A 129,607-nucleotide genomic window follows, 5' to 3' on the forward strand; every position below is an offset into this window, starting at 1 on the left:
GGCTAATTAAAGGGATTTCCGTGCGAATTAATTATGGAGCATAAAAACACATTGATCCCGGGATCTCTTCCGAGTTTTTATAGCAATTATGCTATAAATAAAAATCTGATCACATGTGGCCTCGGTTGTTCTGCTTTAACGCAGCTGGAAACGCTGCAGATGTGTGAAATAAAATCTGTTTTAAAACCGTTTCGGGTGTGGAAAACGACCACAAGACTGTCATTTCGCTTCTTAAACTAACTCCAGATTCTAATAATGCGGCTAGACAAACGTCTGTAAATTATAACATCAGATCCAACCGGTTCTTTAGTCCACATGCTGATATTTTACCAAAATATATTTTTTTTTCTTTGTTTCTTCGTGTTTAAACTTTATAATTAAAATGTTCCATATTATCTTCACAGAGCTGTAAATTTCCAGCTGACATCTAATATATATACACAGTATATGAGCTCTGGGGAATCCCCACCCCGGCACTCCCCAAATACACAAATCACACATCACAACATCAAAATTAATCTTGGAAAAAGGATCTTTCAAGATGTCACACTTTTGAAGAAGAAAGCAGGTTTAATTCACAGATATGCAATGAAGATGGACCACATTAGATGTGAAATTAAAGATAATGAAGATGGTGTTGATGCAACTAAATTGTTGTTGTTGTTGGGCTCAGAAAAGTTTTGTTTTGACCTGGCTTTCTAATGGGCTAATTACCAACGCTGAACTTTGCTCTCTAAAGCTGTGTTTGTTTTTATGTACAGGCAGATATCATAGGTGACATCATTTGAGCTCTGTTTATTTTAAACATTCACAAATTATATTATAATTTTCAGTAGGGCGGCCACTTGTATAGGATGTAAATAATACCTTTATGTAGAACTTAATTAACTAAATTAATCAAAGCATGTGAGAAACCATCTGAAGTTTCACTCAAACTCACTGAAATAAAAGTATTCAACATCTGTTTTAGCTGAAAGGTTCAAGACTTGACATTATAGTTGAAAGTACATTTACTCAAGTACTGTACCTAACTGCAATTTTGAGGTACTTTGTAATCTACTCGAGTGTTTCCATCTTATGCTATTTTATACTTCTACTCTACTACAGTTCAGAGGGAAACAGCCTACTTTTAACTTCACTACATTAATACGATACCTTTAATTTACTTTGCAAAGTCTGATGCAAACTTTAATCAAGAAATTAGTTATGATGTATTATTGATCCCATGGTTTACACAGAAGTATATAATGGGGGAAAAAAATGCTGCACTTTTCCAGCTGCAACATTAAAGTGATGAACACATTATTAATGCATCAGTAATTATAATATAATGATGGGTCATTTTGCATGATGATCGCTTTTGCTGTTGGTTCTTTAAATATATTTTTTAATATATTGTATTTATTACTTTTATACTTTTACTTGAGCAATATTTTAAATGCAGAGTATTTCTACGCTGCGGTATTGAGATCAGAGTATTTATCCCGCCACTGATGGACACAACTGGTAGGGATTTTATTTTTTTAAATAAAGCTAAATGCTGCATGGAGCCTCATCTCGTGTCACAGAAGGAGCAAACAGTTGTGAAGAACGTGAATTTAACCAATGTACTGAAACCTTAAAATTAACAGAAAAACATATCTAATCACCACCTGAACAAAAACAGTTCATGAAAGTATTTAATGATGCCATCATGTAGAACCAAAGCGATGTCAGTTTGATAATAGTTGATAGTAAAACAAGCAGCTCTAGTTTTGTTTATCCTCATCTTATTATTGTTTACCATTTTCCATCTATCTTGCCGCTGTCCTCCTCCTCTCCTGTTGTTTTCAGCCTCTTTTTTTTTTGTTTCCCTCCTGCCCCCCCGCCCCCTCCGTCTCCTTCCCTTTGTGATAAAATTCAGTTCATACTTGTGTCAGAGCGTCCCAGCCTGTCAGCTCCCATCACAGACCGTCTGATCATAAATAACAGCAGCCGGGAGGTTTTCAGACGTGAAGAGTGGCGTGACGTCAGCGCTCTGCTGCAGATCAGGTTGTTCAGGGAATCCCACGAGAGGATCAGTCATGTATTCAAAGAAACTTCTGGCGTGCCGTGATTTTGTTATTCACTTGTATCAGATACGTTAACACTGTGCAAATCAAATATCTGGGATCGACATCACTAAAGATGAGATACTCTGATGAGGGAAGAAACACAAGCAGTCAGAAGATTTATTCCTTCCAGGCAGCCACTGGCTAATTGATAAAATTAAATTTCTTTGAAAATCAACATGCAGATATTTAAAACTTGCTGCAGACATGCAACCTACTTCTTGTTACTGCTTAAAGAAACTCATCATCACTGTTAAAAAAGCACGGCGTTCACAAGGTACCGTGGTAGATAAATCAACTACAACAAATACAAAATAAGTGTTTGTTGCCATTATGGCTGAGTTCCAATTTGTCAATGCAAGTTCTGCAAGTTTAGTTTTGACACCAAGCCAAAATGAAGAGGAAACAAGTCTGGACATCGACACCAATATGATGATTTGGAAAACAGTCTGCAGTGATTTTTTGAAGTTTATGGGCTAAAACAAAAAAATATCTGTAGTTTAAAATGTTTAAAATGTGCTATCTTTTAAGATATAGGATCTGATCTGTTGTTACACATTCTGGAGGCGCACACACACTCACACAAGATACATTTCCTGTCCTGTTGTCCCATCGCACCAAAAGGCTCTGCTCCTGACACTTAAAGGGCCATTCGGCTAATCCTAATCCTAATCCTGAGCTTTTAAAAGCTTCTGTAATGGAGATCTTCCTCCTGCGGTGCCCTGGGCTGCTTCGTCTCAATCTCTGGTTTCAACCTCAGACACTCTGGAGACGATAGCGAATCAGATCTGATTCATTTTACTTCAAAACAGAAACATTAGGGAACAGAAACGATGCCCTCTCGTTGAGCATCTTTGGAACGAAAGTTTACATTACTGAGAGTAAATTTAGAGAGTCGGATGGAGAATTAATCATGATGCAATAATAGGAGGAGGCGCTGTACGTCTGAATGACTGAAATCTATACATTTGATGGATCGCTGGATTTCGGCCATATTTGATGTTATTTATACTTATACCAGCAATCCAAACTTGCACTGTGGAATGACGTTTTTGAGGACAGAATGGTGTGTGTGCAGGCCTGAGGGCTAATGAGTTGATAAATTAAGCCTGAGTTTAACTCTTAGACCCAACTCTTTAGACTCTTAACTGAGGGGGGCATGCCGTACGCTAGAAATCTCAGTTCTGGGCCATTTTAAAACATCTTGATATTCATAATTTGTGCCAGTGGAAGATCGAGTGACACGTTCTGTCTTTGCTTTGTCAGGTTCACTTGTTCTTTGGGAGAACAAATCACAGCTGTGATAGGGGACCCAAATGATGTGATCACAGGCTCCACATACACACATAAAAATGTTATTATTGTAGTAAAACTGTGATTATTAGTCCGGGCTTTTATTTGCTAAAATCCCTGAATTGACCCTGCCTATATTTCCTTTTTACACAAAACTGAAATGAGCTACTGTCAAACAGTTTATTTATTTCAAACAATATGAATATTACTTGTATAAAAAAATATTATACCCAATAATATCAATAGGCTACATGTCATTCATTTGATCTAGCTCCGACAGACTACTTATGTGCTTTTATTTTGAAGGCAGCAACGTAACATAAACAACAACACCATGCAGGATGAGAGAAGTGTGGCAGAAGCAGACAGAGAGCGATGGACTTCACATGACAGGATTCATTTTTATGAAAAGCCGTTTTTAGTCTGGAACCTCACAGACTGAAGGACGATAAATAATCAAGGAACACATTCAGACTTTACCAGCGTTTCAAAGGTAACCGGAGTCGGCACGTTTTTTTTCTTTTTATCTCTTATACCATGCAGGTTACACCGGTAAATCTATCAGAACTAGACTTTGGGGCTCATTGTTTCCGTTAAATGAAGTGAACTAACGGATCTAACGATGTGCAGCATGTCCACACTGACATACTGATCATATGTTTAAACATTAATATTTGTATTAAGGATCTAAGCAGCTTAGAAGCAGCTGAAGCCGGCGACCCCACGGGTTTAAGAGGTTTTATACATCCAAAGAACTTCTATAAAAACCAGACCAGGCGTCTAATGGAGACCTGCGTTTATTTGTCAAAATACCCCGTTTACTAATTGAAGTTTTACCAGTTTGGTCATCTGAATTACATGAGTATTCAAACTGACCTTGAGGGTGTTTATGGAAAGTGAGGACATTTTTCTTCTATCTTTGACTGTTTGAGGGTAAAGACTTTGTTTCAGAGTTAAGATTAGAATTTAGTTTATTTACTTTAGATTAGTTCTAGGGGGCGGGGATGTGTGAAACATTTTCCCTGTGTTGTTGTTCTTCAGTCAGCTCCCATTATTAAATTTTAGAGAGAAGCAGACAGACGGAGAGAGTGCTGCAGCAGCAGAGATTGAGGGAGACAAGTAGGAGCATGCTGGGAACACACACACAAATCCTGAGACACATGCACGTTTAGATACACGCACAGCTAACAACACATCTGCAAACATTGCATTTCTTGTTGCATTTGGTTTTGTTTTGCCTTTAAAGCCTGCTTCATATTTGATCTATGAGTCAGGACAGATATTAAAATGATTAGAAGTTTTAGAAATCAAAAACTTCATTTAAGAACTTCCTAAAAAACTATAAACGATATCCAACTCTGATGTACATTTTCCTGTTTAACCTCGTTTATCTGTCGTGTGACCTTTGACCTACCACCTCCTGACTGCTCATATGCTACTATTAGCAGTCCAGGACTTTACAATTCATTTTACAGAGTTGCAACTCGATAAGAAGTCGTGGCGCGTCATGAAAAATCCCCTTTTTATTCCTCGGACTCCTCCAGACGAGCTGCACTCTCCTCACAGCAGGACGATTCAGGTGTGTGAAGATGTCGGCCATCTTATCAGGCTGCAGATCAGCCGGTGAAGTGTGTGTGTGCAGAGAGTAGAAAGTGCTGTAATGTAAACACTGGATGAACTGTGGCTGCTGTCAGCCCGAGGCAGCGCTGCACTGACAGTCTGAAGGCTTCACTTTGATCTGAGTCCTGCTCAATACGTGTGTGCGTGTGGATGCATGTGTGTCAGAGAGAGAGAAAAAAAGACAGATACGGTTTAGTGTGTGTTTATGTGTCAAAATGTAGATGTGTGTTGAGTTTCTTAATGTGTGTCTTTGTATTTGTCTTGAGTGCTGAGCCATTCTGTGAATGTTCTTTAAGTGTGTGTGTGTGTGTTTTATTAGCATAGTTGCATGCCTCTCTGGGTCAGGGCTGTCTCCTCTGGTTTGATGCCGACAGAGACTGTTAAAATCTGCTTTACCTCCTGCTACCTGAGGCCCAAAACACACAAAACACACAGCAGCACAGTCACAATTAAAAACTTTTGATCACTTACCCCGGATGGTATCGGAACCATGTAGATAGTTCTTTATATGGCCAAGTTTTGACTTTTGCTGCAACAACAGTTTTGAAAGCAGCAAAATATTCCCTTCCTTGCAGACAGCATGAGCCTCCCCGTATTTCAAAAGATGACATTTGAACAATATCATTTGTTTAATAGTTATAACCGGCCCACCTTAAACTACTAAAACTAATGCCTAAGATTTCTTTCTTTTAGGGGACAGGCCACATAAAAAATCCACAATGAAGTAATTAAAACATATCATTAATTTAAGGAGAGGATTGAGGAGCAGATAAAATCTTTGAACTGAAATTAAAGTAAAGGTCTTTTAATTTGGTAGACAGGTTGTGTGTGATTGGAGGATCAGCACTGATGTCACATGGGGGGGGCGGGTCTGACACAGTTGAAGTTGAAGTTGAAATGTGCCACGTAGAGATGTTCAAGCAAGCGTGAGTAGTCTGATTTGTTGTTTTGGACTGTGAGACAATTTGGAGCTTCGCTATCCACCTTTTACCTGTAAAATAAAACCTGAGCAGTCGATATCCACAGAGGGGGGAGGCCCTCCTGCCAGACAGGCTACTTTCTCCACCAGCCTTTTAAAAGAGAACATCACCTTGCAGGGGCAGCGGAGAGTCCAGTCCTGCAGCTACAGGTGAGTCAAACCTGCACCCGTGAGCGTCCTCACTTCAGACTCGGGGCCAGCCTCTCAGGTTGAACAATGTACAAACACTACTTGTTTTCACACTCATGCTTCTTCCCAGACTTTTGTTTAATCAGTACATTTTTTGTGTTATTGTTTTATATATTTAGCTATTTTTAAAGTGCATTAATATGCTTTTCATTATTTATAGCATCTTTCACAGATCAAGGTCACAAAGATCAAGGTCACAAAGATTAAAATATAAGGATCAAATTCACTTGTTTTACCATTAAAACTTAACTATTAATGCACAATCTACCTTAAAAAGACATTTGTAATTTTGAGTTTTTCTGTCCTGATTAAGAGAGAAAGCTGAAATCGATGATTTCATCCACTTGTTGTGTCTGTCCCTGTTGCTTCCCAACAACTCGCTGCAGCAAAACTATTGTAATGTTTAAGAATTATTACACTCGTTCCCTCACATCTCTTTGATCTGTAGTGTTAAGTAATCTTTATGCCCCCCCCTGAAACTTTACAAAGAAGCCCCAATCAGTAAAAAATTAAGAATCTTTCAGCATGGTATGAAAGAGCTCCACATTTCAAAGGCGTTTTTGGTCCATGACCCGTGCCGGCAGCCTGGTGGATGCAGACTTCCTGTGCTGCTAAAGAGCTGCCAGTCAGGGGAGCAGTTGTCAATTTACAACGGAAGCGGCGGTCAGATATTTTACACCGTCTTTCCTGGAAACCCGACACTGCAACGAGCAGCCGAGCAGCAGGAGGGAAGAGAGAGAAAGTTTTCACTCATTCCCTGGAGGCGAGAGAAGATGAATGAGGGAGGGGAAAAAGCGCACGACAGGGTGATAACAAGGTAATATGGGTCATCACATAATGTTTTTAGAAATGACATCTTGTTTAATGTGATGAAATGAAAGTAAAGACCCAAATTTAAGATTTAAGTATTCCCAACGGTCGGATTTGAATTGACTGTGACCCTTAAAATAATAATTCTATGTAGTAAGATGATGAAAGATTTACCTGAAGTTGCAAATCTTCCAGAAAATTGAGGATGTACTACTTTCTTAGTTTCCGGGGGGGAAGCCAGAAGGCAGCTTTCACCACTGTGAAGAGTCCAGACGAGGAGCTGGCAGAGTCAGTATCTCTCAAATCTGCAGCAGGAGCATCACTGACGAAGACGCGGAGTCAGAGCAAGACAGACGGTATCGACGATGCGGAAAAAAGTAACGTTTCATCCAAAATTTCAACATTCAAGAACAAACATTTTGTCGAATGATGAATTTGTTTCAAAAAGGAGAATCAGAAACCAAACAAACAACAAATCTGATCAGAACAAAGTTGGACAACCTGTTCTCATCCCCAGGGCGTCAACGCTAAAAGTAGGCCTAGTATAAATAACAGAAAAAAAGTCAGAGTGTGGAGGTGGATGTGTCAGACGGCCGGGTCAGAAACCGGACTTACACCCTCGTGAAACAAAAAGTCAACATCAATTCCTTTTTAGCTACGTTACTTACCTAATTTAACTCGCGTAAGTAGTTATTTTAACCCAAACCCTGAGAAGTTTTGGTGACTAAACCTAACCAAACTGCAATGTGTTGCAGAGCCTTACGCATGCAAAAACTATGCCAGAGTGTTAAAAAGTGATGTGAACATTCGTGATCTTTCCATGATACGTATGTGTGCAAATATTAACTGCTAAACACGGACTAATGACTAAAAACCCTCAAAGCAATCACTTCACATATAGACTTGTTTATACAGCATATTGTCAGTTTGGCTCAAGAGTCTAATTCCTGTTATCTCTTATGAATACTGGTTTCTTCAAGCTGATCATTTTAAACTCACATTCACAAGTACCCATTGAGACACACACAGTCGTCCACCCCCCCCAACACACTTCACCTCCCCTCTTTCTCCACCTTTTCCTCCTCCTCCTCCTCGTCTCTTTGATTCTCTCTTCCTTTCTCCTCTTATCTGAGTTGCTACCTGTCACCAGCAGCTGCCTCATGGGAGGCTGTGTGTGTGTGTGTGTGTGTGTGTGTGTGTGTGTGTGTGTGTGTTGTGTTAACCTGTTGGCTTTGCGTCCGCTCACTTCGCTCACGGTGTTCTGGCGTTACATTTTCAACATGAAAATCTTTACCCACCGCCACTTGTGGAAGAAGTATTCAGGTAATTATACTTGAGTAAAAGTACCAATACATCAATGTGAAAATACATTACAAGTAAACATTCTGCTGCTCAAGGTAGAGATCGATTAAACTACTTTATACACAGTTTAGTCCAGTCCTAGGGGTCGGGCCCCTTGCATAGCCACACCAGATAAATGTGATTGGCCATCAGATGACTGATTAAGAGAGGAAGGAAGTAAAACAAAGTTCTGATGCACAAATTCATATTTTTGACTTTCTTTTCCTAAAATTTGCTCTTGTTGTAAAATATGAGGTTAGACATCTAAAACATGGAGAGGGGCCCCGATCACACACTGTTTATTTAGGAACCAAAAGGGTTGGAAACAGCTGGTTTCATCTGTGACAATGTGCTGTTTTTTATAAACCTTCAAGCAGAAGTATAGGGTAACATAAAATGTTGAAGTGAGTAAAAAGTGATGAGTGACTTTCCACCACAGAAAATCGTCAATTATCATAATAAAAGTTTATGATTGCTCTGAGATCCCATTGCCACGTATATAATATAATTGTTTTTACAGCATTGCTGCAAGTAACGATCAAACCGATGCAACAGTAACAAAATGAATGTCAATTTCAGGCGACTGAATAAAGAATTCAAAGAGAAATGTGGAAATCCAGATTTTAAGACAGAAGGTGAGTAAGGTGAGGCGCACTGGGTTTGACCCCCGGGGCAGCCCTGGGGTGAGGGGTAACACCAGGACTACCGGTGGTCTACTTCCTTATCTTTCAGGCGGACTGCCCCGCCGAGCTGGCAGGCCGGGTATCGGGTTTGGCCCGGGGCGAGGGGTCGCGACCTCGGCCGGGAACAAGGGCTACTGTTCTGCTCCACTCAAGCTTTTAAAGAGACGCCTGTTTCCAGAGAAGGGAGGAGGCAGCGGTTTCAAACGTTTCAAACACAAGGAAGGTCTGGATCGAACAAACGTGCGCAGCAATAGATTTTATTTATTTATTTTTTTTCCTCTTTAATACAAATTACCAAGTCATTCCATTAGTTTTTATATTGACTTCTTTTCAGACAGCTTGTTGTTGTGATACATTTCAGCATCCTGTTCAGATTCAAGACTTATTAATCCATCACATAGTATAATTATAATTGTGGGAAGTATTTGGAAAACTAGTAGTGCATTCTGCTCTCCTGATGTGACGGTACCTTCTCTCACCTGGCTTCCAGCCTTCTGGTTTGGTCATATTTGGTTTTGTTGCTACATAATTTGAGCCTAATTCTTTTCACCTCGTGCAGGCAGACAGCACTGATGTTTCATACAGTCATTTCTTAAATGACTTGCTTTGGTTTGCAGTTTCTTTCCTCTTTTTGTACCTGGATATATATAAATACCAAATTAATTTGAATCTTTTGTATTTGATCATTTTTATTAGCAAAGAGCAAGGTACAAAACATCCAGGTAATGTAAGCAGACCTCGGATCTTTAGCCGACCCTGACCTTCATGACAAACGCCACCTGTGGTTACTTAACGTAAAATCCATTAAGACTAAAGCCAGTAACACCTACAGGAAGTGATGGGAGGAGAGAGGAGAGGGACGAGAAAGCACAAGATGGGAGAAGTCGAGTTAGTAACGTGCAATAATGGGATGAGGTTGCATACAGAGGGAGAGAAAGTAGAGGAGAGAGGAGCTCAGTGCATCATGGGAAATCCCCCGGCAGTCTAGGCCTATAGCAGCATAACTAAGGGATGGTTCAGGACTCACCTGAGCCAGCCCTAACTATAAGCTTTATCAAAGAGGAAAGTCTTTAGTCCATTCTCAAAAGAGAGGCGTGCCACATCAATTTCAGCTGACAGAATCTCTCTTAATCTATTATCAATCATTTAAGATTTGGCCTAAATAGTTCTGACTTCCAGTATTTGGATCAAGTAGCTACTGAAAGATGAGCAATACATACAAAAAATACAATACCTTCAACCACCATTTAATATCTTCTGCTGGTGGCTGGAGCTACATGTTGGGAACATAGGCTGCCAATAAAACGGTCAGTTTTTCTTTTCAGCCGACAAACTGATAACAAACCACAACCGAATCTTTGTCTTTTAGTTATTTTCCACTTTAGTGGCTTAGAAAAACTGATTCACATTCAATAAGCAGGTTTAAAGCTGGATTCAGGTTCAGTAAAATACTTCCAAACTCCGACCCGAGGGCCAACAAACCTTTAACGGTTGCAGTTCATGTGTGGTCGCTCCCCTCTGTCCTACCTTGAGCTGAGTTGAGACGATGTCTAATGGGAGACGGGACACCTACCTGCTATCAAACACTTGCAGTGTCACTGAACCTCTGCTGTGGCCTCAGGGCTGACATACCTGACCGGGGGAAATGACCACTCCACGTCCTACCTGTGCGTGTGTGTGTGGGAAGTGGCGGCCTTTGTTTACTCTGATGAGGGAGTAAACAAAGGCGAGAGGAAGCGTCCTTTATGTGAGGGGAAAAGTGTCCATCCAGCCCTGCAGTACACACACAGAAACACCACCTGTTACACACACACACACACACACACATGCGCACACACGGCTTTGGTTGCAAAGGAGTGTCCTCGGGCTATGGTTACAGATCACACACACACTGCGGTTGTTGCAATGACTCTAATCAGCACTGAGCTGGATCAGCTAAAGTGTGTGTGTAAAGTTTATGAGCCGAGATGACGCTCACAGTGAGCCACAAGGTAAGTATTTTCCCCTGCGGTTTGAATTTGGGTGGGAAATGATTGAAGTGTGTGTGTGTGTGTGTGTGTGTGTGTGTTTCACAAGAAAGAAGCACAGTTGTGTTAAAAGTAGCACGTAGTTTTTTAAAGAGGAACAACTCTGTGAAAGATTTCTGCAGAAAGATCGTTGCCGTCTGAACTCTGGCAACAATCTTTCTGCAGCAGTCTTTTATTGCGAAAGTTAAATGTCATTCACAATATATTATATTAATAGTTAGGCGGTAAAATGACTCACAAGTTTCATTTTATATTAACAAAACATTATTCTTCAAACTGTGCTTCCAACTGTTTCTTTGGGGCAGCTATAACTCAGGAGGTGTTAATGACTTACAAATAAACCTCGGACAGGGCTCAGTAAGCGCTGTCACCTCACAGAAAGAGTCTGCATGTTCTCCACATGTCTGTGTGGGTGTCCTCTAGGCGCTGCCTCCCACAGTCCCACACATGTAAACTGGGGACTTTAAAATGCCTGTGAGCGTTTGTCTGAGCTGTGACCCTGCACAGCATGATACAACACGTTATCATACCAGGGCGTCACGTATGGACGCTTGGCCCTGGGTACCCCTAAGCATAGCTTTTGCACATGTAGGGCTCCGGGGTTGAGTTTGCAAGAATCAATACGGAAAGTCCAGTTAGACTTCCAAATAAAACTTGTGGGTAATTGTTGTGAAACGTCGCAGTTTGGTTGGGTTTAGGCACCAAAAGTACCTCGTTAGGTTTAGGCTTTTTTTAGACTTGAATCAATGCTAACTTTGCGTTTCACACGGGAAACAAACACCAGCTTCCTGGATGAAAGTCAGGTTTCAGACTCACCCATCCGCCCTAACTACCTCCTTACTTGGACTTTTGTGTTATTTTATAGTAGGCCTACTTTCAAGATTGAACAATGACGCTAAAGGGCTTCCCCCAGTGCGTTGAACTATGACGCTACAGGCCGTGACAAAGCGCAGGACGCCCTGGGAAAGGGGAACGAGCTGGATAATTGGGTACAGACAGGCATGAATGGATGTCTCCTTGGTGTCCATCACTTTGTCTCCATGTGTTTCCTCTTCTATCTGATTTTTTTCAGAAGTGAGGTGAATCTAAAAGCAGCAAAACCAAAACATTTCATGGAAATCTGTTAAAACATTCTGTTGACAAACATGACAAACGTGTAACTGTTTCCTATGTGCCTTCCCGTGTGTGTGTGTGCATGAGTGCTTGTGTGTTTCAGGTGTTGATAGACTGAATGTGACACAGTCGTCCAAACATGTGTGAGGCTGTCTGCAGCGAGATCTGAGTCCGCCATCTGCTTCATCCTCCAGTATCTGTTCAGGTACACACCGATTATCGCAGAGACAAAGAAAGAAAGTGATTCAAGGCATAAAAAGACACAAGCGCTACGCAAGGAGGAAGGATTTCTATTCACATGTGTTCTCTAAGGAATGCAGGAATTTGTAGTTGCCTCCTGTAAACCTGCTAATAAACAAAAATACATCACGTATTGCAAGAAAAATTTTCGAAATCAGAACAAACTTCAGTGTTATTTGACCTTAAACAGAAGATATACACGAGCAGATTACCTTACTAATATACCCAACACAAAACTACTGAAAACCTTGACCATGTTAGACTCGGTGAACATAAACTGGCCTTTGAGACGGGCCGCCATGGACAAACTTAGCTTCCCAGAGAGGAAAGGATGTGCTCACTTTGTACGTCACAGGAAACAGAAAATGAACAACACTTCATCACAATAATCTAAGAGAAAACTGACTGAAACCCATCCCAAATTTAAGACCAAATAAATACAGGACAATTTCATTACCTGCCAGGTGAAACACAAACATGTGAAGTAAATACACACTTGCTTGCCATAAACTGAGGCAACCAGTGGAACACAAATATAAAACCACCTTAGCAACATGCTGTTATTGTTGTGGTTGTTATATTGTTGGTTTCTTTTCTTTTAATGTATTGTTATAGTGTTGCTTTGGCAATATGAACATTATTCTTTCGTGCCAATAAAGCCATTTTGAAACTGAATAATTGAAAAATTTAAGTCTATATTGTGCTTAGTTCATTTCCACAGTGACAAACACCTAGAAACTTTATCAAAATAATCACACTCCTAACAATCAAAGCAGAAGACATTTTTAGTATTTATCACAGCTGAACTCATGGTTTAGTCGTTCGGATTTACCTTTTGTTCTCTTTGTTTTGTCAGACGACTGAAAGAGCATAATATAGTGATTAGACTGTGGGTCATAAATGCTACCTGCATTCAACCTGTTGTAACTCCTGCCCTGCTGTTTTCCAAAAAAGTTTTAATTTAATGCCAGGGCTTTTATTTGCTTAAATCACTGAACTCGCCCGCCTATATTAGGGACGGGCCTTTAATTCCTTATTTATATCTAAATAATTTATACTTCGTTTCTTTTAAACGATTGAATTGTGAATCTAACTAATCTAACAATGTGTAGTCTGTCCATATTGATTTATACAGGTATGCAGGATCTTAGCACTTCTATAACTTCTATAAAAACCAGACCAGGCGTCTCATTGCGACCTGTGTTTATTTGTCAAAACGTGGAGCCACACTAGGCCAGTAAAAGGGACGGGCGTCTAATGGGAGTAGGCTTTTACGATCGATCCCTCAGAGGTTAATGAAAACACCTGTCGTGTGTGATCATCTACTATTGGATACATCTTTACTGATGCTATCTAACTCAGTAACTGACTATAGTGCATGACTGTAGCTTTCAGCCAGGAGAAGATGTCATCAGGTGGCGTCCAACTTTCACGGGGTGTTTCGACCCTGAACCACAACACCCTCCAGTTGGCGGGTCGGCAGTGGCGGCCAGTCACTGCCCACCTCCTCCCTTCTACTCCAGAGCCTGCAAGACGCTCATTCTGCTGCATCACCCAACCTGCAGACAGCTGCCTTCCTCTCCCTTCCTGCTAAACCCAGAGCCGTGAGTGTCTTCCACACAGACTGCGCCGGGAAACCCCTACACCCGACCTCAACCGGGAATAGCCAGGATATGCTCTCTCTCTCTCTCTCTCTCTCTCTCTCTCTCTCTCTCTCTCCATTGCCAAAGCATCATATATACACAACATAAGCACAATCAGCCCCATACATTTCATTAAACAATTAAAGCGTAAAAGTAATTAAAGTGTGTGTGTTCGTGTTTAAAAAATATATTAAAAATAAAATAACTAAATAAAACAGTAAGTGTTTGTGTGTTAAAAAATATATATATTAAAAATTAAAATAAAATAAATGAATAAAACGGTAAGTGTTTGTGTGTTAAATATATATAAAAATAAAATAAAATAAATAAATGAAACAGTAACGTGTGGTGTGTATATAAATAGACAAAAAACCCATTTTTTAAAGAATTAATTGATTAAAAAAATAATAAAAAGAAATCAGTAAAAGGTAAAAACAAAACAATTACTAAAATATAAAATGATCAAAATAATAATATGAAAATCTGTACAATTATTTGTTAGTCTGAGGTTCCACTGGTTGTCCTCACTTCATGGCATGAGGAGACATATTTTGCAGCAATTATTTCACATTTGGGCAGTTCTCCCAGTAAATAGGGGAGTTTCTGTGTGTCTGATATGAATTTGAATTCCGGGTATATTTTGGAAATGTATGCAAAGTGTTTTTGTCTTAGTGTTTTATATTTAGGTCATGAGGTTAGAAAGTGCAGCTCTGTCTCTACCTGTCCTCTGTCACACTGGCAGCAGAGTCTCTCCTCTTGTGGTAGCCAGCTCTGTCTATGGACAGGCTGTGTTCACTCAGTCTGTATGTTGTCAGCATTTTTCTTAGTTTAGGGCATTTTATTGTGCTCAGGTAATTTGCCAGTGTGAATTCTCTTTTTAGGGTCAGATAACATTGTAATTTACTTTGTGTTTTGGTCGTTTCCAGTATTCAATATATTTTTCTTTCTGCTTGCTGATAATTTTGTTTGGTCTGCTTGAGTTGGTGTTGCTGTCCTGAGGCTGTTGGGGACTTGTTACTGCAGAGAGCCTCAGGACCAGCTGGCTGAGGGGACTCTTCTCTGGTATGTTAGGGCTTTGTGATGATATGTCTGGGGGTTAACTGATTTTAAGTGATTGTAAAATTTAAGTGATCTTTTCTGTATTTTTAGTAGGAGGGGGTCTCCTCTCCCTCTCTCTCTCTCTCTGTCTGTCTGTCTGTCTTTGTGTTGCTCTCTCTCTCAGCAGTGTGTCCTCCTCCCTCTCTTCCCTAATCCATTTATCATGTACAGTAGGAAGCAACCTGCCACCACTGAGTTATCTGCGCTCCACCCCCGACCAGCACACACCCTCAGTTCGTCCATCCCGGCCCAAACTGCCAGCTGTGGAAAGTAAAATAACTGAAATACTGCTTTGAGGTACTTGTAGTAGTTTATGTTACTTTATACTCCACTAAGCTTCAGAGGGAAATAGTGTACTTTATATAAAATAAGTATCAACACTGACCGCCACATAATGATCTCATATTTTTTTAATAATATTTAAAATCGTATTTGATTGAGGAGCATATATTCCTGCAGCACCTCCTCTCGCTCCCTCTCTCATTCTCTCTCATGAACACCTCTGCACTAACCTGTCCAAAGTTAGAATAAAGCTGGGTTGTCAGATTAGCACGAAAGTAATATAGTAACGTAACAAGTAACGTTACTTTTATCACCCAGTAATAAGTAAAGTATTATTATTACTTTTTTAAGGAGTAATAAGTAGCCTAACTAGTAATATCTTACAATTTCTGAGTAAGTTGCCCAACACTGCTGACAGCTATTGCTACTGCTTACTTTCCAGGTTAACATTTTATCATTAGCATCTTATGAAAACTCATTCTCAATGAAACTACAGAATCTGGTCTCTCATCAAATCCACCATCCTCTGAATTCCAGTTTTGCTTTTCTTTTAGGAAGTCTCGTGAGAAGCTTGTTGATACTAGGGAATAATTAGACGTGGGAATCACCAGAGGCCCCACGATACAATATTGTCACGATACGATATCATTGCAATTTTATACATATTGTGATGTATTGGAATTTATTAATTTTTTTAAACTTTAAATTGTGTCCCTAAAGGAAAACTCTTTTTCTAGTGGACTGAAAAAGCAACTGATTTTATTATTACAGATGTTTGTGTGTTGAACGAGTCTGTCGTGTCAGATGGAGTTTGTGAATGAACACCTGAACTCCGCCCACGCAGACATACCTGGACTATAACACACACACACACACACACACACACACACACACACACACTCCTCTTCATTCCTCGCTGCTCTCCAATTCCTGTCCTTATGACCTCTGACCTCTATCAATCAACGGACGTGCTACCTGCCCTGCGGCTGAGTATGTATGTGTTTATTTCCTGTGTTTTCTTCATTGCTGATCTGCTCAAATTATTCTCTCATTTCTGATCAAGTATCTTAAGCATGTTTTGGGTTAACTAACAGTGAGCTTTTATTTTCAAATGAAGTGCAACGTGAGTTTTATGATTAGTAAATTAAAAGAACATTTTGATTATCAAATAATCATCTCACCTCGAGTACAGAGGATTTGCAACTTGTCTGTTTTGTTCTTTACATCTTTCATGTCAGCAGCAGATAAGCACTACAAACTGGTGCATCTGTTCAGTCCGAACACTCCGCAATGTGGAGTTATACATTTGTAGAAATAGAAGTGTGTAAATTTCATGCACTTGAGAGAGAAACAAGCATGCTCCAAAATCACTTTAAACTCTACTGGGGTGGTCCGTCCTGGAGATCGTAGTCAGACTCTGGGAAAACGCCGCCTCCTCATTCATTTCAGTAAGACCACTGTGTTGTCACAGCGTGGGGTGCTTATGCAGAGGCACAAAAACCCAGGGTCATCTGCAAAAATCTTGTGTTTAAGCATCTGATGAGCTTTCAAACTCATAGATATATTTGACTCAAACTGGATTTCATCGTGTCATTTGTACCAGTAACAACATGCCCACTGCAACCCCCGTGTTTTTTTATCACAGTGTTTGGTCTGAACACAGCCTTCTCCTGCACACTGTCCTCACTTACTTGTCTTTACTTACTGTGTGTGTGTGTGAGTGTGTGTGTGTGTGTGTGTGTTCAGATAATCCATCCTGTTGCTCTGCTTTGGAGGTTGAAGCTGAGAGCTGTAATTATACTGTCTGGCCCAGAACCGCCTGTCGTGTGTGTGTGTGTGTGTGTAACACCACACTGCTGCATAGCGACACATTATTCAGCTCCACCTCATCTGCTGCCTTTGAAACCCGTCTGTCTTCTGGTTAAAGAGTGTGACTGATATCACACTGTCTACAGTTAAACTCTCCCCACACACACACATACCTGTAACTAAAAACCTGCAGGTAGTCCAACACCTCTGCAGTCATCCTGCATACTTGTAACATATTTTTGGAAACACATCATCCTCTGAGCAGGAATGTTCAGTCGCTCTGCGCCTACATAAGCTTCTGCTTAACACTTACATTTATAAAGACTAACGTCTGGCACGCCAGCAGCCCCCTCGCAGCCCCCTGAGGCTGAGGATGCTCATTACAATTCATTGAACACATCAATAAGTTGAAAACATTTAAAATGTCTCGTCAAAGTCTTAAATGTGTTCACTTATTATCTAATCAAAAAGTTCCTAATTGAAATTATAATTCAGCCAAGTTTAGACTGTATTTTATTTAGAAGAAGTTGTTTAAAAGCTGCTTGTGTTGAGACAAAATTAAAGAGGTGGTATTCTGCTGAGTTACTCTCTGAGTTATTTATCTTTTTTGTGCATGTAATAGGTTTGCAAAGTGAAAAAGCCCAAAGGGAGTTCCCATCTCCCAAAATAAAACTCTGCTCTGAACTGCCTGAAAACAGCTCGTTTGTAGTCCAGCCGCACGTCATATAACGCTCGCCTAGCGGCTACTCTGACATGCCCTCAAAAACAGCGGTGGAAAAACAGCGAGCTGCAGCACACAGCTCTCCTCTCCCTTCCAAACACCAGCTACCCTCCAGGCAGTCAGTGGACATAAAGTTGTTCCTGTGATGTAGAGACAGAGCTCAGTTAAAACTTTATGGATACAGATTAATAACTCACCGCTCTGAAACTCTCGCTCCAGTCCGTGTTGCCGAGCTGGTCGGCAACACGTACGGCTGAACCCGAGCTCTTTACGGGCTTCTCGCTGACCCGCCCTTCTCTGCTTCTGATTGGCTAGTAGTCCTTAACTAGGAACTGAGCATGTGCAACTCCCAACAAAGATCATTTAGAGACAAGATGTATCACTGCATAGCTAAAACGAAGCCTTCAACACAGGCTGAAAAGAGGAGCTGCAGCAATGTGCAGTATGACAAAAAATATGGTGTATGGTTTGAAAATTAAACCATGTAAACCTGCTCTGGTACAACCCCTAAATAAGATTTTGAATGTGAAAAAGGGCATAATAAGACCTCTTTAAACATTTCAGGACCATGGCTTATTTTGTTAAATAAAAACAGCTTTGTACAAAAACTTATGGTATCCAACAAACCCGTCATATCTGAACAAGTTAAATTCCAGCAAGATCTGTCTCTAGCAGTACTCAGAGTGTTAACAGTTATTTCTAATGTTAATGAGCTGACCTTTTTGATGTGTAACATTCTGCATGTAGCTTATTAGTCTTAGCATATTAGTATTAATCTCAAAGTACAACTGAGGCTTACAGGAATTTGGTCATTAAAGCGGTCCTGTCATTAAGTTAACTGCACCAGTGATTATTTATAATTATTTATGATATCATGTTTTGAAATACCTTCAGAATATTGACAAGGCATGTCCACGATAGGAACATCTGAATGCAGCCTTTGCTCTGCTGCATTGTTGATTGTTCTCCTTTTTTTTCACTGGCAGTGCAGCTGCACAGTTACAAACAGAGGTAAAGTTTATGCTACAACATCAAATGAAAAACCGTTCAGAAACTGGACATAGAGTGGATAAGGAAAGACGTTCAGTGGCGGCTCCATCAGAAGTAGACTGATGCGTTATCAATACATTAATTGGATAGTTAGATTATCTGTATGAACTGGTGTCAGGTAGGACGAAGCACCAGCTCGGCTCAGACTGACACAAACAGATGAGACGAGCTGCAGGGAAACGGCGAGAACAATGAGAGAGCAAAACACACGGGGAGCTACCCCGGCTAATTCCCTCCGTGGTAATTGTATTGGAGAGAGGCTGTGTGAGTGTGTGTGTGTGTGTGTGTGTGTGCTCTCCCCTGCTAGGTGAGGGAGGGTCAGCATCACTATGAAAAGAGAGGAGGAAGGAAGTTTGGCCAGCAGAATAAAAGCTGCTTTAATGAGAAAGTAAAAACCCTCAGAGAGACCCTTAATTTACTGGATCACTTGTCTTGAGTGATGGATGGCCAAGAAGTGTGTGTGTGTGTGTGTGTGTGTGTGTGTATTAAAGTGCATTTCTGATACATATACCCAAATTTGATTTTGAAATCCTTTGTCAAAAGACATTTTTACATCCCATAAACTGGGTGACCAGACGTCCCAAAAGATTCGGGACAGTCCCGAATTACAAGCAGTTGTCCCGACTCCTGTTTGTACTGGAAAAATAAACGAAACATTAGATTTAATTGTAGCATAATAAAACATTAAATACTGATCATTGTGAGGTTGTCAGGCTACAGCAGGGACTGCAGGGTATAGTCATAAACACACGTGCAGTCACTGTGGTTTTTTCCCCCTAATGACAGAGTTCATGAACAAAAATAATTAATTTAAGCGTTGAATTACGTTAATTTTGAGTTATGATTTACTGTTTGTTGATGATGAAAGTATATGTACTGTTAGTCACTCCCACCCCCAACTCCTCTGTCCCGAATTTCACTTATTCTCATTTGGTCACCCTACATATAACTAACAGTAAACAATATCCTGACCAGTTTTGGCAAGGAAGCTTCCTTCCAGGTCTCCTTTTAGATTTGTGTTGTAGTCCTAATCTCCTTTGGGGGTTTTCCAGGTTTATAGGTTTTATTATATATCTCATCTGGCCTGGGAACGCCTTGGGATCCCTCGGGAGGAGCTTAAAAATGTTTCTGTGTAGAGGGACGTCTAGACCTTGTCATCATGACCCAGATAAGTGGCTGAAAATGGATGGATGTGTAGATGTACATAGTCTGTGTTCATCAGGGGGAAACTTTGTGGAAGCACACACTTTGTGGAATTTAAGGGGTTAACAAAATCACAATATCACTGAGAAAAGAAGTAAGGTCAGACTTTATAATTTATTAATTTGGAATTCTGCTAAGGTAAATGAAAGCATTGCATTGAGCCTAGGCAGTGAAAGGTGTTGTGAGTAACTGTAGGTCACAGGAGCTTGCAGAAGAAATTACCTGTGCACCAATTCCTGATGTTTGGTTGATACACTTCCTGATGATTCCGGCCTGGATGCAGGTTCAAAAGGGAGATTGAAAAAGCAGAAACGCTAAGCAAGTAACAACATGCTAGAATAATATAACTGAATGCCTTGTGCACGTTTGTCCATGAGACCAGTTTTGGCAGTATAAGCACGCTGCAGCATTAAAAAGGCCCCAAGGTGATTTGATGTGCCAAGAGCCAGAGATGAGGACTTGAGTTTGCAAATTGGACTGGAGTAGCACTTAAGTCGCTCACACAGTGACTTGAGACACGTCCTCAAAAGACTCGAGGCAGCTGAAAACTCGCCAAGATAGGTGAGTCACCTAAACAGTAACTAATGCTGCTAACTAATGTTAGCTTGCTACCAGTTTTGTATCTAAGGGAAGTTAACTTGATTTGATTGGCGTTCGCTGAATATTTTGAAAAGATGAGTGTTTTTTTGCTTGCCACACTTGTTTGCATGCTGGCTTTGTCAATATTACACGTTAAACAGTGAGAAAGACCATTTAGATTCTATTAACATAGGGACATGTCCACTTTTTGGGACCTAAAAATGTGTCTGGACGGGATTTCTAAATCGCCCAAAATGTCTGGGAAAATCCTTTCTACGGTCGCCATTCATTGTGTGCATTTGTACATTGCTTTGACCTTTCTCTTTATGACCCGTCTTCTTGCAAGCCACCATTTGTCGGTCATGTACATGCCCTTCACGCAAACATTGGTCAAACTGTATCTCAATCATTACCCTCGGCACAACAGCCAAACAGAGCAGCAGCTTGCTTGTCACAGTGTGAAAAATGCAAACTCAACACAGATGACTTACAGAAAGCTGCTACGTACGTGTCAGCGTCCAATATAATAATAGAGTAATATTTATTTATGGCGCACTTTTAAAAACCATGTTACAAAGTGCTGGACTAGATCTAGAACCCCACACAAGCTCTGCAAAACAGAAACTTGCAGCTAACCTTTCTTTAGATATAGCTGTGCAGTGTTCTTAGCAGACTGGGTGGCTTGCAGCAGATGATAGGACGCTATCACTTGAGGCCTGACTTGGACTTGACCTCAAAGACTTGAGATTTCACATGGATTTTCCAAAAATTACTTGTGAGCATCTCTGCCAAGAGCCATACCACAAAACATGATGTTTTTGAGTATCTGTCGAGGGGGTTGAGGTCCCACTGGGGCCACCGTAGTTACTATGTATGCACTCGTGGGACTGCGAGGTGTCTGGATAAGAGCCTCCATTAAATCAAATATTTGGGAGGAGCCACTGCTCTGTCTCACCTCTGGCTCTGCTCTGCTGTAACGTGATTAAGAATCAGGTTGATGAATCATCTGTCAGACAAAGTTAAAAAAGACATTAGACACAGTGGTAGGAAATCACTTACAGGCCGTGTTTTATTGCTTAAATTGATCAAGTGTGTACAGAAAGTGTGTGCGGCAGAATGAAACTGTGGCAAAGCAAAAGGAAAGAGAGTAAATGAGCAAGACAGAAATCAAGAGAACAAAGGGCAAAAGAAGGGAGGAAATACAGGAAGTATAAAATAAGGTTAGACATACAAAAAGCAAAAAGAAGAGATGTTAAAATATGACAATGAAATAAAGAGCATTAACTAAAGTGTAGAGAAAAAGAGACGTAAAGAAAGGGAAGGGTAAAAAAACAAGTGATCATCAGGTTCTTTATGTCTTCAAACCTCAGACCAACAACAACAGTGCTGAACGGCCTTTTCTGTTTGTTCAGACCTTCACGTGGGGTCGGCTGTCTGAGGAGAGGCAGGTCAAAGGTCAACCCAAAAGACAACTCCTCTGTCTGTCCTCCTGGAGAAACTCTGACCTTCTGCTGAATGGATTCTGCTGCTCTCAGACACAACTTGTGTCTTCCTTCCAGCCTGATCAGCATCGACCTCGAGTCCCCCTCCAAGTCGACCCTGATGCACCATTTAACTCCGTCCCTATCACCTATATGATCCCAGAACCCCCCTCTCCCCCAAGAAACTGACAACCGTGTCTTCAAATCTGCCCGTCCCTTTTTCCCTCCTGAAAAGTGTTAATCTCCAGAAGCGTTTAATCCCCCTTGTTCCTCTCTCCATTGACAAGATGAATCCTTGTCCTTGATCTGTCCACGCAGCCACTTCCAGTACCGCCTGAAAATCTTTCTCTGTGTCCATCAAACCTCAGTTTAAATCTGTTACTGCAGCACATCTGAACACTTGCACACCTTCACAAATGTGTCTCTAGGTCGTGTTAAGGTTCAGGATACCACTAGTACATTATTCATAGAAATCCACCTTCAAACAGCCAACAGGAACTGCTCCGGGGCTGTATCTACATCTCAAAAGTTATTAATCTTAATTACTTAATTACTTGCATTAGTATGTCTCTTTAGAGTAAGAAAATGTTGGGGGATTGTCCTCACCAGAAAGACAGCAGCACTGGTCGTTTATTTAAACAGTTACAAAATGTTTTTCCTGAACACTGGTGGTTGAAATGATTGGTTTCTTGTGGTTGTGTTCGATGAGAGTTCTCAAGTCTCTTCACAAAAGTCAACATCACTTTCAACACATTCTCAAATGTAACCAAATAGTTTAAGGGCCAATTTACACCTCTGCGTTAACTCTGCGCTGTGTACTTCCTACCCCGATGCACACCTTCCCAAAAATGCAACTACGCATACGCAAGAGCTGTGATAGGTCAGCTCGGTAGCAGCGTGTTTCCAGCTCGTCCTTCTTCTGCCTCGACCGGTTCGAGAGTCGGTCAAACCATCTCCTCTGACGCCTTCTCTCGTTTCTGCGTTTTAGTAATTTCACTAAAAGTCACAGCGGTTCAAAATTGATCGGCTCCAGCTCCAACACGATCCACTCAGTCGCCATTGTTTGTAGCAGCTGACACCGATGAAGAGGAAGAAACTCGTCACAGTCATCAACAGCCACTGCCAACTAGCGTTTTGGCACACAAGTGTAAATACTCATGACAGCACGTATCCTATGCCATCGACTTGTTTCTTTGAAGTAGAAATTGGCCTTTAATTGTCTGAACATACTATAAACACAGGTGGCAGATCAGAAGATGCTCATGAGTATCCAAAGAAAGTTAAAGTCAAGGGCAACTGGACTTGGACCTGCTTGAAGATACTAGAAGACGTTTCGTCCCTCATTCTTCAGTTCTGACCAACTAGTAGGGAAATTTAACCTCTATTCTATTTAACTGTTGTTTGCCAGGATCGTCGATACCGCTGGTGTGTTAGTGCTCCTGGCTGACAGTCGTTATCGTCGTCAGAACCACCCGAGGCCAAGACTGTCGTTACAACAGCCAGGAGCACTAACGAACCAGCGGTATCGACGATCCTGGCAAACAACCCCACAGAGGTCAGAGCTGAAGAAGTCTCTCGGATGAGGGACGAAACGTCTTCCAATATCTTCAACCAGGTCCGGTTGCCCTTGCTGAGAACCTTCACAGACATCTCATATGAGTAATTTCTTTAACAGTATCTAGGACTTTTTTAGTGGTACCAAAAGAGATATATATATATATAAACAATCTGACTTTCTACAAATCACATAAACATAAAAGCAGATCATTATTTTTACTAGATGAGCTTTCAGGAAATATTAAATATGATCCACTGAATATTTGCTTGTTTAAAAGCATTGATGTTCGTCTGCAAAAGCAGTAGAAGTCCAAAGTTAAAACAAAAATAAACAAATCCAAATTAGACAGCGGCATTATGAACAGTAACTACTAATGACAAGACGAATACAATTTTCATTGTGGAGTCAGTAAAGTCCTGTTTTTATCACAGCTAAGAGATTTATTTGAAAACTTTACTGCAGCTGCATCACCATGGAGACGAAGACTCTACACATCAAATCAATATTGTCTTATGCTAAAATTTAAATATCCTTCATATTTTGGGTCCTGTATTTAATTTCTTCTTAAGTTAAGTACTAATTCAATGTCCTTTAAAGCACAAGCTGAATCTCTGTGTTGTTTTTCTTTAATTTTTTTGTATTACAATCCTGCTTTTCTTGTTTTGCCTTTTATGCAACTGTATGAAACTATACATTTAGGTTATTGTTCTATTTAGGGATATTCAGAGACTCTTGGAGGACAAGCAACTACATCAACACAATGTGATCAATAACCAAAAAACTAAAATCTAAGCTTGCCCCTTCAGAAAGAAAGAAAGAAAGAGAAAGAGAAAGAATCTTCTTGCAGTCTATGATGAAAATCTAAATCTAAAACTAAAACTTCTCTCTCTTTGGGACCTTGTGGGGGTTTTTAACAGGTCTGATCGGGTCACAAAACTCACTCAACAGGCAGATGACCGGGTCAACTTTCAGTTCAGGTAAGAGAAAGAAAAACAAGCAGAGTTGCAGTTTTTGCAGCTTCTTCGGCGAAAGGCGGCGTTTGGTTTTTTTCACACCGACTCTGCTGACACATGCAGCTCCTGAAAGGCAACAAAGATGCACTGAAGGGGTCAATCATACACTCACTCAATGCATTCCTTCCTTCCCCCTGAGCTTCTGTCTTTCTTTCATTTCTTTTCTTCCTTTAGGGGGTGGTGGGGAGGGGTCGGTGCTGCTGGAGTTTAAGAAAACAAAACCCCTGGAAGAAAGAGAGAATAGAGAAAGAGGAGAAGACAGAAAGAAAGAGAGAAGAAGAAAGAAGGAGGGCAGAAGTTAAAGTGAATGGCTTTTTCGTGACCGCCACAAGTGGATGGCGTGACAGGTAGCTTTCATCATGGCCTGCCCTGTCATTCAGTATGATTAATGAGCCGCTCAGGGACGACCGGAGCGTTCTGAATGAGAAATATGACTACTATCTGCTAATTTGTTTAGCATTGAGCTACTTAAAGAGGGGCTGGCGTCTGTGTGTGTGTGTGTGTGTGTGTGTGGGCAGCCCCATCCATCCTGTAAAAAAAAAAACGCTAAAGATGCTTGAGCCAACTACTGCGACACACACTTTTGATTGACACCCTGTCAATCTAGAGAGGACCACGCAGGCATGGGAGGGGGGGGGGGGGATGCTGTGTGTTTGTGTGTTTGTGTGTGTGTGTGTGCCCCACGGTTGGGTTGGGTTCCTAAAGCTGTCAATCACTGTAACAATGTGCACCAGGGGGCCGTCCACCCTACAGCTGTCTCTCTCTTTCTCCCACACACACACTCGGCTGCAGCTTCTCTTCCTGTCGTATTGTTGAGTCCCGGTTATTATCTGATAATGACACCGGCCTAATTCAATAAAACACCTGTGTGTGCCTTGTCAAGAAAGACAGAGCAAGAGTGGGTGTTCCATCATGAGGGCCACCTCGCTGTATCGCATCTGTAAAGTTTTCAGTATATACGTAGTCACTGTAAGCTACGTTCACGCTGCAGGTCTTAAAATGAGATTTATACTTCTGCGTCACATCAGCGGCGTAGCCTCTGCGTAGCCCCCTACCCTACGCCGTAGCCTGACGTGCACCTCCTCAAAAATGTAACTACCCGTCGAGGCGTCGCAAACCGTAAGAACTGTAATCGGTCGGCATGGTAGCCTCGCAGTGCCTCCTAGCCGACAGGAAGTGTGAAGTAAATTTTACTTTTTTTACCAAATCAGCGGCATCCAAGCGAAATGACTCGTCTCATTATCAGCATGTGATCCATTCGGTCGATAACATTTGAAAAGTCACACAAAGGCACGTATGCAATTTTACCCCCCATTCACGTTAGCGGAGGCTAAACCGGAAGTTAGCCTGCTCAGCCGGCAAAGGTCAACACAGTGGATGCTGTAGCGCCACCGCCGACCAGTGTTTGGCGGTGTAATTGCAGAACAACGGAGACGCAGAAGTAAAAATACATGGCATTGCTCCGATCTGATTTTTTTAAAATTGACCATTCACATTATTTTTTAAATGTGGCCCATATCAGACTCCAGTGTGAACTGGCCACGGCCTGAAAGAGACCCGCATGTGCAGAAGGGTTTAAACCTCTCTGCCTAACTGGTTAGTACTTGTTGCCTCCGTTGGTTAGGGTTGCTTAAGGTTGGGGTGGGCAGGACTCGACACAAAGCTGGTGTGCTTGAAACTAGTGACTAGTTGTCCGAGTGGAAACAGCAGAGAGAGAGAGGGAGTTGTAGCCAGCTAGACTCTCAGCACAGTGGGGGCGGAGCTTCATCACGGGGCCCACCTGCTACAAAATCATTTTTACCAAGTTTACATGACCCCGGACTCACTCGCTTCGCTGCTGCCACAGCTGATCGCAGCCAATCTACTAAATGTTTGTGCGCACACCAGAAGCGCTGCAGTGCGCCCCAAAAACGTCCCAGCGTCAAGCAGCACAGAGCAGATGAACCACGCAGGAAGTCAGACACAGAAACGGCACAGAATCCGGTCAATTATCAAAATAAAATACCCGTACAGACTTTCGGTCCTTTATCAACAATAAACACAGTTAAATCAGACAAAAAAGAAACAATTTAAGTACGTAGCCTACTTAATCATAGTAGAAGCACAAAAAGCAAGCACTAATCATCAAATCAACAAAATCTAAGGTTGTCGGCAAAATCCGGCAGGCAAAACGCTCTTATTCTGAAATGCTCCCTGTGGTAAATGCTAGATGCACCGTCAAGACGAGAAACGAAAGCGAGCCACAGAGAGCTTTGAAGAATGTAGTAGAAGCACGAAAAGGACATATTAAAGACACAAGGGTCATTAACGTGGGGCAGCTACATGCACGCTGCTGAAACACTTCTGAGAGGCTTCCAGTGGACGTCCACTACGCCCCCCCTCAGAAAAGTTTTGTTCAAATGTGCTATTAAGTTTTCCATTTGTTTGAAAAAGAAAAGTTATTTTATGATATATGTGTATTAAAACGTGTCTGCTGAGAATATTGTTTTTGTTGGTAATTGTCATTCTTGTGGTGTTTTACCATTGACACCATGACCTTTACTTTTGATAAGACCTGCTGAATTTTATCATCACGTAGTTTGTCTGTGTCCATGTCAATTGAGTTAACCTGTCCTGTGTTAAACTATACGGCCCATGTACCGGCTGGGGCCCTGGGGCGGCCGGACCAACGCTGTCTCCGCCTATGGTTGTAGTGCTTATACATGCTGTACAGTGCCAAAAACACAAAGTTGTAAACATTTGTCATAGATGGGGAGAAATACGAGAAATTGGGAAAAACGGGATTCTCCCGGAAAATCGGAGGGTTGGCAAGTATGTGTTTGAGTCATTAATCGTGGGTCCCACTAAAGCAGAGTCGCAAAAACTCTGATCTCACTGTCCAGACTGAGTTTGAGTTTTTCAAAAAATCGGATTAGGGCCACATATGAAATTGCAAAGACAATAAAACACATCAAACAGTCAATCCCAGCTGGCATAAGGTGAGAGGCAGGGTACACCTAGGACAGGTCGGCAGTGCATCGCAGGGCACGTAGAAATGAACAACCTCTCACACTCACATTCACACCTAAGGGCAATTTAGAGTCACCAATTAACCTGCACGGACACGGAGAGAACCCATGCAGACATGGGGAGAACATGCAAACCACATACAGAAAGGCCCCGGATGGCCTAGGTTCGAACACCAGACCTTCTTGTTGTGAGGCGACAGTGCTAACGACTGCACAACCATGCCGTGCTGCCCTTCTGAGGCACATTTTTGGGTCACTTTGTCCTGCAGTCTGAACGCATTCACCAACCACGAACTGCAGCATCCCGTGTTCGCGTCTAGCCGGCAACCTTGAGTCAGACTAACCTGCTCTAAAAGCCTCTTAAGGGAATTTTAAGGAGGCAGATTTAGCTGAAGTAACATTTCTAGGTAAAAAATTTAAAAGCAAGGCGAGAGCTAAACTATGAGAAGAAGGTCGAGATAATTTAAAAATGACATCATAGGTCGTACACAGATGCCAACCCACCCACTGCGTCTGAAGCACATGCATGCAATCCTACGCTACTAAACACACAAACAGCCCCTCAACTCTTTTTTTCTTTACAGAAGACATTCATAAGTGGAGCAACAACGCCCTGCATGCCTGGATGATGCAGCCAAGACAACACAGCCTTAAAGACACCTCCAGACAGCCAGAGAGACAGAGAGAGGAGAGCGGGTCTTTGAAGCCGAGACAAGGTGAGCCGGGGATCACAGAGATTGATGCAGCGACACGCAGCTTTTGAAACCAAACCCAGAGTTGTGACAAGTGGTGATTAGCGGCGTTTGTGTCTTCAAGCTCCACCCTCTGTCTGTCTCTGAGGGGGAAAAAAAAGACATCCACCCTTTTTTATTTTTTTCACTCCACGCAGTGTTTGTGATCCGCACAAGTCAGGGTCCGTGTGAGTGTGTGGGCGAGATGAACTGTTTGTGTAACGAGGTAGGTGCTCTGAGGAGGTGAATCCAGGTAAAACACATGATCTCTTATTCATTTTCTATTTTAAATCCTTTCTCATCACAACAGAGAAGACAGACAAAGAAGAGGTTTCAGGATTTTTACATTTGTACAAATGAAACTGCAAGAGATGTCCCTAAAATGTGTACATTAGATCGTCAAAATCGTCGGGCCAATACTAGATATTAAATATCACACACTCACTTCTCTTCTGAGATTTCAGTTAAATAAACATGACTTCAGTAAAATGTGGTTTTATTCCAATAAATGGCACAATTAAGAAAAAACAAAACAATCTGACCAGCATATGTTTCACATTATAATGAGAGATTCTCACCAGCGAGGCCACAACCTGGTACAGGTCCACGCCGCATCCAGTCTCTCTGCTTTATTTTCCATAAAGAATTTCTAGTCGGTCAAAAATATTTCATTGTGACAGATTAGTTGTGAATCTGCCCATATATGTGTCTTAGTGCTGAATGTGTGCTCCCTCCCCTGTTCCCGAACCTAACCAAATTGCAATGTTTCACAAAGTTAACAACGTGCGATTTCAAAATTACAACGTAAGTACTTTTATTTTGAAAGTCTAACTGGACGTTGCATATTTAGTGTTGATAACGTGACCGCAGAGCCCTAAACATAAAAAAACAACGCTACCCAGGGCCTTAAAAAGCGACACCAAGGGGTCTTAACTAAGAATCCGTATGTGGTCCGCTGGGAGTGAGAATGTGTTGGATGCTAAATGAGGATGAAACATGTCCAAAATGTGAGATTACTAGAAATTTATGCCATGGCAACCGCCAGCGCTTGTCGAAGGAGCAGCCAGTAGCTACCTCCAAACTTCAGCTACACTTTTGTTTTTCATCAGTTTTTTCCGGCTTTATTGCCGAAACATGCGTTACCTCTGATATAAATCCAGTCATTGGAAGAGGAAGATTAAAGAGCAGCGGAACACGATCCACCCGCCCCAAACAAACAGACCAGGCACCACGGCGGGCGCGGTAATCGCTCAGAGGACAGGAAAAGAGAGCCAGGAGAGAAGCCATGCTGGCCCAGCTTGGACTTAATTCTGCTCCTAAAGATCCGGTCTGGACAAAATGGGACTCATGTGGACCAGACAACTGAATTCAGAGGCTGTTGTGCCCACATCGTTACAGAGACCTGCCCCATCAAGATCCCAGATCAAGCACTCGGCAGGTGGTTCATGTTCCAAGCTGTCAGCGCAAGACTCTGGCAAGATGAGAGGAGGTGGACTCTGTGTTTAACATCAATGACGCTTGGTGCTCAGACGCAGTTAAGATGGACTTGTTTTTTAACAGCCTGGAGGTGCATCTAACGACACTCCTACTGAACTGTTTAACAGGCTTTGCACAGCAAGTAAATTAAGTTTGAGCTAATGTGATTTTAATTATTCATTTAGAGTGGACGTAACAGTGAAACACAGATGTGGTTCTGTTTTAACCTCAAGAGGTGCATGTTTTTACAGTGCACTCCCCTGTGACCGTTTGGCGGTGGAGGTGACTGTTTTTGCTCTGAGCGGTCGGCGGGAGCGGATCTGAGCACTGAACCGAAGCAAAGCAGAGTAATTGTCTCTTTCCTCCTTAACAGGATTAGAGCCCAGCGGTGTGGCGGGTTCATCCCTCCAGTCAACCGTGCGGCTGGAAGCCGGCAGAGGCTGCCAGCTGGACAACTGCTAGCGTTAGCCGGGGTTACTGAGCTCCTCCGGGGTCTGAGCTCTGCATGAGAGAAAAAGAAAGAGAGCTCTGCAGGTTGTGACTGTGTATCTTCTCACAAAACTGGAACAAGCAATGCTTTCAGTTTAATTTTTTTATTTTATATGCAGGAAAACAGTTTGACTTCAAGTTGAGATTTTCATTGGCAGCTCTTAACCTACACAGAGTTGTTGTTGCTCCTCCAGAGTTTAACATATGGTTGTGAAATGACAACACATTCTCACTCCAACTTATCACATATGGACGCTCAAGACGCCTTGGTGTTGCTTTTTAGCGCCCTGGGCACCCTTTAGTATAGTTTTTGCACCTGTAGGCCTCCGTTAGCAATAATAAAACCAAAAGTCCTTTAGGTTTAGGAAGAAATCCTAGTTTGGGTTAAAATAACTACATTACTAACATAACATGACTTTTTGTTTCACACAGGAAATGAACACTGGTCTCCTGGGTGAAAGTCCAGTTTCTAACCCACCCATCCACCTCCTTATTCTGACTCTTCTATTATTTATATTTAATTCAATTCAATTTTATTTATATAGCACCAAATCACAACAACAGTTATCTCACAGCGCTTTTCATAAAGAGCAGGTCTAGACCGTACTCTGATGTTATTTACAGAAGCCCAACAATTCCCACCAAGAGCAGCACTAGGAGACAGAGGCAAGGAAAAACTTCCTTTAAGAGGCAGAAACCTCGAGCAGAACCATGGCTCAGGGTGGGCGACCATCTGCCTCGACCGGTTGGGGGGGAAGGAGAGAGAGAGAGAGAAATTTATACTGGGCCTACTTTTACAGTTGAACAATACCACTAAAGACTGCAATATGCTTTGATACCAGATGCCAAAGAAGGAAGTGAGAGAGGGAAGAATTTGGACCAGAGGGACCAGGGTCAGGAGATCGCGGAGCGACTGGCCCGCTGCATACGGTCGCCGATCGTTCCCTCTGGCTGGATGAAGTCATGATCCGTGATGATAGAGAAATGTAGAGATTAATGTCAATAAAGCAGCTGTCAATATTTTAGATATATCACAAATCACATTTTTAGGGGAGCTGATGTCTTTTTAAGGGGAGCTAAGCTCCTCCTGGCTCCCCCGTAGTTCGCACCCTGTGACAATTAGAAATTTAGAAATTGCAAAACAGTTCTCAGCACCTCAGCATATTTTTGTTTTCCAACCTGAGCCCCTGATCAGACGTTTCCTCTGGGTTTTCCATCGTAAATCTTTCTGCTTGTTGCTGCAGAGCTCCGCTGTTGTTGATGTTGTAAAATGATTCAGACAAAATAATAATTTATCCAGGCTACCTACGTTAATCTGATAACATAGACTTCAAGGAAATCTCATAATCAAGCCAGTGTTGTCAGCAGAAGGTTCAGCGTGCTGTTCTTCTTCTAGTTCCTCTGCTGCTGTGTGAACTCTATCCGCTCACAGTGATGTTTACTACATACAGCTGCCCCCTTGTTTTTCATGAGCTGTCTTTGCACTCTAGTAATGTAGTTTGTCCTGTGGACCAATGTACAGCAAACACTCCCTAAAACCAGTTAAGCCTGCAGAAAAAAATGCATTCTGCACCCTGACACACACTGACCCCATCTCCACCCCCTCCCCTAGTGGCTTACCCGCAGCTCCGTCACATTTCTCCACCTTACTTAAACGGTTTCTTTGACGTTTTAATGCCTTGATATTACATCTGGTGGTCACCCATAATTTATCGAACCGTAGCTACGTATGTGACTCTCATTTTAATTTCTATACCACCTGCTACTCACTCACATTTTCATCAGCCGAAATTGAAACCACTGACCGTGACTTGAGTCCCTCCCAAGTGTTCACCTTCACTAACAGCTAAGACGTGCTGGCCGTGAGGTGCTAGCTTAGCCCGTAGAGGACGCAGAAAAGGTAGCAGAGGCTAATGTGTTGAGGGGTGAACGTGACGATGCCTCATAGTTTAGAGGTATGTGACATGGATCTCTCACAGAATGTTAGGCGGGGTCTAGAGGACTGAGTTACTGGATTTTCTCTATTTAAAATGGCACCAGGAGCAACAGATAGTGTAATAAAGTGGCTGTGCATGTGATTCACTAACTCAAAAAGCGTGTCCACAGACGCAGACACTCAATGCAGAGTAAATAGAAACACGTGCGCCTTCACATCTATGTCCATTTCGGGGCAAGAGTGGTCAGGTTTTTTCAGACTGTGGGTGTTCAGGTTGCTCTTACAAAAACACGTAGCGCAGACAGCAGTAATTACCGGATCATGAACTCACAAAAAGCTTTACTGACATTTAAAACAATTACAGAAAGCCACTCTGAGCTGCTAAAAATCCTTCCTGCCAGATCAGATACCCAGCAGTGGTTTACAGGAAGGATTCCTCTGTGGGTTCCCTGTGGACATGGACGAGGGCATCAACACAAGGTGGTCTCTATCATCCTGTACATTAAGGTCCCTCATTAAGGTTCATCATTATTGTTCAGGTAACCTACTGTATATTCTAGCCGCTCTCTCTCTCTCTGCCCAGGGCCTTTGTGAACCTGATATGATAATAACAGCACGTTGCTGTAACAGGTCTGATTAGACAAACTGAAGATTAATGTGAGGTGACAGAATAACAGCAGGAAGGTTACATCTTCTCATGAAGGGAAGGGGAATGAAACTGCCTCAGGGACTGTGCTATCATCAGGAGGGGGCTTGTGTTTCCATCTTTCTGAGGACCAGTATGAGTTTAAGATCTTGAAAGTGAGGACACAGTTCTGGAAAACAAGGACATGATGACATTTTTGAACAGTGAATTAGGAAGGTGAAGACTTGCTTGTAAGGAATGAGAGGTCTAAAAAAAAAAAAAAAGAGCTTTCAGACTGCTTTATTTTACGAGATTATTACGCCAATGTGCCGGCTCACTGTGCTGTATGAAAGGTACTGAGCCGGAAAGGGGGGTCAGATTTGATCCGCCTTTGGGCCGGGAATGTTGGTATAACCGAATGAGATCTGTGGCATTTCAACACTAACCCGGATCACTTTGTGAAAGCACACACGGTTGCAGGATTATGCCGGCATATTTTGTTCAGTGTGAATGAGCAAATGCGGCTTTATGGCAGACATTATTTCAGTGTTTATTATGGGATCTCTGTGTGAAAGCGGCTAAAATGTAGATATTTTTGGAAAGTTTAGAAAGTGAGGATGTTTTTTTAAAAATTTTTTTGAATTGATCTTGGAAAAGGAAAGTAATAATTACATAGCAAAGACCTTCTGGGGGCAGATTGTTTTAAAGTTGAAGACATTTCTTCTTCTATCACTGAGTAGAAAATTCATGCATGTACACACATTGCACATACGTGTGTCAGTGTTTCACAGGAGACACAAACACGCACACAGTAGATCAGCAGACAATTTCAGTAGACCGACCTCAGACATTCAAAGTTGAAAAGTCTGTCCTCCTTCTTCTCCTTACCTCTGTGTAACCCCCAAACCACACACACACACACACACACACACACACACACACACACTCATACACATCTTCACACGCTAATGACACTAATTACAAGCAATTACTCGACATATCTTGTGCTGCTGCCCTCCAGCTGTGTTTAAACCGTGTTGATTCAGAGGAAGGTACATTGACCTGAAGGTACAGCTGGAGGACTCACACGGAGTGGATGTTTTGGCTTTAAGAACTACACCACTGTTTTGTGTATTTTAGTGCATTAACATGACTACAAGTTTAATATATTTAAGAAGAAGAAGATATATTTGAAGCATGACATAAAATTTTGACTCATTTCCATACTTCCTGTTCAACAACACTATTAAATACTTTAAACGTGTAAATATTGAAGACGTGTCAGGTTACTTTATTGGTACCCACAGGTAGATTTGTTGCGCAGTCGACGAGTCATCCTCACAGCAACACCACAATCAATACATTAGTAGACAGTAGATAAACGTTTAAAAAGCTCAATGCTCCAATCATCGCTAAATAAATAATTTAAATTAATCATTGCAAACTATATTATCTGTGCAACTTGTTCTTCTGAATGATGGCAGCTGGAACAAAGCTGCATTTTGGGATTAAAATCCTTCGTCTACTAGGAAGAAGCGGAAATTCACTTTGCTAAGGGAAGCATCATTTAAAATCAAGCTAGTTGTGGTAAACGTTGTTGTGGAAAGTGAGGACATTTTGTGAAAGAGACGACTATATAGGAAAGTGAGGGCATTTTGGGAAAGAGACGACTATTTAGGAAAGTGAGGGCATTTTCGGCAACAATTTAGAAATTGAGGAAATTTTGAAAATGGAGGATACTTCAGAAAAGGGAGGACTTTAAAATGTGTATATTTTCAAATGTATATAAATATTATAATAAAACTAAGAATATGAAATATGTGCATGCAATTTTAAACAAAAAAAATAGAATTGCTTGTAATTTCAGTTTTGAAATAATAAAAAAAACATTTGATAATGTTGATTTTTTATTTTTTTTATTTAGCTTTTGTAATGTCAATATAAACATTTTCAAAGAACGTTACATTTCTTTGATATAAGTACCTGGATCAGCACTTCTGTGGCTCACAAATTAATGAACACTCACCTGGTACATTAGAGTCAACATCTGAATAATGTGTTTACAACAAACCTGCCTGGAGTTCACTGTGAGACACACATTACAGAAGCCTAATTACAGTGCGTGGTTTCAGTGGCAGGTTTAACCCCAGCTGCCATTCAAAACACTTATCTTATCTGTCTCAACGAGCTCAGATCCATTTCAGTCCAGTATGCAAATCCCCCCTGATGTAAGTCTGCCACTGTAAATGTTTGACTGAGTCATTATGGGGAATGAATGTGGAGGAGGTGAAACCCAAACCTGACGCAAACATCTGTGGCGGCAAGCAAATCTGGGTGGGAGACTTTCAGGGGAACTCAACTAATTACATTTACTTCAATTATTGAGAACGTTTTTCTGAAGGCTGTTTTGCTTTTTTTGTCACATTAGATGGGTCACAGTAACCCCAGCAGACGTTTGAGTCGTGAGCATCAGTACTGGCCAGTTCCCTGAGACTGAGTATCGTATCCGGGAAGAAAGTCAGATCAGTAACCCTAGTTCCTTTAAAAAAAAAAAAAATTTAATTAAATATTTGTGATTGTTTACTGTCTCTCACACTCTAAATAGCCACCAACACATTAACAGAGGTGTGTTTGAATCCTCTTCTCTAATCAGTGTGTTTGTGTGTTATCAGCGGCTGAGCACTTAGCGAGCTGATAGCGCTGATGATCGCCTGCTGTCTGTGTTTACGCTCCATCCTGAGCTCCAAATAACAGCAGATCAAATTATCTACCGGTTCACTCCACTCTTAAAGTTAAGCCGCTGAGATAATTTGCTCCACTCTACATTAATGCCATTTATTTGTAAATGCCACTCTAACAAACTGTAAAAGGTTTCAGCTGGAGGTCATGTTGTCACCAATAACGAGCAGTTGGCACCTTGCATGGCAGCCCCGGACATTAGTGTGTGAATGTGTGTGAATGGGGTGAATGTGACGTGTGGTATAAAGAGCTTCGGGAGGTCGGAAGACATGATTTACGTGATGCAGAAAACACAGATGAAGTCTCAAAACTTCCAAGATGTGGATGTAATTTACAAAATAAAAGAGATTACTCTAGCATTATAAACGTTGTCTTCACAGCACTTCAAACTCTCAAAAGTTAAAAAACATTGGGAAGACTTCGTGGCTACGTAGGCGGAGTCAGATATTCTATTGCCCGTGTGAGAGAAGCCTCCGTCAGATCCATTTATTACCACGTGTTGAGTAGCATATGGAGGCTGTCCTGCAGAAGATCCATGGGGTGAAAATTGTCAGTAGCCTAGTCAAGAAATAACGTATTTAATAGTGGATGATAGGTCACAATTAAGTATTGTCCCCAATTAAATACTATTTTAACTACTAGTCCTATTTGTTGCAATACATTTATTGTAAATTGTCTCCATGAATAATTGCACATACATTTGAATATTTCTATATGCGTATTTGCATGATACATCTAATCATTTGACATTGATTCAACTTTTCAATTCTTTTGTATTGAACTGTTGTAATTTTATTCATCCACCACATAAATCCTAAACACAGAATCTGGAAGAAGTTTAATTCATTGGCCCTACATTTTCCACGTTTTTTCCACTGGGTCGGTTCCTCCGTTCTGCCTCCTCCGACTCTCAGCACAGCTCAGATCTCACAATCCAGGTGTTGCCAACCAAAGCTAACAGTAAGGAAAGGAAAGGTGTGAAGGGAAGAGAAGAACGATCAGGAGGAGTGGAGATGGTGGCTAAATCAGGCCGGTTGTGCTGAAGTGTCTACAAAACAAACCTTTCAATTAACAGGCAACAGCAGGCTGACTGCACTGATTAGCAGGGCATTGTGGGCGTGTGTGTGTTTACTGTGTCTGTCCTGATAAAATCATGAATGAAACTAGACCCAGTTGCAGCACCAGCAGGTTGCTGTACATATCTACAGAGACTCCGGCAGGATACAGTGTGGAAACTGATGCAGGAGCAGAAATGAATTGATAAAATGTTGAGTCTATAAGTAGAGATGAGACTCGTCCTTGAAAGACTTCAGACTTGACTCGGACTCGAGGTGCAGGACTCGTGAACAATGTTTATTTTTAGGAAACGTCTGATGAGCTTGCTGTTATTTCCCTCCCTGCATTATAACCTACCTATGTAACACAACTACGTGTGTGCCGAGCGCGGCCACACGTGAGCTGAACTCAAAGATCTAAGACTTTCTCTATGTACACAAAAGTCATTTTCTCTCAAATATTGTTCACAAATCTGTCAAAATCTGTTAGTGAGCACTTCACACATTTTGGAGTGGCCTTTTATTGCGGCCAGCCTAAGGCCTTTTATTGCGGCCAGCCTAAGGCACACCTGTGCAATCGCCATGCTGTCTGATCAGCATCTTAATGTGCCACACCTGTGAGGTGGATGGATTATCTTGGCAAGGGGGCATTTTAAGACACAACTAGAAAATAATTCTCAATTTCTATCCTCTAACGATTCCTCTCTGTGTAATCCTCTGGGCAGAGGATAGAGCTGTCACATGTGGAGGCAGAAGAAGAAATACAGTAGGTTACAGACCAGAGCAACACATTCTCACTCGTCACATATGGACGCCTGGGAAAGACGTGTAGGGCTCTGTGGTCAAGTTAGCAATAATAAATAAGCAACGGCCGTTTACACAGTAGTGGGCAACGGTGTGAAATGCCATGTAGTCAGTGTCGCAATTTGGTTAGAACTACTTGGTTAGGTTTAGGAGAAGATCTGGGTTTGGGTTAAAATAACTTACTTTTCTAAACTAAAAACAATCAATGTTGACTTTCGGTTTCAAATTGGCACCGGTCTCCTGGGCTCTGCCCCACCGTCCACCTCCTTACTCTATCTTTTCTGTTTTCTAAACACCTGCTTTTAGTGTTCAAAGGTGACGCGGGGGTCTTGAACATGCGTCCATATGTGATGACGTGGGAGTGAGAACAGGTTGACCAAAAGCAATGGATGAAACGTGTACTATCAGGATGTTTGTCTGCATCAGATAAGGTGATAATTTATTTTATTTTATAAATTGACAAGGCATTTTTGCTTGGGATCAAACAAACAACGAATCACTCCCCAGGTCAACAGCTCTTGAAGCACCCTCGGCAGTCAGTCTGGTATTTATCTGACGACACTGGGTGAAATTTAGAGCATATTTGTGGTGTCTTCATTCTTCTGGCTCACTAACCACACAACAAATTCAAATGAATAAAACTATTATGCTCTTATCTAAAGATTTTAAGTTATTTTGCAATGTTTGTGATCAAACAAGAAACTAAGCTGATTTCAGAGCCGTCTGCAGAGACATTTTTGTGTCTCAGTAACAACAAAAGAAAGAATGTGAAGGAATTCTCCGCAGAGGCAGCACATCTCCTCTGGACGCTGCAGATTTGTTCCTACCTGTTTGCCGTTGCAGAAGACACATACCAGCTCCGTGAGGCGTGTTTTGCAAACAGCAATATTGCAGGATGCTGCACATCAACATGTGACACACACACACACACACACACACACACACACACACACACACACTACTGCACAGGACATCATACATACCTTCAGCATACTTTCATACAATTACGTTAAACACGCACATACAGTCAAATACATGCAGGTGTCCCATGTACTCACCGTCACATACACACATGTTCACACATGCGCTCACACAGCCAGCCCAAGTCTTCTTGGGATATAGGTATAATTTGACTCAGCCTCGGCAACAATCAAAGGTGTCATTTCCACAGGGGACGGGGCAGACGTTCCCTCCTCGCTCTTCAAAAAAAAAAGTTTCAGTTTGATTTACTCACTAAAATCTCTTTAAACAGTGCAGTAGATGATAGAACGGTAAGTAATGTCCAGGTAAAAGCTTCATAAGCCGTATTGACAGCTTATTATGGTGCTTTCAGACCAAAAGCGAAGCGAGCGTTGGGGGCGGTGCGTTTACATACAAAGTCAATGCAAAGCATGTAATGCTGGCGATGTGAATTTTCAACTCCAGTCGCGATAGGGCTGAGCGGGGGTTTGAAATGGAACGCCGTTTGCTCGCGGGAGGAGCTCAGAGTTAACTGCTTTTATTAAATTAGCTTTTTACTTTAGTTTTTTCTGGTAAACGTTGATTATCTTCACTGGAGCTTCTCAGCAGCTAGATTCCGGGCATTTGCGGTTCCACTGTGTGTTTAACGTCAGTTGGCACCCAGAGCTTTGTTGGACTACTACTTCATGTTTATTTTTAAAAAAGACAAAACTGGACATTAAGCGGAGAAAAGAAAGCGAGGAAGTCGCACTACTTGGTGAGTTCAGAAATGATGTGTCTAACTTTATTCCAGCTGTCGTTGTACTTTACTGGTAACAAGTTAGCGTAGCGTAGCCCTGATCGATCCGAACTCCATTCAGAAAACAAACATTTTAGAAGTTGTTGTCCTGCTGACAGACCTGACAAAGCATGTATTCATATGTTTAACAAATCTGCATCATATTGTAGTTATTTCGGCATCAGTTTGATCCATTTGTTGCAATCACAGCAAAATATACTTTGTGTTCATACAGCGGTAGTAATCACGAGTTGTGTTTATTTGCGTTATTGTGTTGTGTGTGAACACTCCAGTTGTCAAGCGATAAAACCCCCGCGAGGAGAGCGATGCAAGGAATAAATTTTGGGCTTAAACTTTGATTTTGCCCTGGGTTTCGCCTGTCAGGCTGCTGCACAATTAAGCTGATTAACGGAGGTTGTTGGGGAAATCGTAAATTCTTATAGTGAAATGTTTTAAGATCAACTGGCAGTATTCTTTTATCCAGATAACACTTAAACATGATGTAAAAATGCCTCAGGGGGGAAAATTCATAAATTCATTCCTGGGCGGGGTGGATTCTCGCCCACACAGGGGCTCAGCCATAATTTTTGAAAATGAGTGTGATGAAATGCAGGTACGAATCAACAAACACTTTAAAAATGACTCACAGTATCAGCAGGTCATGACCTCTGTTGCAGGTCGTCCCGCCCTCCCACATCCTCCTCCGCGATGCACACCGTCTGTCATCACAGAGAAATGAGGTGATGGAATTATCCTCTATTTGTATGTTGATTTGAGCTTTACCCATCCGCCCTCGCCACCTTCCTTCATCTCACATTTCTCTCCTCCTCGTTATTTTCAACAGTCATCCTTTCTTTTCCAGGCTGTCTGTGTTGATTTTGGACCGCAGGTTTAATTCTCTTCATGCTAATCTGAAAGCTTTTATAACTGTAAAAAAAAACACGCCTACACCTGAGATTGTTTCCTAATAAGCTATTGTTATGTGTCACTGTGTTTTACCCTTCGGGGCTCTGAATCTGAACACCTACTGAAAATACAATAATAAGCTCATAGTCATCTGACATGCTGTGTCTCATTCCATTTGGATGCTTCCATTTGTACGCTACATGCAGTACTCTGCGTACACTATGTACGTACTTACTTAGTGCGTAAATTTCAACAGGGCGGTGTTGTCTCAAGTCAACTACAGATGTGATGCAGATGTGTTAATGGCAAACTGTAACCTGGCAGATCATTATCGCTATTATTTGATTGTCACCAGCAAAAATATCTGTATATCTGTTAGCTCACTTGACTTCAATTAAATTTCATTAATAACAAATTTTACAATTGCAACTGCTGCAGCTTCCTCTGCCGTCATTTTCACAAGTTTGAAACTACAGTGGTGGTCCCTGAGGGTGAGAAGTGTGCAGCGTTCCACACACAACCAAAGAGTGCACCACCCAGGTAATTACAGTGCACTGCATTTTGTCTCACTAATCAGTCTGAATGCACTTATACACTGTAACTTACTTCTGTTGGTAGGGTGCAAATTCAGATACACTAATAATCTGCATATGTGTGTTTGTATGATTACGTGCACTAGTTCTGTTTTTGGAGTTGAATTAATGGTCCAGTGTAGAAAATCGCTGTCATTTCATTTATCAGTCATCCCGGCTCTCCCCTACATAATGAACTGTTTTGGTTTTATTGTCTTAAAATGAGTCATTTCTATCTGCATACACCGCAGGTCCTCTTATACGTCACCATGTTGCGCCGCCATGTTTCTACTGTAGCCCAAACGGACAAACTACTCTACAGAGCGCGTTTCATCACTACGTTAAATACATACGACGTTAGTTTTCCTAGTATTAGGGCTGAACGATTGATCGTTTTCAAATTGAAATTGCGATTTGAAAGAAATCGATTAGCTACTTGTGAAGACAGCGATTAAAATGTAGGTTAATTATACTGCGCATCTGACCCGTTTTAAACCGTCATGCAGTTACAAATTCTTTCCGTTTGTCATCTTTGTGTAACCGATCTGCTCGCCAATCACAAGCTTCATACGCCTCCTGTTACGGTCCTACTCACCAATCACAGCGGGCACAGGGCGTGTACATTTTACACTAACAGACAAAACTACAGGAAAACGTGGGCAAGTGGCGCCAGCCGAACCGACACAGGCAGCGGCTTTGCTGCAGTTTTGTCCGGCGTGAACTCACACTGAAGTGTTTCAGCAGCGGAGCGTTTATCTGCCCTACGTTGTTTACGTGTTGTTAATTTGTCATTTTGTGTGCTTCAATTATGGAGAACAGCTCTCTGAGAGCTGCTCTCTGCAGGCTAACGTTACATATCCACATGTAGCGTTTCAGAATAAGAGCGTTTTGCATGCCTGATTTTGCTAAGTTATTCAGATTTTGCTTATTTCTTCAGTTGTCATTGATTTTTGTGCTTCTGCCAAGGTTAATTAGCTACGTTTTTAAAGTGTTTCTTTTTTTGTCTGTTAACTGTGTTTATTCTTGATGTACGATCGGGAGTCTGCAAAGGGTGTTTTATTTTGAAAATCGGCCGGTTTCTCTATGCCGTTTTGTGTCTGATTTCCTGCCTGGTTCATCTGCTCTGTGCTGCTTGAAATAGACCGGCAGTGAACATTGAACTTTAGCAAAACTTAAATTTTAAAAATCTCAAATCAAATTGTAATCGCAATATCTGGAAGAAAAACTGCAATTAGATTTTTCCCAAAATCCTTCACACCGAACCTTTAAACTTGACATTGGAATTAAAGTTGTTAGGAATATACAGTACTTATATTGTTGTCGTGCTGCAAAAAACACAGTAACAGTCCATCCTCATAAAACCACATATTCTGTGATCTTCTCTTTGGTTTCCCCTAATATTTCGCTGAAGTTTAGACTGATTCATCAGCTGCAGTTTCAGCACGGCTGGACTGGTAATCTAGAGATTACTTCATTATATTATATTTATTTTTATTGTCTGAATTGTCTCCTGCCACCTGAATTTTGTGCTTCCCTGGTGCAGAAAATGTCTCCAGAATGAAATTAATGCTCAAAATCTTCTGGGGAAGGACCCCAAATAGTTGGGGGGGGTCCCTATCAACTATTTCATCAATACATTTAAAATATATTCTTGCCTTGTCATGGCCCCAATCTTGTGCAATGTTACGTCTCATGGGCTAAATGTTTCATCCTAATCTGAGCCCTTAAATGGAAGGATGGTGTATTGGTGAGGGGTGTCCGACCGATTTCAGTGGGCCGCCTGGGCCCAGACCAGCCCTGCATTTCAGTGTTGTCTGAAAGTAAAATTTTAATATTTTAAATATTTAAACTACTGTGTCTGTGTATATGCCATCTTTTTAAACAACCAATGCGTGCAACAGCTGTAAACATGAGTCAGTACATTTATTAAAAACTAAAGTCAGCATATCTACTTCCATGTGGATTTGATCTAATACTTTTTGTTTCTGCATGAAAGTCTTTTCTTATTGAGGCCCCAGAATGCTGCCAAGACCCCTCTGACCCTGAACAATCATCACCCGCTTTCCCAACGCCACCTTATCACTGACATCATTATTTGCATGTGGGATTACAGCAGGACAAAGGTGATGTTAATGCTTTGAGAAACGCCTCCGTCCCTCCAGTGATCACCATTTCTCCAGCCGCGGCTCTCAGTCCGGGCTTAAAGGTTCAAGGCGTCTTCGGCTCCGCAGCTTCCGTGTCTTTTGTAGACAACCTTGGGAGGCTTTCTATTCAGCCCGGGGTGTATTATAGCCATCAGCACTCGGGCAATATGTAATTAGTGTCGGGGTCAAAGGCCGAGGCGGGATTTAAGCCTGAGACCTACTGGTCAGTCAACAAACCGGGGGACCAAATCCCCCCTGGACTCCAGGGACGGAAACCCCGCTGTTGACAGATCTGAGCCACACAAACACTAAGAAAACAGGTTTAAGCGCACACACACACACACACACACACACACACACACACACACACACACACGGTAAGCACCAACACAAACATGCAGGTTTAACATTGATTCACAGACCAATACAAGAACTGTGCACCTGTCTCGTGCTAATTGATGCTAACTTTGCTAACCAGCAAGACTTACCATCTCCTCTTATTTTGTTTCTCCAGATAAACCCGAGCAGAACGTTGACATAAGGATAATTCTGCAAAACCCCAGATGATGTTTTCTTTTAACCATGATGTATGTCACTCTGCTGTTATAGCGATTATCACTAACACAGCGTTCAACCTCTTTCATCTAAGATTTATGACATCCTGTATTTACTGTAGATTTCACAAATTCAAATTATTGATTGCAACAATAAATTTTAATGCAGTAATTGCGTATTTTTACACACCGCTTTTATGGAAGCAAAGACGCAGTCATATCAAAACCTCGCACCTGAGATTGTCATTTGGATTATCGTTTACAGTCTGACCTTTTACTTGCAATACTTGTTTACTTAAGTAAAACTTTACATGCAGGATTTTAACTGGTGGTGATGGAGCAGTGGATAAGACACATGCCTATGGTGTGTGAGACCCGGGTTCATTTCCCCACTGTGACACGAGGCGTGCGACCTCTGACATAAATAGCAATTGTAAGTCTCTTTGGATAAAAGCGTCAGTTAAATGAATAAATGAAATGCAGAATGATGTGTTAAGTAAACTTCAGTTGTTCTGTCACTACACACACTCATCATTCGTGCAGGAACACAAACACACAGTTATATTACACAACAGTGAGAGCACAGCAGTTCACACCTGTAGCCAGGAGGCAAAAAACAACAGCAGCAACATAACACACACACACACACACACACACACTATAAAGAAACATTGGACAAATAAACACACAGATAAAACGAGGAGACATATTGTGCATATGCACACAACAACACATAATCAGCAAACAAAAAAACACAAACACGCATGACATGAAAATATAAATGTTTACGCACACACACACACACACACACACACACACAGGATCCACCTGCCGCTGCCAGCTTCCACAGCAACATGAAAGCCTATAATTTAATCGTGATGAATGTCAGAGTGCGCGGAAAGTTCAGTACCTTTACTGAAACCTCGAGGCTTCTTCCTGTGGTTCCTGCTGATGTCAGCGTGTACCGGCAGCCACCCAGCGACAACGAGCGTTAACTTTGCCAATCTGTCGGCGAGTCAGATGGGAAGAACACCTTTTAAAATAAAAGGTAGCTGCACCGCAGTGGAAAAATAAAGGCTTTGAGTTTAAATGTAAATGAGAGACAAACTGTCAAGCGCTCTGGGTGAAGCTGCTCTAAATACAGTTCATTTAAAAGGTGCTTATTGTGATAATTGGCACCTTTAGAAAAATCAGGAAAATCCCCAAAATTGGAGATAAAAAAAAACCAAACACCTACTTTTACTTCTCAGTGGGACCTTTTTGAAATTAACTGTAAACTAAAACAGGAATGTGTTTTCCAGTTGGCACAAGACATTATAGCAGGAACATTATTGGCATTTTGTCTGAAGAAAGCAGAAATGCTGTCATTTGTCTGGGGATCAGTCTCGTCTGAGCCGTCTGTTGTATTCTGAAAATGTTCACCAAAATGGCCTTAACTGCATGTTTGATAAGCAAGCAAGCAACAAGTTAATGAATTTAAACTGTAAAATTAAACCATGTTGCAGAAACGCAATGAAAAACTTGCCATGTTTTGCCTCGTTATTGTTTTCTGAATTAATTATCGTTTTTATTTCATTCCATATTTAGTTTTTGTTTGTCCGCCTTGCTGTAAAGCATTTTGCATCGCATGCTTTCACGTTCTATAAATCAAGTTTCATTGTTATCATTAATAATACTGTAGAATATTTCACGTCCACCATCACTCATTTGTGGTTCCAGTCATCTGGTTATGACGGTTTACTCTTCACTTGCTCCGCGTTTCAATAATTCAGATGTTGTGCAACACACAGCTGAAAGAGATATTTTATTATCAGTAATCTGCAGCGGTTATCACCCTCACACCCCTCCCCTGAAGCAAAAGTTGGCTTTGAAGGAACATTCCTGTCATGTCGAGTCACTCTGCATTTTACTGATTAACCCTTCAGTCCAATCAGACCAACACTTTTCTAACCTGACAGAGGATGATTTTTAACAAATTTAAGAGGTTGATCATACAGCTCTGACATATATATGAAATAGAAAAAAACTATACAGTACAAATACAGAAATCATCCTACAACATTAGTTCTGCATCAGTCAGCACTATAGTAATTGTTATTTATAGTAATTGTGTAATCTGTGCCTCATTGGTTTATGTAGTAAATTTAAATTGCTTAAATTGCATCAGGTAATCATAAATACTTTATTTTTACTTCCTTTTGCAGAATCAAAAATGTTTTTTAATTTATATTAATGAGGGGAAAAAAACTGGGATGCTTGTTTATTTCTGCAGAATAGAGTCAAGGTACAAATACATGTAGGGTAAATTAATAAATGACATTATGTTCCCAGCTGACAGGTGTCCAGTGTAGTCCGGTGGTGTCAACCTGCACACATTTGGACACAGTAGACAGTTGTAGGGTAGTCGGGGGGTGTTGGTGTCCATGGCTCTAGACTGAAGGGCCTGGCATGCTGTTAAGTCCTTTTTAATACACAACATAGCTAACTTAAGTCTGACATAAGTCAATAGATAGAGGGGAAGGAGAAAAAACTTTTCTGCTGACCTGGAACCAGAGCTGCATGTTAAGTTACACGACTTTAAACACAGAGGAAACATGATTACCATTAGTAGAGAGTCCAAGTTATGGCAATATAGACATAGACATAGCATGTACAGTGTTTGATGCCCTGACCTGACAGCAGTATTTAAATGTGAAGAAGTTCGCCTTTGTACTCAACCCAGACACACCTTTATGCTGTCAAATAAATTCAGAGTTCATGTCGTGTTACCGATTAACAGTAATTATTAACAGCAGCCATTACACTTGAGTAAATAAGTATTATATTTCCTTCTGAAATGGAGGGAAAGTGGAACATTTCTCAAAATGGAAATACCAGACAAATACTTACAAATAATACAAATACTAGACAAAATCAGTGTCACAAGACATTTATCTCTAAAGTAGTTAAAGTAGAAATGGGTGAAATGTTTGTAATACAGAGCAGCTCAGCATGAAGTTGTACTAGTTATATAGTGTGTGCCTTAACTAGCCGCTCTGGTGTGCGTGATTCATCAAACAGCATCGATCACAGAAATTCACAAATCAACTGTTGCTTCTGACCTTGAAATATTTTTAAACAAAACTGTGGACAGCTGTGGCAAACTGGCCTTTCAAAATAAAATCCTCGTGTGTCCCAGCAGTTTGAGACGGAGGGCTTTAAAAACCATCACCGCAAACAGCTTCTTGTGGCGACGGCGTTTTACATGTGAGGCTGGAGAGAGCAGAGGGGCGCGGAGGCTCAGGGCTTCATTAAGTGAACTCATGAAGTGTGTGAGAGGTCAAAGCCCACGCTGCGCTGCCTAATAAGAACACCACCGCCCCTGCACACCCTGTCAGACACTGGGCCTGTCAGTTAGCATCTCAGACCTTACTGGTCCTCTGTTCCGCACCAGTAAGCCTGCCTGGTAACCACTAACCACTGGGTGGTGTGTGTGTGTGTGTGTGTGTGTGTTCACACAGATTCTGCAGATCCATCCATCGTTTTTTAGTTTAATCAGATCTGTTGAATTGGTTTGAATCTAAACAATCTTTTTTTTATCATCTTCATGAGAGGTATCTGTGGATTCACAGAGCTCGCAGCCACAGGTGTGTCGCTTATGTGATATGAGTTGTGTGTGTTTGAGTCCATATCCTGCAGTTACTTTGCTTCAGTTGTTTTCTTGCAGATATCTTTACTTTGCTTGACTTATATTTTTTGCATTCATTTAACAATTTGTAATGTAGACAGACAGAAAACATGATGAAAACACAAGGACAAGGGGGTTGAGGTCACTGACCGTATTTGAATCAGATTCAGATCTTTGGTTTTTAGACCTTTGGATTTACAAGTAAAGTGTGTGAGCTTTAGGGTGAGTTAGAAATTGGCAGGAGAGTGAGGGGAAAGTTTATCAGGCAAACATACATCCCTTTCAATCCACAGTCCTACACTGATAAAACTGCGTTTTTTCAGGTTCACAGAGGTGTGATTCACTTTGTGCAGGTGTGGTTCTAGTAGATGTTAGTTTCCTCAGTATTTTTGGTCCTCCCCCATACAGTGGGGAGAACAAGTATTTGATACACTGCTGATTTTGTAGGTTTTCCTATTTACAAAGCATGTAGAGGTCTGTAATTTTTATCATAGGTGCACTTCAACTGTGAGAGAAGGAATCTAAGACAACAATCCAGAAAATCACATTGTATGATTTTTAAATAATTAATTTGCATTTTATTGCATGACATAAGTATTTGATCACCTACCAACCAGTAAGAATTCCAGCTCTCACAGACCTGTTAGTTCTTCTTTAAGATGCCCTCCTGTGGCCTGTACTACTAAGCGGGGTAACGGGCTTATCCAGGAAACTTCAGGAATAACTTCGTTACGTCCGGTGTAACTTCCCGGTTAACCCGTACTATGAAAGGTGGACAGGTGTTACCCGAGGTCTGTTGCCACGGCAATTTACGCTGTATCTCTAAACTGCTCCGAGCAGGTTACCTCGAGGTTACCCTGCACGTGGATTACACACCACATCTCTAGCCTACTCAGTGTTAATGATGAGAAGTAGGATATTAATACACACTGCTTTATAACATAGGCCTATGTTTAGATTTCATCCTGATTTGCTCCAGAAGCCTCGGGGATTTTAGAGAGGAATCTTAATTAATTAACGGTATAGTTTCTTAGATGTTGCCCATCTGTGGTCTATAATTGAATTCTCTAAAGTGTTTTCACATATTAAAAGAATCCTAGATGAAAGTGTGAAATTTACACGAAGAAAAATCAGAAATTCCCTGAAATTAATGTCATAAAAAATCGAAAATCACTTTGTTTTCTTCTGAATATGCTCAATCCAAGTCTCTAAGGTGCATGATAGTGATTGTGGGCTAAACTCAGGAATATTTCCTCACTGCTAAATCTGATTGCAAAGTTTTATATAACTTTCCACTTTCTCTCAAATGTGTGACTATAATGTCAGAGAAAGTTTTTTTCCTTGTAGGCTAGATTAAATTAAATTTTCTCTCTGATTATTAGGACTAGCCCTCTCCGCTGGCTCCTTTTTTTGTATTACAATGGACCTTATGTGCAGTTGTACCTTTAGGCTACATCATATTACAATAGTCCAATCCAAAATCAACAATATCTAAAGCCCACAAAAAAACGTCAGATTAAATAAAGTCCTCTTTGACACAAATACAGAGCATTGTAAGCTTAATACAGATGGATGATTGTACAGCTGTGTAACTCTCATTAATGTAGAAATGCTGATAAAGGTTTTACATTAAAATATTGGCTGGTTTGTGGTGGAGTTCAGTCGACAGAACAGAAACTAACCAAGTAATTTTTGTGCCTAAACCTAACCAAACATTTACCAAAGTGAAAATCATTAATCACATTCATTTTTCATCAGTAATTGCAATGTGTCTCTCAAGAAGGCATAGGCAACACATTTTACAGTATATTTGGAGGACTTGATGGTGAAACCTTTTTAAAAACAGAAGTTTCAAAACGTTCACACTAAATATATAACATTGTCACATACATGTCTGACTCCTTTTACAGCGCTGCATTGAAGCGTCATCATCTCACACTTAAATATTACCAAGGAAATAAAATATTACACAACAAAAGGACGCTGTATCCATCATACGGAGCATTTTAAGAGGCTCGAGCATCATTTTATACACATTTTCTATTCTATTCACAGATATATGAGACGTTTTCGGAGGCCGTTTAATGGTTTCGAACAAAGTCTGACAGCTGGTAGGCTGATCAGTGATCAGTGTGTTTGTCTTGTTAAAGCATCAACACTTATGGTACTGCTGGCTGTTTCCGGACTGTGTGTTTGCAAATCACTGAGACAGGAGGCAGCAGCTCTGTGATTGGCTCTGACCACACACACACACACACACACACACACACACTCCAGGCTGTCCATGCTCTGTCAGTAGTTGGCAGCCCCTCTCTCTCTTTTTGACTCCAAGCTGATGAAAGCGGCGAGGCGGTTGCCGTGACTGGAGCGGTGGCAGCGCGAGAGAGAGAAGCCGTCATTAAGTGCTACGACTTGTTTCCACAACAGCATATCAGTGATTATTATAAGGTGTCACTTCCCGGTTTGGCCCCCCCACAGCGACAAACGGAACTAGTAAAGAGGAGGGGCCGGCCGGGCGCCAGTCACCTCGGAGGTGTGTTGAGTTGACATGGTTAGAACAACAAATACACAACGGCTGCAGGAAGTCTTGCCGGCCTTGTCTGGAGTTAGAGTTGAACCTCCTGTGACTCATTTCTAACCTCATCTGATGCTCCCGAGTGCTTTCACTTGCAGACGTTTCATATTTATAGTAGAGCTCATTAATAACCAAACAGGAAGCCGCTGTAACATTTACGTATGTTGTTGACCGTGACCTCTAGTGGCAGAAGAAGTCAGGTGACGTATAAAGAGCGAGTCCACATAAGGACGTGGTGGGCGGATGAGTGAAGTAAACTAAGGACTTTCACTCGGGTGAAACAGGTTTGAGTCCCATTTGAAAGAAAGTCAAAGTTGACATGTTCTAAGTTACATATAGTTTTTTAGATGACGTGGCGTGACTAGCGTAATGCACTTATTTTAATCCAACCAGGATCTTTTCCTAAACCGAACCAAGTGGTTTTGTTGCCTAAAACTAACCAAACTACCATTGTTAACATCTTCCTTCTTAGAGTGACCCCGACATCTAAGAAGTGAGCAAATCAATAGAAAGTGTGTGTGTGTGTGTGTGTGTGTGTGTGTGTGTGTGAGAAAGAGATAAACACTGCTAAAGTAATCGTAATTTTGTAATTTAGACATAGAGAGACTTTTACGTCAATGATCCATGCAGCTTTGGTCAGAAGTGACGGAAAGAGCCACGATGCTCACTGATATCTGGTACCTGGAAAGAAAAAGCGCAGCTGTGATTTTAAAATCTTATGATGTCAAAGAAGAAGAGAAGTTTTCTGTTCTCTCACAGACTGCGTCACTGATGGGTTTTAAAATGTCTTTGCTTTTGAAGCATTAATCAGTGACCACTGCCGTGAGCATGAGGGACACTAGCCCACGCGTTTATGAATCCACAGATACATTTTCACATTAATTTCATCATTTAGCGGTATATTAGAGCCCGAATTCTGCCGCCTGTTTTATGATATCCAACATCCACAAGCATTGATGACAGGACGTTAAGTTGGGACCTGTTTGCTTGTTATGTCATGTGGGAGAGTGTTGCTGCCAATTATTATGGGGGGTTTTAACCTGTTTTGCCCCGGCCACTCAAAATAGTTTAGAGACTCATCTGATCTGAGCAGAATCCAAGCTAGCATAAGGCTTTTTCCCCCTCCTGTGTCTCAATTCGGGTACTTCCTCTAGTATACTAACATGCAGTACACTGCGTCCACTATGTACTTACTTGCTCAGTGCGTTAATTTCGACTGTGCTGTCGCAAAACTATCGCGAAATTGCACAATCCCCCCAGCACAGATGCCTCCTGCACAGCTCCAAAATAACAGCCAGGCTTTATCAACCAAAATACAATGGGTAACTTTCTGTGAAGGTCATCGTTATAATGACTTACGCATATATTTATATAACACGATATAATGCATCAATAAGACATTAAGTTGTTATAATCACTTACAAACATGCATTAGGTGCTATAGCAAAGTTCATAACGTATTATGACCTTTTGATTTAATGTTTTATAACTAATAGTAATACCAGTTTATATCAATGTGCGGCAAGAATCTCCGACCATGTTCCATAACACATTATAACCACCGACTGGTTATAAATACACTTTAGTCACCATTTACAATTAGTGATATAAAATGGAATAATAGCTTATAGTAATGTTTAATGTTATATAGCGTGTCTTTATTTGCTTTAAGGAAAGTGTTAAAATATCTATCCCTGTATAATATATGGACATAATACCATATGAACTAATTATAAGACTTTATAACACTTAATTGTTTGCTTTAAGTAAAGTGAGACACATTTTGCGCAGGAAAACAACTTTTATTTACGTTTCTTCACTTTATGAACAACATTTTGCAGTTTAACACAAAAACACAACATAATTACATCCAAAAAACTCATTGTCAGGGTGGTGAAAGATCGCTCAAGAGAAGACCTGTTCATCATGTAAGAAGAGGCTCAGATGTTTTCACAGATGAATGGCGAGCCTATGGACAGGCCCTAACAGATGCAGTGGACGATTTAAAGACAACCGCTTCACAAAACGTATCAAAGGACATTTAAAAGTAATTGAATGGGAATACTGTTTGGGCAGTAGGGATGAGAATCTCTTGGCACCTCACGACTACTTGATTACGATTGATTGGGGCGGCTGTGGCTCAGGATGTAGAGCGGGTTGGCCGTTAATCGGAAGGTCGGAGGTTCAATCCCTGGCTCCCCCTGGTTGCGTGTCGAAGTGTCCTTGGGCAAGATACTGAACCCCGATTTGCCCCTGGCGGCTGTTCCGCCAGTGTATGAATGAGCGTGAATGTTAGTTTCCGTTTGAGCACTTAGGCTAAGTGTATGAATGCAGATGTAGTGTAAAAGCGCTTTGTGTGGTCGAAGAGACTAGAAAGGCGCTATACAAGTAAGGAGCATTTACATTTTACGATTCAGAGGGCAGCGATTTTGATGCATCTTTTTTTTCTGTGAGTTCTGGATAATTACTAAACATTTCATTTAAAATTAAAATCCTACAGAAACATCTCCTCAATTGCTTAAAAGGACTAGTTTACATCCCTGATTTACTTTACTAGCCTCAGCTCCTCCTGGTCACCGGCGTCCTTCCTTTAACAAACAGCTGTCAGACTCTGAAAGCTAAAATATAACTTAACTATCAGGATGTTCGTTACTGCATGTGAACTGGACACCAGTTTAGCTTGAACCTGATGTTCTCATTCCTCGACAAGTTAGGTAGTAATGAGTAATTACTAATTTAGCTAACGTTACATTGCAGCCAAAAAATAGAACAAAGTGCTTTACAGGGCAGATAAGATACAGACTTCACGGACACACTGTGAGCTACACTGCACATGTTCTGCCAGACTGAAAACTTACTAAGAAAATTAAATATTTTCCTACGCTAACTTTCACCGTCACGTTCTGCTCTTGTGTGCCGGCGGTCAGCAGTGCGTAAAATAATAACACTTTAATATTCTACCTACCAGAAAGGGCGGAATTGCGTCTCTCCTTGAGCAACAGTCTTTGAACAGGCTACTGAAACTTCAACTTTGCTGCGATATCGCAGACATCTGGGGCAAGTAGTGGACTGCTGTGTGTGCATGTTTGTGCGTTTTCGTGTGTGAGAGGGAAATGTTGAATCACGTAATAAGCTATGGTTTATCTCTGTCTCTCTCTCAAGCATATTATCATATAAGTTCAAGTTGCCAAAGTCAATCTCCTGACGCTGGACAGTTTTTAGTGGCTGCACAACAAACTGCAACGTGCAAATTCATAGTTTTCACGTGACGTCACACTCCAATGAAAACGCTCCCTTGGAGGGTAAAAATACGTTAATTTCCGTTTTGCGTTGGGCCAAACAACGCCCCTTAACTGTGAAATAATGAGCGTATACCACGGCCTGTCATGAACCATTGCTTAAATATCTATTTGCACGTTGCCGTTTATTGTGCAGCCACTAAAAAACTAGGAGTTTGTGAGCAGGCTGACATATTTTTCCAGCTTTAAAACAGACAAGCCTAAACGAATGAACCAAAACGAAGCACCACACAACGTAGTGTCTATCCAATCAACGGCAGTGTTTCCGTGGAAGAAAATATAAATAAGGGGGAAAATCAATTTGACGTAGCGTGCATACAGCACCAGCCACCAGCCCAAGCGATCCAGTGCATCCAGATGCAGCCCGTCTGCACCTTGAGCCTAACAAGTTGAATGTGAGATGTCCTGAAATGGCCACTGTACAGAGACTTTGATTTAATTACAAAATTGTTCTTACTCTGGCGCCACCATCAGGACAGACGTGACATGCATTAGAGTTAAGGGTTTAAAATATTAGGTCTATTTAAAAAAGTTGTCTCCATTTTATCTACTAACTGACAATTTTGTTTCCTGGGTCTGTAGTCAAAATCAAAGTCTTGTAAATATTCTTTAGTGTATTTATCAGTTAGGGAGCACATATTAACATCATCATGGTTTCAGTGAAAACGCAATGTTCCTATGTAACACGATAAAAGAGATAAGTAAGGTCGAATTTACTATTTTCCCAACTGAGATTGACAGAGGAAGCCCAAGAGATTTGAAGAACATACTTTATTGTCATACATGATGCGAAATTCATCCTCTGCATTTAACCCATCCCTTGAAGGGAGCATTGGGCAGCCACTGTACTGTGCCCGGGGACCAACTCCAGATTGCTTTTTGATGGTGGGGGAAGCTGGAGCACCTGGAGAAAACCCACACAGACACAGGGGAAAACATGCAAACCCCTTCTTGCTGTGAGGCAACAGCGCTAACCACTGCACCACCGTGTCTGAAAGCTTTGGAAACACGAAGTTGGACCTTGTGTTGAGTATTGTCTTATCAAATGCATGAATGAAGAATTAACCTGTTCCCAGATCTCAGTGTTTAGCATAACTGATAGAAACGATGGACAGAACTGTGAAAACACCATCTGAACCATGACCACATCTTTGGATCTTGTCCTGTCAATTGTATTAGAAAGATAGAAAAAAAAGAAAGTGATAATGACTTTTTAGGACTTTATCATTATTCCTTAGCCTTGTGATGGACCCAGTTAGCAGCTAATGTTTTTTACTTTGTGTAATTCTTTTTGGTATATGTTACGTTTGTGATAGATTTGAAATGACCAACTGCTAATGTTTAACTGCCATTTTATATTTATAGTGTTAATTTGCTCTACAAACTGTCCAGCATACAGTGTCGTCTATCCTTAAACCCTCCAATGGATGTGCGTCTTAATACGGAAAGGCACCTAACATAAAAAAAGAAACTCTAAAATGAACAACAGTTTATGTTTTCATGTACTTTTGTTTATGCTGCTGCGAGTTATTTGAAAAATGTCGTAGTGAACCTTAATCAGACTCTTTATTCTCTTTATCAAACAGAACCACGTGCAGACATTTCCCAGAAGCCTCCCCCATCCCTTCATCTCTCCTCCCTCCTCTGTCTCTCCCTTCATTCTTCAGAGAGGCACAACCTGCACTAATCTGCCACCCGGCGCTGGTTCGTTCCCTCGGTCACCCTTCTCGTTCGTGCACAAGAAGAATACCGGCTCCTCTTCCCTCTGTTTTTCTTTCTCATTCTGTTTCTGCTGCTCCGGGGTCAGCGGCAGGTCAGCCCTATTAGCCTTTTTCACTGTTAGTGGCCTGCTAAACAAGACAAGCTTTTATTTCATTCACAGAAAAGACGCACAAACAAGGCAGGCACGAATGCTTGTACACCAACGAGCACTGCAACTCACTTTGTTCTTTAATCATTCTTTTTATTTATTTCATGATCGTTTTTTAAATCAGAATCAAAATTTTTCCTGGTGACTTTCTTTCTTCTTCTCTTTCATCCTTACCTCCAAACAATACATGCATTGGTGGACTTTTTGAATTAGCAGGATAAGAATGGAGTTAAAATTGTAATGATTGCAAAGGATCATGGGTAATTCTGTTTGCTTAATAACTCTAATCTGGAAGGAGATATCCTGTAAGTGTCATATATTAAAGTAAATGGTTTAATTTATACTTGCAGAAGATATATAATCTATGCCAATTTGAATTTAAAGTAAAACTTCTAAAACCATGAATGATGTGGCCGTTTCTAGGACTTGATACCTGTGTCATCTACTTCAAGTTGCACCTGGGTTGATTGGCATGATTGTAGCAGCTGTTGTTAATAGAAGCCTGAGTAGATCTGGTGGTGATACTGTTACAAACATCTTTGTGGGGTGTGTAATGTAAATGTTGATCATGTAAACTGTGAATATTTCACTAAAGAGTCCTTTAAGAGTACACGGCCTGAAAACCTCTGTAGGTAAGTCTTTTACTTCAGTGTTTTAGTCTTTTTAAAACAAACATTTCCTCTGTGTATCTTGATGTAAGCGGACAGGCAGTTAGCACTGGTTTGGCTACTGGCTAACTAGAAGTAAGCACTTGCAGGAATGCTCTCCTGTACCATGGCTTAAATTACTGTAGGATTGCTTCTGGGTTGGGCCTTAACGCTGCTGTTGACCTGGAAGAGGAACGCTGGGTCAGGATCCTGCAGCATGTGGTGAGGCCTGGATGATGGCTAAATTAGCTGTAAATAGCAGCTAATGTTACTGTTATTTCAATCTTTATTCTTTTGCTAGTCTAGGGATGGTTAAACAGCTAATGTTACTTTGGTTGAATTTTTTTTTCTTTACCTTGACCTTATTATGACCAAAGTTAGCAGTTAAATAAATCCTTAATATGGGTTAACATTGACCTTTTATCTAAGCAGTACTGCTGCCAAAGTTAGCAGCTAATGCTACTGGCATTTCATTCCTGTTTCTTTTCTAGTTTTGGGATGGTCAAATTAACAGCTAATGTTACTTGGGTGTAATTAGTTTTACCTTTTTACATTTAACCCACTGTTGTTGTGGCCATCTTTAGCAGCTAATGTTATAATGCATTATTTTAGCATGACCATAGTTTGTGATAGCCAGAGGTAATGCTAACATTGACCCCAACCGGTCGAGGCAGATGGCCGCCCACCCTGAGCCATGGTTCTGCTCGAGGTTTCTGCCTCTTAAAAGGAAGTTTTTCCTTCCCTCTGTTGCCGAGTACAGTCTAGACTATGAAAAGCGCTCAGAGATAACTGTTTGTTTGATTTGGCACTATATAAATAAAATTGAATTGAATTGGTATGGACAATATTAGCAGCTAATGTTAACATTTGGTTGACATTAACGTTTTTATGGCCAGAGTTGGCAGCATAACCATAGCTTGTGATGGCCAAAGTTAATGCTAACATTGACATTGGTATGGCATTGTATATTAGTTAACATTAACAGTCATATGGCTTAAGTCACCAGCTAATATCATAAGGTGTATTGGGTTTATTTTGTCCTTGTTAGCTGAAATTTCTGCTAATGTTACTAACTTTAAGTATTACCATCTAAATAACCTTGAAATAGCCGCCAATATTACTGACATAGTATAATTTCACCTTCATCTTAGCCTTTCTATTACTAGAACTGGATGCTTATCACAATTTTTTTATTTTATCTCTAAGCCTTACTGCATCCAAAGTTAGCAGCTAATGTTATTGCCATTTCATAATTTTTTCTTTGCTAGCTTTTGGATTGCGAAATAGCTAATGTTACTTGGATTTAATCGTTTACATTTAACGTAGTGTGTTAGAGCCATAGACTGTATATAAGAAGTGGACGTAGTCATTGTGATGTTATCCGTTGGTTTGTGGACTTCCGTTTTGAATCCTTGAGTTTGGGCGATAGGGCGCCGCCTTGTTGATATTTTTGCAACCAGGAAGTGACCATATTTGGACGAGATGGTGGCGCTAACGGTTGTTTGCGGAGCTAGTTAGCTTGCTTAGCTAGGTGCATTTGTAATTCACCTTAACTGTCATTTTAACAGGGCTGATAACTTTGTCTAGCGAACAACAGGCTTAAAAGTAAATGTACTCACCAGAGAAAGTGAACAGCCAACTCCTAATAAGCTTTCTCAACGACACTGGTTAAATTTACACAGCGCCAAGGGTACGAGTCACTCTAGACTGATTGACAGGTCGCCATGGTAACGACTTGTCAAGCGCAGATAATCCCGCCCCGAAGCATCCTCTGCTTTCTGGTCTATTTTCCTCCAAATGGGACCATAATTTACTAAATGAACATCATGCTGTGTTGAAAAAGAATTTAAACCAACGACTGAGACCATAAAGTGTTTACTGAGGTGATAAATCAGCTGACATTTTACCATTATTTCTAATGGAACCGGACGGATTAGAGAGAATGCAGGTTTAAGTGACTTCCTCATTGGATTCACGTCTCAGACCAGAAGTTTCCCGCTTGGTTAAGCCCTTGATATACTTGCTTTTTAACAAAGCCCCCCTGTTCATGTGCGGAACTGCGTCTCGCGGAGGGGTAGCATTAAATCCTGGGGACGTGCACAACCTACGCTCCAAAGGAACGCAGGATACACGTGACAGCCATCTTGCGTACGCGAATGCGTAGTTAAAAGCAAGTATATCCAGGACTTTAGAGCCATCTTTACTAGCTAATCTTATTGTTTTATTTTAGCACAAACATAGCCTTGTGATGGCCAAAGTTAATGCTAACATTGACATTGTTATGGACAACATTAGCAGCTAATGTTAAAATTGTGTATATTAGGTTAACTGTGACAATCATAGCTTAAGTTAGCAGCTAATTTCATAAGGTATATTGGAATTATTTTGTCCTTGTGGTAGGAAGTTGTCTGCTTATGCTACTGACCTTGAGTATTTTAGCTAAACTAGAAATGGCAGCCAATGTAACTGACATTGTAATAATTTTCTTTATATTACCGGAATTAGATGCTTATCACATTTTCGTATTTTACCTTTGGCTGCAGTAAGGCTTAGATAAAGTTAGCAGCTAAATGCTATTGGCATGTCCTTTGCAAAGCATACTTTGGTTTAATAATATACCTTTAACATTTAACTCCTGATTCGGAGTTACGCTGCCCTTATAACAGCACCTGTCTTGTAGATGTCCTCCCTGATTGTGTGAAATTCTAGTTGTGGTGGTCCTGAATACATATAGGGGAAACACTGCTTTACATAACTTAAGGTTACATGCTCAACTAAGCTCCCATTCTACATGGGAAGCTAAAGGAGCTATGTGAAGTAAAGACCTGTTGTTGGCATAAATGCAAAGTATCTATGGTTTACTAATGCTGACGCTTGCCTGCAAAAGATGTCTGCGCATGTGACGGTAAGTCTAAAGACCTAAGAAAGCAACTAATTTTGACATTGAGTAACTTTTCTAAACATTACTTCTGTGATGGCCAAATTAGCAGGCAACATTTTTCACCTCATGTCATCTTACCGTTATGACAACACTATACTGATGAATGTTTGCTTTGTGATGGCCAAAAGTGCTAATATCACTAACAGGGAGTATTTAGATAACCATAGCCTATATGAATTTAGCTGCTAATTTAATTGACTGTCATTTTACATTTTTTATATAGCGACTTATAAGTTAATGTGACTGAGGTGGGGTTTTGTTTGTTTGTTGTTTTTCAGGTAAAAGTTAGCAGCTAATGGTAAAATGTTGTGTTCAGCTTTAACTTTGCCCCATTGTGGCCAAATTTAGCAGCTATTTCTAATGAAACTGTGTCCGTTTACCTTAGTTGTTGAGTTGTAGTAACCTAATTTTGCCACTACTGAATTGTACATTTTTTTTCTTTACTTAGCTTTTCTACGTCCAAAGTTACAGAAAATATGGTGAACCATATTCAGGTGAGACATGTTCAGGTGTGATGAAGTTTCGGGGGCTGTTGAAGACTAACATAGAATATAATAACATAACATAGAAGTGTCAGCATTCAGCCTGTAAACACATGTACTGCCAACACCAGAACTGAAAAGTACTTACTGTTTAGGGATTTTCTCCTTCCCAAATATTTCCAGAGAGTCACTAAGTGTCCAGCTAAGGTTATTGTTCACCCCTCTATACATGTGTGAAGAGTCTGTTGGATATTGATTCAAATCAAGACACAGTGTGTCATTTAAGCCACATGCAACCCTTTCTCCATAGGACAGTCAGTCTGTAATGAAACAAGAATAAAGATGATCTCAACCTTGGATAACAATGCATCATATAAACTCAGCTGCATCAGTCCGTTGACTGAGCAAACCGAGAGACCTTAGAGTTCCTATCACGGCCTGGGGAAACCTGCGTCACAGTACCCTTAAATTATTCTTTCACACTTGCATTTATCTGCTATTTAATATAAATTACCTAGTTTGTGGATGGTGGTACTTACCATTTTGTTTTTTTTCATTTACAGGTGTTGCTGTTGAATCAGTGCTCATGTGAAGTTATCTCACGGCTTGCTAATGACTTTCCTACATCAAGCATCCTGTGATGCTTGCTGAAACAACATGTAATCTTTTCCTTGTATTACTACTTCGGCACTGAATTGGAGAGAAAACCTTTTCACAACGACGGAGGGTAAGATTTCTTTTGCTGCTTTAGTTGTCTCCACAAATAAGATATATTTCGGGTCCTATGAGTACTCATGTTTTACAAATGCAGTTTGATATTGTCTAGTTTGAAGTCCCCACACCCGTCTCTAGGAACAGAACATGTATTCGTCACTGGCAGCACAGTTGTTTCTTGAATTTAACAGGACTGCACTGTGTGCTGGCCTGAACAGCTGATGACCCTGGAATTGAAGAGGTAGCTCTGTCGTCAACTGGCCAGGACTATCGGCACCATACCGGATCTTGTCTCCTAGGGTTTGCATGAGATTTATCACAATTCTGCAGTTCTGTCTGCTTTTAAGTCACAGGCCTGTTGCATAATTGTGATGGAAACGGATCAGCTAAGGGGGGAAAAGATGTTTTGAAGAGTTGTGGGATATAAGATGCTATAAGGTAAGATATTGGCTTGCGTACTTGGCATGCAAATTAGCATATATAATTTTAAGTTGGTGTGACTAGGTTTTTTTTTTTTTTTCTGGGCAAATTTAGCAATTGATAAATTTTGCGATTGTCTTTTTGTTATTGTAGTGATAAGTTTGCCATTATTTCTACTGAAATTGTGTCACTACTTCCTTAGCGTTGTTGGCAGCAAATGTTAGATTCGTTTTGTTTACTAATTGATATGAACTGGTATGGTTTTTGACATATCCTCCTGAGAACCAAGGAAAATATTTTTTTTCCTTATCATATTTTTTATATTTTTGTGATTCCATACCTGTTCAGGGTTAAAAAAAACATCCTACAATTCACACATTTTATTTTTATTTTTTATTTTTATTTTACAGCATGTCCACTGTAGTAGACGACAGGATCATTTGAGTACGAAAACAGACACATTTGGTAGATACAAATTTTACCAGATTAGAGTTTTTTTTTAACTAAGAATACATACATTTTGGGCTGTAAATTGACTATTATACAAGAATGCAGACATTTTGATTATAAAATAGACACATTTATCATTCTTGAACACTTTTCCTTACATTTTGCAAATATATCTTTACTTTTCAATCCTTTTATTGGTCCCCTTTAATCCTTGAGTTATTTGAACAATGAACATAGAACTAATGTGAAACTGATTTTTTGGGGGATTTATTTCTTCTGTCAAACTGAATCCAATCTAGTTTTTCTTCACTCTTCATTTTGTTCTTAGTATGTTCTTTGTTAGTGGTGATAGTCCTGGAAGCAATTTCTCTTTTTGGTAATGCAGAGGAACATCTTGCATTTGGTACATCTCATGTACGTCTTGCTCTTGCAGCCCTTATTTCTGCATCTTTCTGCATGCTTGGTATCCATCATCTCAGGCATGTGCATGGCTCCTAGTCTGCGCACAGATGGCTCTGGTTGTGGGATCCTCATTTTAGATGGTGGCTCATACTCATCCTCACTCTCTTCACAGCTGTTATCCAGTGCCGGACTTTCCAACAGCTCTTCAGCTAGGACTAATTTGAAGTCCAGGTACTGATGTGTGTTCTTGAATGCTCTGTGCAGAGCTTTGCTGTCAGACTTGTATTGTATCCAGGAGTTTGTGATGGCAACATCAAAGAAGTGACTGATCACACGCGATGTCCTTATACTGCTTAATTACTGCTGGTCTTTTAACCTGGACCATGTGCTTTTCTTTCTTGGACCATCTGGTACAGATGTCTTCTGGGTCTTTCCCATGTACAGTGGATGCCATGAGCACTGGTTTGTTGTCGAACCATTTTGTGATGGCCAGCTCAGGACTCTTTCTGGCCACTGACACTGATGTTCCTCTCCCCTCTTTTTTCAACTGTTTGTCTTCTGGCAGCTGGCACAGCTTTGAGACACGGTTCTTCATTATAGTTCCAGTTGCAGGAAGGCCCTTTGCCAGCAATGCATCCAATAGATCTATGGTTGTGAAGTACCTGTCGAAGAATATGTGGCTTCCTTTTGGAACAGATTCAACCATGCGTAGAACTGCTGCAGCTCCAATTCCTAACCTTTGGACTGTAAAGGTATTCTTCCCTTGGTAGACTTCAAAATCAAGCATCAGACCATTTGGGGATGCGAGGACAAAGACCTTTAGGCCAGTAGGGTTTGGCTTGCCGGGAACATATTGCCTGACTGGACAACGGCCTGTGAATGGGATGATTTGCTCATCAATGCAGACCCTCTCTGGTTTTGCAAGGCTGAGACAGCCTTGCCGTACACGATCGAGTATTGGCCTAACTTTCCAAAGAATATCTGCCTTCTTTGTTTCCTCTGTTACAGCCAGGTCATTGACAATCTTGAGGGAGTTTCTTATCCTGAAGAATCTATCCCTAGACATTTTGCTACTTATGACTGGCACTTTAGTTTTTTTGGCCCAAAACATTTTAATTCTGGGATAGCCAAGGCAGGCCATGTGGACTGAAATGCCAAAGAAGATTTTTATTTCTTGTGGCGTAGTGTTCATACACACTCCTCTGCTTTGCAGCTCTCTTTGATTTGTGTATGTTGCCAAATCTTCAAAGACCTTGTTGTCAATGTACTGTGAAAAGTATTCAATTGGACTCCAGTCTGCACGTGTTGTAGGGTCATCTTGACACACAGGAAGCCCAGGTAACACAGGTGCAAATCTGATATGAAGGGGGAAAAAAGATTAATAAATGATAAATAAAAACAGTTTATATACTCAATGCAGCTAAATTTAAAATGTGGAACTGCATCAAACATACATATTACTCCTGGCCCACAGGGGGCGTCGAGTTTCCTGCTCATCCCTGTCTGTGTCTGACTCTGTGTCTGCATCTGTCCCTTCAACTGAGCCTTCTGCATCATCTTCATCTTCTTCATCACCGTCTTCTCTCACTGGTTGAAACTCACCCTCATCTCTCTCATCATCTGACAAATCTGAATCTCCCTCGACTAATTTGTAAAGAATTCTTTCTGCTTCAGTTCTGTTTCCTATAAAAATGTGGAGTAATTATTTACATGAAGATAGTCCTGATGTCCACTATAGTTGACATTCATAAAATGGCAAATTTTTCAAAAGATACATAATGTATTTGCTATCAGAACTAAATATATGATTCCTAACACCTTAATGAACAAGAAAATTTATGATTATCATAGTAACAAAACCATAGACAAACAATATTTGACTCACCTCTTATCTTTCCATAAAATGTGCTTGTTCCTATGCCGTCCATTTTGGATTGAAAGATAGAGGGGGTTCCCGGCCTCCCAGCCAATCAAATTAACATATCATTGAAAAGCCCAGGATGTCCTCTGTACAGTACAGCAGGAATTAAGAGACTAGCACAAAAGATTTAAAGGAGAGGGATGAAACTCAAATGTCCACTATGGTGGACATAAGTCAATGGGCTGGGTCTCAGGAGGTAGCTTGCTTGATAGCTAAACGTGCAACTTTCAAATATAAGAAATTGTGGTACTGACTTCATTTTACTACCAGTTGTAGTTGAGGTGGAAAAGATTGTCGATAAAAATAAAGCATACATAAAGAAGTGAGAAGACTCTTAACGTTCCTCAAATCACAAACTCCTTGTGTGGAAACAAACACAATCATTGTTGCTGATTTTCTGTTTCTTTTTTTGCAGTTGCGCTAAATTTGGATGGAAACTTGACTATTGAATGATGTCAAATGATCTCTTGGAAAAACAAGGTTTTAATTTACAAGGTTTACATTAATGACTAATCATAACTATAAACGGAAGAAAACAAATACTCACAAAAGACCAAACATAAATAACTGACAGATCTTTTGTTGATGCCTTTTTCCTTTTAACTTTTAAGAATGTTATTTAATCTGCTGCCACCTAGAAAAATAATCTGGCTCTATATCCAGTCTGGAGAGTTTACATAATCCAACAACCTTGGCCCATGTGAGGACAAAATGTGGTGTATTATGGGATGTTTCAACTGAGCGAGGAGAAGGGGAGGTCAACTGGACAGGAATCTCTTCAGTGTGAATCCCATTTAGGCACTCAGGCGGTGGCCTCAAAGTTACAGGAGTGGCTGTGTGACTGGAACATCGCCAGTTTGAATCCCCAAATGGTACAAAGTATCTGGACAATGCATTTCTGTTTTTTTACTTTGCGTAAAAAGTTACATAAATACAAGCATAACAAATGAAAAAATAATGTAATGTGAGCAGAAGCAAGTGAACCACTAAAGAGCGTGGGTCTACCTCACACCCGTACGTATGTTGGACTACTTAAACTTTATCTTGTCACTGAGTTTGACCCTCCTGTAGATTCACTGCTGCTGTTGTTCTGAACATTTTCCTCGTCTGGTTGCAGATGGTTTTTGGCTGGTACCCCCAGTCCTCCGCTCTCCCTGGGTGTGCTAGCTAGGAGTGTATGTGAACTCTGGGGAGACGCCGGGGCTGATTAGGCCATGTCCCGCTGCTGTCATTAGGACACAGTGGAGACACTCAGCTTAATGGGAGAGACACATCGCAGCTAATTGCCTCAATTTGGATGAAGCCCTGTGACAGCTCGCTGGTGAGGAAGGGCACACACAAGGTCAATTGTCCTGCGCCTGAATGCTAAAATCATTGCTGATGTGTTATGATTGACCGAGTAGACACAAATGAACAAGGAAGGGTCATTATTTCAGGGTTCAGGGAGTACAGAAACTGCGGCTGAGCACAAGGAGCCCGTTTTCCGCCTCGGTGCACCGAGCTCGGCGAGCGAAATCATATCATTTCAACTTTCGTCATTCCAACGTCAGCCCTTGTCATTTGGAAAATGACCTGCTATGAAGTGATTCCCAGAGCTTGCTGTCTTGCTCTCTTGTGTAACATTTATAAAACAAACACTGTAATCAAAAGTACAAGATGAACAGTTGACCTGGACTCTCTGAATACAGCAGCAGAGTGCCAATTCCAACAGATGGCAAGTTGACAATGCAAGACAAAACAAAGACGTCAACACGTGTATAATTTTTAAACAAAGTACAATTTCATTTACAAGATCAAGAGAAAACCATAATGGAGAGTACAAGAGGAACACTGGACTGAAACCATCTGAATACACAGCAGACTGCCCACTCGAAGTCAACGTATGGTGTAAATAGTTGTATGCGCGTCATCGTTTTCTTCATTTCTGAGCAGGACATGGAAAGACATCAAAGTGAAGGACTGGTTGTTGTAAGAGATGGGCAAGGGGATTGTTGCAAATGAAAAGGAGGTGTACAAGGAGAAGAAACGGGACGCTGATGAAAGTAAGTTGGTTTGTATGAAATGATGTACGACATCAGAAATCAAAAGTGTTAACAGGTGTTCAGAACGGCCACACTAGAAGGTGGAGTGAAAAGCTGTTGTTTGTTTGTGTTTTTTAAAAAAAAGAGAGGTGGGGAGACAGGATATTGTCTAAATCCGGGGACGACCGTCTCTCATGGAAGACATTCATAGGGTTGAACTTGTATGTTTACATGAAAACTGACACGTTGTTTTGTCAAGCTGGCCGATCTTTCTATGAAGTAAAAGTGAACGTCGGGTTGTTGGTTTTGGGAAGTTACAGAAATTGTCGGACACCCTTAATCTGACAGTGGGAGGGGGTTTCCAAAGCTTTTTGGCCATCAGACAAGCACTTCTGAAGAAACATATGGTCCAGTCGAATAACCAGAACGGGAGCATAAAGTAGACAGGATCTGTGAATTGCTGTTGCAATCACACATTTTTTCCCAGCAATGGGTGTTGTGGTCTGGTGGTGTGCTCACTGACAGACGTTTCCCCCGGTTGTAGAGACACTTGACCAATTAGAGCGCAGACGTCATCTTCTGACGTCAAAGCCAGAAAAATGGCGACATGTTGCTGTGAATCTAATTAAAATGACAAATTTCTTTGATCTATTGGAAAAATGCACAGCTTCTGTGGCAATGAAAAAATGACGACCGCAAGATGTTGTTTCAGTCACTTCTTCTAATTAGAGCTTAAAAAAACCCAATACCCATCAAAATAGAACATGATGTCTGAATAACGAATTAAAGAATTTAGTCTGGTTGTTGGTTAAAAAGAAGCAGAGGACAAAGGAAAACAGAATGAGACAATAATGAATAAAGGTAAGATTGAAAGACGAGGACTAGGGTGTGAAGTCGGAAGTGGAGGGAAAGTCATACAAGAGGAAGAAGGACGCAAGGAGAATGAAGAGAAAGTGGAACGGCTGAGGAAGGAGAAGGGATCGAATCTGGAGGAAGAGGGAAGAAGTCTGTGTTCTGGAGGCGGTTAGAGGTAAAGCAACATGTGGGAGCAGGACGATGTGCGTGCCTCCACCCCAGACACACTGGAGACACTTTAACAAAGACAGGAGAGGACGACATGCAAACAGAACACACTAATGACCTCCGTCACACACAAACACGCCTGACAATTTCTGCACAAACGCATGGATCCTTCAGATCACATCAATCACATTTTACAGTATTCACACGTTAACTATGTTGAAGAACTTCACCAACATGAGTATTAAAACGGTTTGGCTTGTGAAAAAGAAAAGCAAAAGACATTTAAAGAAGAGATTGTTTAAAAAGTGTAAAAAATAAAAGGAAAATGATAAGATACTAAAATATAAAGACATAATAAAGAGTAATCCACTAAACTTATCATGTCAGTATCAAACTTTTACTTTTTTATTTAGGTATGGATACTTTACAAGATTAATAAAGCATTTTAATTGACACAAAGAATCAAATAATTCTGATTTAATGAAGAATTAAATCATCCAGACGTTTGTAATACTTAATGTTACCAGCAGTAGGAGCTGTGGGAAAAAGAGTAAACACACACACACTCTCACATTATGGGAAGCCTTAACAAAGCGGCCTGCATGTAAAACAAAAAGCCTTGAACAAAGAGACGACGCCAAAATCCCTCTGGTCCGTTAAATCGCACCTGCGTGAGAGTTTTAAGGTGAATTCAAAACCTGGATTCCTATTGGCTCAGGCCCCACGTGAGTGCAGGAGCCGCCAATGGCACGGCCATGACGTCACCAAATTCTTTCGGACGGGAGGTGACCCGTTTCAATGTTTAATTGAATTTAATTTCCCAAGGTGATGGTTTCATCTCGCTGGAAGAGGACAGGCTGTTTTTTGGACCCCGAACAAGATCACATCACAACAATCTCGTACCTCTGGCGGGAAGATACAGATACCACCGTTCTTCACAAAGAGAAGGATAACACGGCGACAGCGCAGTGCCCCGTTATCATCAGGATCCAAGCCTATGAGGACCCTGCCAGACATAAACGGACTGGTTTGCCGTGGGAAATAATGGACCATTGTGTCCTCTTTATTGCTGTGTGCTTCCCTTCTTAGCAGGCTTCATTTTTGTGTTGGTACAACAATGTTGGACCTCTTTTTTTTTTTTTTTTTTACTTATGTCGTCCCTGCCAAATAATTGAGCTTTATCTGCTCCAATTTCTGCCTTTTCTGCATAAATTTATGGTGGCAATGTGGCAGGTGATGATTCAAAATTTAAAGATATAATGCAATAATATAAAATGTATTCTCCAGTAGATCAACTTGTCTCATTTATAAACACCTGGACTTTAATTGTGTTTTTCAGTTTCCTGTTTATGGTCAAAACTTTATGCAGATTCAAAATCTGTCCCACATATCTGACACAATTATTAGTCGTAATCTAAAACAATCCACCTGCTTTATACTCCGCCGTGCGTTAGCTCACGTTATTGCTCTGCTGATATGGCAGTTTCCCCCTCAGACCGTCTCACAGACGCAAAGCCCCGTTTTGGACTGTACTGGATGAGAAGTGCGCTGTTCTTAATCAGAGGTGGAAACACTTCTGATCAGGCAGAAATCTCCCAGCGAATCAAGACAAAATGTTTATCTCAGCACCTCCAATAAAGTGCAGCTCATAGGCGCTTTAGAAGAAGCATCCTGCAGCAGAGAGACACCACACTGCAGTCCAAACTTTTAAAAAGTCTAAATAACTGGAGAATGCAGGAAATACTAACATGCACATTTAACCCAAAACCACCTGTTCTTTTTTGACTAATTTTTGAAATACTGCAAATTCTTTCTCATGATTATGATGTAACAGCTTCCCTACTATACTCCTTCATAGACAGACTACAAATTCACTTGTTTGTTTTTCTCTCCTTCATTTGTGGCTGCCTGTTAACTGTTTGTTAACCAAACACATTTAGACACTGACAACAGGGGTTATATTTAAATGTTTTGATCAAAAGTATTGTGGGGACACTTCTGTCGTCGCTGAATATTGGTTGGGTCATGTTCTGTCCCTACCTAATTCTAAGCTACGATGTAAAATAGTGTTTAAATATTCACACTTTGAGTCTGTTTCATGTTTGAGTTTTTGGTCCCTGATCCCAGTTTGGTGCCCCGTAGTTTATTATTTTTAAATAATTTAACTTTATTCATTACTTTATTCATATTACTAAATATCTTTTGATAATTGCTAATAGCCAAACCATGACCCTTACAACCAGGGGACATGTGAAAGGAAAACCCTGATTTAATAGTGGAGAAACACTAAATGCAGATGCTTCGGTGCACCGGGTATGACAATTATGTGAATAAAATGCTACGGCCTTTAAAGTCACTAGATCTCAAACCAGTTTCACACCTATCTGGAAGATTTTGGACTATATATATAGATAGATTTAGTTTGTTTTTCCTTCTATCTGCTGTACTCGGGTCTCTCTTGCAAAAGCAATATTGATCTCACTGAGATGATGATTTATATAAATGAGGGAATATCCTGTGGAGGAAAGGTGTTCATCCCTCCAATAGTGTTCATGTTGCTTTTTCTTTTTATTTGTCACCCATCTGTATAAGTGTAATTTTACCTATAAAGAATGATTTAAAAAAACACCTGCATACAGCCAAATATTTTGTTTGCTAGTTTAAAAGTTGGAAAAAAATAAATAAATAAATAAAAATCTTTTAAACATTTTAGAAAAGCAGGATGGTCTCTCTACACATTTTCACATTTTTAAAACTTATCTACAATTTGAAAAAAAAGGTGGACGCTAATATTTGCTGACATATATTGGAAATAAAATTTCATTACAATCATTTTTACAATTTTACAACCAAAGTTTTATTGTTATTCACCTTTTTATAACAAAACAACTGAGATTTCAAGTATGCAAGTAAAGATTTATTTATATAGTGGTTTTCAAAACAAAAAGTTACACAATACTTCACAATAAAATGATTAAATATCAAATATAACAAACATTAGCATAAGACAAAGAGGTTTGTGGACACATTTCAGAGGATTCATACTTTTTGTTTAAATATGGTAGCAATATTAATATCACATTTTTGTAGCACAAATTTTTACTGTCTCTTATATGGGGGGGGGGGCTTTTCCAAATATACTTTTATAGCGCCTATAGGCTCCACCTCCTGAGCCACAGCCGCCCCACTTAAAAAACACAAAAAGTACACAATATATCTTCAACATTTGTGAAAAATGGGAAGACAGAAAGGAAAACGAGGGGAGAGAGAAGAAAAAGAACAAAAATGGGGAAAAGAAGAACAAAGAGCGGAAAAGAAGCGAGCAATGTTTTTGTTCCACGCTGCCCTTTCCACTCTGGAACACCACTGGTGCCACGTTCAACCGCTGAAGCTGCTAGCCAATCGCCTTTCCTCGTTTGCCCTGTCACCCCGCATCAGCGGGGTCAAAGGGCACTGTGCCTTCCAATTAATGAGCCAGCGAGCGCCTCGGTCCCCCTCTCCACTCCCCAAACTCCCACAATTCAGTGGGAGACAGAAATGAAGCACATAGCGTTTTCAGCAGCACCTCACCCTGAGCGTCCCGCAAACTGTTTCATTTCAACTTTGTTGATCCTCCAGCTTACTGCGGTTTGGATTAGAATTTGTTTTCATTTTATAAAACCGATCACAAATAAGCGCGGATGCAAATTGCGAGTTCCCCTTTTCCCCTGGTGGTAACTGTTCACCCTTGTAATCAGATCATGCCTGCTGAAGGGTCAGGAACAAAGACATGCAAATTCTAATTAAATGTGCAGCGTTGGGAACAGGCCCCGTTTGATCGCTGAGCCCTTTCATGCCCCCTAATCACTCCTGACAGCCCCTTCCAACAGATTCTGCGACAAACTTCTCGATTCAACTGAGGGGGATTTTTGAACTTTGCTTGCTCCTGCAGCCTTGGCTCTGAGTCTGTCAAACAATCCAAATCAATGACCCAATTGACCAGTGGTCCCCTTGTTGATAACCTCAATGAGCTCTATGTTGCCATTCATTGTGTCAGAGGGCTAAATGCCGATAGCATTTTATGGTAATTAAACACTCCTTTTGGTTCTTAGCTTTGAATACAAACACTGGAAGGGGGGCAGCACTGGGGCGGGATGCAGGTGCAGGGAAAGAACGAAGGGTTGAACCGGAGGGTGGTGGTGGGGGGGCAGAGAGAAAGATTCAACCGCGGTACTTTCCCACCAACATGGCCCGGCGCCACCGGCACACTCATTAGGTCATTACAATAAGGAAGGGGGCATTTTTTTGTTTTATTAAAAATCTCATTAATCCCACAACAAAAGACACGTACTGACCTCATTGGTGGCCCTGTTATCTGAATATGCCTTTATATAATGGAGCGTCTAATTGCAACTCGGCGCCTAGCGGCTTTCCCTCCATCAGACTGGGCAGTATTTGGTGTGTGAGGAGTGAAAGGGGAGCTAAAGAGAATTGGCCTCTCGGGGAAACCGACTCAGACGTAAATTACTGCCGCTGGAGGCCTGAGCCAACAGCTGGGACACCCCCAGGTTACAATTCCTGTACTTTTTAAAAGTTTTTCTTGCTGCTTTATTTATTTATTTTTACTTGTAGGCAAGGGAAGTTTTATTTGTATAGCGCATTTTAACAACAAGGCAATTGAAAGTGCTTTATATAAAACCTAAAAGCAACATAAGACAATATAAAAAGATTCATATTAATCACAAGCCTGTAAACCCTCCAAAGACCACTGAAGTTGGGGATCTCACACAAGATTTTCAGGCATAATTTTAATCAAAGCATGATTTTAAAGTCTCAACTCTAAAACTAACCACTCCACAGTGTCTTTAAGACACTCAGTAGTTCCATTAGTGTCGACAGAAGCTGCCCCGTTATTCTACTGAACGTCTCAGATGGTCTTTTATTCCAAAAGCAATTAGATTTTTTTTAACAAATATTTTGAATTTTGAGTTTCCAGCAAAACGGTTTCCAGCTGGTCCTATTTGTAGCAACCTGTCAGCTCTAATTAGGTTTCAGAAGGCTTTCAGTGGCTGTATTGTTATTTTTATTTCTTGTCTCCTGTGTGCACGTACTGTTGTCTTTTGTTTGCTTTAAATGTTTGATGTGATCTGGTGGCGAAAGTTTCCACATTAGGGATTAATAAATCTTTCTAATCTGTATATAAGCAAAGTTATGCTTTGTTAACATGCTGATGCAGGTGTAACCGTTTAACGTCTCAAAGTATTGGACAAATTAAAGTCAAGAGGATCACCATAGTACAAAGTACAATTCATTCATTAAATTTCAAGGCAGTTCAATAGCTGTAGATAAATTTTGTTTTTTAATTACATTTGCTAAAAAACCAACTAGTGTCCAGTTGTTTCAGGAAAATGCTGAGCCTTTCTAAAAAGTGAGCTATATACTATTTGGGCTTATAGGGCTGAGGAAAGTCAAAGTTTTGAGAAACATTTTGCATAACAAACACATGTATCCATGATATAGCAGATTTCTGCACCTGCTTACAAAGATAAATTTCTGCCTTTTGCATGCAAAACAAAGTATTTTCTATTCTAAAAGTAGAGAGATCTTTTCATGTGTTGGTGTGAAGGGCCATGATGGAACCATCAACCAAGAACCCTGAACGTAAATGTAAAATTTAACCTTTACATTGTTTCCTGCCTGCCTCGGCGACTACATGTCAATCACTGTCAATTCAATTAATCCTCTGCGTGTTTGTGCTGGAGGAAGGCGAAGGAAGGAAGTGTGTATCACACTGGGAAAACAGGGAAGGAGATGCTCACATGAATGAGCCGCTGATCAGAGTGTATTACTCATGCAAAACCCTTCTTTTCATGACAAAAGCCACAGTAAAGTGCTGCACGTATGGAGGACTGATCGTGTCCTGTTTTCTCAAGCGAGCGAGAGGTCACATGGAAAAGTATTTGGTAGAATAACTGAACAGGAAGTTGGCTATCAGATTGCTTATTTGTTTTATTATATAATAGATTACATGAAACTGTCAAGATAAAAAAATGACAACAGGAAATTCATCATCATCAGGTCATCATTCAAATGTGATGTTTAGGTTTCTGTCATCTCTGCATCACTCACATGGTTTGTTTTCTGCATGACGGCGGCCTAAATGTAGTGATGATGTTTGCAGAGAATCACAAATCTTCCAACAATCACAGCTGGCACCAACATCAAAGTGTCTTTAGGACAGGTGTTATATATATATAATACATATAATTTATACTTTTACAATTTTATACTTTTACAATTTTATACTTCTTAAATACAGCTGTCCTCACCTGAAAAAAGACTGAATAGGTCAAATATGCAGAAGCTTATTATGACCCATATTTACGTTTATTGTTAGGCCATGACCTCTCATGGCCATATGATGGTAGCAAATAAGAAGCGACACGTAAGGAGGTGGTTGGGATAGATGGGTGGGTCAAACCCAGGACTTTCACACTGGAGCCTGAGGTATGAGTCCCATTTAAAAGAAAGTTAAACTTGACTTATTTAAAGTTTTAAGTTGCGTTACGTAGTTAATTTTACGTTGTGTGAGTAAAGTCACGTTACTGACGTGATGTACTTTATTTTAACCCAAACCAAGAAATTTTTCTAAACATAAAGTAGTTTTATTGCCTAAACCTAACTATACTACCAACAATTTCACAAAGGTAACCACGTCATTACGTAACGTATACAGTGTCCACAGAAGATCAAACCCTGTCAAAATCCTTTTAGCACATTACACCCTGGAAATTAAAATAAATTGAATCCAACTTTTCCCAGCTGTATTTACACACTGAAATACCTGGTTTGGATTAGTGATCAGCCCCTTGGAGTAGCCAGTACGAACTTGCTCAGGCGCAACACCCTCACCATCCAGACCACACACCATGCCTATTGGCTCCCACCTGACCACAACTGAAGGGGTTTTGATTACGGGATAAAGTTGTGGAAAGGCACAAGTTAGCAGGAGGATGCAAAAAGATTCCCCCTGAGTACCATTCAGAGCATTATTAAGAAGTGGAAAGCGTATGGCACCAACACCTTGCCTAGATTGGGCTGTCCCTCTAAAGTGGATGTTGATCAGGAAAACTACCAAGAGGCCAATGACAACTTTGAAGGAAGTCTGTATGGCTGAGATTGGTCGGTCTTTGCATGTGGCAACAATCTCACAAGCTTTACACAAATCTGGCTTGAATGGCAGGGTGGCGAGAAAGAAGCCTCTTCTGAAAAAGGGGCCACACTAAGTCTCATTTGCAGGCCATTGCTGTAAAGTTGAAGATGTGCATGTGGTCCGCCTTTCAGCACGACAATGACCCTAAACACACCACCAAAAAAACGATGCAGTGGCTTAAGGATATGAAGGTGAATGTCATGAAGTGGCCAATTCAGAGGCCTGACTTGAAGAGAGCAGTCAGTCGCCCCTCACCACAAAAAGGGACTGAAGTTGATTCAGCAATTCTGCAAGGAACAATGGGCAAATATTCCCCAATCTCGGTGCGCACATCTAATAGAGACACATCCAAACAGACTGATGGCTGTAGTTAAAGCAAAAGGTGGTTGTTGTTGGTACTTTTTAAAAAAAAATTTCAATCTCTTTAATTGTTCCCGTAGGAAAATTAGTATGCAGAACAATCAAATAGGCATTACATCATACGACCCAGATATAACATCAAAGATACCCTGCACCTTACTACCGATTAAATTAGGCAGACCAGACCAGCTGAGCAACCTGCCTATTTGGCTATATATTTGCATTACCTGTTTAAAACTACTTGCTTGAGGCACAAATGGAGATTTTGATCAATTTTTGGTAAATAGGAGGCAATATCGTCGCCCAGATGGCAACAGTTCAACAGAAGGGGCAAGGGGGTGCGCCTCTTGTCTCCAACAATGGTTTTTGCCTTGTTTATTATTCTTTCCCTATAGATAGCATATTTGGTAACTTAATCCCTAATAGTTTACTGGCCGTTGTTACCGTTTTTCTCGACTTTTTCTGTGCCTCAGTAGCATTGCCAAACCAGCAAATGATGCAAAAGGCCAAAACACTTTAAATAAAAGAACTTTCCAGTCATATTTGTTGTTTTGGAACAATTTAAAATTGACACTCTTGTGGTTTAGCTGTGAGGACGTGTTGGTTAAATAGCTAGCAGCCGCATTTTGAGTCAAAAATCAACATACTCATCAGACTCAACATAGTATCCGCTGTGGTAAACTGCTTTTTCCCTCAGGCTGCGAGACCCCTTAATTCATCAGCCGCTCCCCATAATGAAGAACGTTTTTGCTATTTTATGACTTATTAATCACCATTTACTGTATTTATTTTTTCCTTTGTATATATTTTCTTGCTTTTCAGTAGAACAAAGGGAACTAAAACTTCCATATCACCAACAACCCTGTGTTGTAAAATGACAAATACAATCAACCTTGAATACTGCTGAAATTCTTTTAGTGTTTCTTTAACTTCTTTTGGGAATAGACGTGTTTTTAAAAAGTAAACAAAAGCCTCCTTATATTGTCAGATGTTGAGGTCTGTCTGTACATCCAGCATTACAGTACAGGAGCTGCTAATGATTTATCATCATCAGATCCAGCAATTTCTAATGTTAATGAAATATTATCAAACGTAGGCTGAAAACTCTTGGGCTCAGGTGAAGCCCCCTGTTTAAATCACCTAAAGCATGATGGGAACTTTGTGGTGCCATATACAGTACAACAGATGGAAACAAGAAAAAGACATGCGAGTACACAAATTCCTTTCTTGTTTGTGTTAATTTATTTATTTTTATAATTTTGCAACTATACTAAGGCTCAGAATATCCAAACAACATGGATCTCATATCAAAGGAAACCCGACCACTATAAAATAAACAACATACAAACAATCCAACAAAAAGAAACTTTTTTCCTTTTTACATGATGAAGTGACCACAAATTAGGATAAACATGTGACATTTATATTACAAACAGTAGGCTTAGTTTCAGTGGAAAGCTTCCTTCCAGTGTATTGTCTGTAAATGTTATATAACTTCTAATCTTTGATCAGCTGCACCCTGACGAAGACGCTGTGAAGCCGAGACTATTCTTGTTTTAAGAGCCTGTCAATCAAATAGTGTGGTAGCGGTGGTGCGATCGCTGGCGGGCCCTCTGCAGAGGTTGATGTGGACTGAAACCAAACAGCCTGTGGTGACGGAGTGATGAGCGGAGGAGGAGGGAGAGAGCGAAGGGAGAGATGAAAGAGTGCAGGAGGAGAGATGAGTGATTCAGTCATCCAGAGCTACCAGACATCCCAGAGGACAGGAAACGCCGTGTTGACCCGTAGTCTGCTTCTATTCTCTTGTGTTTTCCTTTTCACCTCCTCCTCCTCCTCCTTTCCTTTTCCTCCTGAACGCCAAATAAAAAAAATATATATCTGTATACTTGTTTGTCATGCCCATTTCCATACTTATCAAGGACGTGAATGTTCAGAAAACCCAGACTGCTGCAGAAGAGGTGCAGCTATTCTGCAATCTGCAAACCTGGGCCGAGTTTATGTCATTAGATAAGTGTTAAAGTCGGGATGCTTGCAAATGTTTTAGGCATAATCTGGTGCAAATGACTGTGAAACCGCAAACGCCGCAAAGTCTGCTCCTTGAGACAAGTGCTTCTAAAGAACTGAGATGTAATAAATGAGTTCCCAGACAGCCAAGAGGGAAAATGCTTTTTGGATGAACTGACTTTTTAACGGACCCATATCGGACAGTAATCAAACACCTCGCACCTGTGACCTCACCTGAGCAGTGAAATCACACTGGACAGACGCATCCTGGAGTACACGCCTACATCACTGCAGCTCAGTTCAACCACTAGTTTTTCAAAAGACATGAGCTGTGTGTATATGTTCTGTAAAACATGCACTTGTACGTTATAATATTCATAATATAAAGCGCTTGTAGAAGCAGCAGCCGGTAGCTCTTTCGAACTTTGCTACTTTTTTGGTTTTAATCATTTTTTTCCGGCTTTCTTGACGAAACCTGCGTTACCTCTGACATAGATACATTAGAGATACATAGTCATTGGAAGATGAAGACGGGTTTTTGGATTAAAGAGCAGCAGACCACGATCCACCCAGGTCGCTCAGAGGAGAGGAAAGCGATCCAGGAGAGGAGCCATGGTGGCCCAGCTTGGACTTAATTCTGCTCCTAAAGATCCGGTCTGGACAAAATGGGACTCGTGTCGACCAGATAACAGAATTCAGAGACTGTTGTGCCCACATCGTTACAGAGACCTGCCAGATCCCGGATCAAGCGCTCTGCAGGTGGTTCATGTTCCGAGCTGTCAGCGCAAGACTCCGGCAAGATGAGGAAGTCGACTCTCTGTTTTACATCAATGACGCTCGGTGCTCAAACGCAGTCAAGATGGACTCTGTTTCCCAAAGTCTAACTGTGAAGATGAAACTTTCATATTATCATCTGGTTGCTGCTGTTTACATTCACCCCTGATGCAAATTCAAAAAACGCACTGTGGGATGTTCGGGCTGGACGTTGTGTGCCTGTATATGAATATGTTGTTGTGATGTTACCATATTTAAAATAGGCCTACACTTAAGTTATATGGTGTGTGTGTGTGTGTGTGTAGCACGAAGGAACTACAAATTTTGTTTCATTTTGCAGCCTTGTGCTGAATAATGACTAATAAACAACCTTGTATAGTATAAAGTTGGCGTATAAGAAATGAATATCTACTGTTTTGTAAAGACACTATGATGTGAGAATAAATCAAACATTGACAAATGGACAAACATTTAGAAACTTGACAAACAAAGCAAAATGTTTTCCTTAAGATGTAATAAATTACTGTAGGTTTTAAAAAAAGAAGTTTAACAACTTGCAGAGAAAGCAGGCGTGGTAGAATTATGATTGTGAAGCGTAGACTTTATTCTTTAGCTGGCGTTTAACAGCCTGGTATTATCAGAAGGCGTATGAATAACACGCAGTTTCCTGAAGTCATTTGGCGTGGTATTGTGCAGAAACGGCGTGCCATTTTACGCCTACTGTCACAGGTAAAATCAGCGTGTGTGGAATATAAATAGCCATAACAGTCCAACACTAAGGTGGTGGAGGGGGCGTCGGGTCGATAGTGAGTTGGTCCCTGACCCAGGAGCCCGCCGTTCCAAAACAACAGCTTTTGGTTTGTATTTACGTTACGCTACTTAAGTTACCATGATACATCCTTGCTAACGTTACGCTACGTAAGTTACCATGCTACATCCTTGCTAATGTTAGCTACGTTACGCTACATAAGTTACCATGCTACATCCTTGCTAACGTTACGCTACTTAAGTTACCATGATACATCCTTGCTAACGTTACGCTACGTAAGTTACCATGCTACATCCTTGCTAATGTTAGCTACGTTACGCTACATAAGTTACCATGCTACATCCTTGCTAACGTTACGCTACTTAAGTTACCATGATACATCCTTGCTAACGTTACGCTACGTAAGTTACCATGCTACATCCTTGCTAATGTTAGCTACGTTACGCTACATAAGTTACCATGATACATCCTTGCTAACGTTACGCTACTTAAGTTACCATGATACATCCTTGCTAACGTTACGCTACGTAAGTTACCATGCTACATCCTTGCTAATGTTAGCTACGTTACGCTACGTAAGTTACCATGCTACATCCTTGCTAATGTTAGCTACGTAAGTTACCATGCTACATCCTTGCTAATGTTAGCTACGTTATGCTACGTAAGTTACCATGCTACATCCTTGCTAATGTTAGCTACGTTATGCTACGTAAGTTACCATGCTACATCCTTGCTAATGTTAGCTACGTTACGCTACGTAAGTTACCATGCTACATCCTTGCTAATGTTAGCTACGTTACGCTACGTAAGTTACCATGCTACATCCTTGCTAATGTTAGCTACGATACGCTACGTAAGTTACCATGCTACATCCTTGCTAACGTTACGCTACTTAAGTTACCATGCTACATCCTTGCTAACGTTAGCTACGTTACGCTACGGAAGTTACCATGCCACATCCTTGCTAACGTTACGCTACGGAAGTTACCATGCTACATCCTTGCTATCACTAGCTATGTTACGCTATGGAAGTTACCATGCTACATCCTTACTAACGTTAGCTACGCTACGGAAGTTACCATGCTACATCCTTGCTAACGTTACGCTACGGAAGTTACCATGCTACATCCTTGCTATCACTAGCTATGTTACGCAATGGAAGTTACCATGCTACATCCTTACTAACGTCAGCTGGTTACACGATGCAGTCTAAACAGCGTGCAATGACACGCGAAAAACTTAAAATGCGTTGACATGGCACGCCGAAATGCGCTTAAAAGGGACATGCTATTTACACACTATTCCATGATATCACATTAAAAATAAACCACTGAATTAATGATTAGTCTCAAATCCTTCAGTTATGCTATAAAATAAAGCAAACATTTCCCTCAAGCTCTGCATCATGTTAAATCATCATATCCACACTGCAGCTGGTTGATTTGACATTTGATTTATTTGTGAGTGTGCAGTTTTGTTTTGTACAGATTTACACTTTTTTGCTGTTGGTGGTTTTTTTCCCTGGTCTTTAAACAATCCATTCCCCTCCACGCAGCCTCCTTTGCCCTGACCTCGGCCTCCCCGCCTCCTGCTGTGATATCCCAGAGGCCCCCGAGGCACCAGGCTCTTTCTTCCCCTTCAGCCCCACCTCCACAGGAAAGCCCCCAGACTGCCGCCAAATACCTCCACAGATTCTTCCTCTCGCTCAGATGCGGCGGGAGGCCCCTCGCGGCCTCGCCTCACTCCTTCCACCGCAGGCCTCGGAAATACCTGAGATCCCTGAGTGTGGTCGCTGTTTATCTGCACCGCTCCGACCGAAATCACTGCCAGGAGGTTCAAACCACAGATGTTCACACTCAGATTTAAACATGATCCGATTTGGATCCTGATTTAATCTCTTCTAGGTATGTAACCTACGCACAAAACCAGCTGAACTAAAAGTGAAGTTGAAAAGATTGTAACAAAAGGTGCACAGGACCATTTATTATGAAAATGAGAGCTTCTTCTGAGAGTATATGTGCAGGGTCACTTTCATCTGTCTTTCTGTGTCACATCTGCTGCTGTACTGGACAGTGGAATTGAATCACCTCCTCCTCTTAACAGTATTATCAATAAACTACAACTCTTATAAATGTGCCACGGAGTGAGACTAATAATAATATTAACATGCAGTGAATTATTTATCTAGAAGATAACATTGTCCGATTTGAAACGGCAGCACTGCTGTGTCAACATTAAGCAGAAAAACATTCGTAAAACATTAAACTAACATAAAACTTTCCGGGTGTGGCTACAAGTTTTGACAAAAATACGCAGGTCTCAATCAGACACCTGGTCTGGTTTTTACAGAAGTTCTCTGGATGAATAAAAACCTCTTGAAGCCCACCGGGTCGCCTTCTTGAGCTGCTTCTAAGCTGCTTTGATCGCACATACAAATATAAATGTTTAAACGTTTGTCAGTATGAACTTGAACCATGTTATCAGTTAGATTCTCCACAACGACTTACTGGTATGGTAAACAAGTGAGAAAAGAACTCATTTTCATGCAAGTAATATTTAGACTGGTAGACCATCTTGCAGATTTGTGCAGGGTGAGTTCAGGTATTGAAGCTAATAAAAGCCTGGCCTAGTGATTGTAGCTTCATGCCTTTACTATGTGTAAAAAAAATTATAAATACAACCATGCTTCACAGTAACCTGAGGATCACCAGTGTCCACTGAGAGCAGGTGGTCATCAGACTCCATCTAGTGGTCTGAACTGCACACAGCACAACTTCCTCCAACACTATGGCACAAGTAAAATAACTGTAGTTCGCTCATAGATCAGTGGAACTGAGCACTGGTGGAAAGTACATTCACCTAAGTACTCTACTTGAGTACAATTTTGAGGTACTTGCCACTTATTCAACTTACTACAATGTTACAGGTGCATCTAAAATAAAGTAAAATATAACATAGTTTGAACTTTACTGCACCAAACAGAGATTGAAGACTCAGGAAACCTTTGCAGTACTTTTGAGTTAATCAGCTGATTAGTGCTCTTCTCAGATCTGTTATTAATTTTGATTTCCATGAGTTGGAATCACCAAGATATTCAGTTTATTTGAGATGCACCTGTTTGTACAGCATTAAATGATTAACTCAACCATGTTTATTTGCTGTAGTAACTTTTGATACAGGTTTTACAGATTAAAACCAACAGTATTGTGATGATTTAATAATATAATATTACACAGAGAGTACTTTTAAACTAAGGTACCTTTTGCTGTAAATAATTTTATCAAAGTCGAATACTGATTGCAGGACTTTTACTTAGATTATCCTGGTTTTTGAGTGTTTAAATGATGTCGCCCTATTATCTCCTTTTTAATCTGTGGAGAAAACATTATGCATTTTTAAATTACAATCAATAAAATAGACAAATAAAATACTATTTCATTATAATAATTCCTGTAATCTTACGACACAGTTTTCCTTATATACCAGGCACCTAATTTAAAGTGAATATGTGAACGTATAATACTAACATTAACAACAGAGTGAAAAAACATTGAATTTCCCCTTTTTGGGATTAATAGTATGTCTTCTTCTGCCGCTCTGATGTTTATTCACATAATTTTGTGTATTTTACATTACTCTTAATTTTACAAGTAGTTTAAAATGATCTGTAATGAAGGTTGTTTCACAGAGCTGCATCATTAGTAAATGATCTACATCACCACATCAGGTAAAACCATCTTGCGGCTGTAAGAGTCATTTAATCTATGGATGTGACTGATTATTTGAATGGCCAGCTACATCAGCAGATCTGATCAGATTATTAGTCCATAAAGACGGGAGATTTTATTACATTTAGAGGTTTTACATTATCTACAAACAGCACAGAGGGGAAAAGAGATTTTCATGGCTGCACAATAACTTATAAAAGTTTGCTTCTGTTTTTAACAGGCGTAGTGACGGGATGTGATTCACTAGGGAAAAGGCGACATGAGATGAAGGCCCACTTCTTCCAGAGCTGTCGACTGCATCTCCCTCAGTGAGCCAACTCCATTCAAAGTGCCGGGAAACAGCTGGTGAGAAGAGTTTTATTTTGTCAAACTTTTTCCCCAGGGTCAAGGATGAACTTTGTTTTCACTTTCTGAAGACATTTTAAACATGTAATTTGTCAAAGACGTCAGCAGATGTCGCTCTTTGACCCTTCAGCTGAATCCCTCCAAGAGTTACAGCTCAGACGGGACTCAGTTTGTTTAGATATTTATTTACACATTTACCTAGTGGCTATTATATGAAAAGAAAGAAACATTTTTACAGTTTATTTACAACACCTGTAAGGCATTATGAAAAAAAAACTGTACACTGAAATCTGACAAAACAAACACACACAAAAAGCTAAATGAATGTACATAAAAGTATAAAACACAAAGCCGAGATGAAACTTAAATACAATGATTACATGGAACACCTGGGGAGAAATATCACATTAATCACGTTCCCTCTGCAGCTGTCTGAACGTTTCATCAATAATCTGGAGTGAAGCGAGACGAGGGAACGTTTAAACCAACCTGCTGAGGATTCTGGGTAATTACACTGAATTACTGGCAATGCAAAGACCATTTTGCACTTTTATCTTCAACACGTGTGTGTGTGTGCGTCGAGGAGTGCCACGTTAAACTCGTGTCGCCCCAAAACTCACAGGTGTGCTGAAATAAGTGTGTTCATACAGAAACCCACCAGAGTTAGTTTGTGTTACAACACCAACAGTTATTAGGCTAAAACTGAGATTTCAAGATGGATTAATGGAGAAGAAACCTGTTTATTTATTAGAGACTTTTACCCGAAAATTGGCATTACAATAATGGGAAATTACCTTAATGGGAAAAGATTTTATTAACAGCTAACAAGCCTGTTTCTCTGCATCACTGAGCATCGCTGCACTCAGTGTAATTAGTGTACCTGTAAAAACAAAACAGCTCATGTTCACAGAGTGCTAATTGTTTTCATCTTGCCTTCTCTGATTCATTAAGGGAAGAGAAGTGTGTAGATCCACTGGAGGAGTTTTGATAACAAGCCTTGAAAAGCGGTGTGATTAAAACAGCGGCTGATGCTCTTTCATAGACTGCAAATACTCTGGGGGGGAAAAACATTTTTTATAAACTGAATTCATTCCCAGTCTTTTTATTTTCAAGTGCTTAATTAACGCTTCTTCCGCAGCTGACTTCCCAAACAGCTGAGAAAGATTATGAGGCTGTGTCTTGGTGTAAAGCGAAGAGTTCATCTGTAGTTTTCACACTGCATTTAGGAACGTAAAGCAACCATAAATATATCCCCTCTTCTGGTTATAAATAAACCCTTAAGTCTGGAGTTATTTGGTGTAACAGTGGCATGATGCAGAAAAACTCCCCGAAGCAGCAACCTGGAGGAAAAAATGACCCCTTCTCGTAACACCTCATAGTCTTCTTTCAAACTGGTTTTATTTTGTTGTTTTCTCTGCCATCAATTAATTTCCATTTTATTGCTCTACAAAACAGCAGTGACACAACCTGCGTTTGGTTCGTTGCAGATTTGCTGCAGTAATTAATCGTTCCCTTTTCTTTTCTACTGCAGTGATTTTTCTTTTTGGTTTGTTTGAAATAAAATAATAATAAAGGAGAACTGGCTAGTTATCATGAAACATGAAAAATAGCAACAATAACTTAAAGGTTTATTTCTGTATTTTTAAACCTGGGCCCTATTTTCACATATTTTGGTGAAGAAATGACTCGTAGGTACAGAAAATTTGAGTCAGTGCTGTAGATGTCTTCAGCCGACAGCTGAACTGGCTGCAGTTTACTCCTTCGTCAAAATGTTGTCCACAAAAAGTGTTTCTTTTTGCCAGCGACAGGCTCAGACTGTCATCAAGTAAAGGATCCCTACGACGGACTCCTGGGGACGCTTTTTGTTTTTAAGAGGAAACCGAAGTCTCGCTTAAGGACAGTTCTCGCTCTGAAATCTCATGAGAGGCGAGTTGATGCAGGAAGACAGTGATGGAAATGTGAGTCGGAGCTGGAAAGAGGAGTTTTGTGTCGGAGTAACGTTAGGAAATAAAGTCTAACTCCTCTCCCTCGTTTCCACCGGCGTCTTCCTGCAACAGCTCACCTCTCGAGAGATTTCAGAGCGAGAACAGTCCTAAAGCAAGACTTCGGTTTCCTGTTAAAAACAAAGGGGGTCACCGGGAGTCCCTCGTAGGGATCCTTTCCATGATGTTGTCATGACACCAGTCTGAGCCTGTCGCTGGCAAAAAGAAGCACCTTTTGTGGACGCCATTTTGACGGGCGCAGTTGCCCCGAAGGAAAACGTAGCAGCCGGTTCTGCTGCCGTCTGAAGACATCTACAGCACGGATTAAAAACTGTCAATTCAACACCAACATATGTGAAAACAGGGTTTAAAAATACAGAAATTATCCTTTAATAACTAGTTTCACTACAAAAAAAGAACTTAACTGGGGTAGAACTTAAATAAATAAAATCAGTTTGACGTTGTCTCTTTCTGCCGCCTCCTCTTCCTCTCTCTTCCTCCAGGGTTGCTCGTCGCCTGCAGCGAGTTTTCTGCTTTAACAACCCGAGAATAGCTGCAGTCATCGCGGTAGCTGAAACTGTGAGAAGACGACGGAGTGGCTGCTTGGTCCACGTGTTTAGGGCCTGCTCATTTGCTGGTGGCTCAGTGGAAAGTGTCGTCATCAGTTGAGTGTGTGTCGTTATCGAGAGGTAGGGATGAAGTGGAGGTTAACAGTTATAGTGTGTGGTGAGTCAGAGGAGTGTTAAACACAGAGCGGAGAAGGAGGTGATGTAAAGCACTTCAACAGGCCGCCGAGACGGGGGGGCAGTTTGTGTGCGTCCTTGAAGTTAGTTATTTTCATTATTAATCAACAGATTATTTTCTTGATTAATGGATTAGTTTTATGTTAAATCGACTGTTTCAGCTCTAAAAACTATTAATTTGGATATATTCTGAGAGTTTTTTTTTTTTTAAGGCTTCTATGAGAGTAAATTGAACATTGTCGGTTTTGGACTGTTGGTCGAAACAAAACATGTAGTAAGAAGACATCTTGTTGTACTCTGGGACATTGCATTGGACAGTTTTATGACATATTTTAGAGCAAACAATTAATCAAGATAATACCCAGCAGATTTATGGATATTGACGACAATCATTAGTTGCATCCTATTTGTTGTCCCAGGGTTGATGTCTTGTTTTGTTTAAAGTAACATAAAGAAAAGCAGATTCAGAGAATGTTTGAGATACAATTAATCAATTATCGAAATATCTGTTGGTCAACTAATTGATTAGCTGACTGACTGTTTCGGCTTGATGCGTGTCTGCAATTTGCAGTTGAGCCAATAAACAGTGGGAGGACAACGTGAAGGAAAGTCAGCAGCAGACATGAACAAAACAACAACTGTGGAGGAGCGTTTGGCGAGAGCGAGTTACGTTTAGGCCTGAAGATCTAAAAGGGACAAACTCCGGCGCCGACACATACGTGGTGCTTCAGTAAAAACATTTTCCCTTCCTCGTATAAAAATGCTATACAAACGTGCGCAGGCGTTTAGGAGTTCTTCATCAACACAACTTCCAGTCTGCTGCTGAAGTGCGTTTTTGTACTTTCACAGACGATGAAACAAGCGAGAAAAGCTCTGCTGCAAAAAAATAAACAAATCTTCATTCTCAAGCTAAAAGCCGTGTTGTTGTTCCAGTATTTCTATGATGTTTTTACGTTTTCTAATTGGCAATCTTGGCCGTCTAGTTTCATTCCCTCTAACCACGGACAGAGGAAACAGTGAGGCACTTAGCGCGCCGTTCATTCAGTTTGAACTCTCTCTCTCTCTGTGTAAGCCAGCGTTCATGATGCAGCTGCAGCGCTGCATTTATAAAGTGCTCGGAGGGAAAATCTGGTCCTTAAAACACTGATGAAAAGGGCGATGGCCCCTGGCTCCTACATTTACTGTCTGCTCACTGTGGTTCCACAGAGATGTTCATGGATCATTCGGACCCAAACAACATTATCAACAGCTGACACTTGTGTCTTTTTAGCTCCTTTCAGAGATAAATCCACATTTCATTTGAATTACCAGCAAAGCTAACTGTGCTAAACAGGATCCTTTTTTTTTTTACTCTAAAACATCTAAAAATTAAACACCAACAGTGTGTGTGAAGTTCTGTATTCACCAGCACTACTTTACTGCACTTACACCCCCTTAAACAGTTTGATTTGTATATTCAGGATGAAGCTTTAAATTATTTAACACATGTAGAAAATACGTCTTGGACCCAATGGAATAAATCACTTCCTGTAAAAACATCAAAATCACATATATTATGTAGTTATATTCTGCTTGTACTTAACTAGGATCACTGATGAGCTCTGTGTTATTTGAATGATTGGAAAAGACTGCGTCGTACAAAATGGTTAAATCCCCCCCCCAGCTTTTTTTTTTGTTGTTGTTGTTGTTTCCAAACTTCCCGTGTTTGTGGTTTTTGTTTTGCCTACATTTGAACATTTTAAAAAGCTGGAGGCTAATTAGCTCAGCCATGCTACTGCAGAAAACCCATCTCTGTTAGATCCAGAGGTTCAAGCTAAAGAAATGCAGCACGTGAATAATAGTGTGAAGTCGAAACCACATGGACCTTCATTAATAATTAAACCACAGTCACTTTTGAACCCTTTTAGAAAATGATTAGCACCGAAAATTTGAATTTGAGTCTTAAGAGAATTACACAGGGCGTAATGCTTGCAGTTTGTGGTGTTTGTGTCCCGACGTGGAGGCGGAGTCACCGCTAGCCTCCCAGCCGGCAGGGAAATAGCACATAATATAATCTGAAAGTCAGATTTTACAACTTTAGTAAACTGGTGACACGGCTGCTGAAACAATCTTCTCCAACGTATAATTTATCTGGTGAAATACTGACAATTGCTGAAGTTGAAGTTCGGAATTAACCAACCGCTCTGGTTTCCCGCTCTGGTTCCAGGTTTCAGGAACGCCGCAGCCGCCTCTTCCCTCTCCCGACTGGATGCAACAGTTCACTTCAAGCTCCGTAGCTTCAAGCTTCACAACCAGCCTCTGATGTTAAGTGCTGACATGGCGAGCTGGCATTTACCTCTGAAGTTCGTGGCTGGCTGGCTGGCTCGAGCTTCAACTTTCACAGCTAGCGTCTGACATTAGTTTGAAGAAAGGTGGCGTCAAGGTTAGCTAGTGTTAGCTTCTCAAAGCTGGGCTGGTGTTTTTGTCCATCTCTTTATTTCCATCCTTCATCAATGCAGAAAACACCTGAGAGAGAGAGAAAACAAACATTATTCAATCATTACTTTAATTTTGAGACGTTTCACTAACTTCGCCCTGAACTCTGGGAGCGATACTGACCTGAGCCCAGCGGCGGTTTCTGCTGACCATGTGCGTGTTGGCCATGGCGGTGAAGAGCGTGTGTGACTGCAGGTCCTCCGGCAGGCGGGTGAGGAACTGAGCGATGTGGATGAAATCCATCTGGAGCAGCACGTCCTCGAACAGACGCAGGATACCCAGCCCCGTCCGAAACAAACTCTCCTCCCCGTCCCGACAGAAGACGTCCCACACCCGGCACGCCACGTCCAGTGGGAGGGACTTACTGTACAGGGTGAAGATCCTGGACAGAGACGGACAAAAACATACTTTTACTTGTATGTATGAAAATAAAACTTTAATTCAATTCATTAGCGTTGGTGTTTGTATGTTTCGCTGTGTTGACTTCCACCAGCCAAGCCAGTTAACTTCCCGTTCAGCCCTCTGCTTACTTGAATGGAGATAAAATGATAATCACGCGACTCTTCTGGAGTTTCCAAATATTATTGGAACGACACCATCAAATTCTGATGGTGAAACAAGTCATTTGGCAACTGCTTTTTTCCACAGAGTACAAAATGTCTGCACTTCCTGGGGGCTTGGAGGAAATGTGATGCGCAACGTGTGGTTACATTTTTGGGGAGGTGTGCGTTAGGGCTGAACATTTGATTTATATCTTATCACAATAAGGCCTGCTGCCATTTTCAAATCCCAGGAGGGGCAGTATTTGTTAAAAGCAAAAACTGTGTGAAAATACCTTTTTAAATGAAATATGGTCGTGCTGCTGAGATGTCCTGTCCGGGCAGAAAAGCGCCCGACGTCACTTGTGTTTTTTTCCTCCCCCATTGTCCAGTCGAATGGATGTAGAGGCGGGCCCTCAGTTGTGATGACGGAAGTTTACATTTGCTTGGATTGTCCGGAGATGCAACAGTCTGACCCTGACTCATCCTAAAATAAGGCTTGAACCATCTTTTAGCTCGTGGACCAGCTGGCGGTACAGCCAGCGGTGTCTCCTCGGATTTCCCTTTCCCCGTCTCCTGCGTTTGTACACCTCACACACTCAAACAGTGCCAGAGCAGGCCTCTCCGTTTGTCTGTTTTATTAAAGCAGATGTTTCTAGCAACAAAAGACTCAGACCTGTGAGCTGCGATCAAGTTTCTGCTAATATCACAGTTATTACTTAGCGGCAAACCAAAGATTACAGATCGCTGGTGCTACAATCTTAGATTAGACTGACAGGACGGCTGATTCAGTGGTTGCCTAGCTGCATGGAAAAAAAAAACCCCGCAGCGCACTGCTCTTTTCCAAATTCAACCAAAAAAGGCATTGCTGCGCGCCTCGCATTTCTGAACCTGCAGAACGCTTTCTGTCTGATCCCCACTTAAGGAAACATCTTTCTTTGGTACAGATCCTGAAAAAAAATCCACCATTTAAATGTGTTTTTCAATGTTATGTAAAAATTATCTAATTAGATCACAATATCAGATAAAACTAGACAATGAGACACATAGGAATATCCCTCTGAAATTATCTAAATCAAACCTCCCCAGAGACTAAACTATAGGTCATATCGACGACATGACTTCACCGGGAGCGGCAGAAGGCATTTGTGAACAATATGATCTATTTTTTGTTTGGATAAAGTTGAAAAAAGAGACCACTTTGGCGAGTTGAAAAACTGGTACGTTCCGCTCTGGTTATTTACAATGGCAGCCAATGGAGAATTTTCTGTCACTCTTGTCCTTTGGAAGGACACAGAGACAAATCTATAACCCCGAGCGATTTAAAAAGGCCATGTGAGGAACCACAACAAAATTTACTACGTTTCTGGTGTAAAATTATGCTTGAAGAGTTAAAATTGTGGTCAAGCCAGCGAGTTAAAGAGAAAAATCTAATAAGATTTTGCGAGCCTGCTACACTGTAGTGATGATGTCACCCACTCTAACTCACGCAATACACACCCATTATACAGAAAAGAGCTCAAAAAAAAGCATAAAACTTCGACAGCGACCGTGAACAAACCATAAAACATATCAAAAAGCTGAATACATCATTAATAGATTAACTTCTTGTGACCAATTTACAGTTTAAACCAAGTCTGTAGCTGAAAGTATGCTGAACTGGTGAGCTTTCAAAGCGGAGTAGGTATGAGGAGGATTTTGACAGTCTCTCCATTCGCTTACAATGGGAGAATCTTCCTGGAAAACCTTGAATAATTTGGAAAGTATTCGAGGTATCAATGACAAAAGTAATAGCACCCCATTCCTCATTGAGCCGGACAACTTGGAGTTTGAACGGAGTGCTTGCAGCATTCACACCCAACATCGTTTTGCGTAAAGCACTTTGAATTGCCTTAAAGAACAAAGATGTTCTGCTTTAAATACTGTAAGCAACGGCGCGTGGATACTGTAGTTCACTAACAATCTTTTAATTTTGTCTGAAAACTTCATAGTGCCGATATTAATACATAAGAAAATTAAATTGGGCTTGTGATTGCCCATTTAAACATCAACACTGAACCGGAGAGGCAGCGGTCTTTAATAACTCACCAGTCGATCAGATAGAGGTCAGGGGTCAGGTTGTTGGTTTGGAAGTGGCAGAAGAGACGAGGCAGATTCTCCTCAAAGAAAACCTCAAAGGCTGCAAAATACTTCAACATCTGCCCGAGAGAGAGAAAGTAAAGATGAAGGAGGGGGGTCAACTGTAAACAAACTGAATAATAGCCGGTGCGTCTTTGCGTGTGCGTACCAGTTCGTGGTCGACTCTGAAGAAGGCCATCTGACACGGTTTGTTGAGCAGGTTGGCGAAGGTGATGAAGGCTTCGGCCTCCTCCAGGTTGAGGATCAGCACGGCAGCGATGAAGGACATGCCCTGGACCTGAAACACCACAAACACAGACCCAGATCAGCACGAGAGAAGAGCTGTGTGTGGACTGACATGTGTTTTATAGCAAGGATGATCTCCTCAACTTAAAAGAAGACCAAATAAATACGGACATGACTCCCCGTAGAGTTTTTAAAGATCAACACACCTGCAACCGGTTTTAAAAACCCAAACACTGTGTGTATTAATGGTGCTATGTATTGTGACCACTTCAACAACATGCTGAATTTAAAAATACATGAATAGGATTATAAATCTGTCCAAAGTTGCTGATTTAAATCATAATTCTGCAGCATTTTTCTTCTTGTTCGGCCGCTTGTGTTTATACAGCAATTAACATTTAAGAGTTTTGGGTCCTTTTGTTAAATGGACAAAAACACGTTTTGCTTTGCTTTTTGTTTCCATGATTTTAAAACTATTGAAACTCTAAAATGAAGAACTTTATTCCATGCAGGATAAAATCTAACAGAGCACTGAAACTAGTCCGTTCAGGTTCAATTCTGTCAGTAAACGTCATCATTTTTGAGCGTGGAATAAAAAAGGAAACTCACGTAGCCAATGTCGGGTCTGTAACAGGTGTACGCCCCCCAGGACACTGTGGAGGAGGTCGTGGTAGGGACCGCCCTGCAGAAAAAACAGAGTGTTAGGATTAATAGACAGATGGAGGCAGAGAAGGGAAGACAGATGCGAGTTTTTTGTTTGAAAGTTCACATTATTACTTAAATGTGGCCCCAGGTGGATCGACCTGTAGGTCCACCACTGAAACTATCGGTTAGCCAAAGCTATGGCGTGTGATCAAAATCACATGACTTCTCAACTGTCCGGTCACATATGAGGGTGGAGCAATCATCAAAACAGGAGGCAAAGTTGATATTAAGGAGTATAAATTCATTTTAAATAAAACAATCCTGCTATTTTTTGGCCTGTTGTGCTTAAAAAAGTAAAATATCTGTCCCACTTTAGGAAATGTGGTTTCAAAAAGTGGGACAGTATGATTTACCTAATGTGGGACAGTTGTAAAGTACTTCAGTCACTCAAAAAAGTCTTATGCACTATTAGAAAGCTCCACATGTTTAAGGCCAAGGGAAATTGTTATTCTTTGGGGGATGGCGGTTTGAAGGCTTTTTGTGGTTGTGTGTGTCTGTGTGTGAAGGGAGTAGGCGTCTTAAAATGAATGAATTTAAAAAGCAATAAAGCCAATCCACTTCATTTTATGCATCTAATGATTCATTTAAATGAATTTGGCAAAGCAGAGAAAGACGCGGAGAGACTTTCAGACGCAGAGCGAGAGGCAGAATTAGAGAAAGGATGAGAGAAAACTAAAAATAAACTAGAGTCAGGAATTCTGATTGTCTCAAACTATTTGCACTAAGAGCACCAATATGTCTGTCATTTTTTTAGGAACGTGTTATCTGCATTTTCTCTTTTGATTTGATTAGGACACATCCTGAGGTTTTTAAAATGGTATTTGGTGTTGGGTTATTTAATACATTGGCTTCACATCGAAATATGCCACAGAAGTCTGAAAAACAAGAAAATGTCCCACATTAGGGCAATTCACCCCCTATCAGACCCCAGTGTGAACTGTCCGTGGTCTGAAAGTGACCACGCAGCACGCTGTGGTACAGTAGTAGTAAACCGCAGAGCACATTTCTCCCGAATTCTTAAGTGTTCACAACTTTCTGTTCTTTTCATTAGGGTTTCTTGTGCTGTACAACGCATCCGCCCCACCTCTCACTAACGTTACACTCCCTCCCTCCCTCTCTCTGGCTCTACTGCCTCCACTCGGACAAGTGGCACGTATGTAAAGAGAGCTTGCGGTCCGGCGGATTTCAGGTGTAAGAAAGAGAATTTGTGGGTAGATGATAGTGAGGTAGAGGAGGAAGAGAGCCACATGTATAATAATGGCTTCTGTGGAGCTTTTTCGTTCACCACGGCTCCGTCTACAGCAGAACTATGACAACAGCTGCTCTAGTTATGGCGTCACATCAAGTCCGACCTGTGTGTCCAGACTCAGGTCGCATTTAAAAAGATCCGATCTGTATCAGATTTGGACCACATATGGAAGTGGCCCAAATCCGAACTGGAAAAGATCAGATTCCATGTGACTTGGCCTGTTCACACGGTCATAAAAAAAATCAGATCTGAGTCACATATTAGTTTCTTCTTCTTCGTTGGTGTAGGCTGCTACAAACAACAGCGAATGAACGGATCACGTTGGAGCTGATCGATAACAGCAGTTACTTTCGGTGAAGGTGTCGGGGGAGATGTACGACCCTTAACCCCACTGAGGCAGAAGGAGGAGGACCAGCCGGAAACGCAACGCTAACAAGCCAACAGTTCTTGCCGTCTGCATCGCCGTGATGTGTAGTGACATTTTTGGGGGAGGTGCACGTCAGGGTACGGCGAACCAATGGGGTCCATTCAACGCAGAACTATAAATTGGCCATAAAGCTAACCCTTACCCTAATCTTAAACTTTGCAGTGTTTCAGGAAGTAATTCTTAGACGTTGCCATCAAAGTCTTTAACTCCTCCAGAGTGTCAGACACAAAGACTCTTGTAGAGCAATACTTCACATTCTGCGCACTATTATCTGTTTTATTACTTAATGTGCAATATTCTCTGCTTACTCTGTCCTAATACTGCAGTTTTTAAGGATTTGTAATTAATTCCACAATTCCCATTAACTCTACCAGTAAATATTATACATATTCACACTATTTTTACATTTATGCATTTCTTTATATTTTCTGCTTCATCTTTCTATTATTATTCCATTCCAATATAAATTGATGTGAAAGTGAGCAATTGTGACAAAGAATTTCCCCACGGGGGATCAATAAAGTATTTCTGATTCTGTTTCATGTCATGTTATTTTCCTTAATGACTTCTCAAACATATATATAATATACATAATAAATAAAGTATTTCTGATTCTTCCAGGAAGGATTCAAAGACCACTCTGCGTTTCATTATGACACATTTACAAAGTTTCAAATCTCTGCGACTTTAATAGAATATTAAAATGAACTCAATTAACAAACGGGATGCTGAGAGACATGGATGTAAGTTGTAAGCACATCGGATGTCCAGGGCTATTTTTACACTTTTACTCTTCTTAACCTTTATTTAACCAGATGATCTTAGTGAGATTTAAAACCTCTTTTCCAAGAGAGACCTGGCCAAAATAGCAGCATTTTGACAAAGCACATTACGATACATAAACAAACGACATTAGACCAGACTGCAATTTATACATACCGTAAGTTTAAAGGATTTAGTTATTTTAAAAGCAGTGACAACAATTTATAGCGTCTACTTACATAACAAATACAAGTTACTGTGTAGAAACTGATGTTGCATGATATATAAGTGCAAAGATACCTCTCCTGCAGACAGGAGAAACACAACACCCGTCACAGATCTGTTACCTTCTGGAAGATGAAGAGAGAGGGGAAGGTTCTGGAAATATCCAGTTTGATGAGGTCCAGACTGGACTCTCTGTCAGCCAGCGATGCTCCTTCTGACGGAAAAACACACGAGAGGAACGTTTCAAAATGGTTATTTCAGTTTAGAATTCATGGTACGTGTTCAGCTGATTGTCAGACCGTAGAGGCTCATTTCAGACCCGATTATTCATCTAAATTCATTCATTCATTCTAAAAAGGTGAGTGTCAGACTGGTGCTGTGTCGTACCACTCTCGCTGTCGTTGACTGAACTGGTCTCACTGTAACTCCTCCACTTCTCTTTGGCTCTGGACAGAAAGATCTCATACAGCTCTGCACGAACAGAAACACACATCGAGATCGTAAAAAATTAAAAGACCAACACTGTGTTAGTCCATCTCTCAATCCTGTCCCGACTTCCTGTCTGTCGTGTGCTCGTGGTGATGACGTTTCATCGGTTTGTACCTGGTGTGATGTTGAGCTCGTTGCCGATGGCGAGGCTCCACACTCGCCCTCTGACGCTGGGAGGAAGTCCCTGCCACCAGAGCTCCCTGACCCTCCTCGTTCCCTTCCTACACACAAACACAGTACTTAAAACCAGCGCTGCACAAACAAGCTCACGCGCACACACACGGCGAGCTGTGGAGACGTACGTGGTGTCCCAGTGCGGCAGGATCTCGTTGTTCCAGACGACCATGGCGTTGGAGATGCTGTCCTCCTGCCTGTGTCGCTCCTTCATCTGACGCTTCTTCCTCTGGGCTTCCTTCATCTCTGAGAGAGAGAGAGAGAGGGCGACAAACTGAGCGCTTTGCTTACATTTAGTCTTCCTGTTGAATGACTTTGTCCCTGCTGGCCACTGCATATCTGTCTGAGCCAATCAACTCAAAGCAGAACAATGGCTCTGCTTAAAAAATGTTTCCACCAGGAAAGATTGTTCTTATCAACAAACTCTTTGCAGTTTGTTTTGGGTCGAGTGAGGTAAAGAGGTCATTTTAGACACTGGTTACAGTTAGCTCTGTGTGTGTGCGCACCTCTCCTCTTGGCTCCTGCCACCATCTCCTCGTACTCCATTTTGTGTCTCTGAGTTTCCTCCATAGATTTGGCAGGTAGGTTTCTAAAGGACAGAGAGACAGAGAAACAGTCAGCAGCCTTCCCGCCAGGTGCTCGGCCACACACAGTGACTCTCAGTGTGTGCGAGAGCGGCTGAATCACACTCAATCTCCACGCTCATGGACTTTGAGGAGCGTCCCCGGTTAAGTCCCCGAGGGCTTAAGGGCTGCACGATTCATCTTTTCACAGTTGCAATGTGACATAATCTCTAAAGGGTGCGATTAATTTAAGATTAATTTTTGGCTGGTGGTCCCTCCCCGTCATCCCCGTTCTCTTGCAGGTGTTTCTCTGTGCTGTCTGTTTGTGTCCTCCGTCATCACTTTCTGCCCCCCTGTCCGGCCCGGTGACAAATCAAAACATATTTAAATAAATAATAAAACAGAGGAGTATATTAAAAGTCTCTTTGGTCTGGCACAACATGGTGCTCAGCTCCTCGTACAGTATACCAGGACAGGTTATAAAAATTTATTGTGCTATGTTATTTTTATATTTGGTAAAATATTAGGTTATTTTAAAAACAGTATTGCACAATTATTTTTTTAACTTTACACATTTAAAAATTTAATATATTGTGCATTTTCCTTGACAACAAAGCAAGCGGACTTAACCACAACATTTGTTACCATTAGATCGCAAATCGCAGTATGACTTTCTCCAAATTGTGCAGGCCTCGTAAAAATGTAGGCACAAGGTTGAGCACTCGCTCTGCATGAAGAGACGGCTGAAGCAGGTAGGGAGAGAGGACAGACCCACTGAGAGAAAGACCGGCAGTGTTCATATCTCCTCCATTGTTGTTGTTGTTATTTAGCACTTCTATATATAGGAAGTGATGGCTGGTCTTTGTCCCGCCCCACATGTGCAGCGCTCACTACAGAATAGATGCTAAGCACCTTGTCACACTGCTGCTGTTTGTAGCATAGTTTAAATAATAAAAAATAAAAAAACACTGGCCTCAGGAAAAAAACGCTTTGCCGACAATAATAACCAGGTGTGAGTGATAAACGGCGTGATTGTGATCAGGACCTTCCTGCTAATGAGCGGTTGCTCTCAGTGAAGCTCCCTGAATAAATAAAGGTTTGTTTGCATCCCAATTAAAAACATCTTGTCAGGATCCTGCGGCAATCATTAACAAAATGTGAAATCAATTTAAATCCAAAGTCCCATTTTTGCAGACTGGATCGGAGAAAGATGATGATGCTTGAGATTTCTACTCACGCTGGCCGGTCCTCCAGGATGAGAGCTGTGGTGGAAAGAGGCTCAAACTCCAGGTTCTTCCTCCTCCCTGCAGCCGGGGGACGCTGAGGACCCGGGGACCCATCTGAGACCTGCTCCTGCTCCTCCTGTGGACACTACAAAACAAACAGAGAGCTGAAACCCCGCCAGATTACGTTCCACCAGCTAACTTTCTGAAAGAGTTTCTGAAAAGCTCGAACATTCCTGAAGTCTTCTGTCTATTTTGGAAGATAAGTTAGTATCTACTGCTGTGCTAGACAGCAAAAGTGTCTCGTCAGTCCCAGAAAGCCGATCTTAAATGACTGAATGAACCATTAACTAAATACTATATATAGCCTCATTAATATTAGTGGCAGTAATAAATGTTTTATTTGGAATTTATATGTATATTTGACTTTAACTTTTCACAGTTTTATGTATTTGATAAAAACAACTCACCGAAAGGACCATTATTTGTGTCACATGATCTTCCTCAGCAGTTTACCCAGTTGTCATGGCATTGTAGATGTTTGAATGTCCATATTTTTACAAGGGTTCAAGCTAGTTTGTTTATCATTATACAAGGTTGTATAATAAAAAGAAAGTTCCCTTCATGCTACACGTACAGAACTTTAACAGATAAATAAATGTATAATAAAATATGGTAACATACGAAATAAAACTACAGTTATTTATATTTCTGAACCTATTCCAGATCAGCTGCTGAACAGAGCTAGTAACAAGACTTTTTCTTCAAAAGTCAAGAGTGAACTTTCAATCTTGTCTTTTAAGACAATGTGGACAAGAACTCAGAATAAAAAATAAAAACAGTCCCATGACAAAAACTCCACCTTCTGAGGAAGACCGTGTGACGAACGTGATAAGATTTCATGGCAATTTAGTCATTTTACAGCAGGGTTGTTAATAGAAATTCAGTCTCCCTTCTGCTACATAGCAGACAATAAAACAGTCATTACACAGCGCAACAATCATAAAAAGGGTCAGCAGAAATAAAACTTTATTACATGGAGCGGTGCTGGGGATGAATTTGATTTAGATGAGATCTGCTGTTTGCGGTCATCTTGGATAATAAAATTTTACTATACAATGCCAACCCAGACATATCGTTTGTTATGATGCAAACACAAACAATCGAGATGTTGTACCATCAACAATTTGCATACAGATATACAACAGGCCCACACAGACACTCACAGAGCAATTGTTCATCGGCTTCAGCGCAGAGAGAAGTCGTCGGTTTGTTGGAGGAGAGGAAGAATAACCAGTCTGAATGAATCTGTGGGTGACTGTGTGTATGTGGTGTTTCCCAGTACATGCTGCCAGAGTGTGTGTGTGTGTGTGTGTGTGTGTGTGTGTGTGTGTGTGTGTGTGTGTGTGTGTGTTTGTGTAAAAGCCTGCACAATAAACGGTTTATTCTCAGGAGCAGGACAGCTGCGGGTCAACGAGTCTTTTGTAAACTGATTTCTGAGCATCAGCAGCAGGGGGAGACAGAGTTCCTGCTCTGACTCTGAAGCTGGGAAATTAAACCTGCGCAGGTTCACAATGAAGTGAAATCATGTGACTGATGCAGGGATGTGCCAGCAAACAGACCTGCTCTGTATCATTTAAAGAGCGTCAGTAAACGTGCCGTTAATGTCCTGTAAAGATTTCAGAGATTATAATGACTGCAGAGGGGGGAAGGCAAAAGGCAAAAAAAATATCAAATTTTTCCTGCCTCCGTTCTTCTGGGTTCAGGTCTTTTTCAGCTGAGTTTAAAACCTGGCTGCAGTGAGGTCCAACACTGATGTTGGTGATCAGGCCAAGTTCCAGTTCATCCCATGCTGGACGGTAGGCCTGCACGATACGAAGGTAACCTGTGATGTGCGGTAACATTGTTCGATATTGCGATGTCGATATGACTTGCAATACATAAACAAATACTGAAGTGTGCATATTATAGCTGCGTGGTGGTTTTTAAGATTAGAATTTAGTATTTTAAATATAACTAAATATTGTTTCGAGCTGCAAAGTCACTATATAAACTCAATATCTCAGTTAAAACAAATCTAAAATGTCAAATAAATAAATTATATTCCTCCTCCTCCTCCTCGAGGTATTCACTGCCTGCAGGTAACGTTTCCTGGCAGAGGGCAGAGCGGCTCTGAGCAGCAGCTCAGTTTACAACAGTGTCCCAAACTTTAAGGAATGTGGCAAAACAGATAAACGACAGACAGACTGCTTCAGCTTGTTTGTGCTGCACTTGTGTAAAACACAGGCAGAGACAGAGCAGATTCAAGTGTTTACAGACAGGTGTACTGGTTACGTAACCTACTGGCTTTTTATTTGTGACGGTTTTATTGCACGTACTTCCGGTAACAAGCGTAGCGGTCGTTAACATATTGCTATGATGCTATGAAAATATGATTTATATCCCTCCAGACTAAACGGGAAAAACTGTTTCTTTATGGAGCTGCTTTGTGCACGGGGAGCTTTGTCATGTTGAAACGGGAAACAACAACACAAACACACAAGTGTCGCCACTGCTGTCTGAAATATCATTGTAAGATGTTGCATTGATATTTCCCTTCATAGGAACTTTGGCGCCAAGAGCAAACTGCAGTCTAAAAAGGTCTTTACGGGTCAAGTAGGGTACCATTATATTGTTGATCAATCGGCTTCCAGTTATAGAGGTAAAATGTGGTCGACCACACACATTTTAATTCATGCACGTTGGGTTTGGATAGACCCAAAACCGAAAGCACACAAAAACTACAATGTGCATTACATTTAGGACAGAATCTGTACTAGATGTTAGCAGGAGTCACATTAAGATGCAGAAAGTGTGCAAACACTAGGTGACTAAAATCATGGCTGAACATTTTAGCAGAATTCCCTCTGAGCAGATGAACTAACAATCTGAATTCAAAGAAAACGGTTTGAATGAAGTCAGCCTTCCTCCTCCTCCTCCTCCTCCTCCTCCTCCTCCTCCTCCATAGTTTTTTGTCTCACGTGTCAACTAACCAAATCCAAAGCCACATCTGGCCGGCTCCTTTCCCGATGAATCATCCGGCAGCCATCACAAGAGCCGTGCGAGCGCGCAGAGGCCGGTGGCTCACACGCTGCACAGTAAGGTCAGCGGTCCGCCCTGGAGCGGGAGGAAGGAGGGTAGGGACTTGGCATCTTGCTCAACGGTATTTCAGCATGACGGGAGTGTGCCAAGGCCTCCAGCTGAAGGGTGAACTCACGATTGCTCAGTGCGTGACCCAGCTGCTTCCTGACACCTCTCAGCGTTTCAGTTAAACTCAAACCTCTTCTAACAACATTCAATCAGAGAGAAGGAAGTCGCTGCTGCAGAGCGTGTGTGTGTGTGTGTGTGTGTGTGTCCAGGACACCACCTGCTCTAGATGTCAAGAGACGGACAGCTGTGTGTGTGTTTGAGTGTGTATGTGTTGTGTCATTGCTGGCAGGGCCTTAAACAACCGGCACATCAAGCCGAGTGAATAGATGGGTGAACTGTGTGTGTAGGGGTGGGGGATAATCATCTCTGCATGCTCAGCTGCAGGCTGTGTGTGGAAGTTGCAGTAAATCCATTTCAGGCACCATGCGGCATGTAAACAGACGCAGGCTAACTGCATTAGCCTCTGGAGCCCCTGGTGCATCAGGCACACACTGCGCTTCACTGTGACTGTAGGTTTAACTTCTGTAGTCCAATCAGCGAGGAGTACACAGAGACACAACGCAGCACCTGGACTTTGTACTTAACCATTTATAAACCCTTAATCCAACGTAATGCCACGCATACATAATTGTTTATTCCAGGGCTGCAACAAACATCTACGTCAATAAAATGTCAGAAAGCAGGAAGCTGACGTCTCCTAATGTCTTGTTTTGTCTGACCTACAGTCTAAAACAGAGTTATTCTATTATAAAACTAAAGACAAGCAGCAAGTCCTCACATTAGAGAATGTTTGACTCTTTTTTTTTTTTTTTTTGATTGACGTCTTGAGGTGCGTTTACACCGAAAGTGAATCCAGCGTTCCGAATTCCTGCAAATTCGCTCCGGGCGGCGCAAAAGAGGCGTTTGTAGCTAAATTCACTGCTTCGAGCGAGTTCAAATTTTTCAACTTGGGCGAGATATTCACTTGCCGCGAAAGCCAATCAGCGGTGAGATTGTCCAAACGTCACCGGCGGCTTGGGAGCGTTGTTTGGAGAGGATCAGGCGAGCGGTGTAATGACAACCCGCTGGCCGTCGGAGAGCTGCGGAAGAACGAGGGGAGCAGCGCTGCAGCTTTCGGACAAATACACCCCCGTAGTCGGTCTGGATTTTGCTCTGACAGCTGTTTCATTCGGTTGGACACTTTCAAATCTCTCTAGTTTCTCCAACGTTTCCTTCCCCTAGCTTTAAATCATAGCATCTATCTCGGTTTTTTTCCCCACCAAGATAGGGGATGGAAAGTTGTCACAGCGCAGGAGCTTCAGTATCAGCTGCAGAAAGAACGCCGCTGCATCCCGTCCCTCCGTCTTCTCCAGTTAAACAATAACAAACAACAAAGTTTCCAAATTTAACCAAGCCTAACCCCGGAGTATATTTAATTTAAACTGTTCAATGATTGCATCTTACTGAAAAGCACCATGGGAGTTTAAATTAACTTCCTATCTTTCAGTTTATATGTCCACAGTTTCATTATCAAAGAACCAGATAGAACCAGTTGTTCATCTTTTGTACTAGTGATTCAACCAGGAGAGTTTCAAGTCCATACAAGACGTGGAGAACTGAGAGTAAGCGAACACTAACTTCACTACTGCCCTCAGACTTTCTCCAACTGTAACCAAAAGACTGGGCACGACGGCGGGGATGATGTCAGTGAGTGTGTTTAAAGAGCCAACCTCCTCTGTGGACGACGTGGAGGCGGGGTCTTTAGCTGCATCGCCCTCTCTGGCTCCTGTCTTGCCGAACAGTCGCCACCCTGTTGCATTATGGGCCAGCGCCTTGGGTTCTTTGGATTTCCTAGAAAACAGGCTCCTGAAAGAGAGACAGAAAAAAATGGGTGTTATCAGTATTACTGCTTATCTGCTGAAGTTACACAATACCAAGAGAAGTGAGGCGATGCAGAGGGCGTGTACGTCTCCACAGCTTCTCCTGACTCACAACTATAAACATTCATTCATTTTTACATTTCATTTAAAGCTTCACTGGACTGGATTATATTCCGGTGTCAATGATATGACCATGATACACCATTCACACACATTCATACGCTGGTGGAACAGCCGCCAGAGGCAATTCGGGGTTCAGTATCTCGCCCAAGGACACTTCGACACGCGGCCTGGAGGACCTCCTGAGCCACGGCCGCCCAAGTAAGGTCAGCGGTCCGGGTCTCCACGCAGGAACAAGAGGAAAACTATCATGCAGAAAAGTTTCCACACGCTGACTGAAACTTCAAGCCTGCCATCTGTCCAGCCTCTCATGGCTGCACTTTTCCACTTCTGGTCCACATAGATGACATAGTCTTTAATATTCTTTTATAACTTTGTCAAGCTCATGTTTGTATATTTATAAAAGGTTTATGTCTTTTGTTACTGTTACGGCTTCTGTCCTCTAGGAGTCCTGCAGCCGACCGCTGAATGAGGTCCACCTGGCCTTGGAAGGCGGCCTTTAAAAGCTCCTGTGCCAGCATCAGAAGAGAGGCTTTTTAAATTGCTGGTCTCGCTGCCAGTCAGCCGGGGATTTTGTGTTCTGACTTTATGTTTTTGTATTCTTTATTTGTCGTCTTGTTATGTTCATAAATCCGCAGGATTTGGTTGTTTTAAATGTGTTTATTTGTGTTTGGTTTGGGTCGGTGTTACGCATCGACTCACCAAAGCAAATTCCTCGCGTGTGTAAAAACTATTTGGCAATAAAGCGGTTTCTAATTTCTGATTCTGATAGAAATGACAATACTGCTTTTATCATTGACAAAGAGACTGATATATATTATTTATGTGTGAGTTAATATTTTCTGTTTTTTTACACTGAAGTACACAAAACATTGCAAATGAACTAAATCACTGATGTTCATACCTCTTCTTCTAAAGTTTATTTAATGTTGATGCAGTGAAAGCGTGTGGGCAGAATTAGTCTGCTATCAATGTCCTAGAAAGGAATGAATTTTTAGGGATGTTCCTTAAGAACTTTGTAATTGGTACTAGTTTTAGGGAAATGGACACTGTGTTCAGTTTGCAAGTTTAGGTCACCTCAACTTTAGCTCATGTGAGGACAGTTGACAAAGCCCAAGAAAAAGGTGGACTGCTGTTTCCAAGGTCAGGAACGAGGTGTTCTGTTATTTCTGTATCATGTGTTTTACAGACGTTCCTCTGCAGTCAACAATAAAGTCTACCAAACTAAGAAATATATCATTTCCAGGTTCTTTTTCAAACACTGGAGCGGAGTAGGTACATCGTCTGTTTTTCCATGTAATTAATCCCAGAATTACAAAGTTCGTTCCAGGAAACTTCCCAGACAAATTATTGAGAAATTCGAGGCCTGTGAAATAAAACATTACTGGCCGTTTACAAAAACTAATTCCTTTTGAATAAGACTGTTTCACTCTTGTAATTAACTTCTTTATTGCTTATTCCTCAGTCAGACCTTTTTACAATTCCCCTTTCTGTCATTAATTTTCAGAAACAGAAAATATTGTGATATATTATGAGAGCTACTGATTATTCTTCCATTGGCCTCTGGGAGGAAAAGTCATTGAGGTCAGACTCTGCGCAGCAGCTGCGGAAAAATAATTCAGTTCCTCAAACAAATGAAGGAAGAAACGCAGCTGTAAACAGTGAATACGTAATGTGGTGAATTAATCCTAATCGTCATTCTGACCGCAGTCGTGCCGTTGCAGCAGTTTTTGAAGTGATGATGGAAAACAAAGCTGCCAAGTAAACACTTTTCCATTTGTTTCAGTGGAAGACTTTGTTGTTCAGCTGGTAGGAAGAGAAAGAAGGAAGAAGAGAGAGGAACTGAAGGAGAGTACACACATACCGCTGAAACGCTCCAGTAGACAGCAAAGCAAATATGATTCCTGTCCTCTCTGCAGGAGGAAGTTGTGCTGAGAACCCAGTCAAGGAGTCAGAAACAATCGCTTTCTTTCACTGACCAACACTTGGATGTTTAGATATCACAATAAGTGTTTAGGAGAATCTTTTCATATATGAATAAGCAATACCATTTTATTGTTTTTATTTTAATAACAGTAATATCAGTGAATTTGTTTATTTAAAACAATGCATATATATGCAATAATAATAAAATAATGCATACTAAACGGTTTCAGAGCGATCAAACACGACTTCAGACATAAACAAACATGGAGGCAGACTGTTGATGTCAGATGGTTGCACTCCTGTGCCATGTTTTGCACAGAAAAAACAGAACTGATTGGCTGTTGAGATTCAAAATCGGGGTGCCTCAGATCCAGTCGGCGACCTTAAGATTATGTGAGTAAACCCCTCACAGTACGGGATCATTTAGGCCAATAATCTGTTCCGAACAGTCTCGGATTAAGTGAATCGGACCCAAAATCGGCTCGATTATCCTCCAGAGTGCGGCCTGCATAATACAGGATTTTTACCAATTTGGTATTAAAGAAATAAATCCTAACTAACCTTAGGAACCCTCTCTTATCTCCGGTTAGGAAATCCTCAATACTCAATCCAACATCGCTTATCAACTTTTATGTCCGCTTGGTAACAAACTGACTACTTCTACTTTTCTCATCTCGCCAATCTAAACAACTTTGTAACAGCTGTTTCTTTGTTTTTCAATTAAAATGTATTAAAATAAATATTGCAATTTGCAAATAAACTGGAACAAAAACAACGTCAGTCAGAGGTGTTTATAACCTCTGTCGAGAAATCCAAAGTTACACAACGCTAACTCTGGAGATAAAAGAAAGAGAGTGGACCTAAGATGGCAGACACAGCCTCCCGTTGTATCCGGCATGTAGCGGAGCGTTGATGCTATATAAAGAAAAGACAAGTAAGACGCAGCTCTTGTGTCCAAACAGCAAAAGAAAACCGGTTGTGGCTCCTCCTGTGCGCCGTCACTGGCCCGTATTGTGGGTCTCTCAGGAAAGTGAACTATGAAGGTACTTAAGGCTAACGTCATCGTGTTTTTCATGGCGTGCTCGTCTTTAAACGATCTCCTATCGTAGACTTGCACTAGGATACTTTTGTTACATCCAGCCTTTACATCATGTTTTATAATGACAGTTTATCTAGCGTAACATCAAACACATCTAATGAGGATCAATGAATAAGTTCCGCCTGATTTAGCTAAAAGTATTTGGTGAAAAATATAAAGTTAGGACTGTTTAACAGTCATCCTAAAGTTATCATAGTTTATTTAAGATTTTGGGAAGTTAGGATGCTTGTGTCAAGTCGATAGGAATGACCTAGGACCTTGACCTTGCAACTGTTCATCTGTAATGGCTTGTTTTCTCTATATCAGGTCCTAACCCCAATTACCATGGATACCAAACAGTTAACCTCACAGATAATACCACCCACGCTGACAAAACAAACCATATTTACATCTCAAAAAAATTAGACAATCATGGAAAAGTTCATTGTGAGCGCCAGAAGCAGGCAGAGATTAAATGCTCAGGAAACCTTTGCACTGTTTTGAGTTAATCAGCTGATTAGAGCCCTTCTTAGGTATTTATTCTAATTTAATTTTGAGATACTGGAGTTTTGATTTCCATGAGCTGTAAGCCGTAATTATCAAGATTAAAACAAAAAAAGGCCTTGAAACATTTGACCTTTCTCAATGTGTCTATATGAAAGTTTCACTTTTGTTTTAAATTACAGAAACAAATAAGCTTTTAGATGCACCTTTAATACCTGCTATAACAAAATTAGTTCCACTGAGAGAGGCTGTACTGGTTTAAATTATAAAACATAAACAGTGACAGACATTGGGGCGAAAACCACGTCGACTACGTCTTTATCTTCTTTCTCACTTCATGAAGCAACAAGTGAAATAGAAATAGAAAAGAGGAAGTTACTTTCTAAACTTTGTGCCCATTTGTCTGGTTTTACAAACTGGAGGGAGCTGCTCTTTAAATCAAATCTCATTAGACCTTTTGGTTTAAATCTGGGTAGCACGAAGAACACATGTAAAAAGGAAACCTAATAACTAAACCTAAAACTAAAAGCCCTGATCACTTCACGCAAATGTGGATCAAATATCCAGCTGCTCAAATACAGCAAACAGATACGTCTGTCTTTTGGAGAGAAGAAACAGCGCTGCTAGCTGTGTTGTGAGGTTAAATACAACGGGCCAGGTTGTCACTATTCATGTTCCAGCACGAGAAAAACAGAGTCTGATGTTTCCCTTTGTGTCGGATACATCAAGCTTCTTCCTCACATCAGAAGCAGCCTTAATCTCCTGGCGGGCGTCAGACACCTGAACGGCACACCTGTAGCTGCACATTTTAAAAAAGGCATCCCAGTGTGGCTCTTTGTTTTGTTTAGCAGAGAGAGAAAGAGGCCCTGAATGCAACGCAACAGATACTGTGTGTGTTTGTGTGATAGGATCTAACCTAATTCCCAAAGTGGTGTGGAAAGTGTGTGTGTGTGTAAATAATTAAACCCGGAGGTCATCAGAGCCAATTTAATTAGGATTGTGTACGTTAATGGAAAAGAACAAAGAATTAGGAGGGGAACAGGCTTCTGTTTTGGTTCGGCCCCGTCAGAATATTTAGAAACAGACATTGCAGATGGGTTTCTTCAGTGTTTTTAAACACCATGAGTGACAGCTGATCTTCTTTAAAGATAAACCTTAACTTTAATTGTATTTTTGGGGGGAGGGGGGGGTGAATTGACCCTTCGCTAAGCCCCTCCCTCCTTATTTACAGTTGCTAAGTCCAACAAACTGTCGGCGCTGCCACCGTCTTTTACTGCACTCCCCCGAGAAATATTGTCACATTTGTTGGAAAAAGCGATCTCAGAAAGAAGCAGGCAGTTTTACAGTTGCATTATACATTTGTTTGTTTTATTCAGGCTGTCTAACGGGCTAAAGCCTACCGATCACACAGTACATGTGAGCCACCGACAAAAGACAACGATTTTAAGGATCAACACTGTTCCTGTACAGCTGGGTAGGTCTCTATTCATTATTACAGTCGTTAAAAAGCAGAACAGCAGGACTTTATTACGTTACATTCAGTATGAAGTCAGCCAGCGTGAGCTAACTAACATTAGGATCAATCCACAGCAGACATATTTCTGGATTTGTTTTAGGTTTTGGAAAGAGAATAAATCCTTTCAACCTCTCTGGGTAGCGACTGTAACTATGACAAGTGCACCTGGAACAGCGTTTGACCAGATCTTAGAAAAATACAGCAGAAAAAAAGCTAGAAAACGACTCCTTTTGCATTTAGAGTGAATGGAGCGCAGCCATGAAAGTGTCGGACCTCAGTTAGAGCGAGTGAGTCCTACACTGCGCTGTGATTGGCCAGCTGTGTATACGGGGCGTGGCTTAGCGAAGGGTCAGTTGTTCTAGTGATAGTTAAATGTTTGCCATGATATTATTTTTTTTAGAAAATCAACATTGTGCTTAAGCCAGAATTCTTATTAAAGGGTTCAAAATCGGTACCAATAAAAACTGCAATGATCAGTCAATTAATTGTCGGCAGCTATTTTGATAACCATTTTGTTTTAAGAAAAAAAAAAGTCTAAATATCTGATTCCAGCTTCCTAAATGTAAATAATTTCTGGTTTCTTTGCTCTTCTTTGACTGTAAACTGAATAACTTTTGGGTCGTGGACAAAGCAAAACATTTGAGGACGTGATCTTCGGTTTCGGGAAACACTTATCAAAATTTTCCCCATTTTATGAACCAGAAAACCAAAATTTTATCAAAATAGCAATATGTCCTACTGCAATTTTCAAATCACACGAAGTGCAAAATTAGTTAAAGGTGACATGTGTGTCAAAATACCATTTTAAAATGACAAATTGCAGAGATGTGCTGGCACACATTATGTTCTAGATGTAAAAATGATCGTTCCCCCAAGTAAAGCAAATCATATCACGGCTGCAATATCAGTCAAAATAATCACAATTAGCTCTTTTTTCAAAATAGTTCAATGTGTTTTGAGAGCTACCTCTTCACATAACACCTGTTTGCATTTTAGACGAATCTTAAGTACAGATGAAGCTGCAAGACCATTTCTCTGTTGCTAATTAACAGTTGTGCGAAACTTTGGGCTGCTTAGAAAATAAGATGGGAAGTGGTTAGCAGGAGCACTGTGATTTCCAGATGGATAAATTACACCTTTAGAAAGTCAAGAGCCAAACGTTGGTGGTGAACAGTCAGAGGTTTTGTTGTGTAAAACTGCTCCAGGTCGATAGCTGCAGTTTAAAAAAAAAAGTAAAGTAGTATTACTGGTTATATTGTTACGGGTGAATCTGATACTCTCTCTACTGACCCCTCCCTGATCTGCCCTCAGCACTGTGAACCAAACAGCCGGCGTGGAGGTTTTCTCCTCGGCGTTCCTCTCCTCTCCGTCTGTCTGGATTTCCTCTGAGACGCCGTGGCATTCAGAGCAGCTGCTGAGGCCCGCGTCCAAACCAAAACCAGGCCCGACACAGGCGGAGATTCAACAAACAGAAGCTTTCCTACACCTGCCAGCTCCACAAGATTTCACCGCTTCACTAATACAACAACAAAAAACACCCCTCTGGCTCTGAACTGTGCTGTCGTGTCTGGAAATTCATGAAACATTTACCGGGCAGAAGCTCTCCACCTCTGCTGGTCCTCTTTCACTTCCTCCCGTGTCTTTCACAGGAATGTTGTCACGGTTCAGTGTCACTCTCGTTGCTGTTCAGCAACATGTAACGTTGGTGATATTATATGTGAATATTTACATAGTTTTCTAACGTTTGAACACACAGGACGAAGACGTGAAGTAAAAGGTATTCAGTGCAGTTAGTTATTTAAGAAACTAAAGCCTTCCTCAGTGCACAAAACAAAACATATCACCACTAAATGTTCTTTCTTTCAGCTGTCAAACATGCAGCATCTGAAGCGTTTGGTAATTGAACAAACTGAATTAAGCTGTAATTTTGGTAGCCTTACAATAAGACAACAACACAAGTAGGCGTAGTTTCACATCAATATTCAGTCTTTCATGTTCATGTTAGCAGTATATTGGAGGGGTTATTTTGCGTATCAGTAGTGTCTCCAACAGTTTAGCAGCATCACCAACATCACGCCAGAATAGAAAGCAGGATTTCCCACCACCGTTATAAGACTTGGGGCACAAATAAGCAAAATAAACAGACCAAAAAATAATAATAATCTGCTGAGACACGTTTTGCTGTAATTTCTGGTTACGCTGCTTCTGTCCTCGTGGCGGAGTTTCACAGTGGGCGGGGCTTAGGTAGCTCCTCCACACACACACACACACAGTGAACCAGGTGAAGTGAAGATAACATGTTACTCAAGGCTAAAAGGTGGGTTTAGTGTTTGGAAAGAAGCCCGGATGGACTTTGTTTCAAAGCCGCACTCCACAGCTGCAGTGTGGGAACATTTTGGGTTGAATGAGAGAGGAGAGCACATCAGCGTGAAAGAGCCAGCATGCCAAATATTTAATATTTATTTAATGCAATTATTTAGAGGCCGAGAGTCAATTTTGATTTTTTGGTTTTGGTTCATTGCTCTTTGAATTATAATTATAACGGGTGGCATAAAATGGTCTGAAAATTACAGTAATATCTTTTTATTGTAATCATTTCTGGGACAATATAGCGTCCAGCAAAAGTAGTTATGGTGAAAGGCCTGGCCATGTCTCTGGAAGAGTTATGTAGAGTTATTTTTAGAGTAGTTGACTAAGAACAACCTGTACAGGTGTGTCCACCTCACTAAATGTTCTTCCTGGGCTTCCTGCCATCACGTTTGTTAGACTGTATTGTGCTTTTGGCCTGGACATAGCAGAGATACGAGCCGCCTGAACTCTGCTGCGTCATGAGGGACTCAAAGAAAAATACCTAAAGATCCAACCTGGGAGGTTCAAAAGTTTCCTCAGATACGACTATAATATTTTTGCCCAACCATCTGTGAGTGTGAAACAGATCTTGTGATTGTGACATGCCTGAAATATCACCTTTTCAGGAACTGAGAAAGTATCTTTATTCACGCGTGAGTGGAGGGCAGTCGAGGTTAAACGGTGCGATGAATCGGCCTGATGGTTGAATTGCAGTGAGTGTGGGCTAAGCCCTGAGGAAAGAGGCTGAGTCAATGCTCGCTGGGCCCTGCTGCATCACTTACTGCACATACACAGAACTGGGGCGAGATTAACAAGCTATTACACAGCTACAGGCCCCAGACTGCAGCTCCGAGACTATGAGAAGACGCAGATATACGTGTGTCAAATGGTCAACTAGCCCCGGCTAACATCGTCCTTAATCCCTCTATAATGACAGAAACTGATATTAAATGTGGATTCACCCCACGGCATCTCTGTCCCTCTCTAGTTGGAGAAAAAGACGTGTGTGGAATGGTAAACGGTCTGGATTTGTATAGCGCCTTTCTGCTCTTTGCGACCACTCGAAGAGCTTTGCACTAATTCACCACATTCATACACTGATTGCAGAGGCTAAGGATCGCACATCAGAACAGAAATCACATTCATACAGATCAAACCACCGGCCTTCCGCTTAGTGGACTACCCGGCTGCCCCTGAGGTACAGTTTTGTGCATGGGGTAATCTGAATATTCAACTTCTTTCCAATTCCAGTGTGAGAGATTAGAAACAACAAAGCAAACGCAGGTAGATTTCTATGGGAAGAATCGGATTAGTTGCTCAATGAGAAACAACATATAAACAGTTGGAAGTATAATGCTTGCAAAAAATATATTTACTGAAGCTTCTGATGATCACAGATCACAAGGTAGGAGGTGAAAGCAGGCGGTGATTGTAATGTAACATGCAGATACATGCAAGCAACCCTGTCCAACCTCAGTGTCCAGGCAGCATTGAAGCTCTCTGTGCACTTTAATTGTTTTGTGTTTTTAAAGAAACTACAATTACTATTTGTGGGATGTTTTAACAGGAAGGCGCTTCTAGCTTTTTGTTTTTGCTGTTTAAGTTTCACCATTACACTGGGATATGTGAAATAAGTTCACATGCTATATCATTTATTTCTTTTCCAATCACCTTCTCGTCGGACAGACCTCAACAAGATGAGTTAACAACAAATATCTCCAAATAAAAAATCGATTTGTCACGTTCGCAGCAGCCGTCCAGCTGCAGAGAAAACGCCAGATCCTGATTACAACTTGAGATCCGTTCACTTAATGACATCCGGACCAGATGGAGGAGGTTACGAGCTCAGGTGGGAGATGAAAAATACATGGCCAAAGGGACCAATCCCCCATCACTGTTGACCAGCTGATGGCGAGATGATACTGTAGAGAAAAGAACAGGACTCCGTATCTCATTCCCTTCCACTGAGTGCCAAAGTGGAACCGGAGCTTCTGGGTTCTGTTTCAGAAGTAAGAAATCTCTTTGGGATTCGTAACTACGCTACTACCACAGTATGTCGTGTGGCTCGCTTTGCATGTTTAGCTAAAGGATGAATTTAAGGATAATTTCAGTATTTTGGAACCTGGGCCCTGTTTTCACACATCTAGTGAGTACAAGAAGCTTTGAGCCCCTGCAGGAGATGGTTTTCAGAAGAGAAGCCGCCTCACTTGTAGTTTTTTTTCTTTCTGTGCTCACAAAGTAAACACGGGTTAACATTTTAATTTCTAATCTGGTTTGTCTTTGTTATACGGGCAGTAAACAACAGGAACACGCCTCATTTGATCCGACAGGCAGATGAAGCAAATGCTGAATGAGAGATGTTTGTGTTGAGGTGCGGAGGCCGGCCCGGAAGTGACGATTATAACTTCTGCTCTCTAATGAACAAACAAATTTAAACCATCTGTGACAATTAATTTAATTATCAACTAATCTGACGACATTTTTGCTTAAATAGTTGTTGATTCATTTTCTTTCGGTTGATTTACCAATTTTGAACTGTGAAACATTGAGACTCAGACGCAAAGGCAGTTTAACAGAGAGAGTGGGACAAAACTGACCTTCAGAAAGTGTTTATGTCATTATTTACATTTCATTTAGCTGATGCTTTTAGCCAAAGCGCCTCAGGAGCAACTAGGGGTTAAGTGTCTTGCTCAGGGCCACATTGGTGGATGAGTCACAGCGGTAATTGAACCCAGATCTCCCACAGCAAAGGCAAACATCTTATGCACTCGCCATCCCTATTTATGGTGAAATGTGATGACAGGGAGCCACGACGGTAAAATATTGGATCTAAAAAGGTGTTTCGTTTCTCTACTTGCAGAATCCTGCGTTTATCCTTGCTTGCAACCTCGTCCACGTTATTCCCACAGCTCTCTGTTTCCTGTCGCAGCATCATCAGTTCTTTCACACACTGGCAAACAACTTTACCTGCCAAGAAACATGTGAAAAGCTGTTTGCGTCTGGAGTGTTTTTGCCAGTGTGTGTTGTATCTCTGTATTTGATGCAATGCTGACAGATTTATTTGTTTTTCTCTCCTTATAAAATGTTTAACTTTTGTGTTTTTGGCTGTTTTTTTTCTAAAGTTAATTGGTATATTAGACAAAATGTAAGTCTTATATATTTTCAGACCACGTACTACATTCCCTAAATGTCTATATTTAAGACTTCGTTGTGCAAACCATCTCTTTTACGTTTAAACTTTCTGTTCTTTCTTTTCTCAGGGATGGTGGGAATGTAGAGAAAGTGTCTGGAGATGTATTTCTTCTATTGGCACAATACTCAGTTGAGAAGTGAGGATTGTGTACTTCTTTATACTCACATTAATAGGATGCATCAGCTGTGTAAAGTAGGCCACACAGGTGCACAGGACCAGGTCTGTGTTAGAGTTAGAGGTTGTTTGTTTTGTTTGTTTTGTTTTTAAAATATTTACCACATCACTTGATTGTGTGTTGACACTTCACCAGCTGTGTGTGACTCAGAGAGAGAGAGACTTCATTTTACCTGGTGAAGAAATCAGCGATGCCGAACCTCTTTGGCAGCAGCTTGTGGTCCGAGCCCCCCGTTTGTTCCGCCAGGTCTGGCAGCTTGTCCGGGGCGCTCTGCCTGCGACCCGCTTCCAAAACGTTCCGGAAGTCCTCCCCGTAGCCCTCCTCCCCGAAATAAAAGCCCCCTTCGTCGTCGGGGGACAACGGGGTGGCATCACAGCTGAGGGACACGGCGAGGTTGAGGTTAGTCCTCAAACTCTGCGGCCTGACGGGTAAACTGAGGTCACTGAAGTCCTCCTCTTCCTCCTCCGTCCTGATGGGGGGCTCAGAGAGGGGCCTCTCGCTGTTCAGGTTGGAGGGGAGTTTGGCACTTGATCCCAGGGCGGGGGAGTCCTTGGACAGGAAGTGAGGGAGCTCTGCCGCAGCAGGCGCATCCTCCCCCGGGCACTGAGAGCCCAACGTCCCGCTGTGGTCGCAAAATCCGGACCGGACCCCCTTTTCCTGCCTTGCCCCCAGGTCGAAATGAACGTCGGTATTGTTTTCAGAGTCGGGCCGGTCACATGTTGCTGTGGCGGTTTTCACGAGATGTAAACCACCGTTGGCTATTTTCACTTCCTCACAGTCCACGTCGTCGCATAAACAGAGTCTCTGGTCCGGACTGGAAAACACCCCGGTGTGTTTACAGCGAGCGATGTCCGCTCCGGGACCGGGACCGCCGAGATCCCCGTTGGGCATGTTTACATCCGGACACGGGAGGCAGGCCGCTGCGTTGCAAGTGCAGCTCCACTGGTGCTTCCCGGTGCACAGAAGCCGGTCCAAGGGGAGAGAAGTGCCGGGGACTGCGCCGCCAGAATCCGGGGTTTCCCCCTCGCTCTCCCCCCGCCGGGTGCTCCCGCATCTCTCGGCCTGTCTCCGCGGAAAACAGACCCGCAAGCACAGCTGGACAGGAAGCGGCTGTGGTCCCCGTGAGGCCGACCTCCCCTCCTCCTCCTCCTCCTCCTCCTCCTTCCATTGTCGGCTCCTCCTGACCGAGTGACTCAGTAAATCCGTTCAGGTCGCCGCAAACCTCCGGAATCACACAGCTGTCAGTCAGCCGGCCGGGGAGGCACTCCTCCGCCGCGGTGACCAGATCCAGCATTATCTCCTTCTCGAGTCCCGGGGGCGTCTGTGTTTACATTCCTCCCGTTACCGGCCACATAGACGTGACCCTTCCCAGCTCCCTGACCCACGTAATCCTTGTTACCCGCTTTCCCTCCTCCTCCTTCTTCGTTCTCGTTAAAGTCGACGGCGAACGACCCTCCGTTCTCCTTCGTCGCTGCCATGACCTCTCAGTCCGCCCGACGAGCCTCGGCCCCGGGCGTAAAATCTCGCAACGGCTCCTCCTCCTGCCCTGTCGGCCGAGCTCCGCAGCAGCAGCAGCAGCAGCAGCAGCAGGTTTTGTTGTTCTTGGAGGAAAGAGCTACCATTTTAGCCAGGGCTACTTCACACACAACGTTACCTGCTGACACCCGCCGGATGTAACATCTTTATATTCCGGCGTCTAACACAACGATATTTTCCTCTCCGTCCTGCGAAGTTAACGCCGCCGCCGCCGGAGCAGAAGATTAAATAAATCCCTCAACGGTGAGCTGCGGCATTCCGGCCACAGTCCGGCGCCATCTTGAAAATACCCCAACAATGACGTCATGCCCTCCCGCCCCCAGCCACAATCACTCGCTGTGTTTTGATTCGCTGAGGGGTTTACAGTGACGCCTACAGGCCGCTCCGTGTAACTGCAGCGAGCCGAAAGTAAACAAAGCGAAGGATTCACAACTTTAATCCGCATGTTTGTTGTTATTTTATTCAAGTGGTGGGGACATAAAGGCTGTGACGATGCACAATGTTGGGGTCGCGAAAACAACATATATTAACACTATTTTAAATAAAAAAAAGAAGATTTTGACCATTAAACACTTAATACATAGATTTATTTATGGCGGTATTTTCTTTATCTATATTAAGTGAAACAAAAAGTCCAGGTGACAATTCAAAATTTAATGGAATATAATTCAGTAATCATTTGCTTATTTTAGCTTAAGTTACTTTTTATCCTGTATTTAAATGGCATTGCATGTTTTCTGATTGTGAAAATAAACATTTCTCAGAGCATTTTCAATTGTTATTAAACATCTCTTGTTGCAAGCTGTTTTTCAGAACATTTTTCATGCTTTCAAAAAGTGGTGGGGACAAAACCAGCCATTAAAAAAGTGATTGGGACAGTGAAATGACAGCTATGTTTATTCTTATTTATTGTTGTTTATTCACCTTGTGGGTGGGGCCAATGGTTAAAACAATGGGAGAAGACTAATATTTTGTAGTTGAATCCCTCATTGTAGAGTAAATAAGAATATATCACTGTGTTGCCAAAAAAGTTCAAGACTATTGTTGTTTCCCTTTAATACAATGCATTCAAAACTACTTTCTGCACATTTCTACTACATTCTTAGGCCTACAAGTGCTATCTCGCGTTAAAAAGTAATGTTTACACATATGTTTACACATATGCAGTACCTTTAGCAATAAAAATAATCACAATAAAACTTTACTTTAGTAAAGAAAAACAATTTGGACGTGAGGTGCCCACTGATTTAATGCAGCCTTTCTGTGGTGATGAATGACAAGTTGTTTCTTCATGCAAAATAGATTTAGGGTCATTTTTGACAAAGACAGAATGTTAAGACTAGACAAGAGTTGAGCAAATGTTGCAACATTAGGCTAAAATTAAAAAAATACTCCATTACAAGTAACAAATAAATCATTTAAATTATTTAATTGCCTAAATTAACTAAAGTACAATGAGAAAAATGCACTCATGGTATCAAAAGTAAGGACTCAAGCAGAAAAAAATGGCTTTTGTGACTGATAGTCTACAGAGGTGTCGCACAAAAAGCAGGGCCCTGTACATTAGCAGCCTCTATGGGCCCCTTCCCGCATCCACAGATATTCGTTCTAGTACTTTTTGGGCCCTCCACACATGAGGGCCCTGAATCCTCAGTCCGTTTTTCCACCCAGTCCTACGCTCCAGATAGCCTCTATAATATTATTGGACATTTATTTTCAAGTACTGTACTTAAGTACGAATTAGAGGTATTTGTTCTTTTCTTTTCATGTCACTTTGTCTAAATCTCAGAGGGTCATTGTACTTTTTACTACATTTATCTGACAGCTTCAGTAACTTTACAAAGTCAGATTTTACACACAAAACAGACAAAGAGTTTTTAAAATATGATGTTTTGTTATAAATTAAACAAGTACAGCTAGAACATTGGCTGACTGACTGATTTTGATGATTGTTTTTAAATTCTGTTTGTCATCTCAGCAACTCCTGACAAACAGAACCATAATAGAACTTTTTACTTTTATATATATATATATATATATATATACTAAAGCATTTTTAAAAGCAGGTACTTTTTTACTTATTAATTTAAATTGAAGACTTTCAGTAGAGTAATATTTAGCTAATAAAGATATCTTTACTTTTACTCAAGAACAGGATTTGTGTACTTATATTATCATACTTTATACAGAACCACTGTTGGTTATCAATCAATTAATCAACCTTTATTTGTAAAGCGCTTTTCAGACAGGTTAGTGCAAGTGCTTGACAGACAATCTGATAACAACACCATACATTTAAAAAAGTTAGTTTACAATGCATCATATTTGGAGCCTTATTATTTATTCTTAAAATGTAAAACATCCTGCAAAGTAAACGTAACCTAAGTTACAATTTATGCTTTTAAAATGTCTAAAGTTGGATTTAAGTGGAAGCAAAGTTAGACAGTTGTATCTACTGAGTAACTTTCCACCACCAAGTAGTTCTTTATTTCATTATTAATCTATTGTTTAGACTGTTTGCTAAGACTTTTGTGTATTACCGGCTGTGTTGCGCTGCTGTCTTCATCAGAGAACTGCTGCATAGTTAACAATAAATGATAAACACTTGTCAGTAGTAAGAAGAATAGAAGTAAAATATAACATGATTCAGTAAGAATGTACATGCAATGCAAAATGATTGCAATTAGAAAATCTCTTATTGTTTTGAATATCTATCTGTAAAAACATCTCAAAAAGTCTTTTTTACACTTCACAGCTAGATTGTTTTAAGTCAAAGCTCCACAGGAAGACTGATCCACATTTGAGTTTGTCTGAAGACTGACCTTCACCAGAGAGATGGTTAAAATGATGTGACACAGTCTGAAGTGGCTGCAGGGCTGACGTGCTTTAATCTCTATCAGGACATGGAGGTGATCGTCCACCTCGAGCTGCGTTATCGTCACCTTTTCCACGCTGACATGGACACATCAGCTTCCTGACGGTCTCTCGGTTTAGATACCCAAAGTGTACGACAACAGTCCCAAAGAGGGCAAAGATTGTCAAGGATCTTATCACAGTCCCTAAAACCTTAGTCCAGAGTTCAAAGTCTGGAAGATTTCTTTGGAAGAACAGATTATTTTTGGGTTCACTTTCTTTCTCACTGACCGGGTTCTTTATCTTGCAGGAAAATGTTTCAACATCTGTCTGAGTCTTGTTGATTTTCATATCCTGTCCCGACTCCTTCCAGTCTCCGGCTCCCTCCTTCCAGCTGTAGGTCACAGGTTCAGCCCCTCCAGTGTCTCCATCACAGGACAGCGTGCACGCTTCTGAATCCCCATTACAGGACACTGGTCGCAACACCACCTCAGGCTTGGGCACTTCTTTGATCACTTTAACATCATAGCTCGGACTCTGGGCATGGCTGTTGATTTCCACTAAGTACAGCCCCGCGTCAGCTTCTCCCATGTTCTTGATTTCCAATCGTCCAGTGGTTGTGTTCAGGGTTGTGCGGTCTTTAAACGTACTGTAGTATGTCAGATGAATTGCTCCCTCCACCCACTCTGCCAGCAGATTGTTGTTGTGTTTCCACAGGATGTTGGTTATGGCTGCTGATGGTTGAGGCCTCAGCTCCAGGTTACCACCAACAGCGATGTATTTATCTTCGGCTAAAACAGAGACCAGCAGGGTCGCCAGCAGCGCTGCCAGGAGCCAAACACCCGTCTGTGTCTCCATGTTCTCAGATCAATAAAAGATTGAACGAATATCTGCTTTCATATCATCAACAGCCTCACAGGTCGCTATTTTGGTCTTCTGAGGTGACTTTGGTTTCCGCATCACATGGTTTCCTTCCTTAAGTGGTCTTCAGTGACTCTAGACAAATGAGTTGGTCTTCAACATTTGTACACTTTATACCACTAAACATGTTCTGCATTCAGCTGAGAGAAATACATAAAACGTCTGTTGGGGATCGGCCTGCTTCTCATTGGGCCACACGAGCAACACCTTTCATTTACAAGTGGTCACTTAAAACAATAATAACAGTATAGAACTTTTCACTACAGGTAACAAAGTGCTTTCAATGCAAAATGTAGACACACACAGTGGTGTAAGACGAATTAAACATAAGTCCATGTTCAATTAAAGCACAATAAACAGCTGCACATCGCATTGTTTGAATTATATAAATAAAACATAAACCAGTCAACATACTAATATGGAAGAATAAATTATGCATGATACACTGAAAGCTATTTTGCATAAATGTGAAGTGAAATCAAAGGAGGACCAGACTCTGATCTCTGGTGGACTGTTCCAGACTCTAGGGGCCCTGAAGACAAAGACTTTACACTTGATCCATTATTAAAATTAAATCATTGACTGTAGCAGCTTTTCCTGCTAATTGTGTTTAAACTGTTGTAATATATTGTATGATAATATCATATTTTAATGGATTTATTTAACACTTGAAATAGAGCTACTCCAAAGTCACATGTCTACATAACTATAGGACCTACAGCACTAGGCTGATAACATGATGGTGGGCCCCAGGGCTGGACTGGTAATCTGACGTACCGTGGCCCCTGCCAGGCAGAGGAAGAGGCGTGAGACAGCAGAGTGACAGCGCTGAGGGAGAGAGAGCAGGAGGAGACTGGAGGTGAAGCGGTAAGCATGGAGTACATGCAGAGAGGGAGGAGGGTCATTTACACTGGGGACATGTAGCCACCACATTTTGAAAGCATTTGTTAAAAATGTTCTGAAAAATATCACCACGAAATGTTAATTAACAAATAAAAATGCTATGAGAAAGGTTTATTTGCACATCCAGCCTGCATGTAAATATAGAAGAAAACTGTGTGTTGTCCAGAAAAAGTTACTTCAGATAAAAACAATAATAAGCTACTGATTACTGCATTATATTCTATTATATTTTTATATTGTAAATTATCACTGGACACCTAAATTTTGTTCTTCCCTTTATAAAAATAAAGACATTTCCACCTTAAATTGGTGCAGAAAATGTCTCCAGAATGCAGGAAATTAAGTTTTTAATGCTCAAAATCTTCTGGGGGAGGAGCCTCAGACACCCCTGTTGAATATTTCATCAATAATTTTTTTTCTAAATGGTTGGCCTTTTAAAGGATATTCTTGTCTTGTTCTCATGGCCCCAGTCTTGTGCAATGTCAAGTGTGATGGGCTAAGTGTTGACCCCCTAAATGGAAGGATGGTGTAATGGAAAAATAATGGTAGAAACATAAAGTAATTATTAACTTTAACATTTTTTATTAATATCTCAATTTAATTGGGTTTACCACCGCTTCTCTCATGTTGTTGGTTTCCACAGCTAAACTGTATTAACTTCATCAGTGTTAAATAGGAACAAAAGTCAAAACAAAACATTTAATAATTGATTAAGCTGCCAGACTTTGTGTAGGGTGCAGTCTGTGCTGAGAAATATATTTTGGGTTTACCACAGTACCTTGATCAGATCAAAATGTGAGAACAAGTCATTTACTGACAAGTTGTCATGGTTTGTTTTTTTTTATCCTACATGTTGTGTTTTCTCTGTTTTTGCATGTTTAGATATTACCTGATCTGTCTCATTCCTTCTATTCTTTTCTTAGTTCTTAGTCCAGTATTTTAATCCACATCTTAGTGTGTTGGCTCATCCTGGTTCTGTGTCTCAGTTTTTGGTCCTGTGTCCTAGTTAATGTCTTAGGGTCTTAATGTCTTAACACCCCGAGTAAAGAGTACTAAATTGCGTGTGCATTCTAAAATATTGCACGTGTAATTGTAGTACCCGTTATGGGTGATTAACTGTGAATAATTGTGTAAATGACAACAGGGGCAAACACAATGGAGGTGGCAGTTCAGCAGGGCCAACAGCAGCGCTGCCAGGAGCCAAAGACCCGTCTGTGTCTCCATGTCCTCCGATCAATACAGTTGAGTTGACTTTGGTTTCCGCATCACATTGTTTCCTTCCTTTAGTGTTCTTCAGTGAGTCCCTCAAGATAAAATGTCTGATGCAAGTTTAACTGTTTGTTCACTTTATAGCACTAAACATGTTCTGCATTCAGCTGAGTGAGCTAAATAAAACCTCTGCTTGGGGGTAATTCTCTGTGGGTACGCTAAACGAGCAACACCTTTCACATCCAGGTGGTGACTTGATCCATTATTAATATAAAACCATTGACTGTAGCAGCTTTTTCTGCAAACTGTGTTTAAAGTGTTGTGTAATATCGCATGATAATATAATAATAAATGTATTTAACAGTTAAAGGAGACCTATTATGCTTTTCCACATTTTATGACTTATCTATAATGTTACAGTGTTGGATGTTCATGTTAAACATGGCCAAAGCTTCAAAAAATGCTACAGCTTGTTTCAGACAGAGGCTGAAATGAAGGCCTACATGAAGAGCCAGTATAAAACAGAATATTATTTTTTTTGAAGTCTGAATCATGCATAAGGTGCCATACAGGCATCACAGAACTAAAATATAGGACTGGAAAAGCAGGAGAATAGGTCTCCTTTAAAATAGAACTAGGCTACTCTAAGCTCATGTGTCTACATACTATCTAGAGTAGCCGACATAGTAATAATATGTTTACATGGTAATGGTAAAAACATAAAGTAATAATTCAATAATATCTTATTTTACTAATTGATTTAGCTGCAGAAGTACTTGAGTCTGAACTTTGTGTAGGATGTACGCACTATTGAGAAATACATTTTTAGTTTACCACAGTATCTCGATCAGATCAAACCAGGAGAACAAGTCATTTACTGACACTTTCTGCAGTTACAAAAGTACATAAGTATTAGCATCAAAATAGAAGCATACTTTAAGTCTGGTACTAAAAGTACTCCTTGTGCAGATGGAGATATTTGTTGATTAAATAAATGTCTTGTAGTAAAAAGGACAATATTTCCCCTCTGACACGTGGTGGAGCAGACTCATAAAGTAACAAAAAATGGTAAAAGTCAAATACAAGTACCTCAAAATTGCACTTATATATAAGTACTTTTGTAACTATCATACAAGTTAGTTTATATGTTGTTTTATTTTTATTCTATTTGTATTTATGTTCTGTGTGTGAAGCGTGAACAACAACTTTAATGTCACTGTGCAGCTCTGTGTTGTAGGAGGACAAATTAATGTACCTTAACGTACAGTACTGGAGTAAATGTACTTTTATTAAGTGACAAGAAGAGCACATTTTTCCATCACAGACACAAACGCTTTGCTTTTGGTCATAATTATGTTAGAGACAGCAGAAACACATGTATCAGTTAAAAACATAGTTTCAATGAAAACAAACAGGGAGTCTAGTTCATCAAACCAACAGCCAACGTGTCACATTCACTAGATAAGACGAGCTGTGCTTCACAGATAACTAACTGCTGGTGAAAGAATCAGTGTTAACACGGACTAAAATAACAGTAAAAACACAGAGCAGGAGCATTTGTGTTTGTCTGAAGACTGAACTTCACCTGGGAGATGGTTATATGTGACACAGTCTGAAGTGGCTGCAGGGCTGACGTGCTTTAATCTCTATCAGGAAGTGGAGGTGCGTTATCGTCACCTTTTCCACGTTGACATGGACAGATCAGCTTCCTGACGGTCTCTCGGTTCAGATAACAGAAGAACACAACAGTCACAAAGAGTGCCACGATTGCCAAGGATCTCATCACAGCCCCTAAAACTTTAGTCCAGAGGCAGTCTGGAAGTTTTCTTTGGAAGAACGGGTTGGGTTCAGGTTCACTTTCTTTCTCACTGACCGGGTTCTTCATCTTGCAGGAGAAGGTTTTAACACCTGTGTTAGTCTTGGTGATTTTCATGTCCTTTCCCGACTCCTTCCAGTCTCCGTCTCCCTCCTTCCAGCTGTAGGTCACAGGTTCAGCCCCTCCAGTGTCTCCATCACAGGACAGCGTGCACGCTTCTGAATCAGCGGCACATGTCAGTAATCGCATCCATACCTCAGGCTTGGGCACATCTTTGATCATTTTAACATCATAGCTCGGACTCTGAACTTGGCTGTTGATTTCCACTGTGTACAGCCCCGCGTCAGATTCTACCATGTTGTTGATTTCCAGACCTCCAGCGTTTATGTCCAGTGTTGTTCGGCTTTTAAACGACCCGTAATGTGTCAGCTCAACCGCTCCCTGTGCCCACTCTGCTACCAGATTACCGTTGTGTTTCCACAGGATGTTGGTTATGGCTACTGCTGATGGTGGTTTAGGCCTCAGCTCCAGTTTACCACCAACAGCAACGTATTTATCTTCTGCTAAAGAAACGTTCAGCAGCGCTGCCAGGAGCCAAACACCCGTCTGTGTCTCCATGTCCTCAGATCAATGCAGGACTGAAAGAAAAACACTAAGTAGACCCTGTAAGTGTTTCAGAGAGTGAAATGAGAAGTATTAGCTGTTCCTAAGTCACCACAGGACGACCTCTTCACAGTTCCTTTAATGTCCTTCCCATTTTCTGTGGTTCATTTAGTTTCTGTATTTGTAAAAGCATGAAGCTGGTCCTCCTTCAACGTTCAACGTTTTATCCCTTGATGTAGTTAAACTAAACTATTTGAACCAGCTGTCTGAACGGAAATACGGCAGCACACAATATCTCCCGCCAATCTCACAGGTAGGTTTTGAGCTTCATAAGAGCTTCTGTTGAACTCTGAAAACTAGATTTTTAGTGAACAGCTTCACAAACATACACACGTTTGTTCCTCTTTCTTCATGGGGCATCTAATTGACATAATTCAATACAGAGCCTCTTACTCTAACCTAACCTTTAACCTAACCGTAACCTGAACCCTAAAACCAAGTCTCAACCTTTAAAAAGTGTCTCTACCTGTAGGGACCTCAGTTTTTGCCCCCACTGCGACACGAGTCCCCAAAAGTGTTAGAAGTAAGAAAATTGGTATATTATAAGTATTAACATAACTATTATATGAACGTGTGTGTGAAACGTGAAGGGGGACGACAGCCTTAATGTCACTGTGCAGCTCTGTGCTGTAGAAGGACAAATAAATGTACGTATACAGTATTTGAGAACTTTTCACCAGTTGTGCTGGTAGATAGAAACTAACTGCTGGTGAAAGAATCAGCTAAAACATGGTTACAATAAAAAATACAGAGCATGAAAAACAGCCCATAGTTAAGCTGATTGAACCTTTTTTATTTGTTGGTTTGAGGACAGAATTTTACCTGTGAGATGTTCATACACTGTGATACAGCTTTAGGTCGTCACTAAAACATATCCAGTTCCTCAAAAGAGTGTTAAGTTCATTCGATTTACATCCAACAAACTATTGGCTGAGGCAGAATAAAAACATGCATACATATATCACATATTGCTCTCATGCTTCAGGTCCTCTGATTTATTTTAGTGCCAGCGATCCAGTTCATTACTATTCAAAGATATCTTGCAGGGCAGCCAGTGATATACCAGCTACTATCTAATCAGGCATCTATAGTGGCTGAGATTAGAACAAGCTAAAAAGCCTGACAAACAACACAAGCTATACATTTTGTTTAAGCAGAATAGGAAGTGGGCAGCAGATCTAAGTTGAGTCTCTAACACTAAATGAGTTACTGAGATGATCAATTTGGCTGCCTGATATTTAGCAGTTCAGTGTGATGAGTGAAACCTTAACAGATGTCTGGATGAAGGAGGTCTGAGGAACAACATTTTTAGATTGTGGTTAAATGGTAGCTGTTTTAAATGCAATAAGTTGCAGAATTTAAGCTGAATTACCATCGCTGTTTCTGTCTGAGCATGAACAGATCATTCTCCAAAGGAAAGTATAAGCCCCAGAGAGCAATTCACAAATTCCAGCGCCGTCTGATTCTTTCTTTTGGAAGAACGGGTTGGGTTCAGGTTCACTTTCTTTCTCACTGACCGGGTTCTCCATCTTGCAGGAGAAGGTTTTAACACCTGTGTTAGTCTTGGTGATTTTCATGTCCTTTCCCGACTCCTTCCAGTCTCCGTCTCCCTCCTTCCAGTTGTAGGTGACAGGTTCAGCCCCTCCAGTGTCTCCATCACAGAACTTGGCCCCCACCAACTTGATAGAGGCCTTCACCTCTAGGGTGTGAGCATCAAAAACCTTATGCCTCCAGCCAGCAGGTACCATAGGGCCAGTGGAGACGTCGCAGAGGAGTGTAGCTTTGGCCGCGTCAAACACCACATCTTCCATGAGCAGCTCCGTGGGGGCCGTCCTGTAGGCTTGCACCTCAAAGTCCGCCGTCTGATCCACCGCCATGGCTGCATAGTCGAGGCCCAAGTGGACGGAACCAGTGACTGCCCGGGAAAGGCAGTCGGCGACAAAATTGTCTTTGCCGGCCACATGCTGAATGTCAGTGGTATACTCAGAGATGGCGGAGAGCTGACGCTGCTGTCGACCAGACCATGGCTCTGCAGACTTAGCCATGTTAGTTTCTGTTTGAGCACTTAGACTCTTTACAAATACAGAACATTTACATTTACGTGAACTGCCGGCCCTCCAATAGGAACCGAAAATGATGGGGGCGAGGAAAAGACCCAGGAGCTCCCTGTCGAAGGCGCTGTATTTTCTCTCATTGTCCCGGAGCTTCCTGCTGAAAAAAGCCAGTGGCTGCCAGGCACCGCCCACCCACTGTTCACACACAGCCCCCACAGCATAATCAGAGGCGTCTGTAGTAAGAGCAACTGGGGCGGTCGGAGATGGGTGCGCCAGCAGAGCAGCGTCGGCCAGAGCAGCGTCGGCCAGAGCAGCGTCGGCCAGAGCAGCGTCGGCCAGCGCAGCTTCGAAGGCACCCGTCAGCTCTGAGGACCAATCCAGCACGTCCGCCAGCCTCCTCCCCCCGCAAGGCGTCATACAATGGTCGCATGAGTTGGGCTGCATGGGGGAGAAAACGGTTGTAGAAGTTCACCATGCCCAGGAACACCTGCAGGGACTTCACGTTGTGTGGGCGTAGGAAACTGGCGATCCACCTTGGCCGGAATGGGGACGGCCCCCTGTAGGGTAACGTGGTGGCCGAGCAAAGTGATGGACAACTGGCCAAACTCGCACTTGGCCGGGTCGATGATGAGACCATGCTCACTGAGCCGGCCGAACAACTGCCGGAGATGAGTCAGGTGGTCGTCTGCGGACGCACTGGCCACGAGGATGTCATCCAAGTACACAAACAGGAACGTCTGTGCGGCACCCTTGAGGCCGAAAGGCATCCGTAGGAATTTGAAAAGGCCAAAGGGTGTGATGACTGCTGTCTTGGGGACATCCTGCGGGTGGACTGGCACCTAATGGTAACCGCGCACCAGGTCCACCTTTGAGAAAATGGTGGTGCCGGCTAGGTGGGCGGAGAAGTCCTGTATGTGCGGCACAGGGTACCGGTCGGGAGTGGTGGCGTTGTTCAAGGACGCCAACCGCCATCAGCCTTGGTCACCAGGTGCAGGGGGGAAGCCCACGGGCTGTTGGAGCGGCGCACAATGCCGAGGTGTTCCATGGTGGCGAACTCCTCCCTGGCGATCGCAAGCTTGGCAGAGTCTAGGTGCCGAGCCCGTGCATATACTGGGGGGGCAACCATGGTGATGTAGTGCTCCACACCATGCTTAGCCACTTCCGATGAAAACGTGGGCATGGTGATGTCAGGGAACTCAGCAAGTAGGCGTTGATATGGGTCCATGGTGGCTAGCGTGTTCGACAGACAAAGCATCCCCATCCCTCCCAGCGTGCAGGGGTATGAAGCAAAAGAGCAGGCGTCGATCAGGCGGCGGTTTGTAACATCCACCAACAGACTGTAAGCGCAGAGAAAAACAGCCCCCAGGAGCGACGTAGACACGGTGGCCATGACGAAGTCCCAGCCTCCATCGGAGGGCCATGCCCGCCAGCCATAGTGTCCGCTGGCGTCGCCAGCAGGATGCTGCACTGAGCCCCAGAATCAACCAGCAGCCGCCGGCCGGACAAGGTGTCCGTGATGAACAACAGCTTACAGTCACAGCCAGCGCCCATAGCTGCTAATGAGCGCCGGCCCTGGCTTTTCCCTGGGCTCGAAAACTGCAAGGCTGGCGACACTGCTTGGCCTTGGTCCCGAACCTGGAATGGTAATAACACCACCCATTCTCGCGCTGTCAGCGGGCCGTCACAGCAGCTGCGGTGTCCGGATCGTCCTCTGTGGGTGGAAGTGGGGCAGACGTGCGCTGGGGGGGAAACAGTGCATGGACAAACTGTTGCTGGTTGGCGAGGAAAATTCTGTCTGCCTCCACTGCCAGTGCCCGGTAGTCTCTGGAGGAAGGGAGGGGGGAGCTGGCCAGTGCGGTGCGCACGGGGGCTGGAAGCTGCCGCAGGAATATGTGGGCGAAGAGGGATCCGCTGCACCCAGCACCGCTAGCATCCTCTCCATTAACTCAGACGGCTTGCCGTCGCCAAGGCCGCTCAGGGACAGCAGGCGATCTGCCTTCTCCAGCTCAGACTGCCACAGCAGCAGCATTTTCGCCACCGTCGTTGTGTGACATAATTCAGCCGTATCGAACTCACGTCGGGTCACCAATGTGGAGTGTCATTAGTGAGGAGACAAGAGACGGATGTGCGTCAAGTCAGCTTTACTCTCCACTTCAATAATACACTGAACAGCATACCAGATCAAAACACTAACCCGTCAACCCTGAACTCTCTGACCAACCTCTTAACCTTAAATGTACAGTCCCTTGGTGATTGTCTCTTTTTGTCTTACTTGTGGGTCACCACAAGTTCTTCGTAAGTGACCACAGGCTCACCTCCTTACTGCTCCTTTGATGATCTTCTCAGTAGTTTAAGTTTCCGTATCCGTGGAAGCGTCCGGTATGTGTTATTCTGTCACAAATGTAGAAGATATGGCAGGGGGCGGGGCCAGCCCACAATATCTCCAGCAAATCACAGCAGTAGTTTTTGAGTTCCATAAGGAGGGTGGGTTTAACTCTAAAAACTCTGAGGTGAAAACTGTTGATGTACTTCATAAACATACTGTGGTCTCTGTCTCACACACACCAAATACTGCAAACAACACATTCCCTTCACTTTGTGCAAATGAAAGCCAGGAGCCAGCGACAGAGGAAATCCAGCTGTTTCTATCATGTTGTCATCATGGTTGTCCAGACTCTACGTAATGTGTTGGTCTGGTCTGTACTCATAGGTTTAATTTATCAAGAAAGCTAGACCAGATGGATTTAAATTTCTGTTCTCAGTCAAAGCTCCACAGGAAGACTGATCCACATTTGAGTTTGTCTGAAGACTGACCTTCACCTGAGAGATGGTTGAAATGATGTGACACAGTCTGAAGTGGCTGGAGGACTGACGTGCTTTAATCTCTATCAGGAAGTGAAGGTGATCGTCCACTTCGAGCTGCGTTATCGTCACCTTTTCCACGTTGAAATGGACAGATCAGCTTCCTGACGGTCTCTCGTTTCAGATAACAGAAGAACAGTCACAAAGAGTGCCCCTAAAACTTTAGTTTAAGATTTCTTTGGAAGAACGGGTTGTCTTTAGGTTCACTTTCTTTCTCACTGACTGGATTCTTTATTTTGCAGGAGAAGTCTTGGTGATTTGACTCCTTCCAGTCTCCGGCTCCCTCCTTCCAGCTGTAGGTGACAGGTTCAGCCCCTCCAGTGTGACAGCGTGCACGCTTCTGAATCAGTGGTACATGTCAGTGGACGCAACAACACCTCAGGCTGTGAGGTACAACTTTGATCATTTTAAATGTAAATGTTCTGTATTTGTAAAGAGTCTAAGTGCTCAAACAGAAACTAACATTTGTATACTGGTGGAACAGCCACCGAAGGCTATTCAGGGTTCAGCATCTTGCCCAGGGACATGTAGCCTGGAGGAGCCGGAGATTGAACGGCCGATTAACGGGCAACCCGCTCTACCTCCTGAGCCACAGCCGCCCCGTAACGCCCCATTAACATCATAACTCTTTGTTGGTCATTGTTGATTTCCACTGAGTACCTCCCCTTGTCAATAGTACTCATGTTGTTGATTTTCAAACGACCAGTGGTTTTGTCCAGGGTTGTGCTGTTAGGAGTGTGCTTTGTGTTCATGTTTTCCTATTTAGGTTCTGTGTTTCTCTGTGTAGCCTTGTTTATTATTTTATTTATTCGCATGTTCTAGTTTACTTAATATCTGTTTTCATGGGGTTGGTTTTGGATTATGTGTTTCTATAGCTTTATTTGATCTTGTCATGTTTAGGGTTTTGTAACTAAGTTTTCTTAGTATCTGTCTTGTCTCATATTCTAGTTTTGTCCTGCATTTAATTTGTGTGTAGTGTCTACTCCTGGTCTGTGTACTTCTGTATTATTTTGTCCATGTTTGCTCTGCGTTCTGTCTGTTCCAGAGTCTCGACTGAAAAGTAAAGGGGACAGAGCGTTTGCTGTCAGGGCCCCGAGGCTCTGGAACAGCCTGCCCGAGGAAATCAGGTCGGCTGAGTCAGTGAACTCTTTTAAGTCCCTTCTTAAAACATACTTTTATAGGAGAGCCTTTCCTGATCTTATTTGACTTTATTTTATCCCTTTTATTTTATCCTATTTTACTTATTTTATATTTATCTTAAACGTGTATTTTAGTCTTTTCAATGTTTTCATGCTTTTATCTTGTATTGTTTTTGTATTATTGTCTCTTGGGTATTTTGTCTTTACACTTGTTAAAGCACTTTGTAACTTGTTTTTGAAAAGTGCTCTACAAATAAAGATGATTATTATTATTATTTAATTTTAGTTCAGTCTGTTTTCCCTGTTAGTTGTAGTTTATTGGTGTATTTGTGATCTGTCTGCTTATGTTCTGGATCAGTTGTTTATATTATTCTGTTTCTTCCTGGTTGTTATTACTTTGCCTATGGCCTTATTGGTGTCTGTCTGTTTGCCCGCCTGTGTCTCATTAGTCCTGATACCCCTCACCTGTGTTGCTCCCGCCCCGCTCGTTAGTCCCTGTGTATATATGCCTGCTTGTGTCTTCAGTCTTGGTCACGTCCTTGCGTCTTGGTTGAGTGTTCTCCTGTGCTCTGTTCTCTGTGTTTTTGGATCTTACCTTTGGATAGTACTTTGTCCCTTGTTTTTGGATTTTGATTTGGGATTATGTTTCTGTTGGAATTACCATTGTTTGGACTCTTGCCTCGAGCTCCCGTGGAAGCCTGTTTAAGTTAAGTTTTAAGTAAATAAATATTTTCTCAACTGCACCAGCTCTCGTATTGTCTGCATTTGGGTCCACAGCTCAGTCTGCACTCAGCCTAACCCATTCACCCACTCTGCCACCAGATCACCGACGCGTTTACCCAGGATGTTGGTGATGGGTACTGATGCTTTAAGCATTAACCGTAGTTCACCGCCCAAATCGATGGCTGTGTCCGAAATCCCCATTCCTTCACTACTCCCTACCCCCTATGTAGGGAGTTGAATGTAGAGCACTACTGCATATAGTGAGCTCACTTGCATTATTAAAACAACACTTTCAGACACTACTCCGATTGTTATTTTGGCGCCGTTAATTATGTCATTGCCGTCAGACAATCAGTTTTTTCTATCAGCGCAATGCATGACGGTATATATGGCTTGGTTAGTGACCATCGGTTGTACACTACTTTTCAAAATGCATTCTGGGATACATTGAGTGGACTACATAGACGGGTTTCTGTGCAACGTCATCACCGAGATGTGTGCGCAACCAGGGGACAGAAAGCAGTATTCTGTCCTCGCGGCACATCAGTTCATACGGCATATCTAGCTGCAGTGTTGGGCAAGTTACTCAAGTTACTTATTACTGGGTATTAAATAGTCACGTTACTCGTTCCGTTACAATTACTTTCAACCACCGCACCCCATCCTTAAAAATGACGGGAAACTTGTCCAGCAGCGCGTTTCAGAAATGAATCCACTTTACTGGAACATTAATTAACCTGAGGAGGCAACAAGCATCCGAACTGAAAACACATGATGCAGCATCCTCTGGTCTGAGAGGCTGCATCATATAGGCTATGGGTATAGGCTATTAAACAATAATTAAAAAACAAAGCAGGTCTCCCCCGACATTTTAACTGATCCCGTATTCATAACAGCATCAATACGTATGATTTTTACAGTACATAACATTGCTTAACTTCACTGACTGAAATAGAAAAAACAAAGCCAGTCTCTCCCGAATTTTTAAACTAATCACGTAACGTTATCCATAAAAGCATCAATGAGGATGATTTTTACGAAGCATATAACGTTTTTTAACGCCATTAATTGTAATGTGTAAATTCTAAAGTGTTTAGAATTTTGAACTAACGTTACCGTTTTGCACATGCATTTAAGTTATAAGAGAAATATTCAGTGCTTTTACAAAACACAAAACGTTGATTAACGGCACTCTGTCCAACCAAGTGGATACTTCACTGGCAGGAACGTTAGCTGCCGGAGTTTCTCTCTACAGGTTTCTTAGCAGATGCTTCAATACAAAATTGTTTGCGGTTGAAAGATTTTTGCTGGTCTCACAAAGTTTACGGAGGACCTTGTTCTTTGCATCTCTGAGTGTGACACAGCTACTTTGGACCTAATGGCAAGACTTACAGCTGTGGAAAGAACGCCTCTCCCTCATTCTTCTTTTAGCTTTTTGACTAGCAGCTTATTTGAACTACATTACGTCCGGTTTCGCTAACCTACATTCTTCTGACCGGTGTTGTGCCGAGTTTTGCCTGCTTGCCGAGAATTGCATCCACTTTCAAATAATGCTTTTAAATTCTGCAATATCTTTGTGGGCTTCATCAATAGTGATAAATGATTCGAAGTATATATTTTATGAAAGTTTAGAGTCGTTAATATTTTAATACACTTCATCTGCGTAGCCACGGGGGGCCCGGGCCCATCCACTTGACCCTCAGGCCCACCCAATCAGAAGGCCTTATTTCTTACTGATCATTCAGTGCAGTCAAAACATTGTTTTAATTTTTTATTCTTCCTGCTTGTTTACCATTTGATGATGATAGGTCAGATTTTTTGAATGGCACATTATTTAGCAAATGTCAAGTAGCAAACAGCCCCTCCTCTTTCACACAGTGAGTGCATTGCACAAAA

General features: G+C 41.5%; 2 protein-coding genes, 1 long non-coding RNA gene and 1 pseudogene across 3 annotated transcripts; 1 reads left to right on the forward strand and 3 right to left on the reverse strand.

Annotated features, from left to right (window-relative positions):
* Nucleotides 1-78,689: 78,689 nt before the first annotated feature.
* On the forward strand, nt 78,690-86,199 carry LOC119913403. Its single transcript, XR_005446441.1, has 3 exons — nt 78,690-79,034; nt 81,079-81,203; nt 86,135-86,199. It is a non-coding gene; the product is annotated as an uncharacterized LOC119913403 (long non-coding RNA).
* LOC119913390 lies at nt 81,202-112,859 on the reverse strand (annotated as a pseudogene).
* A 2,033-nt stretch (nt 112,860-114,892) lies between these two features.
* Nucleotides 114,893-116,316, reverse strand: LOC119913396. The gene has a single exon (XM_038732813.1). It carries the CDS (start codon nt 116,277-116,279, stop codon nt 115,455-115,457), a length of 825 nt encoding a protein of 274 aa, XP_038588741.1. The 5' UTR covers nt 116,280-116,316; the 3' UTR covers nt 114,893-115,454.
* A 3,389-nt stretch (nt 116,317-119,705) lies between these two features.
* LOC119913397 lies at nt 119,706-121,351 on the reverse strand. The gene has a single exon (XM_038732814.1). The coding sequence runs from the start codon at nt 120,886-120,888 to the stop codon at nt 120,094-120,096; it is 795 nt and encodes a 264-aa protein (XP_038588742.1). The 5' UTR covers nt 120,889-121,351; the 3' UTR covers nt 119,706-120,093.
* Between the last annotated feature and the right edge of the window lie 8,256 nt (nt 121,352-129,607).

Source organism: Micropterus salmoides, unplaced genomic scaffold, assembly GCF_014851395.1.
Source record: "Micropterus salmoides isolate LMB-PRFRI ecotype aquatic unplaced genomic scaffold, ASM1485139v1 Ms_hic_scaffold_2, whole genome shotgun sequence".
Lineage (NCBI taxonomy): Eukaryota > Metazoa > Chordata > Actinopteri > Centrarchiformes > Centrarchidae > Micropterus > Micropterus salmoides.

Excerpts from the sequence above, each read along its gene's own strand:
- LOC119913396 (XM_038732813.1), bottom strand. The coding sequence starts at position 116,279 with ATGGAGACACAGACGGGTGTTTGGCTCCTGGCAGCGCTGCTGGCGACC.
- LOC119913397 (XM_038732814.1), bottom strand. The coding sequence starts at position 120,888 with ATGGAGACACAGACGGGTGTTTGGCTCCTGGCAGCGCTGCTGAACGTT.